The 144,179-nt window shown below is 41.3% G+C and overlaps 2 protein-coding genes and 1 pseudogene across 2 annotated transcripts; 1 reads left to right on the top strand and 2 right to left on the bottom strand.

Annotated features, from left to right (window-relative positions):
• Nucleotides 1-33,499: 33,499 nt before the first annotated feature.
• LOC147624632 (uncharacterized) lies at nt 33,500-38,040 on the bottom strand. Its single transcript, XM_086820002.1, has 9 exons — nt 37,813-38,040; nt 37,496-37,623; nt 36,873-37,017; nt 35,899-35,981; nt 35,728-35,802; nt 35,441-35,615; nt 34,566-34,700; nt 34,166-34,231; nt 33,500-33,805 (listed from the first exon to the last, which is right to left on the bottom strand). The coding sequence occupies exons 1-9, from the start codon at nt 37,870-37,872 to the stop codon at nt 33,701-33,703; spliced, it is 972 nt and encodes a 323-aa protein (XP_086676128.1). The 5' UTR covers nt 37,873-38,040; the 3' UTR covers nt 33,500-33,700.
• A 45,935-nt stretch (nt 38,041-83,975) lies between these two features.
• On the top strand, nt 83,976-136,249 carry LOC147624630 (selenoprotein family protein). The gene is made up of 4 exons (XM_086820001.1): nt 83,976-84,227; nt 84,691-84,749; nt 84,999-85,180; nt 136,049-136,249. Exons 1-4 carry the CDS (start codon nt 84,065-84,067, stop codon nt 136,113-136,115), a joined length of 471 nt encoding a protein of 156 aa, XP_086676127.1. The 5' UTR covers nt 83,976-84,064; the 3' UTR covers nt 136,116-136,249.
• On the bottom strand, nt 121,801-122,656 carry LOC147624631 (uncharacterized; annotated as a pseudogene).
• Nucleotides 136,250-144,179: the final 7,930 nt, after the last annotated feature.

Here is a 144,179-nt window from a genome sequence, read left to right as displayed (position 1 = left end):
GTGATGATTGGGCTTGTTGTGAAGCCTTGTGAGAGATAGAGGGATAGGGCCATATGGGAACTGTGGAAGCACTGGCAAGTGTATGGGCTTGGCTAAGTGGAGGTGGCTGCCGTTAAGGTGACAGTGTGGTTGATAGAGGAAGAAGAGAAGCGCAAGGAGTAAGAGGGCTGCTGTTGGTCGACAGTGGTGAGTGCGAGAATTGTTGCCGGTGGTTGGTGTGGGCGCCTTCTGGAGTGAGAGTGGCCGGGTTCATTCTGGTGTGTATTGGTACAGCAGACAGGCAAGTTATGCGGTGATTGGGGATGTGGTGTATCCTCGGCTGACAGGCTTGAGTGTTTTGTTTATGGTTGTGTGAGTAAGGCTTCTGTGTCGGGAGAAGCTTGTATAATGTTTTGATTGGAAATATATTGCTGGGTGTTTATCTTGGTCTATGGTGCCCCCGTTCGTGTTGTTATTCCAAGTTTGCGAGGTGGAAGGGCTATAGAGGCAGGGTTTTCTTTCTTTTTTTCACCTCACAATTAGGAGCTCAATTTTTCCTATAAATAGAAGCCTTCACTTGTTAAAAAAAATATAGTGTCTTATGCTTTGTTACTCTACTCCACCTAAGTCAAGAACTGTGAATTTTTTAATAATTCACTAGTTTTTGACACTTCTCTCTTTCTTCAATCCCCATTGGTGGCTCCATCAACATACTAAACCAATTGATTGGTTGGGGGCCTCTACCGTGAACAAAGAATCAAGAAAATTGTAAGGTAAGTATGGTGAATTTTGATCTTTTCTATAATTTCTCAATGTTTCTCTCTTCTCAACCCCTCTCAAGCTTGAGAAGCTTAATTGGTATGGTTTTTGAAATGCTATTGAAGTTAATTAATTAATGATAGTAAAGAATTACATAAATTTTCATTTATGTTTAATTCTAATGGTTTTTTCTCTCTCTCACTTAAGAAATGGTCATACTCATGACCCATTCTCAATCCAAATGAAGCTTTTTCATAAAGCTTTTTCTTAATCCAAGATTAATCTATGCTTGAGAATAAATTAATAGTTTTTTTTATCTATGCTTTTAGTTTATGATAATTTTGATTTAATCCATTAAGGGTTAATGATCCAATTAGGGATTATTCTAATCATTCCCTTAAAGATAACCTATCTTTTAAAATAATTGAGATTTATTAGTTATAGTAGCGGAGCTATGGCAAAATTTTATAAAAATTTACACATAAAATAATTTCATTTCAAAGCATAAAAAGAGGATTTCCTACCATATTCTAGGAATTATCATCCTAGATTAATTGAAAGAATTTCATAGTAATCATGAAAAAATTAAATTTTTATATTATGCATAAAAGATAAATATATTATTATAAAAGTGTTACTTTTAACATAATTGAATTTTATGCATAGAGGTATAAAAGATGAATATTTTATTATAAAAGATTTACTTTTAGCATAATTGATTTTCATGCATAGAGGTATGCATAGGAGATGAATATTTTATTATAAAAGAGTTACTTTTAGCATAATTGAAATTCATGCATAGAGGTATGCATAGGAGATGAATATTTTATTATAAAAGAGTTACTTTTAGCATAATTGAAATTCATGCATAGAGGTATGCATAAGAGATAAATATTTTATTATAAAAGAGTTACTTTTAGCATAATTGAAATTCATGCATAGAGGTATGCATAAGAGATGAATATTTTATTATAAAAGAGTTACTTTTAGCATAATTGAATTTCATGCATAGAGGTATGCATAAGAGATGAGTTAGGATGTGATAAGATGAGTTAAGAAGTGATAGGATGTGTATGGGATGAGGTAAGAAGTGTATGTGATGGGATATGATGTATATGGATCGTGATAGGGTGAGAATATGGATGTAAATGTGGATGTGTATGTATGGATGTATGCATGTAGATGTGAGTGTGAATGTGGATGTATGGATGTAAATGAGGATGTCGATGTAGATGCATGGATGGGATATGGATGTATGCATGTAGATGTGAATGTAAGCATATAGATGTGGATGTATGGATGTGAATGAGCATGTAGATGTGGATGTATGGATGAGGATGCATGAATGTGCATGTAGATGTGGATGTGAAAATAGATGCATGGATGTAGATGTGGATGTATGGATGTGGATGTGGATATATATATAGATGTGAATATATGATATGTGATGTGAAGGAATCTAAAGTGATGAGATGGAAAATGATGTGATGGGATGAGTACACATATAACTAGAATGTGGAATAAGCAATGTGGATTGATGAAGGGATAATGTGGAATAAGCAATGTGGATTGATGAGGGATAATGTGGAAAAATGAGAGTTAATATAGAAACTGTATTTTGTGACTGTTTGTAAATGTTGTTTGTAAATGATTGTTTTATGTCAAGAATGCTGGGAAAGCATTTTGACCCATCTTGTGATTAAGGTCGTGGAGACCTAACTGATAAAGTTGCAACTGCTGAGACGGAGAGTCAATGGAGGACGTCTCGCGTAGCAAGGTCGGCCGAGGTCTTGACCAGCCTCGGTGTGATTAAAATGGTGAGCTTCCGGTACGGTGGATGAGGGGCCAAGGAAGCAGCCTATGAGTGAAGCGCTAGGTCACCTGCGAAGGATCCTAGAGGGTGCTGACCATACGGTGCTCGGGCTCTCGGTCACCCAGGATACCCAGGCGTGCGTCGAGGAAGATATTGGAACAAGGAGTAAGAGTTGTTTTCTGAAACCGGGCATGGATCTGGTTGACTGACCTTGCTGGTCCTCAACGGATGAGTCCATGGCTCTTTATATGGATCTGTTGGTTGATCTTGCTGATCTTCAACGAGAGTCCATCTTGATAAGTGATTATATTGCCGAGTATTATGGGCTAGGAACTATTGAAACGGCCCCTGAGTGGACAGGTGGTGAGCGTTCTAGTTGCCAATGATACCATAGATACTCTGATGAAGGAATGATGGGAAATTGAATCAACCGGATAATTTGGAAGATGGTGATCAGTGATACTATGGTTTTATTAAAGGATTGTTTTAAAACTAGTTGAATCTGTGAAAAGGCAATTTCATATTGGGTGTGTAAGTGGTGTGACTAGTTTTATTTTGCATGAACTTCTGGCTAGGGGGCCTTGGAACTCTTTTCCTTGGTACCCGGGACAAAACCTAACCAAATTCTTAATTGGATCCCATCACTACAATGGTTGGGTGGTTGGCTAACCCATGGGACTGGATGGGGTTAGGCTGGACTAATGGATCCGTAAATCGAGACTCAAATTCTGTTACTACGATAGATAAAGCAAATCTCGGATAGTAATTGTTCTATGGATAGGAATCAACGGCTGTGCCTCTTGATGGGGAAAAAAGCATTGATTCCACAAGTGCAAGTTTCTTCCTTGATCTGACCAAGTATCTTTATAGATGCAGTCGGATCTGTTTGATCAGTAAGGGTTTGACTACGTTAGAGTAAAAGTTTTCATGGTGGAATCACCCATGCTTTCCGGTAAAGGAAGTTTTTCCGGGTTCAGTTTTGGAACAACCGACGGATTAGTCTCTTATCCGGATATCCGTGGGTGAGGCCCTGAATGTGGGACCCTTGTCCCGTGCGAGAAGTGCTACTTCCGCCTGCCAGTATCTTGAATCCGTTGCTCGGTGGGAACAGGGGGATCTTACACCAGCAGAGGAGAGGTTTACTGGGGCAGAAAACCTGATTTGTCTCATTTGAAACTCTTTGGATGCATTGCATATGTGCATGTGCCAAATGAGCTGAATTAAGTTGGATCCAAAAGCTGAAAAATGTGTGTTTATTGGGTATTCCCTTGAGCAAAAGGGATACATGTGCTATAACCCTGCTACACGTGAGTTGAAGGTAAGCAGGGATGTTGTTTTTTATGAGATGAGCAGCTGGTATGCTATTGGAAAAGAAGCTGTTGGGGCTTATGTGAGTGGAAATGTGGTTGCACAGAATGCAAGTCAGCAATCACAGTCTTTGAGTGGACTAGGGAGAGTCCTCATCTAGTGGTTCAGTTTTGATAGACCAAGGAGTGGCAGGCTGCGTCATAATACCAGTCGTCCTGCAAATGTGATTAGTACATCACATAAAGGCAAAGAGAAAGTGGTTGAGCCCCTTAGTATGCCTGACATTTCTGCAGGGCATTCTCATGTTGATGGAGAGTTTAGTGGCTCAGAGATAAGCCTTGATGAGGATCTTGGGATACCAGCTATGAGAACACCTGGTGTAAAGAAGGCTATGGAAGCCATGAATGCAAAGCTACGAAGATTTGGGAGAGTGAAGAATCCTGTGTAGAGGTTTACCTATGATGGTTATGTGGCACATCACTATGCATACATGGCAAAAGTTGTACAGGTTGTAGAGCCCACATGCATTATGAGGCTGTTGGAAATGCGTGTTGGGAGAAAGCTATGGATGAGGAGATGGATGCACTATATGGAAATGAGACTTGGGATTTAGTGCAATTGCTTGAAGGCAAGAAAGCCACTGGATGCAAGTGGGTTTACAAAGTAAAACATAACAGTGATGGAAGCATAAGTAGGTACAAGGCTAGCCAAAGGATATGCACAGACATATGGCATTGATTCAGCCCAGTTGCCAAGATGGCAACAGTGAAAGTTGTGATAGCAGTGGCTGCATCAAAGCAATGGTCTTTACATTAGATGGATGTAAAGAATGCATTCTTGCATGGGGATTTACAGGAAGAGGTGTATATGTTGCAGCCACCTGGTTATAAGGATGTGTCACCCCGAGCATGTTTGCAAGTTGAAGAAGGCCTTGTATGGCTTAAAACAAGCACCAAGAGCATGGTCTGACAAGATTTTTGAATATCTTATCACTATTGGCTTTCATGTAGCCAATGCAGATTTCTCGCTGTATGTGAGACACAGTGATAGAGGGGTTGTGCTTGTTGTCATCTATGTAGATGACCTAATCATTACGGGGGACCATGATGCAGAGATCTTTGATGTAAAGATCTTACTTAGACAGAAGTTTGAGATGAAGGATCTAGGGGAGCTCATATATTTCTTGGGCATTGAGGTGATTAGGTCACCACATGGTATTGGATTACTACAGAGACAGTATGGCTTGGACATGTTGTCTTGGACATGTTGTCCAAGTATGGTATGACAGGCTGTAAGCCTACCTCAGTGCCATTGGATCAAAATGGCAAGTTGAGTGCAGATTAAAGAGAGATTTTGGAGGATCCTACTATATGTATAGGCACATATAGTAGGAAGCTTGATCTACATGACGATCACCATGCCATATTTGAGCTATATTGTTGTTGGGTTGGTGAGTCAGTTTATGTAGGTTCCTCGAAAGCCGCATTTGGATGCATTGAGATACATACTGAGGTATGTGAAGTCTACTTTGCATTGAGATGCATACTGAGGTATGTGAAGTCTACTTTGCATTGTGGACTATTTTATGAAACTGGGATAGAGATATGTGTACATAGGTATACAGATGCTGATTGGGCTAGTAGTATCTCAGATAGAAGATCTACTAGTGGCTTCATGTTTTCTTTGGGGAGTGCTGCTATGACTTGGAGCAGCAAGAAGTAGCCTACGGTTGCTCTATCCAGTACTACAGAGGTCGAGTACAGAGGTGCTGCTATGGCAGCATGTGAGATAGCTTGGTTGAGAAAGCTACTTGCAGATTTGGGTCTATCAGTGGATACACAAGTTGTCATTTTCTATGACAACATTAGCAGTATATAGTTGGCCAAGAACCCAGTTTTTCATGCTCGCACGAAGCATATAGAGTTCCACTACCATTTTGTCAGAGAGAAGGTTTTGGCAAGAGACATTGACCTTGTTCATGTCAGCACACAGGATCAGGTCGCTGACATCTTCACCAAAGCGTTGGGTATAGAGAAGCTCCGCAGATTCAGGACTTCGCTTGGTGTACATGAGATGGAGTTGAGCTCGAGGGGGAGTGTTGAGATATTGAGCTCATCTAGTGAGGCGGTGGACACACTGATGACCCGCCGCCTGGGGGATAGGCCCCACACTTACACCACTGGCATGGTTGGTGAGATCATGGGTGATATGCCGCCGGTGGGATGATAGGCTGTGTGACAGCCATTCTAGAGACTGGCATAGTTATAGCGCCAGCTCATTTATTTGGGTTCACACTATAGAGAACTCTAGTATGTATTTGGTTGAGTATCTTTTCATATAGTGTGTACTCTTATCTTTGTATATGGTGTGTTGAGTGTTGTGTGAAGAAGAAGAAGATTTTCAGCCTCTCACCTTGTGTGTTCTCTTTTAGGGTTTTGTGAGTGTGTGTGTGCTTGCAAGAGCTCAAGCTCTCTTCCCCCTGCATCTTTTCACTCTACTCCCATACCTTTTTCCCGTTCCTTCCATGTTGTTCACCATGGGAGATCTGTTTTTCTTGTTATACCTTTAGTTACATGTACTATGATTATACATGTTACAAATGGTACACGTTGGTGGCACCATTCCTCCTTGAGGTGGCCTTCCTGTTTGCATTTATACCAGAAAACATTTTTGTAGAATTCTGAGCTTTTTCTCTTTTTCATCTTTTGCGTCAGCTGCTTCACCTGCAGAGCACAAGTTCTCTGGGGCTCATTTTGGCCTTTGCGGTTTTCTTTTTTTTGTCCTTCCTTTTCTTTACTACCACTTGAGTGTCCTATGAGGTGTCTCTTGAATCATCCTCCTCAGTTGTGACACTTTTCTTGGGCTTCCTCTTTTGTCTTCTTTTTGGCATTTTGGCCAGCTTGACCAGTTCCTCGAACTCCTCTTCAACTTCTACCAACTTTGTGATGACTGTGTTACAGGTATATATTTTATCATATTTTTTATGAATTAATAATCGTAGAAAATAATGCTTAATTTAATTTATGCAGAATCAGCTTAATGGAATGTGCAAATATGCACAAGATTGTTATATGTGCAAATGTGCACAAAGTATTTTATGTAACAAGGCCCATTTTAGCAATTATATTTGGGCAAAGGTTTTTATATGTACAAAACTTAGAAGACTGCATATGGTTAATAATATGTAAAGCAATACCTAAAAGTGGAAAAAAGCAAGCCCAATTTGTACGCACATATATTATTAGCTCCTTGGGTTATTTTTATGAATACAATTCTCTAAATACTCATGTCATGGAAGTGGAGCTACACAACATGAGGGGGAGACTGCAACCAATCTTATCTTGATGGTGGTGATGTTATTCTATTTTCCTTTCCTTATGTTATGCTATGTTATTCGATTTTAATTTAACTCAAGTCTTTGTTTTAATTTTTGATGTATTTTGTGAGTTTTAAATTATTTCTTCAAAAAGTACAAAAAGGGTCTAGTGAGAGTGGTATCAGTGGGAGCTTTGGTTTAATTCAATCTTCTTGAAGCCGGTCAAAGACTTGTGGACAAAGAGGTGAAAGGGACGAAGGAAGGAAGAGGTGATTTTGGTAATTTTTCAATTTAATTTGAAGAAGAATACGTTTATGTTTATGTATGGTTGAAAGAAGGCTTGTTTTTAACCATTCGACAACAAATTCCCATCAATCTTTTGCCACGCTAGCTTGTGGTGAAGTTTAAATTTAAGCTTTTAAAGGTTTTAAAATAAAGCTTTACTTCGTTTAATCCTTTATTCTCTCTTCTCCCTCCAATTTGGCAACGTGACAGAACCCTTCAAATCCTCCCGCTACGCGCGGCATATTTCTTTCTTTCTTTTTCCTCTCCTGCTTCTGTTGTGCGCCATGTGCCATTTTAAGGGTCGTCTACAGTGAAGTCTTTATAAAGATAATTAAGCTTCATTTCAAAGCTTACTATAAAAGATTAGTTTATATATATATATATATAAGAAAGCCTTTTTCTTTCTCTCTCCTACGCGCGGGGCAGCCCATATTTCTCTCTGTCTCTTTCTCCAGCATAGCCAGCGAAAGATTTTGAATAAGGACCCATTAATAGCTCCAAAACTAAAAGCTTATATAAGCTCTAAAAAGCTTACCTCGAGATCTCAAGGAAGAATAAGGCATTATATAAAGAGAAATTTTAAAAAAAGCTAATAAAAGCTTATAAGTTTTTAAAAGGGAATGGGGGGTGCTTTACCAAAGCTTTTATTTGTTTAAATATGCTAATGTTTTATTTCTTTCTCGTCTATTGCCATCTAGTTAAGCTTGATAAAGCAAAATAATAATGACAAAAAGAGTGATTATTAGTACGATCTTGATCCATCGTTGAACTCAATGGTTTTCAATGTTTTCTTAAATCTACAAGGACTCACATCTGGGATAAAATTTCATACTAGACTCCTAACTCAAGGCTGACGTTATTATAGGCCATATGATCATTTCACTCCTAGTTTAATGACTTGAGATTGTACATGTATGTGTGGTGTAAGCATGATGTCTACCATTTCCGTTTGGAGATTAAATTAAGGATTTCAAGGACTACAAGCAACATAAGACTTTCAAAAGTTTTGTGAAGGTTTTCTTTTTATAGATTTCATCAAGGGTTGTTAATTATCACAAGTCAACCATGAGGAGAACGACTTCTCTTCGACATACAAGCTTCCAACTTTTACGAATTATGAGTGAAAGCTAACTAATAACTACATCCTCTAAATTTTATAGATTAACAATTGAAGTTTAATATTATGCTATGAATTGAAACTAACGTGCAGATTAGTATATGCAAAATCTCTAATGATTTACTAGTTAAGTATTCACCTTGTGTAATTTGATTACTTGTATAAAATGAAATTGTTACTTGTCGGTTCATTTTCTTCTAAATAACTGATATTTTACAGTCCAATCCAAGTGTCTCCATTTTCACTATTACAAGACCATGGTACATGGAGATTAGAGTATTCCACAAATTAAATAATAAAAGAAATATACCATAACATCAAAGCATAAATCAAGAGCATGAAAATCAAAGAACATAAGATTGGGTGCAATCTCTCCCTCGACGTGTGTGGCTCCACTCCCACACGCGGTATAATCATATTCATAAATATAGCCCTTGGAGCCATAAATAGCATCGCTTTTCCAAAATTGAACCTTAGTCCAATGCTTTTAAGGCATCTCATCAAAAATAAACATTTTCCAACATATTTACAATGGGCCAAATCATATAAAATCAAATATTTAGAACACATGTGCTCAATTAGATAATCTCATCCAATGTCCAGCTTGGTTGTCCGGAACTCGTGATCTATACTCAACATAGTCCACAATGTTAGATCACAATTACTTTACAATCACTCACAAAAATAATTCTAACAAATGAAAATCATTCACTACCATGCTTCACACATGAACCATGCATCACACATAATTAATTGGATTCACTCCCATGATAAAATATTTTAAAAAATCTCACTCCCGTGATAGTCCTCTTGTTTGAGAAAACAATCATCCTTGGTTGTAACTATCAGCACACACAAGTAATCAAACATATTAATTGTTCCCACATTGGATTCACTCACAATGTCATTATGCATTTAAGTGAATTCACTCTCACATAACCTTTACATGTGTCACACATGTCTTGAGTTGATCAGAGTCACTCACAATCAAACTCATACATTGGATTCACTCACAGTGTTTTCATACGTGTCACACGTATTCACAAAGTACACCACACGTCTCATACGTGTCACAGCTGGTTGGATTCACTCACAACCAACTAGGGTCACCCTCATCAAGAATTAATTCAAAAGAGTTGATTGGATTCACTCACAATCAAACATACACATTTCTTACATGCGTCACACATGTCACAGTTGGTTGGATTCACTCACAATCAAATTAATCACCCTCATCAAGAATTAATTCAAAAGAGTTGATTGGATTCACTCACAATCAAATTAATCACACTTGGGTCACCCAAGATATTCTTTTCACTTATTGGATCACCTAATAATAAATTCATTATCGCAACATTCCCTCTTGTTTGGGTTGCCAACTGACCTCAGTTGCATATTTAATTAGCAAGTGAAGAGAGTCAGAATATAATATCCGTCATAGATAGAACTACTCTCAACACTAGATTATGATAAGTTATCTATCACAAATAAATATGAGTTGGATTATCCATCACGAACATCAAAAGAGTATCTTTCATATACACCAATACGAGTATCTTTCACAGACACTAACACAAGTATCTCTCACGGACATCTAGTTAACCTTATTTGAAATAGAAAGATAATAATTTAAAGAAAGTGTATCAAATGAGGTATTAAAGTTTAAAGGTTGAATCTGAAATAACAATAAGTTACATATTTTCTTTGATGATCAATCGAAAAACATATGTGCATCATTGTTAGTTCACTGAAGTCCTGATAGTGAGAATGGTCTAATATGTATTTTCTTTTGCATATAGAAAGTACATATCAATCATTGAACTATCTTGACCAATTGATATATTTGAATTTAACTATAGTTTTTTTTATAATAATAAAACTAAACAATGCGTAAGTATGAGTTTTAGGCTTACCTCTCTAGTGGTAGAAATCATGATTGGGAGTACCCTCTTATTTAGGTTGGTCGCCTTTGTCTTTGTCTTCAATCACGTTCGCGACCGCAACTTGATTCTTTTTCTTTTCTGGACACTCATATACATATTGCCTTTCTTTGTCGCACCGGTAACTTGTAATCACATGAGATTGTCCATATCCCCTCTGTTGGTTTTCTTTGTAGCTTCAGTTTTCTTCCCATTCACTTGTGTATCATTGTGCTTCTCTAATTTATCTTTGTGCTGAAACTTCTCAAAATTTGTAGATCAAGAAAACTGAGGAATATGAGAATCTCACTGGAGTGTCCCTCGAAAATCCATTTTTCTTCTCGTAGTTTGTTGCTAGAGAGATGGCATTACTAAGAGAACAAGGATGAAACATGTTCACTTCTCCTCTAAAATAACTAGTTTGAGACCTGCTATGAACTTTCTTCTTTGCTCTTTTTCATGAAATTTCTCTATAGCTTGAACGTTTGCCATAATCTATCAACATAGGTTGATATGTTCTCCTTTTCGAGCTGTCTAAAAATATCCCATTGCTGTTTGGCTTTACTCTTATGAAGGAGGTAAGAAATGCTTCTTGACTAGCTTCTGGAAGTCTTTCCATGACTTTGGTTTGCGTTTGCCCTATATAATAACATTCCACCAAAGACCTGCACTGCCTACCAAATGATTAGTAGAAAATTTAACCTTATCCTTCTCAGAAAATTTTTCTCCAGAAAAATAATCATCAAGCTGGCTCAACCATGCAAATATGATGTGTGCATCCTTTTTGCCATCATAATCCTGAAAAGTAAAAGCCTTTCTGGTAATCTTGTGTCCCTTTTAAGACTCTTGAGCTTTGAGAGTAGCTCGCACAGTCCTTTGGATAGGGTTCTCGCCAAAATCCAAAGAATTAGATTCACAATATGCACGTCTTTGCTTCTTACGAGTAAATTTTCGCTCAAAATCTTCTCTTTGCCTCTTCTCACTAGGCCAACTGAGCTTGAAGTACGTTTACTTGATCTTGGATAGTAGGTGGTTGTGGATAGATTGCCATTATAGAAAAAAAAAGTAAAATATTCTAGAAATGTAGAAATAATATAGAAAAGGTAGCAAACTTATCTAACTCCCGTGTATTTCAAAAGAAGAGTTGTTGAAGCACTCGAAGTGGCATCCAATAAAAATAATAATCCAATTATCACCTTGATATCAACAATTCAAAAAGAAGCCCGTTCAAAGCCGCCTTGAAAAATCTTCAAAAATATTGCTGAGAAAAATGCCGAAAACATTTGTTACAAGAGGCTTTCAAATAATATGAAGAAGTTCCAATATTTTTCTATGATTTTGTGGAAATTTTTAAGTCCCCCTTGAGTTGATTTTGTACTCCAAAATCCTTGTGTCCTCTTTGAAGTTAAGCATTTATAAGCTTATGAAGTAAATAGTAAGCCTTTTAGCTCGGTTGTAACTATTAGCACACACGAGTGATCAAACACATTAATTGTTCCCACATTGGATTCACTCACAATGTCATTATGCATTTAAGTGGATTCACTCTTACATAACCTTTACATGCATCACACGTGTCTTAAGTTGATCAGAGTCACTCACAATCAAACTCATATATTGGATTCACTCACAATGTTTTCATACATGTCACACGTATTCACAAAGTACACCACACGTCTCACATGTGTCACCAGCTGGTTGGATTCACTCACAACCAATTAGGGTCACCCTCATCAAGAATTAATTCAAAAGAGTTGATTGGATTCACTCACAATCAAACTCACACATTTCTTACATGCGTCACACATGTCATAGTTGGTAGGATTCACTCACAACCAAATTAATCACACTTGGGTCACCCAAGATATTCCTTTCACTTATTGGATCACCCAATAATAAATTAATAACCATAACATTCTCTGAGTTTACCTTGCAGGTTATGACATCAATACCTATACGAGCATAATCTTATTCTCTCGGCATTTTTCTTACACAACTGAGGAGGACAGTTGCTTCCTCAAAATGGGAGGACTGTTACAGGTATATATTTTATCATATTTTAATCGTAGAAAAATATGCTTAATTTAATTTATGCAAGAATCAGCTTAATGGAATGTGCGAATATGCACAAGATTATTATATGTGCAAATGTGCATAAAGTTATTTTATGTAACAAGGCCCATTAGCAATTATATTTGGGCAAAGGTTTTTATATGTACAAACCTTAGGAGACTTCATATGGTTAATAATACGTCAAGCAATACCCAAAAGTGGGAAAAAGCAAGCCCAATTTGTACGCACATCTATTATTAGCTCCTTGGGCTATTTTTAGGATTACAGTACTCTAAATACTCTAAATACTCATGTCGTGGAAGTGGAGATTGCACCCAATCTTTTCTTGATGGTGATGTTATTCTATTTCCCTTTCGTTATGTTATGCTATGTTATTTAATGTCAATTTAATTCAGGTCTTTGTTTCAATTTTTGATGTATTTTGTGATTTTTACATTATTTCTTCAAGAAGTACAAAAGGGTCCCGTGATAGGCCGTTGCATCGATGTCTGGCTTAAGCCCTTGGACAAACCAATCCACAAATGTTTGCATTGAGGGTTGGGTTTATTCAGCCACTCTCTGCCTCAAACTCAGCAGTTTTGTTGCATAGGCCTCTACATCCATGTCTTCTTGTTGGAGTTCTCTCATTTGATCACAGAGTTGAGTTATAGACTTTATCTTGTGGAATCTCCCCAAAAAAGCAGTCATGACCTCTTCATAGGTCTAGAAATGGTTGTCTTGGTATCTTGATACCCCCTCCATGGCTCTATCTTTGAAGGTGTTCATGAAAGCATCTCTGCAAATTTCACTCAGCTTTGGTTCTTCCACATCCCATGGTCTAAACACTTTCCAGTATTGTTCAAACCTCCTTATGTGCAGATCTGCATTTTCCCCTTTCTCTCTTGAGAACATCAGGAATTTTTTGGCTAATGATGCCATGGCTCCCTTCAACCTTTTCCAGGGGTTATGTTGCTGTGGTTGTTCTTCCTGGTTTTGTTGCTCCACCCTTCTTAAGCCTCCTGGACCTAGACTGTGCATAGCTTCTAGCTCTAGCACTCTTTTTCTTGGTCCATATTGTGCTTAAAATCTGACACTCTCTCTTGCTCGTGTGGGGTTGTAGAAATTTTTGCATTATCTTCCTCGTTGGAACAGTGCGAGACACTCCCAGCACGAGCTTCCTAGAGGGTTTCTTGGAAGGCATTCCTTCTCTCCATCCTCAGGTTCACAATCATGTGGAAGGCATGCTTAACTCCATTTTTGCTGGTTGGGTTGTGTGGTGGAAGTTTCTTCTCGTCTCGCGACTTGCCCAAAAAAACTCCTCCATGCTATGGTTTCTATGCAAACTTGTTTTAGGGATCTAATTCTAGCAAGATCAGCTTGAGCAGAACCAAAACTTTCTCTTTCAGATTTTTCTTTGCCTCAAGGTGCAGAACGCTACTCAGCACAGAGACTTTTCTGTTCCGCCTCAATTTCCTAAAAAGGAGAGATTTATGGCTTAGTTGCGGTAGAGGTTTCCCTCAGTAGGAAGTTTTCCAATGGAGTTGCGGCAAAGTTTCCCCTAGTAGGAAGTTTTCCAGTAGAGTTGCGGTAGAGTTATCCCCAGCAGGATCGCCAGGTGTTTCTCATCGATTTCCCTCTTGGTGGAATGGCAAGACAACGGGCTGAAGTAACAAACTAGTCAGGCAATGTCGTGGGAGACATGTAGCCACCCACCAGAGCTTCTAGATTCAAACACCAACCCTAGAGTGGTAATGGGGACACTCAGAACACCGCTTTGCTTTAGAACTTCACACACTCTCACTCCATTACATAACTCTCTCACTCCCTTTCAGGTGCATAGCATGCCTATTAAAACAGAGACACAACACTCTTATTTAACGCATTGCAGAGAGTAACACAAAGAGGAACATTGCTCTTTATTTACTATATTACTTCCAGAATCATTACAGGATCACTATAGAGCAACTACGCGACACAAAGGCTACTACTTCCTAAGGACTATAACCATGTTAGGATTCACATTACTGGCTGTCAACTACTAGCTATGAGCTGATTATAGCATGCAACCTCTACAACCTTCAAACTCGTGCATCCCTTATAACCTTGCAGTATAGTGACTAGCCATTCTTTTAAGCTTAATCTTCTTGATCTTGGCAATGGCTACTCTAGTGATTACAGCCCGCTACCTTCACACGTGCAGTACCAAGGTTGTGCTCATGACGTGGAAGGTGGTTCGACTGAGCACTTTGTTGCCACTAAGCCACTAGGCACTTGACACTAGGTCATTTTTCCAAAGGTTAAAAGCCTTGCATAGTAGATGTAAAAGAATTAAGTCTAGGTCATTTGTGAAAAGATGTAGGGGGGAAGAGAGCTTGAGCTCTTGCAAGCACACACACACTTACAAAACCCTAATAGAGAACACACAAGGTGAGAGGCTGAAAATCTTCTTCTTCTTTTCTCAACACTCAGCACACCATATACAAGATAAGAGTACACACAATATGAAAGGTACTCAACCAATACATACACGGGTTCTCTATAGTGTGAACCCAACTAAATGAGCTGGCATTATAACTATGCCAGCCTCTAGAATGGCTGTCACATAGCCTGTCATCCCACTGGCCGCATATCACCCATGATCTCACCAACCATGCCAGTGGTGTAAGTGTGGGGCCTATCCCCCAGGCATTAGGAAAAAACGGAGCTCATTTTGGGGCCCTGTAAGAAATTCACTATTTTTCGATTTATTTCTCTCCTAAAAGATCTCAAAAATAATAAAATATGGAAACGTGGCTCAGAACTGTCAGTAAGGACCACTGAACTGTCAGTTCAGAAAAGAATAAGATAATCTTTTGTCTAACTAACACGATTTTGCATTAAATATCTCCTTAATTTATTTTGTTTCTCGAAGATTTCGCATCTCTTTTGACGACGTGTGCAGGCCTCTCATAAAGAATCCATCACTGAACTTAATGATTGTATGGATACCGCCACACTTCCACAATTCATGTTACAAAAAGACTATGAGATTGACAAGCCAACTTTGCAACCTCAGAAGCACAAAAATGGCCGATACTAGTGAGTTACAATCTCAGAAGAAGCGATTATACCATCTTCACATCGACTTAGAAGAACAATATGCTCCAGCACAAAAAAGACGAAAGGATACGGTGCTAAATGCTCAACAAAACGGGAAAATATGAGAAGAGAAGGACTCCAACATATTGACTTATGGTGTGATGGAAGTATATATCCAAAATGTCCAGTAAAAAACTCTACACCTCCATTTGTCAATCCAACCACACTACTGAGGTTTGCGGGCGATGGACAAAATGGACTTCTTGGTTATATTTCAGCACAGTCTGCATTTGCAGAAACATATAAAACAATGTACCTACAAGAAAAGGGAGCCAGGAGTCAAGAGATAGCTATTCGTGCAAAATTGGAGCAGCAGTTTGCAGAATGAAATTGAGGAGCATTCAAAGAGTAAAAAAGAGTTAACAAGATCAAGAAGGAAGAGAACCATGCTTGGAGACAGACAACGAAGCAGGAAGATTAAAAACATTGCAAATTTGAAGGCTAGGACTGGTGGATGCAAGCGAAGAATTCAGGAAGCAAGGTTAGTTTGCAATTTTTTATTTTTTAAACTCAAAAATGCTCTCAAATGACTATATCTATTTTGTCCATTAATGCAAAACAGGATTGGAAGTGTTGAATAATATAGGCATATTGTGTTGTTACTATATTGTTACTATAGGAAATTATTGGAGCCTGCAAAAGAAAATATGGATCCCAACCTTCTTCTAGTTAAACAAATGAAAGGATTGCTTTCTTGTGGTGTAGCAAAAGGTTTGATTGAAGAAAAAAAACACAAAACAATCAAACGCAATGTTGTAGAGGACTTTATATCCAATAATCAAGTTGATGGTACTACAATCCAAGAGGCTCTTGATGTTAGTGGAGTTAGCAGGAAGGGATATAGTTCGATTTTCCATGCGATATCCTCAACTTTGAGAGATCAAAGGATTAAACGAGTTTTACTGCCAAATCTAGCAACAGTGTGGAAGATAAGAGGTCATTTGAATGAAAGTATAGATGAGTTTATTGGACCATATATCCATATTGAAGAAATATTTCATGGTGCTAAAGGAACCACTGTGTATGATCCTTGGAACAATATATTTGTAGATCTACAACAACTTCAAAGAAGAATGGTCGAGTTTTATGGAATAACATTTGAAGAGTGCAAAGGCATTTTGAAATTTGTTATCAAACTGGATGAGTGTGAGGTTGTAAAGGAAAAGAAAATGGAAAGGATTACTATCACATTGATGAATGGAGCACTTGATACATCATTGAATGAAGCGAGTTCGAAGTATTTTAGTGTGCAGTCAGAGAAACACATATGGTGGTTGGGCTCATTCCAGGTATAATCATTTTTTATTTCGTACTTGATTTTAGTCAATGTTTTCAAATCTTTTATAGTAAGACTTTTGTTTTGTATAATCACAGGTAAAGACAGAAGACCATGAAACACTAGATTGGGTGTTTCACCACACGAAAATACCAAGAATAATTAAAAGACAAGTGCAAGGAGAGAATCTCCAAAGGTGATTTTCAAGTAGAGTGGCATATGGCGGGGGATCTTAAAACACTTAAGTGCATGTATAACGTTAGTAAAGGAGGTAACTCAAAGTCTCCTTGTCTTTACTGCAAAGAATCAGCGCAAGTAATGGATTCCAAATGGTGGAAGAGAGCACCTAATAGAGATAAAGTTGACCCTGAGACTTCAAGGCCATTCTTGACATTCCACTATGTAATGTTCACATATGCACATTGCATGCTCTATGTCGAATTATTGAGAAATTGGTATTTTTGTATATTGGATTTGCTTGGAAACTCCATCCCGAAAGAAATAGAAAGGATGCTCTTCATGCATTGGAAAAAGTGTTATCCGATATAGGTCTGCATGGAGGTGATGTTCATATCACAAAGGATTTTAAAAAGTCTACCAATGGCAAGGAGGTACCAATCAAGCCCTCTATTGGTGGTGTTAAGGCAAGAAGATTCTTGTCTCGACCCAAACACAATAGTAAGCAAGTAAGGCAAGGTAGAACAGTTTCAAGGATTAGTTATGGATTGTGGAAGCAAGTCCATAATGCCGTGAAAGATCATGAGGCAGATGGGGAAGCACGAAATGTGAAGGCAGAGGTGTGGAGGTCTCTTGATCAACTCTTTATGTTCTGTGACAATGTAACATGGACAAAGAGTGATTACAAGAACTTTGAAGAGGCAATTAAACATTTTGGGAAGTCAATGAAAGACGCATGGACAGCGTGCAATATAACTCACTACATGGTAAAGTGATGTCTTCTTCTTTTACTTAAGTATGATGCTCTTTTCTTTTATAACTTACTATGCATTCTTATGTCTTTGTGAAAACAGCATATCATCTACCTTCCCTATTTTGTCAAAAAGTATGGATGCCCAGCAATTTGGTCTACCCAAGGCATGGAGAAGTCTCACTACATGGCACGTAATGCATTTTTCAGACACACACAACACTATGGAGGGAGTCAAAACGCAAATAGTCTGAAGGAAGTCTTCCAATGGTTTTACCGAGGCATTCTACAAAGGCTGCATGCTAAAAGAAAAGTTGCTAGTTCCAAAGTCAAGCTTGCTTTTATTCTAGCCCAAAAGCAAAGACAAAGACAAACTTTGGACAATTCAATGGCAACAGAGAGACATAGACAGTGGAGGGATTCGAAGATATTTAGAAACCATAAATGGACAAGTAAACATGAATAGCAATTTGTAACTTATTGGTGTTATGTCCACATGTTTTCAAACTCAATCAATAGATTTTTATTCTGTGGAACAAGTGACTCTTGGTGTTATGCCTATATGTTTTGAGACTCCATCAAAAGTATTTCTTTTGTGAAACATGTGATCTATATTAACAAGCATCAATACATCCATATATTAACACACAAACAATTCAATCAATACTACTTAATTATGCTAGACATACTGTTGATCCTTACCAATAAAGTACTGAGTGTCAAACACTTTTAGAAGCTTTTGAGTGTGGAAAGAGTACTGAAGTGTCGTACGGTGATGGGACAAAAGCAAAAGGGTACTGATCGTCCGTACGAATAAGGAACTGATGAGGATCAAAGACTTTGTACAAATCAGTTCAACTTTAACATAATGTTTGTGCTATATTTGATGACTAAATCCTATTACTCCCAAGGCTTGCAAGTCGAAACTCTCTTTTTGAACTTGATTGGACTCTTTTTCTTCCTTATTGGCTTGATGTCAACTTTCTGTTTATCAATGCTTGCCTCTGAGAGGGGTATCCTTGTCTTCAGCTATCTCCACGTGTTCTTCTTCTTGGATTGTGTGGCCTGATGCAATCATGGGTGGCTCTCGAAACCTTATGAGCTTGTGTTTTCCATAGCCCTCTAGACATTTGGGCTCCTTAACACCACATGCTAATGCATAAGAAGTGTAAGACAAAAAGTAAGAGGCCCTAGAGGCCTGCTTATTCACATAATCCCCAAATATATCTATGGCGGACAACCTCTCTATTAAAATGATCTTTTCCTTTTGCCATGGAAGATCATGTCCACCTAAAACCCTAGACAAACATTTAAAGAAGTAAACAATGGCTTCTCCATTGTTGCTCAACTGCCTATGGTAAATCAAGATCTTAGCACTGCCTAGATCATGAATATAATGAGCTAGGCTTGACATTTTGCCAAACCCAGCCGGCCTGCTTCCACTTGATCTCTGGAGGAATGTGTCATCCTCAATTTGTAGCTGCCATGTATCAAAAGATTGTAGTGAGACAATGATACATAACTACAAAACATTTAAACACAAGATAAAGTATTTGATTTGAAGTAATAATATCATACCCTCTCATTTTCATCAGCAAAAACAAGAAGTTCATCTTTCCAAAGATTTATTCCTCTCCCCTCCAGTACAGTCTCTTCTTTAAGTTTTTCCTTATGAAGTGCTGAGAGATTCATAGCTTCCTGGATGAGCTGGAAGGCAGCTTCATCTGGCTCTTGGAAACTTTCAGCCTCTTTGAAACAAATAGTAAGGGCCTCTGCAGGATCAAAAGTTGTTTCCAAAGCTAGCAGTGAATGGTCATCCTCTATGCCAACCTCCTTGTCAAGCCTTGAAGCTTGGGCAATAAGGGAAATGGCATAGTCCTCCCTCAAATTGAACATACACTCTATATCATGGAGGAAAACATAATCTTTACCACCAATCAAGACACCTGGAAGCATGGGCACTGCATAGTTGCTGCTCTGAACATCAAAATCTTCAACTGGTTGTGCTGCCCTAAGAGTTTCAGTCCTCAGTTGAACAAGGTCAAGAGTAGCCACTTGCAGCCCCTCATCCTCGAGGTTGATATCTTCTTCCTGCTCTGCCATATCTGTGTTGCCATAGGAATATCCTCTTTTACCTCCACTACAGATATATCTTCTTCTTCAGTCTCCTGCCCTTGCTCTTCTAGAGATTGCTGTTGAAAGACAATGTACATAAGGAATGCCATGTTTTCCTCAAGCACTCTACACTTTCTGGTGTGCAAGTTACAGCTGAATTTATATTCCTCAGGCAGGCTGTCAAACCTTCTATTCACATGGTACCTCAGCCTGTCAATGAAGACAATATGATTTAAATGCACAAAAACCTTTTCACCTTCCACAATCCTTCCTGCCTCTGTCAGTTGTTTAAAGGTATCCCAATGGTCTGAAAGGAAATCTCTGTGATGGTCCAAAAGAGAGCTCATAGTGAACTCCTACCATCTAGATTGAACTGGATAAGATCTGTCTCATGGTGAGTGAAAAGAGTCTTCCCACTGGCCAATTCACAACTTGCATAGGTTTCCTTGATTTCTGTTCTACCTTACCTTAATTATTGTTTTGTCCAATGTAGCATGATGAGAAGTTGGCTGAACCATGTTGTACAGCATACAGTTTATATTATTGATCCTGCAATTTCCTTCAAGTTAAGCAGATGTGGTGCCACAAGAACAAGGACCTAGTGCTGATGAGGAGAAGCCACTGCTGCTGCTGATGTTATTGAGGAAATGATGGAGCAGCAGCAAACAGATGCTCCAGGGGCAGTAGAGGAGACAATGGAGCAGCACCAAGAGACTGTACACAACAGGATGGAGCAGCAGAAAGTAGATTCTCCAAATAAAGATGATACGGTGAGATTGGACCATGTAGAGCAGCCTCTAGATCAGCCTATAGATAAATAGAAAATTGTTGTCAAGAATATATTCTACATATATAATTAAACACTTCTGTACAGAATTTTACATTTCTGAATATAATACCTTTGTTTATGGAGTCTGTGTTATCTCAATTTTTAAATTTTCAATGTCTTTGCATTTTATTGATCTCTCTCTTCTTTTGAGCACCTGCAAAAAAAGCAATATGAAACAATAGGGTAAAGTAAACTAATAGCAATGCTTAATGAGACTAGGATAAGTCACATGGTATACCTTCTTATTGTTGTAGATAAATAAAAAGTCCTTTGAAATAGAACCTTCTGTCTCAAATAGAATGTCATTGCGCAATTGAGCTAGGGAGCAACATTGTCTTAATGTGATATTGACTAGCACATCACCATTCTCAACAACATCAATATCAAGAAGTTTATTTTCTGCACCAAAAGAATCTTCATCTTGATCCATTGGGACTAGTTTTGTACCTAGCATTCGACTGCGCTTATAATAAAAAGAAAAAATGAAATTTTGTGATGCAACCATGTACTTCAGTTGCATAGAAGGTTGGACAACCTCACAAAACACTGAACTACATGTCTTCTTATCCCAACCTTTATCCAAAAATTGTGGCATGCATGCCAGACTTGTTGCTTTAACTGTGAACATTGTTTTTGAAACCTTCACTGGAAAGGTATTAAACAAGTCTACAAAAACTGTGAGGCATGCATAAAGAAATTTTTATTATCCTTGTGGCAATATTGGGCCTCAGAGCTTTCTGTACTTCTTTGAAAAGCTTGGCTCTATATGCCTCTCTAACACAAAAATGTGGGAGAGGCCAATCCACTGAATTCCATGCTGGAAGGTCTTGTTTTCTTAACACACCATGTGTGTTTGCATTGTCCAACAACACACCAACTGATAAAAATGATCAGTAAAAAATATACTGGATTGAGCTAGCTCTGTTGCACATTGACCTTCGTATTGTTGTTCTCCTATCGATCCATGCAAAACATCTATAAATCCCAGAATACAATAATCGATGTTTTGCCATGTCTCATACGATGAAGGGTATAAATCTGAAATAAAATAACACAAGAATATCAATAAGCAAAGAAAGAAAGCTTTGTCTTAAAAATCCATACACCTCATAAAGAACAAAACCACAATAGAAAAATATACAAGTAGGCCTGTGTTGCGGAAGATCATTTGGATAGTCTCGCAAGACAAGTTCTTTATGCATGTACACATGCTGAATCAAAACTTCTTTCACCGATATCTTTCCTCTGGTGATTTTAAAATCTCGTACTCTTCCCTTCCATGATGCTAAGAAAATGTTTTTTGTCTGGGGTCTCTTTCTTTTACTAGGTTGCATGAGCACCCATGCTCCTTTCGAAACAGTAAACCTTTCCCAAGTTCCTTCCGTTTTGACTGTACTTGAATTCTCTACCGAAGAAATAGAAGAAGCAGGTCGACGGGGTAAGGATGTGTGGTATAATTCTGCCTTCATAGCATTATCATCCACAGAGCGTCTTCCACAAGAACGACCATAGTTTTTATTCACCATGGATACCTTGTGAATCTGTAACCACAGCAAAGTAATGTAAACAAGATAACAAAGTGAAGTTTCAAGAAAGAGAAAGTGGGCAGACAGATAGTTGACAAGAAACATCTTACTCTAAGCCAAACAGGATCAAGGGAGCAGTTTTGGAAAAGAAGAGGTTGCTGCACAATGAGGCAATGGTGTAGAATGGTAGACCTTTCGAAGGAAAGGCAGCACAACAATTCAAAGTTCAAAGGGAGGTGGAAGCGGGAAGGCACTTGTCAGAGAAAATGTCAGACTAGATTCTATCTTCATGTCCAAAGATCTTGTGAGAATAAAAAACCAATCTCCACATTAATGTAGCACGCTTGTACCTACATAAAATATTGTTTCTTTTATCTATTTTCTTTTATTTTTGTGAATTTCCAACGTTACGTTGGCCCTCTGTTCATTGGTTGAGAGCTTATTTTTCCAAACCGTAAAAGGTCCCAAAATGAGCTCCCTTTTTCCCTAATGCGGGTCATCAGTGTGCACCACCTCACTAGACGAGCTCGATATCTCAACACTCCTTCTCGAGCTCAACTCCATCTCATGTACACCAAGCGAAGCCCTAAATCTGCGGAGCTTCTATGTACCCAACGCTTTGGTGAAGATGTCAGCGACCTGATTCTATGTGCTGACATAAACAAGGTCAATGTCTCCTGCCAAAACCTTCTCTCTGACAAAATGGTAGTGGAACTCTATATGCGTCGTGCGAGCATGAAAAACTGGGTTCCTGGTCAACTGTATACTGCTAATGTTGTCATAGAAAATGACAACTTGTCTATCCACTGATAGACCCAAATCTACAAGTAGCTTTCTCAACCAAGCTATCTCACATGCTGCCATAGCAGCACCTCTGTACTCGACCTCTGTAGTACTAGATAGAGCAACCGTAGGCTACTTCTTGCTGCTCCAAGTCACAGCAACACTCCCAAAGAAAACATGAAGCCACTCGACCTTTGTAGTACTAGATAGAGCAACCGTAGGCTACTTCTTGCTGCTCCAAGTCACAGCAACACTCCCAAAGAAAACATGAAGCCACTAGTAGATCTTCTATCTGAGATACTACCAGCCCAATCAGCATCTGTGTACCCATGTACACATATCTCTGTCCCAGTTTCATAAAATAGTCCACAATGCAAAGTAGACCTCACATACCTCAGTATGCGTCTCACTGCATCCAAATGTGGTTTTCGTGGAACCTGCATAAACTGACTCACCAACCCAACAGCATAGCTCAAGTCTGGTCTGGTGATCGTCATGTAGATCAAGCTTCCTACTATGCGCCTATACATAGTAGAATCCTCCAGATTCTCTCTTGAATCTACACTCAACTTGCCATTCTGATCCAATGGCATGAAAATAGGCTTACAGCCTGTCATACCATACTTGGATAACATGTCCAAGCCATACTGTCTCTGCAGTAATCCAATACCATGTGGTGACCTAATCACCTCAATGCCCCAGAAATATCTAAGCTCACCCAGATCCTTCATCTCAAACTTCTGTCTAAGTAAGATCTTTACATCAAAGATCTTTGCATCATGGTCCCCCGTAATGATCAAGTCATCTACATAGATGACAATAAGCACAACCCCGCTATCACCATGTCTCACATATAGCGAGAAATCTGCATTGGCTACATGAAAGCCAATAGTGATAAGATATTCAAAAATCTTGTCAGACCATGCTCTTGGTGCTTGTTTTAATCCATACAAGGCTTTCTTCAACCTGCAAACATGCTCAGGGTGACCCACATCCTCATAACCAGGTGGCTGCAACATATGCACCTCTTCTTGCAAATCCCCATGCAAGAATGCATTCTTTACATCCATTTGATGTAAAGACCATTGCTTTGACGTAGCCACTGCTATCACAACTCTCACTGTTGCCATCTTGGCAACTGGGCTGAAAGTTTCCTCATAATCAATGCTATATATCTACGCATACCCTTTGGCTACCAATCTAGCCTTGTACCTGTTTATGCTTCCATCACTGTTATGTTTTACTTTATACACCCACTTGCATCCAATGGCTTTCTTGCCTTTAGGCAATTGCACTAAATCCCAAGTTTCATTTCCATATAGTGCATTCATCTCCTCATCCATAGCTTTCTCCCAACACACATTTCCAATAGCCTCATCAATGCATGTGGGCTCAACAACCTGCACAACCTTTTCCATATATGTGTAGTGATGTGCCACATAACCATCATAGGTAAATCTCTGCACAGGATTCACTCTCCCAGATCTTCGCAGCTTTTCATTCATGGCTTCCATAGCCTTCTTTACACCAGGTGTTCTCATAGCTGGGATCCCAAGCTCCTCATCAAAAGGCTCATATCTGAGCCACTAGACTCTCCATCAACATGAGAATGCCCAGCAGAAATGTCAGGCATACCAAGGGGCTCAACCACTTTCTCTTTTCCTTTACGTGATGTACTAATCACATTTGCAGGACTGGTATTATGACGCAGCCTGCCACTCCATGGTCTATCAATAGACCCACTAGATGTAGTTCACTCAAAGACTGTGATTGCTGACCTGCATTCTGTGCAACCACACTTCCACTCACATCAGCCCCAACAGCTTCTTTTTCAGCAGCATACCAACTGCTCATCTCATCAAAGACAACATCCCTGATTATCCTCAACTCACGTGTAGCAGGGTTATAACACCTGTATCCCTTTTTCTCAAAGGAATATCCAATAAACACACATTTTTCAGATTTCGGATCCAGCTTAGTTCTCAGCTCATCTGGCACATGCACATATGCAATGCACCCAAAAACTTTCAGATGAGACAAATCACGTTTTCTGCCAGTAAACCTCTTCTCTGGAGTTACATCATGTATGGCTGCAGTTGGAGTCCTGTTCATGATGTATACTGCTGTAGAAACAGCCTCAGCCTAATAGCTATGCGGCATATTTTTCTCTTCCATCAATGCTCGCGCAATGTCAGCAATGTGCTTGTTTTTTCGCTCAGCAACTCCATTTTGTTGCGGAGTGTATCTGCATGTAAACTGTCTCCGAATACCATTCTTCTTCAAAAAATTCAGAGAACTCATTGGAGAAGTACTCTCCCCCTCCATCTGACCTTAGGCACTTTACATATCTCCATGTTTGCTTTTCAACCAAAACTCTGAAATTCTGGAAGTGAGTGAACAACTCACTCTTCTCCCTCATGAAATATACCCACACTTTCCTTGTGTGGTCATCAATGAATGTCACATAATACCTACAGCCTCCCATAGACATGGTCTTCATAGAACCCCATACATCTGAATGCACAACATCTAGTGCATTTCTGCTCACATATCTGTTACGTGGAAATACATGCTTTGCTTGCTTTCCAAATTGGCATGCTTCACATATTCTCTGCATACCTTCCACTTTAAACTTTGGCAGCCCTGTCACGATTCCTTTAGTTTGCATAGACTTCATTCTCTACACATTCACATGTCCAATTCTATTATGCCAAATGTCTGTGTCTGCAACAATTCCTGAACCATTTGCAAACATCGCAGCATTCATTTCAGGCATGTCTACATTCAACGTAAATATTCTGCCCACTCTGTTGCCTTTTGCAACCAACCTGCACTTGTCTTTAAAGTCTTCAATATAACAACCATCAAACCTGCAAACCTTGCTCAATCATCTGGCCAACTGAAACCAGATTTTTTGTTATGTTCGGAACGTGAAGTACATCTGCAAGGTACTTCACTTTGCCATCCTGCATAGACAATGGCACATCTCCAACATGGGCAATTGGATGAGCCGTGTCATCCCCTGTTTCCACAAAACCTGGTCTTTCTGGGTATTTCAGCTCCTTGAACCACTCCCCATGACTTGTCATGTGCACCTGAATCCACATACCATACATCATCTTTTTGTGCTGCATTAACATTTTCAGACATGGCATTCATGACATGCTGCATAACAAACAACCTCCACGGCCTCTTTGACTCCCCTGCCTCTGAATTTGCCTCTTCCACCTGCGTGTTGTTGTTGTTGTTGTGTATTCTGGGACTGTTGTTGCTGCTGCTGGCCATAATTCTGATTACCTGTTCGGCCACCTCCTTGACCACGTCCACGGCCTCCTCACCTCGTCCTCTACCTAAACTTGTGTAGAAGGCCTGTTGCTCTGAACTGTTTTTGCTTTGTGAAGACTGTTGGTCTTCTCCCAAGCTCTTCTCTTCTATAATCAGCATAGACACCAAATCTGTAAAGTTGGGAATGTTTTCCCGAGTCTGAATAGACGTCTTGAATGCCTTGTATTGTGGCCCGAGATCACGTAGACAGACTTGCACCTTATCATCATCATCTACTGACACACCAATAGATGCAAGGGATTCCACAATACCCTTTATCTTCAATGCATAGTCATTCACAGACATGCTCTTTTTCTCCACAGTATGAAGTTCGTTCTTCAACTGTATCTTGTGTGCCTTGGTATTTGTTTCATAGAGTTTAACCAAGGTGTCCCATGCCTCCTTGGGGAACTTGGCATCCTGAATATGCCCAATCATAGTGTCATGTATACTAATGGAGGGCCAATACATAACTTTCCTGGCTCCTTGGTTCCAGTCTTTAAACTCTTTCACCTCTGCATAGCAGCAGTCAGATTTATGTCCCGGTATCTCCGGTGCCTCTTCATGCTCACCTTCTATGTAGTCCCAATAGCCCTTTTCCACCATCAGGAAATTCGTCAACCTAAACCTCCAAGCATGGAAATTATTATTATCAAGCTTCTCAGCCACAATCTGGGTTATGCCATCATTTGACATCTTGCCAGATACACAAATTTACCAAAAACAGCACTCTGGTTTTTCCTGCACAAACTGCTATATTTTCTGTAGCGGTATTGTAGTACTCTCAAATGTCACAACCAGTGACTTCAATGTGCATACATACACCCAATGGCAATTGTTGACCTCTTTGCAGCACTCACAGTGTCTGCACAGTCAATCTGTCTTCCTGTAGTTCTTAAAACAGAGTTCTGCAGAGAATCGATGACTTACCCGCAGTGCTCGAAATCGCCTGCTTTCTGAAAAATGGAGGTCCAGATGCGCCCGAAACTCATTTTCGACCCAATAAATGATGTCCGATAGGATGATATGACAGTATAGTTGCCCTATAGCTTTACTCCCGTGAAGAAAGCTCCTCAATCAGAGATCATTTGCCGGTGCCTCCCGTAGAGCTCCCGTAGAGCTCCCGACAAGGGTGTAGTGAACACAAATAGGGAAGAGTAGTTGAAGCTCTTACCCTCGTACCGCTTCCTGTGGTTCTCTTGCTTGCAGCTCAGCCCTTAGCACAAACCAGGCTCTGATACCATGAAAAGATACAGGGGGGAAGAGAGCTTGAGCTCTTGCAACCACACACACACTTACAAAACCCTAATAGAGAACACACAAGGTGAGAGGCTGAAAATCTTCTTCTTTTCTCAACACTCAACACACCATATACAAGATAAGAGTACACATAATATGAAAGGTACTCAACCAATACATACACGGGTTCTCTATAGTGTGAACCCAACTAAATGAGCTGGCGCTATAACTATGCCAGTCTCTAGAATAGCTGTCACACAACCTGTCATCCCACTGGCCGCATATCACCCATGATCTCACCAACCATGCCAGTGGTGTAAGTGTGGGGCCTATCCCCCAGGCGGGTCATCAGTGTGCAGCACCTCACTAGACGAGCTCGATATCTCAACAATTTGTGCAAAGGTTAGAAGCCTTGCAGAGCAAATGTAAACTGTGCCAATAAAGGTGAAAGAATCCATGAGTTGTACTAAGAGCTAGGAGTATTAAAAACAACCTCTTTTGTTAACTTTGGAAGCTAGAATCTAGGGCATGTGGAGGCTACAATCAGCATTCTAGGGAGAGAACCATGGATTGAATTTAGGAGAGAATCACGAAACTTTATTAGCACTTAAGCTTGATTAACATTGACCTACTCATCTTATACTCAACCTATATAAGATACACGCATCTAATGGATATCATCTCTCTCATTCTACTCATTATGCCATGTTTATGTTAAACTCTTATCATCATTAAGCTAATCTCTCATCATTAGCATGTCATTAGCACCTAAACCATGAGCTTCCTTATGTTCTTTGAGTCTCCATGATTCCAACATTTGGTATCAAAGCTTAGATCAACATTCCCACTTTCTACATTGATTAAAATTAATCACAAGATTAATCCCTAATAGCCATTAATCCTTTTTTATCTTCTACTCCATACCCTTAAACCATGGAGGCTTGACTTCTTCTCCCACTCTATTTCCTAAACTTCAACTTGGAGACTCTTCGTAGCTCATAGGAAACCATCTCCATCATGTAGAATCGACTTAGAAGTTCACGATTTCACCAACAAAACGCATTCAAAGCGGTGTTATTTTTCTTGATAAAATGCTAGATCCCATCATCATTTGGCAAAATCAAACCAATTCATCATAGCCTTAGGGGTTTTCTAGGGTGCTTGATGCACGTACATCATCAATTTTTGAAAAAAATGAAGCCCTCTACCAGATTTTAACCTGTAAAGTCCACAAAAGCATATTTGGATAATATAGTGATTAATCCATGCTTCATTCAGTTAATGATATGTTTAATGGGTTCAAATCATAGCTAATACATTGGTACATATTTCCCTAAGAGCATTTGAGCTCCCTCTAAATCTAACACCTTCATTTGGATACTCTAACTATGCTCTATTTTTTGCATTGCTAACAATGAATTAACCTCACCAATCAAGGTTTAATTGAACCTAATCTCAAACACTTGCTGAAATTGGTGGTTCAATCTTGACATTAGGCACCCGCCTACAGCCCCATATCACTTCACATTACAAAAGCCCTTTGATTTAGTGCCTTAAATCAGTCTATTCACTATTTTATGCTTTTGGGAGTGTGTTTGACATTCATTGCTTAATCATTATGTTTAGCACTAATCAAATCTATTTGTAAAGTAATTAGACATTGGATATCAAGGTTTTTTGGGTCATATCAAATTTTTAGCTCTCGGTTTGTAGTAATGTGTCTAAGAATCTTACACCTAGATCCACCTTGGATATGAATTCAAGTGGTCTGGCACTCTTTAGGTTGTCTATCACATGGGCAATTGGTGCAGTTTGGCTTGCACAATTAGAGCAATTTAGGTTGCCAATCACTGTTGGGCTTGGCGTACAGTCTCTTGCTTCTTTTTCCCTAGGAGCTTGCATTAGGTCTTCTACTTCTTGCACTTCCTCTTTGGTCCTACAATATGGCAATAAGGTTTGGGCAAGGTTTTGGTTTATAGATATTGGGTTGTCGGTCAAGATTGGTCCCATGTGGACAAGAATTTCCACATGCATGGCGCTCATGTGTAAGGTGACACTGGGTGTGGCCTTGGATCTAACCTCAACTCCCTCGTCCCTAAATTAATATGCTACCTAGTTAGGTGTAGAGGTTGCAGCCAAAGCAAAAACCATGAAGTAATCAGTTCATGCGGCCTATCAAGCTAGTGGTGGGTCTAGTGTGTATTGTTTGAGTGGGGTTTTCTCACCATTGGTGCATTATCCCTTCCATTGATTCAAGATCAGAGGAAGTCTCACAACTTGTTGAGAGTTGCAAGCCTTGTACCACACTGAATCGCATTCCTGAAGAGGGTCTCAAGACAAAGATGGGTTAACAAGAGCCTAATTGGATCAACACAATTTTCTCTAAACCTATATATAAAACACACTTTGATAGCAATTGCATATCATTACAAGCTATTTTAGGACTAGAGATGTTTTAAGAGAGGATTAATCTTGATTAGCTTGCATTAATCTTGATTAGCATTAATCTTGATTAGCATTAATCTTGATTAGTTCACGAATTAACTCTAACCCGGTTAATGCAAAATTTACAACTTTCATCCAAATTTTGATACCCTCTTACTCTACTTGATTAGAACTTAATTAATAAATTTTCAAGTGGAGAAAGTGATTAATCCATAAAGAAGCACAAAATGCAAAAAAACAAAAATGAAAACAATTCTTTTCCTAGAATTGAACTTGGATTAAGCAAAATGTAGAAAACGTTTAAAAAAAGCAAGAAATGAGAAATTGAACTTCGATTACCCAAATGCACAAATTACAAAGATTGTAGAAATTACTAAGATTGCAGAAATCGCAGGAAATGCAAAAATTACATGAAACATATCAAGTCATTCTTTTTTTTTACATATTACAAAAAACTTCCACATATCAACCATTTCTAAACATCTATTCTCTTTCAACATAAGGTAAGAACATGATTTCAGAAAACAAGCTTTCATAAGGGCTTAGCAAGAGAGTGACGTCCTGATAATGGGACCAAAAATGGAGGGCTTCACAACCACAAAACACTAGGACTCCACTCTCAAGATTTGGAGAGCCATAGCTCCACCCAAAATCTATCTACCAAGATAAACACTATGCAAAAGATGAAGTATCTCTCACTTACCTCTCTTGGTCTTCGCAATTGAGGATTCCTCAATTGAGGATAAACACTATGCAAAAGATGAAGTATCTCTCACTTACCTCTCTTGGTCTTCGCAATTGAGGATTCCTCACAGAGCTGCCTTGTCGATGGAGCTTGCAAGAGCTCCATACTGTCCTCTCACTACATTGCCACACACCAATAGAAGCTCGACCCTCCTCTCACACAAACTCACATACTCACTCTCTCAGACACATGCAAACAAGCTACAAACAAGCAACATGCAAGCAAGAAAGCAATAGCACAAGAGAGGAGAGAAGAAGAGAACTCTATTCAATTATACATAAGAGAATGAGAGGTTTTGGTTACAAGCGGCCTTATCTAATTTGTTTTTAGGTTTATAACCTTGGGTGGAAAAATCTTAAAAATCAGGTCCTCAGGTATCCTAATCATACTAGGCTAGTGTAAACAGTCACTCAAAGGTAGTAACCTAAACTCCTTGATCCCATGGTGCACCTTTAATAGACAAGTGGTGAGCACACATGAAAAATATATGATACATGGCTTTTAAAAGAATTTTGGCCATTTCAATGCCTATGGCCCAAAGGAAGTGAAAATGATACGATGGCTAGCATCAATGCCATAAAGGTCTCTAGAAAGGGTTAACATATACCACTTTTTGCATTTGGTGGATCAAAGGTGATTATCCATGTATGACAACTAATCCCCCTCCAAGTAATAGGTTGCTATTACTTGGAGGTGGAGTTTGTTGGGAAATGCCAAGCAATACCCACACAATATGGGGGAGCCACAAAGCTAAAGGTGTTTTGCCTATAACCTTGGAGTGAATCAAGCCATGTAAAAGGTCATGTAAAGTGGAAAAGATTTACCAGGGAATCAAGCCATGTAAAAGGTCATGTAAAGTGAAAAAGATTTACCAGGGAATCTCTACATTTATAAATGAGGATGCATGCATGTGGATCAATCAATGTAGCCAACAATGTTGACCTCTAGCCAACAAGGAAGATGGAGAGAATCATGGAAAAGGGGATAGATCTACATCCACAAATCAAGGAGATCATTATTAGCACCTAATCCTTGTCTAAACATGCTTATGCACTAAGCTAATCCTTGTATCTCAAGCTTATATAATGAGGCTCTCATATCAATGAAGTACACAATCTAATTTTCATCAATCTTGTGTCATTATGCTCAATTTTCATTAGTGAGTTTATTAGCTCAATCTCATCATTATGTGATTAATTTAATCCATTTTCTTAATCTCTTTTATTTCAGCATTATCTCTTGACCATGGCTCTAATCACCTTTCATCTACTATAGCTCAAACACTCACATTGATATCCCATAATGATCCACACATCTAGTAGGTAAACTTGTCTAAACATTTCAAGACCTAAACAAGGTAACAATGATGGGAGGTGGGGTCATTGTGGTGGGGCCTAAACAAGGTAACAACGATGGGAGGTGGGGTTGCTGTGGTGCTGCATAAAAATTTATAGCAGATCTTTATGGGTCGAGAATAAATTTCCAAACGACTATGACCATGGATCTATAGTCATGTATGCTACATATATATGCCTATAGAGACAAAGTTCTGTAGTCATCATTATGATTTTAATCGTTAACCTTTGTGAGAATACAACCTTTCCAAATCAACTAGAAAACCTACCTTCACACATGCACATGATGGGTGTGGGGGCTCTGCATCTATCATATCACATTAGTAATATAATATTATTCTTTAAATGTCTCTATTATTAATTAAGTATAAAGTTTTGTACTCTAGAAAAGATCCTACTTCTTGCTAGTGTTTCCTACATACACCTCCACATGATGTATCATCTCCGATATTAGAATTAATAACATTTTATCAAGCATTAATCTTGAATTTATACTTCCTTAAATAAGACAATGAATAAATGGGGTGTGTGTGTGTGTGTGTGTGTGTGTGTGTGTGTGTGTGTGTGTGTGTGTGTGTGTGTGTGTGTGTGTGTGTGTGTGTGTGAGAGAGAGAGAGAGAGAGAGAGAGAGAGAGAGAGAGAGATCATTGGCTCCATGGGTGAAGAGAGAAATCGTTTAGTTTCTAGTAGGCAGAAGTGTCAAACATCTCAATATTTTTTTAAAAACTTTTATTGTGAGGTTCAATTTTGATGGTAAGAGTAAGCTAGAGACAATGATGGAAAGTGAAGATTTTTTACTTTCCTTCTAGCTTTGCATTAGTTATGGACCGCTGAATTTCCCTAGTTGTGGTAAGATAGATAATATGATTAGTGTAGAAACAAGACAAAAGGAGTTTAACCGTCTCACCATAAAAACTTAGTCCCAAAAATGATGACCCAACATTACTACAATCTCTCTCTCTCTCTCTCTCTCTCTCTCTCTCTCTCTCTCTCTCTCTCTCTCTCCCTAGTTGTGGTAAGATAGATAATATGATTAGTGTAGAAACAAGACAAAAGGAGTTTAACCGTCTCACCATAAAAACTTAGTCCCAAAAATGATGACCCAACATTACTACAATCTCTCTCTCTCTCTCTCTCTCTCTCTCTCTCTCTCTCTCTCTCTCTCTCTCTCTCTCTCTCTCTCTCTCTCTCTCTACAATACACAAGCACAAAAATTATGATCTTGACACTTGTTCTCTATGGGAAAAAGTTATTAGACACCTAAAAATAAACTATGCGAGATCTAACGTTTTACTAATGTTTCATGTTCATGGTAAGAAAGCCTAACAAATGGATTCGAAGAATTCAAAATTGGGTGATAACTACTCATTTTTTTGTGGGGGACCACCAAGGAATCAATCAAGGGAAAACTATGCTTACTAATTATGTATACTTATGCTTTTAAAAAAATTATAATCGTTCTAAATACTTTGATGCCAAGGCTTTATCTGCACCAAAGGAAACTAGGGTGCCCTCTAAAGGCCGAACAAATGAATAATATTTCTCAGCCATCATCTACAACAAAAGTGGAAAATGTTTTAGGTAAATGATAATCACCTTCAAAAGTTATTTTATGGACACACACATGTTCATGAGCATAATCATATGTGAACACACACACACACACACACACACACACATATGTACTCATCTACTCCTGTATACACATATTTCTACATGTTTGAATCTATTCATATAAGTTTATTCAAAATTTTAGTGATTTGTTTTCTTATCTAAGGTGTGAGGGTTGGAAATTTATTTTTGTCTATATTCTTGATGTTCTCATTCACCAATAAAATGAGGTTAGATAGATATGATTAATTTTAAATTATAAAAATTATTTCATTAAAAAATATCATAAGGTGGAGAGTGTACCAATCCATTTGCTGAAGGGGTGCCTGAAGTTCCTTGTGTGAAGAAAGTCTTGGTTCCCCCTTGCTTCTATATGATGGGGGTGAAGCAATGATGCATTCAAGATAAAAGATTATTATAATACTATAAGGATTTTGAGTGCATGGTTAATCTTTCAAATGTACACATACGTACAAATTTTATGTATATGTAGAGTGTGTTTTCACATAGATAATTGTGTATATGTAGAGCATATTTTCACATAGATAATTCTAACTTCTCTTAATACCTAAGTGGTATAAAATTAAAAAGAGACGCTAGCTTAATGACATATTATTGTCAAACTCACATAAAGATTGCATGACATTTCAAGCAAGTTAGTATATTATTTTGTGCAAGAAAAAGATTTCTCATGGTGACTTACATGCTGATTAGTAGCTTTGACATTTTTATGATAATTTTCCCTTGACCAAGCTTGTTGTTTTTGCATCATATAGTTAGTGTACCCATAAGTTGTTTCCTTTGTTGGGGGTGGAGGTTCTCTAACATTCACTAATGCCTACACCAATCCATCCACATTAAGTAGAAAAGGGTAATAGGTTCAAAGAATAAGATGATAATGTCACATTTACAATGATACTTGTGTTAAATATCGGCCAAAATTGAAGTAAAGGAAGATAAATATTTTTGTTTATGTCACAGTTTCTTTTTAATGTCGATAAAGTTAAATTAAAGGATTACTTGTGTGAAATTAGGGACAACGCTGAAGTAAACGAAGATAAATATCATGGTTTATGTCAAAGTTTCTTTCTCATAGGATTCTCAATAAAATTAACACTTTTTTATAGGATCATGTGTGCATGTCTTTTATCCTACATTTATGTGTGCACCTCCCTTAGAGTTAAAATTATAAAGCTACATTCAACCATATGCATATACCAAGGTAACAGGTGTCCTTGTAAAAAAGGTTTAGAGTGCCCCCTATGATAGGACAAACATATCCTCTTAAAATTCAAATATTTCACTTTTTCACCATGTGCTTTGCATGTGCTAGTACACTTGCATAAGTGTGGTGTGCTAATGTAAGTGTAGCGATGCTTACCAAAATGGAGTTACTACCTTATATGGCATTGCAAATTTCATTCTAAAGATTTGAAAGGTCTTCCTTATAATTAGTATCTTCGAGTGCATAAGTTGTTGTGTGCACAACTCAACAGGCATGTGATTTAATTACAAATTTATAGAATTATTAATTAAAAATATATGGTTAGTAGGAGAATATAGATACAAGATGAAAACCTGAGCTTTGTGACCTTTGTAGTGTGGCCAAAGTTCTCTTGAATATTGGTCAAGATCATAGAGAAGCATTTTTTCTTTCTCAGGACTCCTTCGATCAAAAGTTGTAACTGAAGGAGGGTTGTTTATTGGTTGGTGGCCCATATATCCAGGAAGGTGATAGAGCCCCTTTTCTGCCCTGGCATAAAAGTGCATGATTGAATCAATACATCAATATTCAAATCCTTCTTCTAATAATCTAATTATGAATGGTTCTTGAGATACGTGTCTTGTCTTTCTCAATAAGTTACCTTAGTGTTTTGTCTCTTTGAATAAAGATATCTTCCTTGAGTTGCCCAGTGTGGTTCCATGGACCAAATATAGGCCTATTAATCATGATTAACTCCATTAGTATCTCCGACTAATTTTAATGAGGAAGAAAAATCATTTGAAATTCATTATGGCTTGTCTATTGCTCTTACCTTGATTCATCTTTTGTAAATGCTTTCACTTCTTTTCTAATAGGTACATCATATTTTCTAAGTTTCTTTCCTTTAAGCTCTTCCTATTGTACACATCAACACAAGTAGTTTCTCAATACAAGTAGTTGTGCACATCAACATAATAGTTTCTCAATGTCATCAATGTAATAAAAATAGTAATATCTAATGTTAGTTAGCACGTTATGTCACATGTGTGGCTCTTAGACTAATGATATAATCTTTTATTCAAGGGGAAAGGTAGCTATACATAAAAAATATTTATGCTAAACATAGTTAGCATTCACACTATTCCAACTTGCAAAGTATTCCTTACACAATTCTTCTAATTGAGGCATAAAAGTGACCTCGACCTCAAGGCTGAATTATAAGTTTTCAAGTAGGTAGGCAAATAAAATTATAAGTTTTCAAGTAGGTAGGCAAATAAAATTATTTATTAATGCATAGGGAAATAAAATTAGTTGAGTGCATCTATACATGGAATGAGTTTTTTTTAACAAAATCATATACCTAGCAAATTTATGATTTTCCAAGATACTAAAAGTGAAGTGACTTTAAAATTCTAATAGTCTTGGTTTAATTAAAACCATATCATGTGTTCAACGAATTTGCATTTTCAAAAAAGATACTAAAAGTGGCTTCAAAATTTTCATAGCTTCTCATTTTTATATCATTTACATAAAGAAATATACTTATATGTATGAAAACTTTGATGATAAATATTTAATACCCTAAGTAAAAATATTCAAATACATTGATAGCCGCTATAAAGATTAAGAAGATATAAGGAAGGAATGAAGAAACTATAATTTTTTTGTAGTGACGTATTCATGTTTGATTGTTGATACATAGAAGAGAAAAGTGAATCTATGTGAGTAAAAATTGCTATATGTAGAAGAGAACCATTTCAATTTTATTCATTCATATGTTTAACTAGCCAGGGAAAAAGTACATACTTGGTGCCGAAGGAGCAAGCTTTGATCACTATATGACGTATTATAGCTAGCAAGAGGGGCACACTCAATTGTATGCTCATTGCATGGTTGTTTGTTGTCCCCATAATCCTCCAATGTAGGGGGGTTTGTGTGGCTATAATCAACCCTTTTTATAATAAAAAAAGTGAATACAAGATATCAGCTCATTATTATATGGTCTAATCCCTTACATTAAAATTCAATTGAATAGACATTGATGTGATAAGAACACATAAGTTGAGTATGCATTGAAATATGGTGTTTTAAAACCCACTTTGTATACATCCAAGCTTCACAACATTACATTCAGCGATGTAAAGCTACTTTTTGGTTTTATATATATATATATATATATATATATATATAGGTCAAAAAAAATTGTATGTGCAACAATCATCCATTTTAGTCCATGCGTGCATGTTAAGTGAGCTCCTACTAGTGCATATTATTAAAGATAGTTGTTAAAACACATTAAATTGGAATAGCAAAACTAGTAATTTAGAAAACTTGATCGATAGATATTTACGAAGACGTGATAAACAAATAATTAACGATAATAGTTCGTTTAGTGCTTAGTTAATCGCTCAGATGGCATTAGGTCTTACTCGTAAGCCGAAACTCCAGTGGGGAACTTAAACCTTCTGTTAACGTCGGCTTTACCCATGGCTTCTGTGTTTCTTACTCCGTGCCTAGTTGCGAATGTGTAATCTTCGAGCCTTGGCTCGGCGCCCATCTGATCATAAATTATAAGCATAATCGTCCGCTAATTAATCACTGAACCTTATTAATCTTTTCAGCGATCCAAATCCACCATTATTATTTGCTCATCACAGCAAACTGGACTTAGATTGGTTGCATGTAATCAGAAGACTTTCATACACCGTGATGGCTTGATAATTAATTGTAATTTAATATCCGTTACCTCGCGCATATAGGTCGACTGAAACCTCCCCAGGGGTTTCTCTTCAATCCGTTTTTCCATTGCAAGATGGGGGTAATTATGGACAAGATTACGAGGAGGGGACCGGCTAAAGCATGATTATCAGCAGTTGCAGGGCGACTACGGAAACCCTAATGGGTTTGTAGCACTGCTAATTAGGGTTGAAACGCCATGGATGAAATCACAGAAGGAGTTAAAGATGCTAGTCACTTGTCAGGAGATCAGAACAAATGAGAATCACAGCCCACAAATGAGAAGATCAAGCGCTGCTAACGAAACGATCCATTGCGAGGGTGGCAACCCATAAAATCTTTGATTTGCCCGCGCGCCCGCCGCCCACCAAACATTACTAAATCTCACATGTTTCTACAATGCAAGCTCGATTGATAGGTGGTTCAAAATTGGATTTATTTGTCTTTCTAACGTTTTCCTCCTCATAGATAAGGCTAGACAAGGGTGTCTGCCCACATAAGCTTATCTAATGTGTTCAGTAGAGGGAGGGGGAATGTATACCTAAAGGCTCTAGAACTTTTAAGTATATTGATTGATTAATATACATTACCATCAATCAATAATCTATTATAGGTATCGACTGTCGTACTATAATGATCAATTGAGATTAGTGCTATTAGTGATTGTTCAGTATTGAGATCCGATGTTATACTATAATGATCAATTATCACTATTGGATCACAAAGCAGAATGCAGAAAGGAAGAAGATTATATATAAGTTACAATGAAAAAATATGGAGTGAGGATCTTGCCTACACCATGTGGATGGGTGAGAACAATCTCACTTCTATTTAAAAAAAATGTTAGTGAGGACTATCTCACCGACAAATAAAGGTATATTTGCCTCCCTTTATGAGGTGAATAGAAACCCATGTCCTCAGCCCCACTCATATGTCACCCTCTATTGATGCATCCAATTTTTCTTGCCCCTTACCACATCCCTAAATTGCTGCCATGCAGCAGATTGTTCAACTGAGGCTGGATAGGTCTACATGTCTTTGCACTTCTCACATATATTTATCACCAATATTGGATATATTATTGGTGTTACAACATATTAACAAGTATGTAGCAACTTTAAGCTATTTAACATAGAAAAACAATATCTATTATAGAAAAAACTATCGAAGAGAGAGAGAGAGAGAGAGAGAGAGAGAGAGAGAGAGAGAGAGAGAGAGAGAGAGAGAGAGAGAGAGAGTTTGAACCCATAAATATCTTAAAATCTATTGAGAATTCAAAGCTAGAAATTAATTTATTGGATCTCCATGTAATGGCCATTGACTTTACATGGGCACACATGCTAGAAATACCAGTTGTGGGTAGACTCTTGGAATCGTTCAGTAGATAGTGAATTATAAGAAGTAATTCACAAAATAATATGACCCTATATAGTTCTTTCTATGAGAAAACATGAATTCTAAGGAGTAATTCACAAAATAATATCAAACTATATAGTTCTCTCTATGAGAACACATGATGGACACTAGGATCCTCACATGCATCTTTGATTGGACTCTTGTACTATAAGGAGGTGATCTTACTAGAGATAATATAAAGTCTCACTTGAAGATCTATTGTAAGTTAGATTTGGGTGACTCATGGGCTAGTGCACAAGTTTCCATGGTATACAAAGAATTTTGTTTGAATTGAGGTTAGGAAAGGTTGTGTACTACTCTTGAAATAACTGAGAGAGAGACATAAAAAAGTGTGTGTGTGTGTGTGTGTGTGTGTACATACATACATATACTCTCTCTCTCTCTCTCTCTCTCTCTCTCTCTCTCTCTCTCTCTCTCTCTATGATGAGAGGGAGAGAGAGATCTCTCTCTCTCCCTCTCATCATAGAGAGAGAGAGAGAGAGAGAGAGAGATCTAGTCTCGCACTCTATGAAAAAGAATTGGTAAAATCGCTTCGCTTCCGGGCCGCCCCAATGTGTTGAAGCTGGCACCGCTCCCACATTTATCCAGGGAACCAATGCTAGAGAGCGAGACTAGAGATCTCTCTCTCTCTCTCTCTCTCTCTCTCTCTAGTCTCGCTCTCTATGATGAGAGGGAGAGAGAGATCTCTCTCTCCCTCTCTCTCTCTCTCTCTCTCTCTCTCTCTCTCTCTCTAGTCTCACTCTCATCATAGAGAGCGAGACTAGAGAGAGAGAGAGAGAGAGAGAGAGAGAGAGGGAGAGAGAGATCTCTCTCTCCCTCTCATCATAGAGAGCGAGACTAGAGAGAGAGAGAGAGAGAGAGAGAGAGAGAGAGAGAGAGTCTAAGGAGAGAGAGAGAGAGTCTAAGAAGAGAGAGAGAGACTCTAAGAAGAGAGAGAGAGAGAGAGAGAGAGAGAGAGATTAAGAAAGTGAGAAACGTGCTAAGCCTAGTGCTAATCACATATTGAACATATGCGTAAGGAGGTTCACTCTAATCAAGAAACTCCATAATGCTAATTGCACACTAATGAGAGGAACACAAGATAGGCACACTAAACACCTTGTATTTGCAATATGTTTTGAACCATACAATGAAAGGCTTCTAATATAGATAGCCTTTAGCCCAATCTTCTTTACACATCATCATGCCATGTGGCAATCCCTTTTCCACATTCTTTTATGTGGCTCTCATCATTCACACAATAATTTACGTGGCATTTTTATCTTTCCACAACTATCAAGATAATATCTTAGACCTCTAGGGTGCATTCGCACACTCAACCAAATAACCCAAGCTTTATTTTACATTGCACATTTCAACACCCCTCAATGTAAAATTAGATGTGTGAACTAACTTTCTCTCCAACCAATTTGACTAACTCATTTCTCACCCTCAACAATTTGGTATCAGAGCTCCGGTTCATGTGAGAGCTAAGTAGGCAAGCAAGAGGCAAGAACAAGCAAGCAAGGAAGCGATATATGGGTAAGAGCATCATCATCTATTCTCCTTCTTGTTTAGGTACAACACCCCCTAAGTATCTCTGGGAGCTACACATCTACATGTGGTACATAGTACTCTATACTGCAATTTTGCAGGTAGAATCACATTTTGGGGTCTGTTCTATCACTACAATGTATCACTACAATATCATTTTGGGCTCTGTTCTATCACTACAATGTATTTTCGACAATTTCGGGAAGTGGAATAGTCTTTGGTCAAAATCTAGTTATTGCAATGCAAGAGTGTATTTTTGGAGTGCCAATAGTATTTACACCTATATTATTGATATTGGGTGTATGGACATGTATTGTGGTCAGATCTAGTGACATATAGGTTGTGCTGAAGTACCGCCTGCAACAATCATAGAATATATTGTTGTGTCAGATTGCATATAGAAATTGTATGTTTGCAGGTTTTTTATTGCTGTTGCAAGCTAATATTTCTGACGGACTCAATCATATTGTTAGTTTACAAGAAGTTGGACAAGAACAACTTGCATGCCTAGAAGTTCAGAATGACCAATTTCCTAATGGGTAAAGGATTTTGGGACTATGTCAAAGGAGACAATGAGAAGCCTCTAGTGTTGTCTGAAGAGAATGCCACTCCATCAAATATATAAAGGCATTTAAGGATTGGAATCAGGGTGCAAGGAAAGTCATGTATCGGCTTTTGATGAGTGTCACAGACATAATGATAAGACACATACAAGATGCCAACACTCTTACATGAAAGAATCTGGTGCAGATGTTCCAAACTAATACAAAGGCAAGGAAACTGCAGCTAAAATAAGAGTTGCATACAATGGACAAGAAAAGCATGTCTATCATTGAGTATGCCTTAAAGATCAAGGGCATTGTTGAATCCCTTGGGTCTATAAGTGTATCGGTGGAAGATGATGATTTGGTGAGTGTCTGTTTGAATGGGCTTGGCAAAGAGTACAAGCCATTCTCAAGACCTCCATTGCAAGTCAGAGAGAATGTTCCCAACTTTCAAGACTTGGTGTCTATGTTGATCATAGAAGAAAAGCCTCTAGGTGAGGACTCTTCTTCACAAAGCAAGAACATATTAGAACAGACCTTCTAGTCTAATTCAGGTAGAGGAAGAGGTAGAGGTAGAGGTAGAGGTAGAGGTCATGGTCGAGGCCAAGGTGGTATTCGGGATAACAACAGTCCAATGATTCACAATAGCATCAATCATACATAGGTGGAAGAGGCCATTCTACAGGCAAGGAGAGCCAAAGAGGCCGAGGTGGTTAGCAAAGAAATCAGAGTGAAAATAGCATAGAGTGCTATTACTATGGCAAACCAAGGCACATAGCAAAGGATTGTTATAAAAAGAAAAATGACATTAAAAGTGGAAAGTTGCAACAAGGCAACTATGCATCATCTAGTAAATAGGGTGGTGTGATGACAGAAGTGAGTAGTTGTTTGTGATGCAGCACATGCTCAATTCCACAACAAGAGATGTATCAGGATCTTAAGATATATGGTATGTGGATTCTTGCGCCTCTAACCATATGACCAGCACAGGGACTGGTTTAGAGACATACAAAAAATGAAAAAACCAGGTTATATAGAAATAGGTGATGATAATGTGCATCCCATTGTGCATGTTGGTAAAGTGCCATGGTCTATGCAGGATGGAAAAATGAAGTACTTGGCAGATGTACTTCATATTCCAAATATTACAAAGAACTTGATTTCTATTGGATAGATGGTTGAGCAGGATTTGCAAGTCAAGTTTAATCTTCAAGGATGTTTTGTGGAAGACTTCAAAAATCAATGTCGTTTGGTTGCAAAGGGTAACAGAAATGGCAGGATGTTTACTTTAGATGTGAACATGCTCAAGGTAAAGGTAGTCATGTTTGCGCATGGAACATGTGTTATTACAGATATTGACATATGGCACAAGCGCATTGGTCATATGAATATACATCGACTGAATTCTATGCAGGCCCAAAATATTATTGTGGAATTGCCAAAGTTTAAGGTTGATCGTATACATAAAGTATGTGAAGCATGCCAGCTTGGTAAGTAGGCCAAACATGCTTTTCCACATGAAAAGCATGTCAGTGCAAGGCCATTAAATGTTATACATTCAGATGTATGGGGACTGACCAAGACTGTAACAATTACGGTTGCACGTATTATGTTACATTCATTCATGATGACGACCACACTAGGAAAGTGTGGGTTTACTTCATGAAGGAGAAAATTGAGGTGTTTGCTCACTTTCAGAGATTTAAAGCCTTGCTCAAGAAGAAAAAAGACATGCAAATAAAATGCCTGAGATCAAATGGTGGGGAAGAGTATTTCTCCAATGACTTCAGCAATTTCTGAGTGATTTCTTAAGAAAGCAGAGAATCAAAAGATAGTTTACATGCAAGTACACTCTGTAATAGAATGGTGTTGTAGAAAGGAAAAATAGGCACATTACAGAGGTGGCACATGCCTTGATCGGCTGAAAAGAATATGCCACATTATTTTTGGGTAGAAGCAATAGTAGCAACTACGTACATTATGAATAGGACACCCACTATAGTTGTTCATGGTATGACACCAAAATAGAAGTTATAGACATCAGACCATATGTGTCTCACTTGAAAGTGTTTGGGTGTATTGCATATGTGCATGTTCTTGATGAAGTAAGAACAAAGTATCTAAAGGCAGAGAAATGCATCTTTATTGGTTATGCTATGGAGCAGAAAGGTTATAAATGTTATAACCCTACCACTCGATATACGAGTAAGCAGAGATGTTATCTTAGACCAAGATGTGAGTAGCTAGTATGCACCAATGATGAAGGAAATAGAAGATGCAGATGTAAGAAGTGATGATGATGCATCACATGTAGAGCACTAATAGATGTGAGTAGCTAGTATGCACCAATGATGAAGGAAATAGAAGATGCAGATGTAAGAAGTGATGATGATGCATCACATGTAGAGCACTAATAGGTGCTTAGTGGACCTGGAGAGTTCTCTAGCAATGGATCCAATGTCAATCCATGGTCAGGCAGGTTGAGGAGGTACACATGTATCATGCAAAGGGAAGGAAAAGGTAGATCAACCTTTTGTGTCTGATCTATCAACAGGTCACTCATATGTGAATAGTGACTTTAGCGGCTCTAAGCAAAGCCTTGAATCTAAGAAGCTTGGAATTCTGTGTGTGGTTAGTCCTAGTGTAAGGAGAACCATGGCTGTTTTAAGGACATCTCGCAGTGATCCAGGTGTATGCAAGTCTATGAGGATTAGGTACCTTGTTGATAGGTTGATATATGATGGATATACAACCCATCATTATGCTTACATGGTTAAAGCAATACAAGAGTTGGAGTTGTTTTGAGTACTTGGAAATAAGAAATGGGAAGCTGCACCATAAATGAGGAGATGGTAGCATTGGATGCAAATGCAACATGGGAGTTAGTGCCTTTGCCTAAGGAAAAGAATGTAATTGGATGTAAGTGGGTGTATAAAGTCAAGCATAACATTGATGGTTCAATGAGTAGGTAAAAGGCAAGATTGGTTGCCAAGGGCTATGCGAATACTTATGGCATTAACTATATGAGGAGACATTCAGCCCGATTGCAAGAATGGTAACCATGAGAGCTTTCATTGTGTCAACCCATTCTTAGGGTTAACAAGAGCTACTACCATTATCTTATATCAAGGAGTCAAGGTAGATACACCAAAAGGTCATACATACAAGATATGAAGCAATGGTGTCCAAATCTACAACTTGAACAAGCACCCGTAATGGTCCGATGGAATATCTATGATGATTCCCACTTCAAGAGCGTGTGGTAGTAAGTTAGGATGAAGTCCCAAGTGATGTACTTCTCTTATGAGCCTAAAGTGCTCGGCCAGCCACAGTTTAAGTGAGTATGAACACTTATGGCTCCTATTGTGCAATAGAGTCTTGCTCTTACTAATCTCTCTCTCTAATGCAAGCTAGTGAGTGTGTGAGAGTGATGTGAGGTGAGAGGAGGGACGTGTACACGTAGTGCAACGCGGAGGTGTGACAATGCTCGCGAGAGACGCGGTGGAATTTCTTCTTAAGGAGTTGTATAGAGCTTGGAGACCTCGAGGGTTATGAGCTCGGTCATTGGAAAGATCCTCATGATAGTTGCGGTTCACCATGTAATCTCTTGTTGGATGTGTTTCAAGGGGGGTTAGAGTGAGCCATATTATGTAACATTTTTTGCGCCGCTATCGGGGAATCATCCCTTGGCTTTTTTCATCGCTTTTCTCTAATCTACACATCACCCATTGCCCATTGTCTTGATTAATGGTTTCCCATGAAAAAGATATGGTTTTGATGGAGATTTGTATGTGCTTTTGTGAGAAATAGCCCTCTTTTTGTTTTGTAAAAAATATTTTTTGCTTAGGTTTTAGCTTGAATTGTTGTTTTTGTTGTTGTTAATGTGGCTTTTAATGTTCCTAGGCTTAACATAGAGTGTATTAGGCTTAGTTTGCATCCATTGCATCAAACAGTGCAATAGAATGTAATTTTTAATTATTGTTATTTTTTTTATTTAATGTGGTTTTTAATAATATAAGGGCTTGCACATAGAGTGTATTAGGCTTAGTTTGCATCAATTGCATCAAACAATACAATAGAATGCAATTTTTAGTGATTTTTAGCTCTCTTTAGAGTTAAACATAGAGCTAGAATCATTAGTTTTTGTTTGATTTGTGTGTGTTTTGTTTAATTTGTATACATTAAAGTGTTAGCAAGTATTAGGAGTAACTTAATCCTTTAAAAAAATTCTGAAAACCATCAAAAAATCCTTGAAATCGATTAATCTTTCTTAATTGACTGGTTTTTATCATTAAGGGGTGATTAATCCAGTTCAAGAGGTAAAAAATTTAGAAAATGTGTTTTTTGGGGTCAAAATTGATCATATAAGAGGTCAAAATTAGTATTGTTGGGTGTTTTAAGACCTCCTCTTCCACATTTTAAGACATGTTTCATGATGGGCTTAACGAACACAACTTGATCATTGTATCCAATCCAGAAACATTTGATCAATGTTGTAAAGAAGCAATATGTTTAGATAACAACATGATGGAAGATTATCACGATACGAGCGGTCCCTCATCTAAACCAAGTGAAGCAATGGCTAAAGAAAAATCGATCTCGAAATTGTCATTCCCCGAATTCTATGCAGCCTTGCTTAAAAGCTTACAACTGACATCTCTAAGAGAGGATGAGATCTTTCAAAACTAACCATCCTTAATGCCTCTCCAAGTGATGGGCAAAATGCATTGTGTTCAGTGCAATCACTACATCCATCCCAATCTCCATTGTGCGTACAAGGTGCCTATTTATCTGTACTACATATATTGCAAAACCTTTAGTTAATGACACACTCCAATGTCCTAATTCATCTACAATTAACTCAAAACCTCCATCTCTCGTGCCCCAAACAAAAACAGTTCAAGGGGTAGAAACTGCTCTCAAGAAGCAGTTAAGCAAACACTTCAGTGTTTCTATTATTATGGACCACAAAAGGTGGCAGACTACATAGTTTGGAATACTTCCATGCCCATAATCACTGACGCCTTGCAACCCATATGTGAACGATGTGGCATCGATCAGATATTCCAAGATTGCCCAAGGCGAGTTGCTTCACTGCAACCTGTCTCACAAAATACAACTCTTAACGTATAAAACAGGCAATTCACTGCAACCTGTCTCACAAAATACAACTCTTAACGTACAAAACGGGCAATTGTCCATGGTACCTTTGAATGTGCTTACACGCTTACAAGCCAAGGCATGAGATAAAGTCCAAAAGAGTGCAAAAGAAAACACTTCGAAATGGGTAGAAGAGCATGCTTTAAAGCAGAAGCCAAAAGAGAAAGCAAACCCTTCTAAACCCAAGAAAATCAAGGGGTAATAAACTATCAAAACCAAGGTTGAAATAAAGGACAAGGGAAAAGAGCTTGTCAAGGACCTAACCTCAATAGAGCCAAAAGCTACACATGATGCACAAGCATCCACCTTAAGGCTAGAACTCAAACCACAAAACCCACGGGTAAGACAGAGAACCAAAAAAAAAAGTTCGTTCTCGTCACATGGGCAAACCTAATGAAAACTTAACGATCCAAGGAAAGTTAGAAAATGATACAAGTTTTAGTACATCACGTAGTGAGGATGAAACAAGTTACAATTCATCACTAAGTGCACCTCATAGACCAATCAAGAAACTAGAACCCGCCCAATCACCGTGACTTGAAAATCATGATCACATGACATATGTGGAATGCAAAAGGCAAGCTCAAGAGAGCAGGCTTAGCATTGTTGAGTGTCATTATACAGGATCACCGGTTGTGATTGAACCTCATAATGTTAACCCTACAAAAGCAACCAAAATACAAAAACCAGAGGAGTATCACTTCCCCTTTCAAGAAGAAGACGTACGCTCTAAAGAAGAGTCATTAGAGGCAGATTGCACGAATTATGCGGTTGAAAAGGCACCTGAGGAATTCGGTGAATCCCTTACAAAATTAAAGTAGTTTCTTAAATCCTCATTTGGAGGAGTTCTCTTCTCTCGTGGGTGAAGCCAACATAGCATCAGCACTTACAACTTTAAAGGCTAAACATGAGTTATGCCAAGACATAAAGAGCTCCATAGAACAAGACTATGAGGATTCACAAGTTTCCAAATAGACCTCACTTAGAATTGTCAGAGGACTGAGTGTACCATTGTACACATTGGGTACTATTGAAAAAGTTGAGAGCCAAAAAGAGGATAAAAGTGAATGGAAATATGAAACCAAAATGGGATCTAAAGCTAAAACAAAAACTGAAACATCCATGGTTCCACTTTAAGATTCTATCATGGTGTGGTTATATTTCCCTACGGGCAATGATGTTAAACGCAAATGCGAATTGATTAACCCTCGAGCTAGTCATAACATCATGACAATAGACACTTGGGTGTCATTGGGACAACCTAAAATCACCCCTAAAGACAATGATCTTGCGAGAGGTGCGAATGGACAAAACATTCAAGTGCCAAGTTACTTTAGCTATCCTACTCAAACAATCGGTGGAAATGTGGAATTTAGATTCCATTTTACCCCAGATCCTCTTGAGTATGATGTCATCCTGGGTGAGACTTGGGTAAGTGATTCATTGTATTCAATTGATGAATCCATGCAAACAGACACCTTGAGCACTCCTACAGGCATTGTGAAATTACTATTATTATGGGAGGAAGAGACCTTGGAGGAGCTGGAACTTCTAACATATCTTGCTGAGAATATCCCAAGAATTATGCTTGGATTAGAACTTTCCACTAAACTCACCACAATTAAAGCACAACTTTATCCAACACGAGAGCACAATCTCATGACCCTCGAGTTATGGGATTTGTTAGGTCAACCAACACTCACGGCTCATCCCCTGAAAGAATTCCATTTACACAAGACTTAAACATGCCATGTTTGGGGTACTTTGAACATACAATGTATATTGATGAACCTAACCCCCTTACTTGCAAGTTTTTATGGTTGAGTATGTGTAGGAAGCAGATTTGATATTAGGGGATAAATGGACTATTTTTGCCCAAGCACCACTGTGCTTTGCTAGCGATGGGGTTATCATGATGATGGTCAATGACACAAAGTTGACAATACCATACTGCACGGAAGAGGATGCAACTCTAATGAATTTCTATGATGATGAATGCAAAAAGTTACAAGTCTTCCACAGAAGCCCCTCTATACAATGACCTACCATCTACATCAATGAACTCCATCTTCACCAACAACAAGAGAAAGAGCTTCTATTTCCAATGCCAAAACCATGCAAAAAACAGCTATTCCTAAAAAAGTTTCCCAAGCGTAACCATCTACCTCTAAAAAGGAATTCACAAGAAAAGCTCCAGAGTCAATGCCTCTTCATCGACCAACCTCACCAAAGGATACGGATGCATGCTCAAAAGCCTCATCATAAATAGCCACTCTACAAAAGACTCTAGCCTCATCATAAATAGCCACTCTACAAAAGACTCTAGCCTCATCATCAACAACGCCCGTGAGTGTCAAAACTGTAACCTCAACACCAACCAATGTCAAGGAGGGTCCAAAACCTTCCACTTCATCCACAAAGAAAACTGCACCAAGATAACCAAGATCAAGATATCTTAATGGTATCAAAATGTGGGTGGAAAATCAGTTACTTGTAGCTCAAGGGGCTACTACGAAGGCACCAATCCACTTTGGGTGCCTCCATAATAAAAGCCTCTTCCTTAACGCAAAACTCAGAGGCTAAGGAAAAATAAAAATACTCCACAACACTGTGTCCACAAAAGCCTATGCGAGTTCCTCAAAAAAGAACTCCAACATCTCAAAAAGTGTGGGTAGTACCAAAAAGCTTACTGCAAGCACAAGGGTACTACCAAGGAAATACAAAAGCTTGGATTCCCAAGCGTATCAAAAAGTCCCCTAAGCCTGCACCATCAGCCACCACCAATTTATAATGTTCATCAAAGATGGGTGCTTGTGTACGTGCTTCAACAACAAAGGTGTTCTGATGGTAATATCTTCATATGGTTGCCAAAATCAAACAAAGTGACGACAACCTCACCACTGACTTTAACCCCAATAGCTTCATCTAATATTTGATAAGAATGGAGGCCCAAGCAACACCAAGCAAACCACTCAACCCCTCTCATGCATTCAGCACCTACACAAGAGCTTGTGTATTCAATCAACCCCAATGGTAACCAAAAGTTGTACCTACTGCCTCGACAACAAGTGTAACCAACCAAAAGCTATACCTACCACCTCGACAACAGGTGAACCACAAATTCAAGAATCAATTCCCATGTTTGCAAACTAGCACATCAAAGATAAAATCACAATGCTCTTTTCACCTGTCTTGATAACGCGGTAGACATAAGAACCTATTCTCCCAAAAATGAGAGTAGACACAAGAACATGCTGCTCGCAAAGGTGGTAACCAACCAAAAAAAAAACAAACACAAGGGAGTCACACATATCGAATACCTAAAAATGGTAGAATATCACAAGCAACTCCCAACACTCTTCACTAGCCAATACATTTTTGTTAAGCTTATAGCTTACTATTCTTTGGCTAAGTTAATGTAGTCTTTGCTCCATGAGTCATATCCATACTCATGCACTGGAGGACATTTGCACCAAGGCCTTATCTCATTGACAACCTTCTAGGTACATCTCTGGATGGGCGGGGCATGGTGGGCGAAAGCCTGGTCAATGGTACAACCCATCGCCTGGAACTTTCCTTCAAATTATAAACCTCTCCAAACACAAATCTTCACAACACATGGACCTCTAATCCATAGTGAGGATATCTATCTAGGCCTCACAAGTCGACATAATTCTTTCAAGCCTCGCCAACAAGTGACTATTTCAACAAGAGCAGCTCAATAAGAGTCTATATGACTCAATTCTTGTACTTCATGTATATCTACTTTATAAGAGCACTTAAATATACATAAAAGCATAAAAAGGGTATGGAAAGAAGTATGCAGGAACAAGTCCTACTCAACAACAATTGCCAAGAATCCTACCACAAAAAAGCACTTCATCAAAGGCCAATTAATTCAAATAATAAGTGTCGCTTCAATATGAATCAAATGAGGAACTGAGAATCATAATCTAGTTTTAATGATTTTGTTTACGTTCCTCCGGATCCTTCCTTCTCTTATCCCCCATTATTAACATCTCTTAGTTTCCCAACTAATACAAAATCCCATGTAACTCTACTTATGATTGCCAAACAATAAAGTGAGCAAAAAATATTAACAAAAAATTCTTAAAAAAAGAGGCTCACAAAAATATAAAAATGCAATCATTTTGCAAATACCCCAATCCCCCCACCCCACTAGGAATTTTCGCTGACATCTAACCTTTTCATTTCCTAAGTAGCCTTTCTTATTCCTTTCGAAGGAACAAGGACCATTGAACATCACTCAACATTAAAAGCCATCAACTTGCCAATTCTCCCCACACAAAGGTCTTCAACGCGATCAGGACGACGAGGACGCGATCGGCATCAAGAAGGGGGGAATGTTAACCCATTCTTAGGGTTAACAAGAGCTAATACCATTATCTTATATCAAAGAGTCCATGTAGATACACCAAAAGGTCATACATACAAGATCCAAAGCAGTGGTGTCCAAATCTACAACTTGGACAGACGCCCATAATGGTCTGACACGAAATATCTATGGCGATTCCAACTTCAAGAGCATGTGGTAGTAAGTTAGGATGAAGTCCCAAGTGATATACTTCATAGATATATTATGAGAGTGGTCATTGTAATATCATTAGGCCTCTTATAAGCCTAAAGTGCCCAACCGGCCATAGTTTAAGTAAGTGTGAACACTTATGGCCATGTATATAAGTGAATATCTCTCATAATATAAAGAACTCTCCCATTGTGCAATAGAGTCTTGATCTTGCTAATCTCTCTCTATAATGCATGCTAGTGAGTATGTGTGATTGACGTGAGGTGAGAGGAGGAACGAGGACACATATTACAACGAGGCAGTGTGACAACGCTCGCAAGAGATGCGCTAGAGTTGCTTCTCAAGGAGTTATAGAGCTTGGAGACCTTAAGGGTTACAAGCTCGGCCATTGGAAAGATCCTCAAAATAGTTGCAGTTCAGCAGACAGGTAATCTCTTGTTGGATGTGTTTCAAGGGGGGTTAGAGTGAGCCATAACAGTCATTGCTATGGCTGCATCAAAGGGTTGGTCTTTATATCAGATGGATGTAAAGAATGTCTTCTTGCATGGTGATTTTATTAAGAAAGTGAGAATCGAGCTAAGGCTAGTGCTATAATCACATATTGAATATATGCTTAAGGAGGCTCATTGTAATCAAGAAACTCTATAATGCTGATTGCGCACTAATGAGAGATAGACAAGATAGGCAAACTCAATACCTTGTATTTTCAATATATTATAAACCATAAAATGAAAGTCTTCTTATATAGATAGCCTTCAGGCCAATCTTCTTTACATATCATCACGCCATGTGGCAATCCCTTTTCCACATTTTTTTATGTGGCTTTCATCATTCACACAATAATTTATGGTGGCATTCTTATCTTTCCACAACTCTCAAGATAATATCTTACACCTCTAGGGTGCATTCACACACTCAATCGAATAACCCAAGCTTTATTTTATATTTACACATTTCAACACCCCTCTTTAATGCAAGATTAGATGCGTGAACTAACTTTCTCTCCAACCAATTTGACTAACTCATTTCTCACCCCCAACAATTCGGCATTGGCAATCTCAACACCCTCCCTCAATGCAAACTGTAGTGTCAACAAGTGTGTGTGCATGTTTCTAGCCAACCTAGACACCTCAAGTTTGTTTCGAGTACCAAGTTGCTCAGGCGGAACCACCCATGTGCTCGAGAGAAGAAACTAACCCACAAGTGTGACGCACATGTGTGCACAACACAACACACACCACATTACATCCATTTTGAGCACCCACGAGCCTGGGCAAGGGACCCTCATAATTTGGGTGAGAAAATACAATCCTTTTCATGCATCAAGGCAAGGACAGGTGTAATGCTCCTTGCATTATAAGCTTGAGGACTTGTAAGACTAGTACTTTGATTCTCCACCCAACCATATTCCAAATGGACCCTAAACTCATGGTTATATAGGCCTAAGTGGTGCATGGCCTTCCAACTTCAGCCCCTTATCTTTCATCATTGGATAACATTACCTTTTCATTAGCCAAATGTCTCATCAACTACCCCTAGAAGGGGGCACCCTCTTCTATGTCCCTTGGGCTTCCGTTGTGCACCATTTACTTCCCCTTTTACTTTAACTTTAATGTCTATTAACCATTACTTAGGTGTTTCCTATTTGAAATCCCTTGAACCTTATTTATATGCAAACCTTAGGTGTTTCCTATTTGAAATCCCTTGAACCTTATTTATATGCAAACCTTTTACATATAAATAATCTTTCCTAGCCTTACATTTTAGTGTTTCCTGTCAGTCTCATAACAGCAGGGCACCTGACCAAATCCATACCTTTTGTGAAGCCGATATCTGCCCAATTTTTCAGGGCTAAGAAGTGTTTTGGCTCACCCTAACCCTCCTTGAAACACATCCAATAAGAGATTACCTTAGTGATGCAACTGTCGTGAGTGATGAGGATATTTTCAATGGCCGAGCTCGTAACCCTTAAGGTCTCCAAGCCCTACAACTCCTTGAGAAGCAATTCCACTGCACCTCCCCTGAGCGTTGTCACACCGCCGCGTTGAACTATAGGTACTCGTCCCTCCTCTCACCTCACTTCACTCACACACACTCACTAGCATGCATTAGGGAGAGAGGTTAGCAAGAGGATTAGCAAGAGCAAGACTCAATTGCACAATGGGAGAGTATATTGTATTATGAGAGATATTCACTTATATACATGGCCTTAAGTGTTCACACTCATGTTTTTTTTTGGCTTTTTGCTCACTTTGTTTTTGGCAATCATAAGCAATGTTACATGTGATTTGTGTTAGTGGGGATGCTAAGAGATGTTAATAATGGGAGAGAAGAGAGGGAAGGATCTGGAGGAATGTAGACTTAATCATCAGAACGAGATGATGATTCTTAGTTCCTCATTTGATTCATTGAAGCGACATTCATTATTTGAAGAAATTGGCCTTTGATGAAGTCCCTTTGTGTAGCAGGATTCTTGTCAAATGCTTTCTTCTGTCCATATGCTTTTTATGTTTTTATGTACATTTAAGTGCTCTTATGAAGCAGATGTACATGAAATTAAAAAAAATAAAGTTATATAGACTCTTATTGAATTGCTCTGTATAATTGAGTTGGCGAGGATTGAAAGAATTACGTTGACTTGCGAGGCTAATATAGATGTCTTCACTAAGGATTGAAGATCGTTGATTTGTGAAGATGGTTTTGTTGTTTGGAGAGGTTTGAAATTTGAAGGAAAATTCCAGGCGATGGGTTGTACCATTGACCAGGCGATGGGTTGTACCATTGACCAGGCTTTTGCCCACCATGGGCCCCCCATCCCCAGAGACGTACCTGGAAGTTGTCGATGGTGAGGCTTTGGTGCAAATGTTCTCCTATGCATGAGTATGGATATGTACTCATGGAGCAGCTGCTTCATTAACATAGCCAAAGAATAGTAAGTTATAAGTCTAATAAATATATAATGGCTATTGAAGATTGTTTGGAAGGTGTTAATGCGTGAGATGGCTTAATCCGTAATATAATCGAGAAAGTGCAGGTTCTTAAGCCGTGAGACTATATTCCGTGAAATGGCCTAAACCCATGAAAGTTAATCTCGTGAAATGGTGTTTTCGTAAAAGTGCAGGCCGTGAAATGGAATTCCGTGAAGTGTAATTCCGTGAGATGGAATTCCATGAGGTGTAATTCCATGAGATAGAATTCCGTGAACTGTAATTCCATGAGATGGAATTATGTGAATTGGATTTTCGTGAGTTGGAAATCTGTGAGGTTGCAAGTTTTGACCTCAATGGTTTTTTTTAATTGATTTTATGGGTCAGCATTGTGAGTTTATCTTTGATGCACTCATAAGTCTCCGTTTTGCAGATGTGGGAATTGACTCTTGAATTTTTGGCTTACATGTTGTCGAGGCAACAGATAAGACTGCTCATTGGTTACCATTGGGGTTGCTTGAACACACAAGCTCTTGTGTAGGTACTAAATGCGCGAGAGTGGTTGAGTGACTTGCTTGGTGTGCTGCTTGGGCCTCCACGCATGTCGAACTTTAGGTGAAGCTACTATTGGGGTTGAATTCGGCGGTGAGGCTTTCTTCATATTGTTTGATTTTGGCATCCATATGGTGGGATTACCATCATAATACCCTTGTTGTTGAAGCACATGCACACACACCCATCTATGATGAACATTATAAACTGGTGGCTAATGTTCTTGGTGCTGAGGCTTCCTTCTTTGTGCAAGCTTAGGGGACTTTGTGATGCGCTTGGGAATCCAAGCTTTGGTATTACTTTGGTAGTACCCTTGTGCTTGCAGTAATGTTTTTGGTACCCACACTTGTTGACTTGGATGAGTTCTTTGAGGAACTCGCATCAACTTTTGTGGACAGTGTTGTGGAGTACTTGTCTTTTTCTTTGGCCTCTAAGTGTTGTGTTGAGAAAGAGGCTTTGACTGTCGACGCACCCAAATTTGATTGACACCTTCATAGTAGCCTCAAGCTACAAGTAGTTGCTTTTCCATCCACACCTTGATACTATTAAGATACCTTAATTGTGGTTGTCTTGGTGGAGTTTTCTTTTGGGTTGAAATGGAAGGTTTGGGGCCCTCCTTGACTTTGGTTGGCACTGAGGCTGTAGGTTTGAGACTCATAAGCATTGTTGATGATGATGAGGCTAGAGTCTCTTGTTGAATGGTTGTCGATGTGATGAGGCTTTCGAGCATGCGGTTGTCTCCTTTGGTGGGGTTTGTCCATAAAGAGGCATAGGCTCCGGGGCTTTTCCTTTGAGTTCCTTGTTAGAGATAGATGGTTGCGTTGTGGGAACTTCTTCAGGAATAGCTATTGATTTTCAAGGTTTTTGCATCGAACTTCATAGGTGAGGATGGGGTTGAAGGAGTAGATGCTCTAACAGAGTCGATTGTTGACGCAGATGGTAGGTCATTGTGGTAGGTCATTGTGGGCTTCTGTGGAAGAAGCTTGTAACCTTTTGCAGACGGTAGGTCATTGTGGGCTTCTGTGGAAGAGGCTTGTAACCTTTTGCATTCAGCATCATAGAAATCCATTAAAGTTGGATCCTCTTCCTTGCAGTATGGTATTGTCAACTTTTTATTGTTAACCATCATGATGACTCTATCGTTAGTAAAGCACAGTGGTGCTTGGGCAACAATAGTCCATTTATGCCCCAATATCAAATCTGCTTCCAACACATCAACCACAAAAAACTTACAAGTAAGGGGAATAGTTTCAATATACATTGTATGTTCAAAGTACCCCAAACATGGCATGTTCAATTCTTGTGTAAAAGAAATTCTTTCACGATGTGCCGTGAGTGTTGGGTTGACCTACCAAATCCCATAGCTCGAGGGTCATGAGATTATATTCTCGTGTTAGATAAAGCTGTGCTTGGGCTATGGTGATTTTATTTGAAATTTTCAATCCAACAACAATCCTAGGGATCTTTTCAGCAAGACATGTCAAAAGTTCCAGCTCCTCTATGGTATCGCTCTCATGTAAAATCAATTGTACAATGTCTACAGGAGTGTTCAAAGTGACTGTTTTCATGGATTCATCTATTGAATACAACGATTCTCCTATCCAAGTTCCACCAAGGACGACATCATATTGTATGAGAGAGTTGTAGTATTTTTGGAGTTCTACAACTTTGTTTCCCTGAGTCGTTTGTGATTTTATCGTTTAGACTCTCAAAAGGTAGCCCCAAATATGGTTCATTGTTTTCTCGCTGTTTTTTGCTATTTTTCGTGGTTTTTTGGCTATTTTTTGCCTTGGATTTTGAGTCAAATTTTGAGGCTGCTAGTCGGAGGCCAAAATGATCATTTTTTACTTTGAACGACAACATCCAAAGTTGAAGAACTCAATGTCAACTTTTCGATGAGCCTTAGAGCGCCTTTATCCGATATACGGTTTAGGAGATACGGGCCTCCAAACACGGGTGTTTTCCAGAGTCTTTTTTTTCACAAAAAGTTAAATTTGTTTTTCTTTTTTTACCGTGTGAATGAAGGGTTTTGCACCGTGAACCAGACTTTATAGTAAAGTTAAATTCGTTTTTTTTTGGGCCAACGGAGCCCCTTTGACGTCATGAACTAGCAGGGTGCAGTTCACCGTGTGAAGCGGATTTCACGAAAAAGTTAAATTTGATTAATACTTTTTTGTCGCGTGAACGAAGGGTCTCCGCCACCATAAACCGGACTTCACAGGAAAGTTAAATTTAAATTTTTTTTTGCGATGGACCCCCTTTGACGTTATGAACTAGCAGGGTGCAGTTCACGATGTGAAGCAAATTTCACGAAAAAGTTAAATTCAATTATTATTTTTTTGCCACGTGAATGAAGGGTCTCACACCGTGAACCCTTAGGGTTTCACGTCATGAACCGAACTTCACGAGAAAGTTAAATTCTTTTTTTTCTTTTTTGCCGCCGATGAACCCCCTTTGACGTCGTGAACTAGCAGGGTGCAATTCACAGTGTGAAACGGGTTTCATGAAAAAGTTAAACTCGATTATTATTTTTTTACCACGTGAACGAAGGGTCTCACACCGTGAACCCTTAGGGTTTCATGTCATCAAATGGACTTCACACGAGAAAGTTAAATTCAAATTTTATTTTATTTTTTTACCGATGGACCCTCTTTGACGTCGTGGACTAGCAGGGTACAGTTCACAGTGTGAAGTGGATTTCACGAAAAAGTTAAATTCGATTTTTTTTATCGCGTGAACCCTTCAAAGGATCTCATGCCGTGAACCCTTAGGGTTTCACGTCATGAACCGAACTTCAAGGAAAATTTTAAAATTCAATTTATTTATTTTTTTTACCGACGGATCCCCTTTGACGTCCGAAACTAGCAGCGTGCAATTCACGGCGGCATGAAGTGAATTTCACCAAAAAGTTAAATTTGATTTTTTTCTGTTTGCTATGTGAACGAAGGGTCTAACGCTGTGAACCCTTAGGGTTTCACCCCATGAACCGGATTTCACAGGAAAGTTAAATTCAATATTTTTTTTTGGACCGACGGATCCCCTTTAGAGTCATGAACTAGCAGGGTGTAGTTCACAGCATGAAGCTGATTTCACGAAAAAGTTAAATTTGTTTTTTTTTTTTTTGCCACGTGAACGAAGGGTCTCATGCCGTCAACCCTTAGGGTTTCACACCGTGAACCGGACTTCATGGGAAAGTTAAATTCAATTTTTATTTTTTTGGCCAACGGACCCCCTTTGACGTCGTGAACTAGTAGGGTGCACTTCAGGGCGTGAAGCAGATTTCACGAAAAAAGTTAAATTTGATTATTATTTTTTATCACGTGAACGAAGGGCCTCACGCTGTGAACCCTTAGGGTTTCATGCCGTGAACCGGACTTCATGAAAAAAAGTTAAATTTAATTTTTTTTATTTATTTTTTTACCGACAGACCCCCTTTGAAGTTGTGAACTAGCAGGGTGCAGTTCACGCCGTGAAGTGGATTTCACAAAAAAAGTTAAATTCGATTTTATTTTTATTTTTTTTGCCATGTGAATGAAGGGTCTCACACCGTGAACCGGATGGACTTCATGAAAAAGTTAAATTTAAAATTTTTTTTTTGCCGATGGACCCCCTTTGATGTCGTGAACTAGCAAGGTGTAGTTCACGCCATGAAGCAGATTTCATGAAAAAGTTAAATTTGATTTTTTTTTGTCACGTGAATGAAGGGTCTCATGCCATAAACCCTTAGAGTTTTACGCCGTGAACAGGACTTCACGGGAAAGTTAAATTTGAATTTATTTTTTTGCCACTGGACCCCCTTTGACATCATGAACTAGCAAGGTGCAGTTCACGGCATGAAGTGGATTTCACGAAAAAGTTAAATTCGATTATTATTTTTTTGCCACGTCATGAACGAAGGGTCTCACGCCGTGAACCGGACTTCACAGGAAAGTTAAATTCAATTTTAATTTTTTTTTGGTCGACGGACCCTCTTTGACGTCGTGAACTAAGAGGGTCCAGTTCACGGCATGAAGCGGATTTCACGAAAAAGTTAAATTTGATTTTTTTTACCGTGCGTGAACGAAGAGTCTCACGTCATGAACCCTTAGGGTCTCACGTCTCATGAACCCTTAGGCTTTCACGCTATGAGTCGGACTTCACCGAAAAGTTAATTCGATTTATTTTTTTACCGACGGACCCCCTTTGACGTCATGAACTAGCAGGGTGCAGTTCACGGAGTAAAGCGGATTTCACGAAAAAGTTAAATTTGATTTTTTTTTTGCCACGTGGACGAAGGGTCTCACACGTGAACTAGAGGACTTCATAGGAAAGTTAAATTCAAATTTTTTTTCTTCGACGAACCCCCTTTAACGTCATGAACTAGCATGGTGTAGTTCACGGCGTGAAGAAGCAGATTTCACAAAAAAGTTAAATTCGATTTATTTATTTTTTTACCGCGTGAACGAAGGGTCTCACACCGTGAACCGGACTTCACGAGAAAGTTAAATTTGATTTTTTTTTTGCCGCGTGAACGAAGGGTCTCACGTCGTGAATCGGACTTCACAGAAAAGTTAAATTTGAAAAAAAAATCCCAATGCGGGCTCGTAGGGCGTGAACCCTTAGGTCGTGAAGTTGCAGCAATGGTTCATGACATGAACCATTTTTCAAAAAAAAATTGGAGCCTAGTGGGAAATACGAATTTATTTTTTTGGGGGGGGGTATTTTTTTAATTTAAAATGAAGGAGATATGGACATTTTCCCAAAAAGGTTAAGTGGGAATCAACAAAGTCAACCTTTTTATGACACCCCTTACACCCTAAATGACCCCCAAAATGGACAAATTGACAACTCATGAGCATCTACTCATTGAATGCTCATTAGCCTTAATGATTAATGTAAAAAAGTGATTAAAAATTAATCCAAGATTAATCTTTTCACTAATATTTTTCTCTTTTACACTAATCAAGGACTCTAATTAACCACTAATCTCTAATTAATTCATACAATTGAGCACATCATTGGATAGAGCAAAGGGAATGCTAATCTTTGTGTATCAACAAATGTGTAAATTAATCTAAAATAGGAGATTAATCAGACTCTTAATTTTAGTCTTCTCTTTTAAGGCAATATTAAGCAAAGAGAGTCAAATTTCTCCAATTAATGAAGAAATTGATGTAATTAGGTATTTTGATGCATCTAGATGCTCTCAAAATACTTAAAAACACCAATTTAGACTACTCGTATGATCAATTTAGACTACTCATATGATCAATTTAGACTCCAATTAACATATTTCTTTTTTTTACCTCTTGAACGAGATTAATTACCCTTAATAACAAAAACCAGTCTATTAAGAGAAATTAGTCAAATTCAAAGATTTTTTTGTTGGTTTTAAGAAATTTTTTGAAATATTAAGCTACTCTTAATGCTTGATAACACTCTAATAAAAACAAATTAATGATCTTAGTTCTATGTTTAACACTAAAGAGAACTAACATTTACTAAAAATTGCATTGTTTAATGTAATGAATGCAAACTAAGCCTTATACAAACTATGTGCAAGCCCTAAGAACATTAAAAACCACAATAACAACAACAAAAACAACAAATTAAGCTAAAAATTAAGCAAAGAGCATTCTTTTACAAAAACAAAAAGGAGAGCTATTCTACACCAAATAACACACAAATCCACATCTTTTTCATGGGAAACCATTAATCAAGATAATAGGCAATGGATAATGCGTAGATTAGAGGGAAAGTTATGGAAAAAGCCATGGGATGGCTCCCCGTCGGGCAACGGCGCCAAAATTGTTATGTCTCACCCAAACCCTCCTTGAAACATATCCAATAAGAGATTACCTGGTGAACCGCAATTGTCCTGGGGATCTTTCCAATGGCCAAGCAGCTCGTAACCCTTGAGGTCTCCAAGCTCTACAACTCCTTGAGAAGCAATTCCACTGCGCCTCCCCACAAGCGTTATCATACCGCCGCGTTGCATTACGGGTACTTGTCCCTCCTTTCACCTCACTTCACTCACACACACTCACTAGCATGCACTAGGGAGAGAGGTTAGCAAGAGGATTATCAAAGCAAGACTCAATTGCACAATGGGAGAGTATATTGTATTATGAGAGATATTCACTTATATACATGGCCATAAGTGTTCACACTCACTTAAACTATGGCCGACCGGGCACTTTAGGCTCATAAGAGGCCTAATGCTATTACAATGACTACTCTCATAATATATCCATGAAGTATATCACTTAGGACTTCATCCTAACTTGCTACCACACACTCTTGAAGCGAGAATTGCCATAAATACTATGTCACACCATTATGAGCGCCCATCCAAGTTGTAGCTTTGGACACTATTGCTTCATATCTTGAATGTATGACCCTTTGGTGTATCTTTCATGATTCCTTGATGTAAGATAATGGTGGTAGATCTTGTTAACTCTAGAATTAGGTTAACAAGAAGAGAGAAAAATATTCACCTTTACATGTTAATGATCCCAAATGTATAATCATTGTGGTTTTTTATGACCACCAAAACACCATGTATGCCTCCGTTTGGGCACCCTCGTGCCAATTCAACCACTACAAGCATTTTCATAAGCTACATGTGAACACCCTCTTATATGGAATATTTTATACCAAGTTTTTTTATTATACACTATGATCTAAACCCTTATCTCTTTGAATTTTGTTGTTTTAACTTACACCACACATGACAAGATTACGTTGAGTTCATCGCCTTCAGGCTACCACCAACATACTTTTTTCTACTCTCCTATTACATCTAATGCACGGTGATTATATCGCTTATTGTAACCATGGCTTGCGCCTTAACACACAATTATGTTACCAGCTATACATAGAGCTTCCACATGCCATCTCCCCCAGTCACTATTGAATCGCTCCTTGAAGAAGATGTGGCCCATGGTGAAAGTGACTCAAGATGATGATAAGAGGAGGAGCTTCTACTGAAAAGCGATGATGAGCTATTTCCAAATGTCTCTGCACTACTGGGTCAAAAATGTTCTTGTCCGTCGATTTTTCTTTCTTTATTACTACTATTCACACGTCCTCCCATCAAGCTACTCAGATGATGGTCAAACTTCTCCTTCATGAGTTTTCCCTTCAATTATCCATGAGATGTGTTCTCATCTTTCTCCACACTTTTCTTTTACAGACACATAATGTTACAGCATTACTATTGGTCATCACTAGCTACTCTCTTTTGCTTTGGTGATATGCTTGATGATCTGCTACTTGGCATTCATCCTCTCTCTGGCATGACCAAGTATTTAGTCTGCCATTATTGTGAGATGGAATTCCCACACTCACTTTTGTTGGTTGCATCTTCAAGGTCCTTCATTTAGGACTTAGCTCCATGAGCTCCCAAGGCTTGTCAAAGCCTTTCATTTTGCTGCTGCAAACTTCTTGATCTTCTCCTTAGTTGAGAGTTAAGCTCCAATAGCCTTTGTGCTCTTAAGGCCACTACTTCACCACCATAAGTGATTAGAAAGAGTCCACTCTCTTTTCACAAGCTTGCTATCCAAGCTTCTAACATGCACTCATTTTGTGCACCAAAATGTGTTCTCTTCCACATGAAAGCACCCAACTTCATGCTCAACCACCTTGAGCATATTCCATCAAATTTCTTGTAGAAATAGTGCCTCCCACTCTCCATGTGCCCAACCAAGATGACACCAAAAAAAACTTTTGCAACAATGAAATTGAAATCAAACTTGCAACCATACTGAGACAATATATTTGTAACAATTCCTATAGATTGTTGATGCTAGTAGCTCCCCCTTCTTCTTAACATTCCAAATGATGTAACCTCCATATATGATAATGATTGTGCCAATTTTTTCTCTCTCTCAAATCATTAAAAAAACAAAGAAAAATACTAACCAAATAACCTAGGCTTAGCTAAACCTTGCTCTGATACCATATTAAGAAAGTGAGAATTGTGCTACGCCTAGTGCTAATCTCACATATAGAACATATGTTTAAGGAGGCTCATTGTAGTCAAGAAACTCCATAATGCTAATTGCACACTAATGAGAGGTAGACAAGATAGGCACAGCACACTCAACACCTTGTATTTACAATATGTCATGAACCATACAATGAAAGGCTTCTAATATAGATAGCCTTTAGCCCAATCTTCTTTACACAACTTTTGATTCTTTCGTCTCCATATAAAGATTAAGGGATCTGTTAGCGGTAATCGGTCCTCCCCAAATCGCCCAAAACCCACGAGTGAATGGGTGCCATGTGGCAATCCCTTTTTCACATTATTTTATGTGGCTCTCATCATTCACACAATAATTTTTGTGGCATTCTTATGTTTCCACAGCTCTCAAGATAATATCTTACACCTCTAGGGTGCTTCACACACTCAACCAAATAACCCAAGCTTTATTTTACATTGCACATTTCAACACTCCTTCTCAATGTAAAATTAGATGTGTGAACTAACTTTCTCTCCAACCAATTTGACTAACTCATTTCTCACCCCCAACAATTTGGCATTACCAATCTCAACGAGAGAGATAAAGAGAGAGAGAGAGAGAGAGAAAGATATATTAAGTGTCTACTAAAGACCCAATGGGCCTATGAGACAAAAGTGATACAATACTAAAATAACATAGCTATCTCACTGGGGTGATACAAAACTGTCTAAGAAGAGAGAGAGTCTAAGAAGAGAGAGAGAGAGATCTCTCTCTCTCTCTTCTTAGACTCTCTCTCTCTCCTCTCTCTCTCTCTTCTTAGAGAGATAGAGACTCAAACTATCATGCTCATTTTAAACCTAGAAGCTCAACACAGAGCAATAACCCTGTGAGATGATACTTTTAGATTATATAATTTTTATGCTTCTATGCAACAATGTACTTAATTTTATGCTTGTAGTAAACCCTTAAACATGAAAATTGGATGTCCTTGACAAATTCCTATTAGTAATACTATTACTAGACATAAGAATACATTGCCAAAGTCAAGATCACAAGAAAAGTCCATGTTATCCAGTTTAGGCATGGATTACAACAATATGCATGAATGCATATTGTATGGAGGCAAGTATAAGAAAAGCACAGATTGTTTACATTGTAACAAACCATGTTTTAAAGATGATTCTGCAAAGCGATAAAGTATCGAGAAAGATCATATGACATTTCCCTCTTAAACCTTATCTCAAGTTCATGTCCATGACTTGCCCAATACATGGATTGGCATGCAAAGAACCAAAGCACCAATGAAATTTTGAAGACCATGTTTTAAAGATGAGTATACAAGTGGTAAATTATCTAGAAAGATTCTACAATATTTCCCTCTTAAACCTTATCTCAAGTTCATGTTTGGATGTCCATGACTTGCACACCAATACATGGATTGGCATGAAAAGAACCAAAGCACCAATGAAATTTTACAAATTCTTAGTGATTATGAAGCAATCCAACACATTGAAAGAGAGTGGCCAATTTTCAAAGATGAACCCCACAATCTAAGAATTAGCTTAGCACATGGGATCAACTTGTTATCTATATAATCGACCAAATGGTCAACAAGGATGATTGTGTTAGTCAACCATAATCGTCCATGTTGATTTCACATTTTTTTTCCATAAAAAATGAAGCTTTGATTCTTATTCTATTGATTCTTTGTATGAAGACGAGGAACATCTTTTGTTCTATTTACATAATGTATAACGGTGCAAGATTAGCTAACCAATTATTTTAAACATCTTGATGTGTTAGGAAGCACAAGGTAAGGAACATCAATGTGTAAGTTTAGCACTATGAGGAGCTCCAAGAGCTTTGGTGAGGTTTTTGATATGTACTATAGATCTAAACCTAACTCTACACGACATACGCATGTGGAAAATTCGTGACTATCATGGCCTTTCACTATGTTTATGTATGGTAGCATGCAACTTGTACATGAGTTATTATTCATGGCATTGTCTCTTTCATCAATATTATTACTTAGAAATATTAAAATGTTAAGTCTTGCTACAAAGGGCCAGAGAGGATGTTCAACCAAAGAAACTAATGGAGTAAGAGCTTGAACAAGTGTGTGCACCCATTTTATATGAGGTTTATACCTATGAACCACCCATTTAGGTTGACTGAGGAACATAAGTTTGATGATGGCACCATTAAGAATGCACTAGGCTTAGATTCAACATGGAGCACATTTGAGGAATGTAGGCAAAAGAATCCAAGAGAGAAACCACTAGGAATGAAGTTCAAAAAGTATCTCTTTTATAAACTAGAGTAATGGAAAAAGTTAAAGATTGTGCATTTGTTGGATCCTATTGTTGGATCCTATTCACATTTTCAAAAATGTTGAAGACTCCTTGTACATGCACTTAATGGGGGAGAAGGACACACATGCAAGCAAGGCTGATCTTTAAGAAGAAGTGGACTGAAAACCTTGTCTATGGCCGATCTTTAAGAAGAAGTGGAGTACAAACCTCATCTATGGCTTAATACAATAAGGTTCAAATTTGTGTCACTTATTGATGAGTATCTCCATGGGTTAAGAAGAAGTGGAGTTCAAACCTCATCTATGGTTGATCTTTAAGAAGAAGTGGAGTATAAACCTCGTGTCTCTCCCTCATCTATGGCCGATCTTCAAGAAGAAGTGTAATACAATCCTCGTATATGGCCGATCTTCAAGAAAGTGGAGTACTACAAAGAAGAAGTGGAGTGTAAACCTTGTCTATATGGTGGCTGATATTCAAGAATAAGTGGAGTGTAAACCTTGTCTATATGGTGGCTGATATTCAAGAATAAGTGGAGTACAATTCTCATCTACAACTTAATACAACAAGGATCAAATTTGTGTCACTTACCAGGTAGCTCCATGGGTCATTTCAAAACATGAGCACACTTTATTCTTGTAATAAATCATTTTAAAGCAAGAGAACACTTTAGTCAAGCAGTGTGAACACCAAAACTAGATATGGGGCTTCATTTCAAAATATTTTCACAAAAGACAATGAGAAGCTATTGATTCAAGTCCCATGATGGACTGATATACAATGAAGCCTATACTATACTTACTTTTCTTGTTTTCTCATGATTTCTTATTTGATTTCCTCTCGCTTGCGAACTACACTTCACAACATGTTCTATCGTTGGTTATTTTATCAACTATTGTTTGGCAAAAAAACTCTTACACACATTATATCACTAGATATATTTGTATGTGTTGACTGATTTTATGCCTTGACCATGCAATTGTGTTGTTGCCAAAGAGACTGACCTGGATGATCTGATGTGTGCCTTATGCAAAAAGAGTTACTAAGAGGTTTCTTTAAACTGCATGTACCTCATAGATGAAATATCACTTGTAAGTGTAGACGATGGGTATTCTACTTTGAGCACTTTGAAAGGGTTTGTACATCAACAAGCATGATTAAGGCTCCATGTTCACTAATCACCATATTATATAACAGAGCATATGGACAACATGGCTCCATGGCAAATGGTTAGTTAACTTATCACCATCTTATATAATAGAGTATATGGCAAACATGGATCCAAATGGACCAAGGTTATGATAAAAGAACACGATGAGAATATGACTAGGGAGGTGCTATCAAGTAAAGTTAAAGGGGTTAAGCTCTTATATGAGCTTTTTCAACTAGTTAACACCAATATGTAATGTATTAAAAAAAGGATCAGCTTATACAAGGAAGAAAAGAGAACCTTTGCAAGAAAATATACCCACATCACCACTCATTACAAGCAACCTTTTATCTCTAAGGTGCATACCCCTCCTCATTTCCAAGCACCCTTCATTTATTTGCTAATATGGATCATCACCCAATATTTCTTGGTGTTGACTATGAGGTCACACTCCAAAAAAATATATAGTTTTTGAGATTCGGTTATGTCATATTTATGTTTTATTTGAATTTGAAGCTTGTTTGCATTAGTTCATTCTAGTTACATATATTAAAAGTGGGAAAGCCTGATTTGCATGATTTTGAAGCCCACAAGGCTTTGATTTCATTGCATTGAATCAAGAAATAGCTCATCAACAATTTTCATTAACTATGTAATCCACTCTAAAAACATGAGCTTTGAGCTTCATTTGGTGTGGATTAGAGTGAGACAGTAAGTTTTTCATGTATTTCATATATTTTCAAGCATTGTTGGAATTGGTAGCTTAGAAGCATCTAAAATCAACCAAAATTGGTTTAAAACAATCAATCACTAGCATAACACTATTAACTAGGATTAGGAACCTTAATCACTAGCATAAACACTAGGAATAGAAACCTTAAACACTATTAAGTAGGATCAAAAACCAAGCAATCACTAGGATTAGGAACCTTAATCGTTATTATAAGCACTATTAAGTAGGATTATGAACCTTAATCACCAATACAACATTGTTAAGTAGAATTAAGAATGCTAATCACTAGAATAACACTATCAACTAGAATTAGGAACCTTAATCACCCCCATCAGGTCTAAAAGTCTCAAAAGACTCCAAAAACCAGACCAAGCCATCTATGCAGCCCCTAAGAAAAGGCTAGATGACTTATCGCTCATGACTCATTAATCGATGCGTGACTATTGTGTGTCAAGAGAAAGAGATGTCACGATAAAGCTAGAGTGTGGGACTATAAACCTATTCCAAATTCTTGCTCCTTGCACTATGTTTGTGGGTTCTTATTCCAAAGTCTTACTCCTTACAGTGTGGAGTATCAACACGGCATTGAGGATAAGAACATTGTCATGCTATTATAGTGTTTGTATGCATGGTCTTTATAGAAGTTATTGTAAGGTAACACATGTTACACAAATTGGAAATATCTCATTCTTGTCCCTACTATAGAGGATGTGAGTGGCAATGATGAAGATGTGATTGAGGATCCTACACATGTAGGACATAATGACACACACAGTGATGTGATTGAGAATCCTACAAAGCCAAGACATAATTGGAATTAAACTATATTAATGTTCATCATCTATATTACAATGAATTTGTTGTATGAATTTCTAGTGTATAATGAGCACTTGGCACTTGTATATATAGTGATTACAAAGAACGTCTAAAGTGGCATTTATGCCTTATTATATCTCTATGGTGATTCTACCTAAGGTATTACAATATTTTGCCTAAGGTATGTTAGCGCCGCTAACACTCGGCACACTCAATGGGTCGGTCGCACACGGACGAATGGAACAACCCACTTTTCATCGATAATTAACCACTTCTCTAGAGAAGATGAAGAATGAACATAAGAATCTTCTAGATTGTCAGCATCTACTTCCAAGTTGCTGAGACCTGTGCGATTCTGTGGATTTCTATATTTAACATCCAACATTTTTGCATCCGGATGAACTTTGTAATATTTATACATTTATATAGAATAAGGAGTATAATTATTCCACCAATGAGGTAGAGGATCTGGGCATGCTAGCGCTCAAAGCCAAAATTCATCATTCAACTTAACAGTGGCTTCAGCATGCCCCTAAGGAGTCATTTGGACCTCTCCTATGGATCTTTGTGATCCGCTTTGTCACTCTATGGACGGTCTCTCTGTACTCCTCTCCTTTCCTCTTAGATCAGCACGTCGAGCATATTTCACCAAAAACTGATTTATTTCTCCCTAATTATAAGGTAATTTAGGAGTAGAGGCTTATAAATAATTTGCCTTGTGAAAAGAATCTTCTTGATAAATAGATGAGCTATCCCCCTTTTGTTGTTGAATCTACCGGTAGGTGACTGGATCGTTCTTTTTCGAGCTGATCTGCCAATTAGTAGAGTAAATAGCTAAACTTTTATTCGCCTTCCTTAGTTGTTACACCAAACCAACAGGGCTGATAGGAGTGCCTAAAGACAAAGTTGCACTTGTGGAATGCACACCTTGCATGTGCATAAGGGTAAGCTCTTGGCTCCTTTCCTGAGGTTGAGCTGTCAGGTCTTTAAAACTTTTTAGAACCAATCTAAGTGGGCCTTGTGAGCCTCTTATACTTTGATTGCATCTGCTTTGATTGCATCTGCTTTTAGAATAGTCTTCTCCTTTTTCAGCTCCTTGATCTGCTTTCGAAGCTCAGCAATGATTTTCCCACAAGTTGGTCCACCTCCAACTAAACTCTTTAATGTATCGGTCCTCTACACCAGCTCTGTTGATTCTCCTTAGCAAGCTCCTCCATCTCATCTTCACATTCCTTTAATTGTAGAGCCAGAGAGAGTTGCATTCATATTTCAGTAATTGAACTTCTTTTTGTACAACTAAAGCATGCTCCCTGAGAGTGTGGATATCCAAATTTGTTGAGGGATCATCAACAATGAGAAGAAGCTTCTTTTTGCCACTAGAATCTGTTGTCTCCTCCATAGGAAGTTTTGATGCAGTGGTGGCAAGTTTCAACTTTTTTTCTAGTAGTTCCACCTATTTTTCTAGCTCCTCCACACCTGGCCTTTCAACTCTACTTCAAAAGTAGAAGGTTTCCACGTCTTTGTTTTGGCAAGTTTTGCAATCCAAAAACCTTCGCCTGCACCCATCACCTAGGTGGCCTCCGGTTTCCTCTTCATCATCACACCGGGGTCGAGCTGGTGTGGATGATGATACAGAGCCACGCTTTACAAGTAGGCGATGAATTCTCTAATGATGTTAAGATCCATTTCTCCATATCCCCATAGAGCTTCGCTACATCCGCCAGCCTTTAAGCTCCTAGTTATCCCATTCCTCCAATGTTACCATAATAACTTCAGTGTCTTCTTCCTCGATGTCGATGGCAACTTGGCCATCATGAGATGAGACATATACATGAGTTTTTGAACTTTATCTGCACCGTAGATGAATGGATTTCTCACATATTCTCCATGTGGGCTGCCACCATAGCTTTTACCCATTCTTCATCTTGAGTTTTGGCATCAGTCGAGCTTTGTAACTCCTGCTTTTGTAAATCTAGAATCTAAATAGTTTATCCTTGCATCAAAGCAGTCTGGCCACATTTGACAAATATTTTACCGACTGCAACAGATTCCAATCCATGCAAATCTCACAAGTAAAAACTAGAGCACCGGGAATCCTAGGGTTACTCCCTTCCATTGACTTCTCTTTAGACTTGGTTTTTGTAATGTTAATTTCCCTACTTCAACTACTTGCATCTCTTGTTGAGAAAATTTTGTAATCTTAATTTCCCCTACTTCAATTACTTCCGTTGACTTCTCTTCCAAACTTGGTTTCTGTAACATTAATTTCCCCTACTTCCGTCGACTTCTCTTCCAAACTTGGTTTCTTATAGAATGTTAATTTCCCCTACTTCAACTACTTGCATCTCTTGTTGAGAAAATTTTCCCTCTTCTTTGGCAAGTTGGACTATTTTAGTGGTTGGTCTTCTTTAATCGGATGCTCTTCCTCAAGCAAATCAATGTTTATGGTGGGCTGCTCTTCCTCCACGTTCTTCTGTATGGTGTCTTCGTTTCTAATATTTTAGCACCGGAGGTATCCCCACTGCTTGACCACATAATCGTTTTGCATATTTTGGTGAAACACAAGGAGATTTGATTTGCTTCTTTCATTGCCCTACAACAAGAATTAGGTCAAAGGAAGCTTCCTTGGTGGTGATGGTGGTGTCAACAATCACATTGCCTTTAGGCAACACTATGGAGTGTGCCTATAGAAACTCCATAGAGAGCAACTAGATATGGTTCAATCTTTGTGTGGGCCTTCCCCAAAATCTTCTTGATCTCTAGTAGCAATTGATAATGGAGTAAGCTTGCCCAAGGGATGCTATCCCCCCTTTGCACTGCCAAGATCCATCCTCCCACCCATCTAGAGGCATAGGAAAGCTTGTGTGTAAGGGAAATCGTTTCTACTAAGAATTTAATCAGCTTTGTATCAAAAATTCCTTCTGTGAGGTTGGAACCATGTCACTATTTCCTCCTTTGTCGAATGGGCTGGAGAAGCGCAATCCATGGGAAGGGAAAATACCTTTGCGATCATGTCCATGGTGAAAGGTGTATATCAACCATTTGATTGGATGACCACCAATTGTGTTTGCAGAGCTTAGAGATGATTATAAGCATGGGTATTTTCCTCCCAAGTGTTTCATGGTAGTGCCACAAAGTCCTCCAGGCATTCCTACCTAAGCCATTGCTACTGTGCACCTACGTGTATGTTGGTGAGAGGAGTCACTGTGCCTTTAAATTCCACCATGATGGGAGACGGGGTGAATGATAGGGAAGCCGAGGGTGAAGGTGAGTAATCAAAGTTAGAGCTACAAGAAAGGTCATTTGAGCAACAAGACAAGAAACAATAAACAAAGTAACAAATTTTGAATGAAGAATATCTTGCCTCGGCCGCCGTAAGTCACCCAAATCTCTAGAATCCTCCACTGGCTGCTGCTGTGCTGCCATACCTTTCGCGGCCTTGGGGACCATGATGCCTTCTTCTTTGATGATTGCTTACACCCCTCCATATTTAGTGGACCAAGGGGGAAATCCCACAAAAATCCATGCCTCATGAAGATCCTTCTGTACAATCTTATGAGGTTTGCATGGGCAGCTACTCCTTGTAATTTGAGTGCATGCATGTATAGAGGAGCCTTAAATAACTACCAATGCATGTATAGAGGAGCCTTAAATAACTACCAATGCATGGTAAAACATGTGGCTTCGAGATAACCATGTTTCCCCATGAGTTATCAATTTCACTAGAGGGACAAGGCACATGATCATTTTGTCCATAAGCATTTTGTAGTATTATTAGCCCACCAAGTTTGCCCATACGGTTTCCTTAAGAATGAAATCCACCCCGGTGAACTCCACCGTCTGTAACATCCGCCAAAAAGACCAAAACGACTAACTAAGCATCCGCATTGGTTCATCCAGACTTTGGGTATCCTTTTTCTTCCCATCCACATTCTAATTTACCCATTTCTAATCATCTGGTAACTTTCCATAGTAAGGTTTCAACCGAAACCCATTCACTAGTTTAGGGAAAAAAACACCATCTATTATGACCCTAGAGAAAAAGTACTAGGACCAATCTTAGTCGAAATGCAATAGGTTCCTACCCATCTAAGCTTTGATTTTCTAGGGTGTGGACCCATTCAAGATTGGAAGAGCAATACGGGGTCTCACCAACTTCAAAAAAAATTGAGTTTTGTATTCTGATCCACCCAGACTTTGTGCATGCATTGTATTACTTCCATTGTCTATTTTTATCCAATGCATGCATTGTACTACTTCCATTGTCTATTTTTATCCAATGCCATTAGTTGATTCAATCTATGCCATAAGGGATCTTCAATAGGAAGACGAGAAGAAATAGCTACTCAGAGACTTGCCACGATAGACTCCATGGGCACTACCGCTTCCAAACCATCATACACTAGGAAGAAAGGAGTGAGCCCAGTGGCTACTTTGTAAGTCGTTTAAAAATCCCATAATGTAGAGTAGAGCTTCTGATCACAATCTATAATGTTTTCATTAACCACCTTCTTGAGGACTTTTTGGAGGATTTTGCTTGGCCATTTTCCTAAGGGTAATACACTTTTGACTTTTTTATGGATAATCATATGGCGTTTTGTTAAACTACGGATCATGACATTAAGAAAATTCCCTCCTTGATCACTTACCAATTCAATTGGGCACCCATAATAGGTCATCATCATTTCATACAAGAACTTGGCCACTAATTCCGCCCTATTATCCCTCAAGGAACGAGCTTCCACCCATTTGGTGCAGTAGTCAGTGGGGCAAACCAGAATATATTTGTTACCAGTATTTCGTGTAGAGGGTTTAAAAGGACCCACAAAATCCAGCCCCCATTTTTGAAAAGGTTCCAAGGGCAACACTAGATTATGAGACACTCAGTCCGCTATGCTGCTCTATAGGTTGGCCAAGCATTGGCATACATCGCACTCCTTGGCCATCCGCCATGCATCCTTAAGGACCATCGAGACCACCACCAAAGTCCGGCTTGGACCACTTTTTTCCCCATAATGTCTCTAGAGAAATGTCCACCTAAAATGCCCTAATGTACCTCCGTCAAGACAGCTTATTGCTCATGTGTTGGTACACATCTTCGAAGCACCTGGTCGATACCCATCTAATATAATTGGTCGGAAATCATTAAGAAATTCTTGCTTTGTAAGGCGTTGATCCTGTGACAAGGCAAAAAATTCCCTTGTGTTAGAAACATGAACATATCATCATACCAATCTAGAGGAGTTGGAAGTACTTCAACAGAAAAGATATCCGCATTGATCCCACCAATGGCAGCTTCACATGAAGAAGCAACATCCACCAGACCATCTTACCTATCAAGTTAGGCTTAGACAAAAGGGCCTGATGATCCACATAAAAAGTGAATTAATTTTTCAATAAATCATGTCTGAATTTGTTGATAGAGTAAATCATGCCAAGGGCTTCTCTCTCAGTGGTGGAATCATACTTCTCTACCCAAGAGAGTAGTTGACTAGCATATAAATGGGCAAAAACCATCCATCTTTAGACTCCTGCAGCATCAATGTGTAGCCAATAGCGAGATTTGAAGCATCTACAATACATGAAAAGGCTTAGACCAATCTGGCACTTGCAATATTGGGGCTACCAATATCAGCATCAATTTTAGCCACTAGAAGGCTTTATTGCATTCCTCTGTTCACTCATAGACTATATATAGCTTTATTAGAGCATGGAGGGGATGTTTCACATCAGCCAGGTATCAAAGAAACTATCTATCCTAGTGGATCTATCCAAGAAATCTACTAAGTTGCTTTGCATTACTAGGATTACTTATTAGAGACCTGATGACTTCCTTTTGTGGATCCACGACAAGCTGTCTTTGGATACAATGTGCCCAAGAAGGATTCCAATATTAATTACATTCCTTTGTCCACTCATAGACTATATCTTGCTTTATTAGAGCATGGAGGGGATGATGTGTCACATCAGCCAGGTATCAAAGAAACTGTCTATCCTAGTGGATCTACCCAAGAAATCTACTAAGTTGCTTTGCATTACTAGGATTACTTATTAGAGACATGATGACTTTCTTTTGTGGATCCACGACCAAGCTGTCTTTGGATACAATGTGCCCAAGAAGGATTCCAGTATTAACTGCAAAAGCACACCTAGCCGGATTGAGGCTCAATCGAGCCTTCTAGCACTTCTCCAAACATAATCTCAAATGTAACAGGTGAGCCCCTTCCTTCCTAAAAATATTGAAATCGTCCAGAAAGCCCACATGAAATATATTCATCAAATATATATTGTACCATCCTTTGGAATACTGTGGAGCATTCTTTAGTCCAAATGTCATTACATTTGAAGAAAACACTCCTTCATTGCATTCCTCTGTCCACTCATAGACTATATCTTGGTTTATTAGAGCATGGAGGGGATGTGTCACATCAGCCAGGTATCAAAGAAACCGTCTATCCTAGTGGATCTATCCAAGAAATCTACTAAGTTGCTTTGCATTACTAGGGTTACTTATTAGAGACCTGATGACTTCCTTTTGTGGATCCATGACCAAGCTCTCTTTGGATACAATAATGTGCCCAAGAAGGATTCTAGTATTAACTACAAAAGCACACTTGGCCGGATTGAGGCTCACAATCGAGCCTTCTAGCACTTCTCCAAACATAATCTCAAATGTAATAGGTGAGCCCTTTCCTTCCCAAAAACATTGAAATCGTCCAGAAATCCCACATGAAATATATTCATCAAATATATATCGTACCATCCTTTGGAAGGCTGTGGAGCATTGTCATTACATTTGAAGAAAACACTCCCATTCAATCACAAAAGATGTCTTTTCCCGATCCTCTGAGGCCATTAGAACTTGATTATATCTACTGAATCCATGAAGAAAAGAGTATATCTCATGACCCGCTTTGCCACATCCTCAGCAAGGAATCCATAAATGATAATGGAAAGGGATCTACCACTATAGCTACATACAGCTTCCTATAATCTATACAGACTCGTAATTTACATTTTTATTGGGGACAATTACGATTAGTGGCAAACCAACTGGCTTTATCCATAGGGTAAATAAACCCAATTTATAATAATTTGTCAATCTCTTCCTTAACTTGCTTGGCATAATTTGGATTCATTTAATACCTTTGCTAACGGATAGGAACTGCATCCTCCTTCAGATTGATGCAATGTTGATAGAGATAAGCATCAATGCATTTCATATTAGTAGCTCCAAGAAAAACAATCCACATAAGACTTAATTAGTTCATACAACTCCCCTTTAAGAGTGCTTTTAAACCATGGAAAGTGCTTACCTATACTTTTTGTGGACTGATTTGCATCCCCCAAGTTCATGTCCTCTAATTCATCTTCCTTTACTCTATGGATTCTTTGCATGTTCACCTCATGAATAACTTTTATAGCCACAAAATCTTTGAGACCTTCTAGATCATCTTCCGGAGTTATCACCCCTGCTCATGCTTCCGCACTACTACCTTCTACTGTGAGACTGGAACCAGGCCCTCACTAATGTTTGGTTGCATCATGAGGGAAGGACCATATTGGGAAATAATTTGGTCCACATTTAACTCAAAGAGTAAGACTAAATGTGGATTTTCATTTAATATATTTTCTTCTTCATCCTCCTCCACTCCTACTACGCAATTCAAACCTTCGGCAAAAAGTGGCTCGATGGATTTAGTGACTTTTTGGTTGGAGCCCGCCAACTATAACCCTAGCAGTAGCATTAGATAGACTCCAGTGATTTCCTCCATCTACATTACCACAAACACTATGGAATAATCACATCATGTGATCTGGATCAGTACTCTATGGATCAGCCTTAAGGGCTTAACATGCCTTTGATCCACCATCCTAAACTGGATTCTAACTCCATGAGCCCCAACTCCTTGCACAGTGTCAGAGATAATATTTACTCTAATCCCTCGATCCAATAGAGAACGTAGGGAATGCGTCATGACTTGACTTTGATTGTTACTTTAGGAACCATTGTGTCCCAATCTGGTTCAGCCGCCGTTATTGTGGTGGCTTTTGGTTTTTTATTCACCGTATCTGTCTATACCACTAGATCCACCAGTCTACTCATGAGCTCCTTCCAATAATTCGGTACCAAACTCAACAATCAACTGGTCTCCAACATCATGTTAATTTTCATTTGTTTTAAATCTTCCCATAAATCACACTTTGATGTTTTACTGCCCTTCGTTTGGCTTTGACATTGATTTAATAGTACCATTAACTCTGCCTTCACGAAGTCCTAGTCCGACGTGCTTTGTTCCCTAGAGGTTCCCTAGCAGATATGGGAGTTTCTTGTACTTTCAGTGTTGCTTCTAGAATTTCCTCCATATAGCAATCATAATCGTCGGAGAACCGACCAGATGGGGTGGGACTAGTTCCCTTTTTTGGGTCCCCTACCATCCGCATTACTTACTCTCGTATATCTTGTTGGTCCTAGCCTACAAAACAGGTAATTTTTCTTTTGGTTGGGGAATTTCCCGCATTCATATTTACTTTTGGTTCAAGCATTGATAATAGCTATAAGCATATTAGCATTCATATCTACTTTTGGCTAATTGAGACTTGGAAGCCCATTCTTGAGATAAGCATGTTAGCTTACGCTAGATTAGCATTTATAATAGCTATAAGCAGATTAGGATGAACATATCTCCACTAGCTAATTGAGATTGGAAGCCCATTCTTGAGATAAGCACGTTAGCTTAAGCTAGTTGACAAGACCAGCCTTTTTAAAAACAATAGTTTTAGCTCATCAACCCATAATTGAACACATCATCATGTTTTGGTCATAGATGTGATTTTTTCTAGCCATTCAAAGGATTAAACATAAATAGAAATGCTTTTCATGATAAATCTAACATGTGGGGAGAGGAATGCTACTCTTATATAGTATGCTATTATACATTTTTAATACGCAACTTCTCTTCTCTTCAATCTCTAACCCTACACATTTATGCTCTCATTTGTGCTCTATGGTGATCCTTTTTAGGTTTACTAATATACATTTATGCTTTGTGACGAGCCCCTTCTACAATCTCTATTCTTATGTATCTACACTCAAGTTACTCTCAAGTACATTATGATATTATTGTACATTCATTAGTACTAGCTAGTTAGGAGGAGTTCTAACTAGAACCATAGTTATTAGCAATTAGCACTAATGTTAATTAGAACTAGCTATGTAGTTAGAACTAGCTAGCTAGCTAGCAGCAACACTACTGCTAACTATCATTGCAACATTGATAACTAACAATATCACAGGCTTATCAAGCTTGTTAGCCTTTCCACTTCTATTAACTAGTGCTAGCCAACTAGTTAGCAATAGCAATATCAGAGGCTTATCAAGCTTGTTAGCCTTTCCACTTCTATTAACTAGTGCTAGCCAACTAGTTAGCAATAGCAATACTACTTACTAGCATTAGCCTTACTATTAACAAGAACTACTACTGCTGCTGCTGCTGCTACTGCTACTATTATGTCATTGTCTAGTCAAACTCGACACTTTAATGGTTCAAGACCACCTAGTCAACATCTTGTAGTCGTGCTTTCCAATTGTGCCCAATGTAATGAGGTGGTGTCTAGCACCTCACTAGTCTGCAGGAGCTATCATAGTCCAAAGACAACATCTGGATTGCTAACCAGATGAGACATAGTAGGAAAACTAGCATGTTATAGCTCTCATAAAAACAATGTAGAAAGAAGAGAGTTTATACGTATGTATATCCCAAACAATAGCCAAGTGGGCTTAGTACACTGAACAACATAGTAACTTATTCACTTATTTTAGCACATGAGCAAACTAAACAACCTCCATCACATTCATTTAATAGAGAAATGCCACACTGTGACATCCAGACTCAAGACTCTCTCATACACACACACTCTCTTCTCTTTCTTGGACTAGATGAAGTTGTCTTTGGAGATTGACTTTTGTTTTTTCATGTCATTTCCTCCAAATTGGGACATTTTTCAAGCTCTTTTGTTTACACTTGGAAATGAATATTGTGTATCTAGAGCTTGAAACATAGTGTAGCATTGAAAATACTTGAAGACATTCACCTAGAGATAGATGACACACGACATGCTTTTTTAATTGTTTGCAAGAAGCAATTGCACGATTGCTTGACTATGGAAAAGGTTGTTGCAATTCTCGAGACTTCCCACGCTTCTAAAATGCTCATACTTCACATCGCCTACATAGTTTCTAATGTGACCAATCTGTCTTTGTCAATTCATATTGTTTAAAAATACTAAGAAGAGGGGAGTGATGTTTCATGACACAAGTAGAGTGACACACTATGTTGGCTTGAGTAGAGAGGAAACACAAACAATTCTATTGCTAGATACAAGTTTAGGCTTCTTTTTGTATCTACAACGTAAGCATTCACATTAGCAAGCTGAAGAATCATTGATAAATAAGAATCATAATGTAAGTGCACGAACAATCGCATTAGTCAAGGGCTTGTACACATAACAACAAGCTATTGATCATAATGATTATGTGACACATTGCACCATTAGAAGAAAAGCACAAGCACTAGATTTTCGAAAACCTAGAAGGAAAGCATCACTTCCTAGTTGCACAAGATAAAAAACACAAAACTTTTAGCAATTCAAAATGATTTGAAGGCATTGGGGTTGGCATTAAAAATAGACATGTTGGTCGAAATATGCAGGGCAGCATAGATATCTTGGATGGATTAGTGAGAACAGTGCTAATAGTGTGTTGCAAAATGTCATCGTTTGGGTCATGTTTGTGTGTTCCAATGTCAAATATGCCACACAAATACGACCCATTGTTTGGGTGCACTTTCACTCCATAGGAAACTTTGATATTAGAATCGACATCTTTACAATATCATTTGTATTGCAAGAAGCTTGGACACCTGTATACTAGATTTAGGTATGGCAAGCTTGGCATTTAGTCCCACAAAAATCAAAGCCCACAATTTAGTTTACACAACACTCTCCCGAGTCAAGACTCGAGAGAACTTATTCTTGATTTTGACAAGATAGACACTTTAGAGTTTGACAAAACTATCCTACAAGAAATATCTCACCTCCAATCAACGTCGAAATGGATAGTCAAGACTCAAGAGAATGAGAACTTATTCTTGCTTGATAAGATAGACACATTAGAGTTTACAAAGCCATCCTACAGGAAATATCTTGCCTCCAATCAACATCGAAATGAACATGCATAAACCAAAACATAAAAGAATATAAGGATTCATATATATTGTCCAATCATTTCACTATTTCAATGAGTACACATTTACTTGGCATCTTAACTCACTAAAACCTTGTCACAAGTGATATCCTATGCCTGTAAGAAACAAGAGCCATTGCTAAACAAAAAACCCATCATTCCACAATTCAAAAACACTTCCTACAATGGATATAGGCTATCAATTTACTATAACGAAACCCAAACATTATAGGAAAGCATAAGAAAGGTCACTAAAGGATATTGGATGAGGGAGAAGATGCTTTGCACACTCACACACGCACACACAGTACGGAGAAGCTCAGAGAGCGATAGAGACATGCACACACTCACACACGCACACACGCACACACTCACACAAACACACACGCACACACAGTACGGAGAAGCTCAGAGAGCGATAGAGACAAAGCTCGATGCTGGAAAGTACTTGATGATATTGATTTGAAATGAGTGGAGTACAGGAGTACTATAGCCCTAACCCTAGGGCTGATGTGGCTAGCACACGAGAGTGTCTTCACACGGGAAAAAAACCCTTGCCAATGCAAGGTAAAAAGTGCCCGTGTGTAGGGTTATTCACACTAGGGACTTCTAAGCTAACAAACCTCCCTTAAATGAATGGTGTGAATGTGTACAAGTTGTAGCAGGCAACTCTAAAAAGAGATTTGGTAAGCTCATCTACTACATTAGCATGTGTAGGCACATAGGTCAAGGCAATCTCTCCTGCATGAAGCCTTTCCTGACATAATGTTAATGCACTTGAATGTGTACAAGTTGTAGCAGGCAACTCTAAAAAGAGATTTGGTAAGCTCATCTACTACATTAGCATGTGTAGGCACATAGCTCAAGGCAATCTCTCCTGCATGAAGCCTTTCCTGACATAATGTTAATGCACTTGAATGTGCTGTGTTTGTGCTACTGCATATGGCCTCTGATTGTCAGTGAAAAAATGGTGGTAAAAGATAGTTGTCCAATAACAAGATTTGTTGATAGCCATACACATTCCACAATAGAGTAAACGCTGAGCTTTTTTAGCTTCACAACCTAAAGTGGCTACTTTCCGAAACAGTTGCCACTATTGGACACCTTAGTGTTAGAACATCATGCCCAATAACTGTCAGTGTAGGCGACAAGCATAAAGAAAATGCATTTCTACTTCACTGCTTGCCAATGCTGAAAAGTTGGGTAATGTTGAAATCTGCTCAATTGTGACACTACAAACTGAACACAAGATGGGTAGTGCATAATTAATAAGGCACCTGACAGTTGGTTGATAAGGGGCAGCACCAAAAGCTGGATTGGAGGTAGTAGGATGCCCCCCTCGATTACTGGATACTTAAATTATGCAAACGCTCAATGTCTAAACACCAAATGCTGTAACGTCACGAGCAAATTATCAAGGCCAATTTTTGCTAAATCTACTAAATGTCAATAGGAGTAGAAGGCTAAATGCATGACTGTAACCCACTGATCAACCTCCAATGCATCAAGAAGAGAAGGTGGCTTCTCATGTAATGCAGATGCAACAAGGGCAAAATCAATAAAATAAGATGCATGGGGGATGCATGACCAGAGGCAACGTATGTCAGCTGTAGGAGATCACAATGGCTGCATTCTTTTCAATTAACGCATCACCCATGGCATTAGAGCAATATGGGAAAGTTGGGCTACTGAATTTGACTGAATGGTAGCCAACAAGATGATTGATTCAGAGCCAAAACAAGCTCAGCTGAGTCAGCAAGAAACACATAATGTGAGTATTGTAAACAATAGCAAGAGATAAACTGTCAAGGTCCACTAAATGACAATACATTTGAAAAATGACCTTTGTCAATGGACAATCTGACAAGGTGGAATCATAAATGGAAGTGGGCTGATAGAACAAATTTGACCAGTGGGGGTAGTAAGGCATACTCGAACCAGACCATGAGAGTATAAGTCAACCTCTCAGCATGGCAATGTAAAAAGGATACGTAATCCCACACAGATTAATGTAAAGAAACCCTGAATTATGCATAGTGATAAGGCACCAAGCTGAATAATGTAATATTCTGACTCCATTAGCATCCATGTCAATGAGCTGCAAAGGTGAGGCAACTCAAAGAAAGAATTTGGTTCAGCATAAGCAATAAATCCAGTAAGTAAAACATCACTACATACAAGTATGTCTCCAAGACATAACACAACTCAGGGGTCAAATGCATAAGTGACCCACAAACATCACCAACAACAATACACATCATGTGTCCCCCCTCAAATGCAACTAATTCTACTAACAATTGTTAGCATAATCAGTTGAGGATAGATCATAATCAGGATTAATGTCAGGCTGACAATCCTAATTTAGAGTACGGATCATCTACAGGATCAATGACAAGCATAGTGGCATCATGTAATTCTGCATTAGATGAACCAACACTAAATGACAATCCTGCATGTGACAAGTATTCCCCCCTTCGATCGGTTTGCAATGTCAGGACTTTATGTGGGAGGGGTGGCAACTCTTGAACCAAAAACTGACGCAAACCGACAATCTGCAGTAGCAGGCAAAATTAGTAGGTCAAAAACAGCTAACTAGAAGCTAACGGGGAATCAGCAAGATGGAAGCAAATGCGGAATCAGCATGTTTGATCCTGACGTGGAGTCAGCGGGCCCAATACTGATGTAAAGACAAATTCGAAGCTGATGAGGAATCAACAAGACGAAAGCTGACATAGAATCAGCGGTCTAATGCTAACGTGGAGTCAACGTGTCCGAAGGTGATGTGGCATCAATAGATCCGAAGCTGACGTAAAGTCAACATGTCTAAAGCTGATGTGGCGTTTGTAGATCTGAAGATGACATGGCGTCAGCAGATCTGAAGCTGACGTGGTGTCAGCTTATCTAATGTTGACGTGGAGTCAGCGGGTTAGCATGTCGGAAGCTGACGTGGCACCAGTATAGTAGCAGGTCGGAAGCTGTCGTGGCATCAGCAGGTTAATAGGTCGGTAGTAGCTGACACAAACAAACACTGAATCATTTATCAGATAGAATCTGAATTGACTAATGAATGGGATCTCAATTGGTTGACTGAATCAACTAACTAAAGCTGAAAGAAGCCAAATGCCGAGTGTTGAAGGCAAAAGACCGAAATCCGGATGCCAAAAGTAGAGTGCCGAAGCTGAAAGCGAATGCTGAATGGGTGTACCCGGCCAATGGAGTAAATTCGACCAAGGAACTAAACCCAGCCAACTATTGTGTATTGATAGCTGACTATTGAACCGCCAAGCTACTGACTCGAAGGCCACAATCAAATGCCGAACACTAATGGGGCTGCAAATTGATTGTAGAAGCCAAGCGTTGAAAGCTAACTATGAAGAGCCTAGCTAAACGCTGAAAGCAAAGCCGAGCGCCGAATGCTGAAGGTTGAAGCCAAATGGTTGAATAAGAAAGCCGAAGAGCCAAACACTGAATGTCGTAAGGCAAGCGCCAAATGCTCAAAGCTGAAGCCGAATGGTTGAAATGGTTGAAAGCTTGAAGCCGAATGACTGAATAGCTGAATGCCTGAAGCCGAAATGGCTCAATGGTGGCTGAAAGCCTAAAGCCGAATGACTGATTTGCTGAAGTCGAATGCTTTAATGTGGAATGCCTGAAGTAGAAAGGAAGTCTAATGCCAAAGGCTGAAAGTTGAATGTTCAATTTTGAATTGGGAAAAACCGATAAAAGTAGCTAAATGGCTAATTAATGTGATCAAGTACAACTGAAGCTGAATGCTGAATGTTTAAGTGTTGACTAAGAAAAGCCAAAGGCTGATGTACTAACTAGGCCAAGCTAACGGACGTAGCTTAATGGCTGACTTAGCAGAATTGATGGACACATAAGTTCAATGCCGAAAGGAGTGCCGAATGGCTACCCAAGCAGAATTGATAGACTTAGAAGTCCAATGCCAAAAAATGAATGCTAGTATTCAGACAACAACAACAACAATAGAAACAACAAAACTCGGTGGATACAGAAATCCAATGCCGCCGAAAGCTTCTGAAAGCTTGAGCGGAGTGTAATGCTAATGTGTGGGGTTGGCCAAAATGTATGACATCATAAAGAAAAGTTGACTAATGTACAGAGGAGGCAAAAAAACCCTAGATCTATGGAAAGTGAGAAGTGCAAGAGCTTACCTAAGCTTATGGCGGCGAAGATAAATGGATGTACGACGGCGTAGATGTAAAACACCATCAATGTACACCAAGCTTCACCGCTTCAGAGACTAATCAAGGAGCTAATGGCTCTGTAAGCCAAGCTTTGAAACTAGCTCTGAAAAGCCAAAGGTGGCCACGCCAACGAGGAGAGCAACAAGGTCAATGAGACAGGAATTCGAGGCGGGAGGAGGTGCGAATGTTGATGGTGTCAACAGTCAAATGCGCGCAGGCTCCAAAACCAAGACACTGAAACCGAGGCCGTAAACCTTAGCTCTGATACTAATGTTGGATGAGGGAGAAGATGTTCAGCACACTCACACAAACAAACACACACACACACACAGACATAGAAGCTCAGAGAACGAGAGAGATGAAGCTCGATGCTAGAAAGTACTCGATGATAATGATTTGAAATGAGTGGAGTACAAAAGTAATATAGCCCTAGCTCTAGGGCTAATGCGGCTAACACATAAGAGTGTGTTCAAATGAGGAAAAAACCCTTGCCAGCACAGGGTAAAAAGTGCCCGTGTGTAGGGTTGTTCACATCAGGGATTTCCAAGCTAACAAAGGAATCGAACTGATACATGCTATATTTAACAACGTATCATACAAAACATTGCACATCATTGGAATATACAAATCCCCAACAACAAACACAAATACTTTCCTACAGCTCCTACAAGAAATCTTACACAAAGTAAATTTGCATGAGCCTATCATTACTTCAACATAAACATAATAGCTAAAAACCGACCTTGAGCACATCTTTCTAACAGTCTCTTGCAAATAAATCATTCATGAAGCCACAACAATACATGGATCAACCTTGGCCTGCATCTGGACAAATTTTGACATAAATACAATGTTAGCTGGAACAAACCATTGCTATTGGTCTGATCATTCCCCCACATACATCCATATTCCTAGGCAATGATACCTTGCCAATGAGGAATCGAAACTCTATTGAACCCACACATTAATTCGAACTTGGATATGTTTTAAACATAAGGTTTGGCCATAAATGAAAAATTAGTATAAATTTTCCCTTGTACATGTGATCTAGTGAAAATTTTCAGCTTGTTTTAAATATCGGAGCTAATTTCTAATTTCATTAGGCTACTTGTTTTGAAAACCCTATAAGCCTCACGGTCCACCCAAAGGTCGAGAAAAGAAAAATATAATTCATCAATGGCTATTGCAAAGCAATGGCTCCTTTGCTTTCTGTCACTTTACTTGGGCTTTCATGTTGCTCGTGGTGAGGAGAGCGCTAAAAGATGTGAAGATCTCGGCTTTACGGGCCTTGCCCTCTGCTCCGACTGCGATTCTCTAGCAGAATTCGTCAAAGATGACGGTGTGGTTAAGATCTCATGGATTTTCCATTCTAGTACTCACGTGGGCTATTTTGTGTGTGTGTGTGTGTGTGTGTGTGTGTTTGTGTCTTTGTATATGTGTGCGTGTATGTATGTATGTACTTCATTATGATATTTTGCTATGCGTGCATGATGTATTCCACAATGTGGCATGCCTGTACAACATCACAATATAAGCATTCATACATACTCACTTACAAATGTAAACTATAATGCATAGTTTCATGACATTAACATGTACACATTGTCATCGGAACATGTATGTATGTGTATTCCAATACAGACTTCAGCCTTATTTACAGAAGTCTTAACATGCACATACTGTGCTGTAGGATTTTCAATGCTCTCTGACTGGAGCTATCAGTATGGGCACCACCATAGTTTTTTACTAGTAGTACTGTATTTTTTGATGTGATGACGTAGTTCTCTGATGGTGTGGCACAGAATTAATTTCAGATTGTAGAGGATGTTGTGCTCAAGAAGGAGAAGACTCTATAAGCAGGGTGCAGTTCCTATCGCTTTTGCGCTTTTTTCCTTCCTTTCCTTTCGTATCTTTGCTGAGCACGTGCATGTGTTTATGAGCACATGCAACATGTTTTTTTATAAAAAATGGGTGCCTAACTAAGCATTGAGCTAGTGTCATTAATATTATGAAGTTTAACCTAATCTTGTCATTGTTATGCAATTTGCGATTTTATTTAACTGAGTTTTGTGTCACTCTTATGCCTACTTTTCTAGCCTTTTCTTTGCAGGTTACGTATGCAGGTGCAATTTTGGAGGTCTGCATGAGGAAGCTTGTTTTTTACCCTAATGTTCAGTCATTTCTTGAAGATGACTTGCAGCAATATTCCAGTTTTAAGGTTCAGTACCGTTATGGCTCACCTCCCAAGCTTATAATGCTGGATGAAGATGGGAACAACAAAGAAAGTATCAGGTGTGCATTATGAATTTGTTGCCACCAAACTTTTTCTAAATTCAGGCATTTAATAGTTAATCCTTTTTTTTAGGGATCACATGTATAGAGATCAAACTTACGTTGGTTAAGTCACGAAGGACTAAGTTTCCTTGGTGCTTCCTTGTTGAATGGAGACTTGAAAGTAGGTTTTCCAAAGGCTTGAAGTTGCATAGCATTGTGTCCCCATGAGTGTCCAAATCCAAATCTGCACACACACACACACACACACACACACACGTGTGCGCAGTGAAAGATGGAAAGAGATTTTCTTACGTCTACGAAAGATGCAAACCAAGAGTAATACATGTGATATGTGGGTAACTTTGAGAGAGAAGAAAAAGAAGAAGATTGTATTATTGTCCATTGGGGGCCAAATATGACCCATGGGACCAACAAACTAGTACAAGACAAAAAAAAAAGTCTCCTTCTATTACTATGAAGGGTAAAACTAGCAAGCTAGTGTTTGGCATAATGTGACTCGAGCACCTCTCTATGTTTGAAGAGTTGAGTGATGAATGCCCCCAAAGCAGTGGGTGTGGATGTAAGCTTTGAGAGAGAGAGAGAGAGAGAGAGAGTTTATGTTTAGTTGCACTGACCCTGCCACCTTGACAGGTTGCCTAACCTAAGGTCAATTTTTGAAAAATAACGTGCACCATGGAGTTGGTCAAACAACTCGTCAATGCGGGCCATTGGATACTTGTTCTTAATTGCCATATTTGTCTCACCATTTGGTCAACTAGCTCTCTCTGGTGCTTGGTGGAGGGGGTTGCAAAGAAGCTCGTGATGGGTAATTGGGATGTGTATGTGGGCTGCCTGTGGTGAAGTGGTCTATGTGTCGTTTGATCTCTAGTAGGTAAAGCCCCAAGCATCTTAGGATAGTCTAGAAATCTCGTGAGAGGCCCAAACCCCTCCCGAAAGAGACAGTGGAATCTCCCTTTGATCTCATAATACATTGGCATCTGCATATGTAGTGCTCCTCCGTCTCCACATCTAGTGTGCATAGCAAGCAGATTGTCAAATCCCCAAAGGATCTCCTGGTGGAACGCTCGTGGTACATGACTCAAAACTTGCAATAAACAAACAAACAAGAAGAGGGTGCAGGTGTCAAATCCCCTCGGATCTCCTCGTGTTCGATCTTGGTTCGAAACTCGAATCCTGCAAACAAACGAACAAACAAACAAGCAACATCTTGAAATAAAGCAGCCCCGATAGCATAGTCACTGGCATCAGTTTCAAGAACATAAGGCCGACTAGGATCAGGCAATGCTAAGATAGGTGCTTCCTTGACTTTATCTTTCAAAAGTCTGAAGGCCATAGCCAAATCGTTATTCCAAGTGATAGGCTGATTTGACTTACGTTCACAACCTTTCAATAAGTCGGTCATCGGTAGTGTGAGTTGAGAGTACTCCCGCACAGATTTCCGAAGAAAAACAACAAAACCGAGAAAAGAACGAAGTTGTTTCACTGTTCGCGGCATAGGCCAATCCAAAACCTTCTGAACTCGGTCATAGTCAATGCTCAATCCATTATACTTGGTGTCCCTATGCTGAAAAGAAAAAATATGACTAGACCAATCTATCTGGACTTCAAGAGGCTTAAACCACTCAATCCCTAATAACAAGTCTACATTTTCCAGATGCATGACATAGCATTCCAGAGTGTCTTTGTAGTCCTGAATCTGGATTGGAAGCATTTCCACCTTGCGATCCCAAACTTGCCTTCCCGTAGGTAGGCGTACCTCATATGTATGGTCGCTGAGTGTCGTATCAAGACTCAATTTCTGCACAAGTTTGTAGTTAATAAAGTTATGTGAACTGCTAGGGTCTAAAAGAATGTGAATCTTATGGCCATTCACTTCTCCATAAACTCGGAGAAGATCATGCATGTCACATGCACTCTGCACTCAGTGCATGGTGACAAGATGGCTCATCATCAGAAGTGCAGCAGTTGTACAGTCTTAGAAACCAATAGGATGATAATTGTCGTATGCCGTGACCCCATTGTACATCCTCAGCCCAGGATAAGTCAGGCACGAGCTACGTAGGTCATTCCTCAGCCTTAGTGGGTCAGTTAGTCAGTCAAGTCCCTTAACCCACTCGGAGAGAATCATTCATGCATGTAGAGTCAGTAGAAGCCTTAGGGTTTGCATCAGAAAGCACTCTGCATCCTGCATAATATGCATTCATATGCCTGTGCCTTATTTAGAACATCCCAGAAGCCTTAGGGAATTTACTAGGATTTATCTGGTATTTTTTCCATATTTAATAGTATCTATTTAGCATTATTTGCATTATTGGGCATTTATAAATATAAACTTTATTAAATGACCAACCTCCAGTTAGTATAAATAGGCTTGCATAGGGCTTAGTTATTCATTCAGTCTTCATTGTGCTAAGAGCTCTTCTCCTCAGCCCCAGGAGTATCCTTGCCTTCAGCCATAGACTAATCTAGCCCTTGGAGCTCATAAGCTTGCTTCTCCAGCCCTTTGAGAACCGTTGCTTCAGTTAGGCCTAGGCGCCTGCCATCAGCATCAAATCAGCCTGCATTCAGCATCAGTTCAACGCCAGAATTCAGCATACAGTCAAGCCTCAGTTCAACGCCAGAATTTAGCACAGCATACCTGCGTTTCTGTCCAGCCGTACAGCAGCATACCTGCGTTTCTGTCCAGCAGCCTCAGAACACCTGCGTTTCTGTCCAGCAGCCTCAGAACACCTGCGTTTTCAGTCCAGCAGCTTCCCTACAGGTTTGCGTTTCTGTCTACAGCAATTCTCAGCCCTGAATCAGCAGTTTGCATCAGTATCCAGCCTTCTGTGCATCTTCCATACATGCAGCAGTCATCTGGTGAAGGTAACACAGCATTCATAAGTGTTTACAGCGTTCTAACATAGCGAACAATCCACCATCTTCTTTTCTCAGCCTCAGGTGTGCAGCCCTTCCTCATGCCCTTGGGAAGAGTGCATAGGCTCAAGATCAGGTCATCAAGGTGTTTCTACAGCCGTGTACAGATTAGCCAATCTCCGATCCTCCGAGATCTTGCGTTTGGCTTATCTACAATCCACAGTCATTCTCTCTAAAGAAATAAAGCAAATACTATCTCGTTATCGGGATAGGGGGCCCTTCAGTGGGTAATTCGGGATCCAATCTGGTGTATAGTTCTCATATCTCTCTCTCTCATCTCTTTAAAGTTTGAAGTATTGAAATGGATTGCTAAACTCACGAAACTCAGGATACAGAAGACGGTGTGAGCATTTGTGTGACAGGATCTTCCAATACAAAGACTTGTGCTGCATATCACATTGGTATCAGATTCAGATTGTCCACACACACCGTATCCTAGCGTGGGGGCATCCTTGGATGGTTAGATTGCGATCCGGCACGACCACTGACTTCAGCATCATGTCTACAGGAGAGAGTACTCATCAGTCGGAAGACGTCTCCCCCGAAGGAGACCTTGTTCTTCCGCCTACAGCAGACACCATAGCTCTTCTTCGAGCTCAGAACCAGCTGCTCATGGAGCTGTTAGAAGTCATCTCCTGTCCAGTTTTATACACCAGGGCCTTTGTTGTGGGTGTGCCCGCCCTTATGAGGTGTTTTCCCATTTTTCCCCACACTCCGTATTTTTCCCCTATTTTTTCCCATTTTTTCTGAGGCTTGGGAGGGCTGCCAGGTGATGCCAGGAGCACCCTTTTGCTGGCCGACTGGATCTACTTCAGTCGTGGGCTTCAGGGCTGCTGGCCGACTGATTTTGATCAGGTTTTGGCACCAGATAGCTGGCCGACTGCCTGTATGCAGTCGTGGGACATATTTATCAGTCGTGGGCTTCTCTTCAGCTGGCCGACTGCCCTCTAGGGGGGTATTTATAGGACCTCAGCCCCCATACCTCATTTGTATCATATTCGGGATCTTCTTGTGTATATCAGAGCAGAGTTACACGCCTACATCTCTCTCTTTTTGTGCTGTTTTTTCTGCCTGCGTTTTTGCTCGTGTTCCCAGATTTGGTCATCATCTCCGCTGCATATTCTGACATGGTATCAGAGCCTAGGCTCTAGATAGGTCTTGGGATTTGTGTGAGCAAGAGGGGGCTGTTTTGTGGCTGATTGGTGGACTGTTTTGGACTGTTCGGGAAGAGGAGAAGCAAGAGGAAGGCGGGCTGATTTGCTGGACAGCCACTTGCAGGTATCAGTTCTTCTTTGTTCCCACCCACCCACCCTTTTCAGAGTACATCCCCGCTATGGCAGATCTGTTTGAGATGGCCGAGAGACATGTGAAGATCCCGACACTCCCCACGTTTCCGGTGGACCGTCAGTTGGACGGGAGCAACTACGGCATATGGAAGGTGATGATGGAATCCGTTCTGGAGTCCTACGATCTCGCCGATTTCGTCGTTGTTGGTGTTCCACGGCCGGAAGTAGAGGAAGGGGAGTTACCGTCAACCCGAAAGGACCGGGAGGCCCAGACGCAGATGTGGGATCGCGTCAACGCCAGGGTCCGTTCGTTTATTTTCCTCAACTGCACACCACAGGTAATCAATCATGTAAAGCACATGACGCTGGCCAGAGGTATATGGCAGCATTTGGCTTCTCTGTACAACAGGGTATCACCCATGAAGAGGATTTCTTTGGAAGTACAGATGCGGGTTATGAGCCCTGCAAAGTCGTCGACGATGCGGGAGCATATTAACAAGCTGCAGGCTCTTCAGCAGGAAGTTCTCCAGGCTGGGAAGGAGATATCGTCAGAGGACATGGCCATAACGTTGCTGTCACATTTGCCCTCTTCGTACTCAGCATTTTACTCGTCGTTGATTACCAGTGGCAGGCTCAGCACCATCACGTGGGAGGAGCTTGTGCCCATGGTCTTGGACCAGGAGGAACGATTTACGAACCCTCCTCAGGGTGGAGGTTCGGAGGCCTTTACTGGCCAACGGTCGAAAGGCCGTAACTCGGGCAAGGGGAAGGCTTCATCGGAGAAGTCTTCTGAGAAGATGTCCGACGCTGACCGCGAGAAACTAAAGGCAGAGAGGACCTGTAATGATTGTGGCGAGAAAGGCCACTACTGGAGGCAGTGTCCCAAGCGGAAGACCGAGAAGGGTGAAGACTCCTCAGCAATCACGAAGACTCCGGCTTTTGTGCACCTGGAGGTGATGGACACCGATGTTTCATTTTCTTCAGGCAGGGAGGAGATTGGAGGACTCTCCGCAATGGATACCAGGGATTGGATTCTCGATAGTGGTGCTTCCAGGCACATGACTCCTTCCCGTTCCAGTTTACAGGATCTCTGCAGGTGTTCTGGTCATATTCTTACTGGGGATACGTCCACTATCCCAGTTCACAGTGAGGGCAGGATGGAGATAGTTCCCGATGGCAGAGGGGGGAAGCATTCCTCCCAGGTGTTGTATGTTTCGGCACTTGGTTTTCATCTGTTGTCAGTGCATCAGGTTTGCAAGACTGGCGTACGGGTGGAGTTTGATGAGCATTTTGTTGCTCTCCGGGACAAAGCAACAGGCCAAGTGGTTTGGGAAGGTGGAGTGGAGAATGGAGTCTGCAGGCTTTCAGCACTCTCTCTCCCAGGTCCTCAAGATTGTGATGAGTGGCAGTATGGTAATAGCTACTCAGGTGTGGATACGCTGCAGGTGCGAGCTTTCCAGGACCAGATGGTGGATAGCTTGCCAGTAGATGGCAGCAGTTGGCAGGAACTTTCCAGTACTGAGGTTGGTAGTTCTTGTGTTCGTGAGTCAGAGGAAGCTGAACAGGTCACTTATGCTCTGATGTCTCGTAGTGTTCGGGACATAGAACTTCCAGTAGTTGAGGATGTTCTTTCCACGGGGACCTTTCGGAAAGCCAGGCAGGTGACAGGTGCTTACTTGCAGAAGGAGGTGGTTTCTGCAGGCTTTGTGGTTCCGGATTCAGAGGGGGTTGTTGACAGGTTTCATCAGGTTTCCGGGACTTGCTTGTGCACCGTAACAGGTGTTGATCCTTGTGAGCAGTGTGATGTCTCAGTGATTCAGAAGCTGTATGGTTCATGGATCTGGTTGATGGACACCGGATTGGACGGGAGCTTCCTGATGAGGCAGTTGAGCTCTTGGTTGCAGATGTCTCTTTGGGAGGCAGGATTGCGTTTCCTGTGGTTTCTGCGGCATGCGAAGGATCATGGACTCTTGTACACAGGAGGGGGATTGTTGGATGGAGTCCGACTCCACGGTTGGAGTGACTCGGTTTGGGGAGGAGATCCGGACATGAGGAGATCTACTTATGGCCCAGGAGCAGTTTTACGGAGCAGGAGGAGGTTTCATTGCAGGTTTGGGCTTCCACTGGAGGAACCCATGGTCATCCAGAGGCACTTTGTTCGTGAACAGATTGTTGCTGATGACATCTTGCTGGAGTTCTGTTCGACGGAGGACAGTACGGTGGACCTCTTCACGAAGTCGCTCTCAGGATTTGCTCAGGCGGCACCCCAGCTCCCAGTGGTTGGTCACACAGCCAGGAGCTGAGAGGGGGTGTTAGAAGTCATCTCCTGTCCAGTTTTATACACCAGGGCCTTTGTTGTGGGTGTGCCCGCCCTTATGAGGTGTTTTCCCATTTTTCCCCACACTCCGTATTTTTCCCCTATTTTTTCCCATTTTTTCTGAGGCTTGGGAGGGCTGCCAGGTGATGCCAGGAGCACCCTTTTGCTGGCCGACTGGATCTACTTCAGTCGTGGGCTTCAGGGCTGCTGGCCGACTGATTTTGATCAGGTTTTGGCACCAGATAGCTGGCCGACTGCCTGTATGCAGTCGTGGGACATATTTATCAGTCGTGGGCTTCTCTTCAGCTGGCCGACTGCCCTCTAGGGGGGTATTTATAGGACCTCAGCCCCCATACCTCATTTGTATCATATTCGGGATCTTCTTGTGTATATCAGAGCAGAGTTACACGCCTACATCTCTCTCTTTTTGTGCTGTTTTTTCTGCCTGCGTTTTTGCTCTTGTGTTCCCAGATTTGGTCATCATCTCCGCTGCATATTCTGACAGGAGCGTCTCCAACTCTTGGAGGCAGCAGCAGCACGTCCTTCTACACCTCCAGCAGCACCCGACTACATTTCCCTCTTCTTTCAGATGGAACAACAAAGGAGAGAGGACGAGGCCCGAAGGAAAAGAGAAAAAGAAGAAAGACGGGACTATGAGGAAGCCCAACGCAGGATCGACGAAGACTGGTGTCAGGTTGAACTTGCCGCTCGGGAACACCAACGTGAGCTTGATCGAGAACGTATGTTACTCGAACACCAACGGGAAAAGGAGGCCATACACTTGAGGTATCAGCAGCTCTCCTCAGTCTCCCCAGTCATAGGTGTCACTAGCCAGCAGCCCGCAGCAGCATCAACCACCATCATTCGCAGTCAACCAAACTTCAGTAAGTATGATGGTAAGTGTGATCATTCATCAGTTAATCAATTTATTCATCAGTTTAATGCTCATTTTCCATTAGCTAAGATCATAGACCCACAAGACAAAGTCCACTTAGCGGCTCCCCATCTCACTGGTGAGGCAGTCACTTGGTGGCAACATTGGTCTAGTATTCATACAGACCAGGCCACAGGTGTCATAGCCTTTGACTAGGACATCTTTGTCCATGACCTGAAGACCAGATTTCTCCCGCCCAGTACATGACCGGTCTGAAAGACGAGTTCTATGGACTCAGATAGAACGGATCCCCAGTGCTTCAGTTTTTCGGTAAGGTTATCACTTTAGCACAGCAGTTAGGGTTATCTGAGCAGGCCAAGATGGAGCAATTCATTCGTGGATTCGGTTCACAGTTCGTAACTTTGAACCAATTACATATGACCGGGCTCTGGCTCTTGCTCAGAATGAAGAAATGAAGCTCAACGGGGGCAAGCCCAAGCAGGCATCTCCGTCCAATACCAAACCCCAGCAGCAGCAATCAGCTGCACAGACAGGGAAAGGTAACGCTTCAAAGATGCTAAGAAGGACAACAGTAATAGCTCCAGTTCAGGGGGTAAGAAGGATAAAGAACCTAAGAAAACCCCTGATGAAAAGGTTAAAGCAGGCATTACTGGAGGTTATCTTCCTCCAGAGGAGCAAAGGAAGTACCAGTCAGAAAATAGATGTTTTTTCTGTCATATTATAGGGCATGGTAAGAAGGATTGCCAGAAATGGCAAGCTGCACAAGCCGCCAAAGCTCCTTCTGTCACAGTTGCCACAGCCTCCCTAGCTCCTCCAGCCCTGCCTACTACCTCAAATGCAGTTCAACTTTTACCTTCCATGCATCCTATACCATCCGTGGTATTTGATGCTAAGCAGGAGGGTGAGAGCGATATTGCTCAGAAGAGCCTCATCCGAGCTTATGGCTCTACCCAGGGCCGACAGTTTGTAGTCCTTTTCGATATGGGTAGTTCTGAAGACGCCATCTTTCCCCAGTTGGCTAATAAATTGAACTGCACATTAGTCCAATATCATTTGGATGTGGACGGGTTTACTCCTGGTCTTCGCACCCACATTTCCCAGAAGGCATAGCAATTTGCCTTTGAAGTTCAGAAGGCCTCATTTCAATGAGATTTCATCGTCTCACCTCTGTTAGGGTGTGACATGATCTTAGGAATTCAGTGGTTCCGTCAGTATGAGTCTATTCCCAATTGGGGACAGGACACTTTTACTATTTGTAAAGGTTTTCCTGAGCCTGTCATGATTCGGGGGGATAGAAGCATTCTTGGCATCCCATTGATTTCACATCTCCAGGCCAGACGAGCTATCCGCAAGGGAGTAGAAGGAGCATTCCTTTATATTCGTGCTCAAACAGTCCCTCCCTCATTAGTAGCATCCATTACATCTTCAGTCCCTCGGTTAGCAGACCTCCTATCCAGACATCAGGACGTTATGCTTAGGGACGATCTCCCGCCCAGTCTCCCACCCTCTCGCCTTGAGGACCATCACATTGATTTGGTCCCTGGATCAGATCCTCCTAGCAGGTTTCCCTATCGTCTTTCCAAGACTTTAGAGGGTGAGTTAGAAAAGCAGTTATCTGAGCTTCTCCGAGCCGGATTCATTCGGCCTTCTTCCTCCCCATTTGCTGCACCTATCCTATTTGTCCAAAAGAAGGACAAGTCTGCATGCCTTTGTGTAGACTACAGGGCATTAAACAAACTCACTATCAAGAATAAGTTTCCTATGCCGAGGATAGAGTACATTTTGGAGCGTTTAGACGGTGCTAAGTTTTTCACTAAGATCGACCTCAAGAGTGGTTACCATTAGGTCCGCATTTTTGAAGCTGACATTCCAAAAACAGCTTTTCGGACAGAGCGTGGTCACTACGAGTTCGTAGTCCTGCCAAGTCTAGACGAGATGTCCACTTCAAAGAAGGGGATTGGGTCGATCTGAGTATCATTGTCCGAAGCTTTCATTCCGTAGTTTTGGCCCTTTTCCAATAGTTAAGAAGATAAGTGATGTCTCAATGAAGTTAAAGTTGCCTACCAGTTGGACAATGCATGATGTTTTCCATGTTTCTTGGCTAAAACCATATGTTGGTCCAGAAGTGTTTGATGTTTCAGATGAACAGCAGCCAGACGTGGTAGACGAGGCAGAAGTGATTGAGCCTGAGTAGATCCTTCTTCATCGATGGAAGCATGGTTCCGGTCGACGGATTCGTCAGTTCTATACCCCCAGTTATTGGCGGACTACTTGGAAGCCATGAACCTGCGGCCAAGCTAATCAAGAGGGAATGTCACATGCACTCTGCACTCAGTGCATGGTGACAAGATGGCTCATCATCAGAAGTGCAACAGTTGTACAGTTTTAGAACCCAATAGTATGCCGTGATCCCATTGTACATCCTCAGTCCAGGATAAGTCAGGCACGAGCTACGTAGGTCATTCCTCAGCCTTAGTGGGTCAGTCAGTCAGTCAAGTCCCTTAACCCACTCGGAGAGAATCATTCATGCATGTAGAGTCAGTAGAAGCCTTAGGGTTTGCATCAGAAAGCACTCTGCATCCTGCATAATATGCATTCATATGCCTGCATAATATGCATTCACATGCCTGCATAATATGCATTCACATGCCTGTGCCTTATTTAGAACATCCCAGAAGCCTTAGGGAATTTACTAGGATTTATCTGGTATTTTTTCCATATTTAATAGTATTTATTTAGCATTATTTGCATTATTGGGCATTTATAAATATAAACTTTATTAAATGACCAACCTCCAGTTAGTATAAATAGGCTTGCATTGGGCTTAGTTATTCATTCAGTCTTCATTGTGCTAAGGGCTCTCCTCCTCAGCCCCAGGAGTATCCTTGCCTTCAGCCCTAGACTAATCCAGCCCTTGGAGCTCATAAGCTTGCTTCTCCAGCCCTTTGAGAACCCTTGCTTCAGTTAGGCCTAGGCGCCTGCCATCAGCATCAAATCAGCCTGCATTCAGCATCAGTTCAACGCCAGAATTCAGCATACAGCCAAGCCTCAGTTCAATGCCAGAATTCAGCACAGCATACCTGCGTTTCTGTCCAGCCGTACAGCAGCATACCTGCGTTTCTGTCCAGCAGCCTCAGAACACCTGCGTTTTCAGTCCAGCAGCTTCCCTACAGGTCTGCGTTTCTGTCTACAGCAATTCTCAGCCCTGAATCAGCAGTTTGCATCAGTATCCAGCCTTCTGTGCATCATCCATACATGCAGCAGTCATCTGGTGAAGGTAACACAGCATTCATAAGTGTTTACAGCATTCTAACATAGCGTAGAACAGTCCCACATCTTCTTTTCTTAGCCTCAGGTGTGCAGCCCTTCCTCATGCCCTTGGGAAGAGTGCATAGGCTCGAGATCAGGTCATCAAGGTGTTTCTACAGCCGTGTACAGATCAGCCAATCTCCGATCCTCCGAGATCTTGCGTTTGGCTTATCTACAGTCCACAGTCATTCTCTCTAAAGAAATAAAGCAAATACTATCTCGTTATTGGGATAGGGGGCCCTTTAGTGGGTAATTCGGGACCCAATCTGGTGTACAGTTCTCATATCTGTCTCTCTCATCTCTTTAAAGTTTGAAGTATTGAAATGGAGGCGCCTGCTTGGCCTGGCCTGGGCGCCCGCTTGGCCTGGCCTGGGCTGGCTGCGCAAGCCTGGCCGCTTGGCTTGGCAGGCCTGGCCACGCAAGCCTAGGTGCCTGCCAGCCGACTGGCCCTGGCCGCCCATACACTTGCGCCCTCAACCCCCCGTAGCATCATACAGCACCCGGCCAACGCACGTGACCAGCAGCGCAGCGTTCGCCTCGCATGCTCTCTCTCTCTCACTCTCTCTCTCTCGTTCGAACCAGAAAAGCAAACGTGCTTTTTTTCTTTTTCCTCTCTCTAGAGTACATGTGACTGCACAAACGATTCAGGCCAGCAAACGACTCTTACTAAACTACCATCCCCATCAACATGGGTCTCTTTGATGAAGAAAAAACACATGCTATTCTGAAAACAGCAGTATACACAGAAAAAACAGCAAGCTTTTTAACACATACCTTTCTTCGACCTCATCTTCTCTACCTACCGACTTGTTCGTTCACGAGGGACGCTCTGATACCACTGTCAAATCCCCTCGGATCTCCTCGTGTTCGATCTTGGTTCGAAACTCGAATCCTGCAAACAAACGAACAAACAAACAAGCAAGGGGGTGCAGGCCTGACTCACCTCCCAACCACGACAGCCATGGGCGAGCCCACAGTCTTGGCTGTCTCCACCGAGCCACGAGCTGAGCTAACTAGGTTGACGTACCGACCAATCTCCTCCTCGCGACGTCCCATACCGCCACGAAGCTGCCCTTGCGGGCCTCGAGACTGCGGGCGGTCGGCCTCGGCTGCGTAAAGCAGGTGCACGTCTGCACTAGATCCAGGCTCCAAGACCATAGAGTTCTCACAAACTCGCGAGACTCTCTATATCCCAATAACTAACCTTGGCCACCCTTCTATAGGCTCTTGGCCGGTCATCGGGCGTCCACACTTGGGCGCTCGCCCGTCCATAGTTGGGTGCCCGCCCGTTAGTGTTTCCCTAACTCAGCTCATCAATCAGCCTGCCTAGTTCCAAACTTACCCAAGCCTCGAAACTAGTCTTGCGTGCGTGTAGCACACGGTAGATACACACCGTGCACATGACAGCAGGCATGACTCACCTCCCAACCACGACAGCCGTGGGCAAGCCCACAAGACTTGGCTGTCCCCACCGAGCCACGAGCTGAGCTAACTAGATGGACGTACCGACCAATCCCTTCCTCGTGACGTCCCATACCGCCACGAAGCTACCCTCTCGGGCCTCGAGACTGCTGTCGGCCTCGGCTGCATGAAGCAGGTGCACGTCTGCACTAGATCCAGGCTCTTGACCATAGAGCTCTCACGAGACTCTATATGACTAATGACTAACCTTGGCCACCCTTTTATAGGCTCTTAGTCGGTCATCGAGCGTCCACACTTGGGCGCCCGCCCGTCTATACTTGGGTGCTTGCCCGTTAGTCTATCCCTAACTCAGCTCGCGAATCAGCTTGCCTAGCTCCAAGCTTCCCCAAACCTCGAAGCTAGTCTTGTGTGCGTGTAGCACACGGTAGATACACACTGTGCACATGACATACTCGCCTTCCTCTAAGAGCTCACTCCTGAGCTCACTAAGAAGGCAGAGTAATGTCTCTGAAGAGTAGTCAATGTCTCCCATGTAGCGTCCTCCTGAACACGATCCTTCCACTTGATCTTGTATTCCGTGAGATAAGCGTATTACGCAATCTTCTTTCATGAAATCCAAGAATCTTTTCAGGTTCGTGTGGAATAAATGTCATGTCCTCGACATCTATGATTTCTTGAGGAGTAACTAACTGGTCTGTTCCACCCAGTACTTCCTTAAGTCTACTGACATGAAATACAGGATGAACTTTCACATGAGAAGGCAAATCCAATTCATATACAAGTGAACCAATCCGTCGTGTAATACGAAATGGTCCACAGTATCTAGGGGATAATTTCGGAGATCGACCTGTCCGTAAAGTCTCGAAATCTTTCGGAACTCGCAAATACACCATCGTTCCTTCAGAGAACTCTCTAGGTGAACAATGTCTATTAGAATAAAATCTGTCTCGGTCTTGAGCACTTCTAATAGATTCCTTCGTAACTTGTAACATTTCTTGCATATCTTGCAAAAAATTACGTGCTGCATCATGCGAAAGTCCTGAGAATCCCACTATAACAGGTGATCTAGGTTGAAAACCATACATAAGCATGAAAGGACTAAAACCTGTACTCGTATGCTTAGTACTGTTATATGCGAATTCTAACATAGGAAGAGAATCCTCCCATGAACTTTGCCTTTTGGATACATATGCCCGAAGCATATCCTCCAAAATCTGATTCACTCTTTCAGTTTGGCCATCAGATTGAGGATGATCTGAGGAATGATCCAATCGGACATTCCTTCCAGGAGATTATCCAAGTGGTTGGTAGAATTGTAGGAATTTCAGTTTACCTATATGATGGAGGATAGCATAAGAGCTACATTGGCTGACATTCTGACATATAGGCAAAACCCTGTGGTGTTGAAAGAGGAAACAGTGAGAGAAGAGAGTGACTAGATGGAAGGACCCAGAAAAAGGGAAACTAGATGCTTATAATATGTTATTTGATGGATATTTCAAGAGGAGCTCAGGTATTATAAGTGGAGGTATAGTCATATTGGATCTAGAGGGAAAGAAGTATTTACAAAAGAGATTAAGTTGTAGGTGCAGACCAGAAATAAAGATGAATATGCTACTTTCGAGTATTCACTCCAGCCTTGGAGTCGGACTCGGTTCTTTGTTTCCCCTCCAGTGTCGTAGAAGAGTCCAAGATCCTTCGTACCCTGTAGATACCGCAAGATCCGCAATCTTGCATTCCAATGAGACTTCAAAGGCGTCTGCATGAACGAGCTCAACAGTCCCACAAGAAAGCTCAAGTCCAATCTGGTATTCAACAACCAAATCAATGAACCAAGCAGCTTCCGATACAGAGAGCACGGCTACCGAATCTGCTTGCTTCTTGGATGTCTTTGCCATTGCCTCCTTGGAAACTGCAGGCGTTGGAACGGGCCCCTCTAACTTAGGATGCTCTGCTGGCACGGTAGACTCCATGGAAACTGTGGGGTTGACCTCATCCTCTTCCGAATAGGATTTGGAGAGATCTACCTCCTCTGGAACTACTGAAACACTTAACTCATCCTCCTCCTCAATGGATTTGGAGAGAATTGCTGGAACTTCCTTCTCTTTCTCAATGCATTCGGAGAGAACTGTTGAAATCTCATCCTTCTCCTCAATGGATTTGGAGAGACATGCTTGAGACTGGGAAACTGTGATGACTTCTGGTACTGGATCTTCGGAAATTGATTTTGACTTAGAGAGAAATGTTGGAACTTTGGAGATTGTGATGGCCTCGAAGATTGGCTCGGGGACTGTTGGTGGCTCTGTATAACTAGACAATTGTGGTTCTTGGTTGACCTCGACCTGTGGATCCAACATTGTGTCTTGTGTCTCTATGGTATCCCTTTGTCTTTGGTCCTTGTTCTTCACCACACCTGCTTCCTCTATTTGATCTTCCTCCATGGGTGGACTCACCGCGGGACTTGTTGCCGTTCTTGCTTGAATCTCCTGTTGGCATTCTATCAACTGTTTCTCCAAATAATGATCTTTGAATTCAATTCCGTACTTCTTTCCCACTTCATGCAAATAAGAAATTTCATTCTTGCAATACTCCATCTCAGACTGAAGATACTCCATGCTCACTTTGCTAAGGTCGTCGTATTGATAGGAATCCATGAAGAGCTGCTTGCTGTTTTTATGCAGAAATCAGTCCAAAAACCCTAATTCTAGGCTTCTACATGCATGCTAGACTCCCTAGAATCATACTAGGCTGAAATCTAGACTTTCTAGCACTATGCTATGCTGAAATTGGGCTAAAAGCTGATGCAAAAACGCTGATTTACTGCAAAAAATACCAATGTAATATGACTACTATGCGGAAGCGTGCTTAAATGATGATTAATGCAAAGCAATAAAGATTAAAGCTAATCACATGCTCATGACATAGAGTAGAGAGAAGGAGAAGAGAGAGACTCTTTACCTAACCTACTCCTACTATATATTTTTGAATGAATGAGTAATTACAATGATTGTCATAGATCCAATGTAGATCTAGACTATGAATGCTATGAATGAACTTATGCTCACTGTTCTCCATTGTGCGTTAATGGAAAACACTGATTTGGAGATGTACTTGGCTGATCCAAACTGTTAGACTGCATGTCCTTGGTCTTGGCTCTGCAATCTGTCTCTGAATGATTATGAATGATCCATGACTTGCCTTTATATAGAAAAGTGATAGCAAGTCGTAATTAGGTCGGTTTTCACTTTTCAGGCCATAAAAAGTCATCAAAAATGTCATAAAATGTGTTCATATTGTGTCCATAATATGTCCCAACCATTGGTACATGTCTTGGGCACCTCCAGGCACCTATAGGGCTACCAAATTGTCTCCAAATTGCCCATATACGATCTCTAACTTTGCCCTTAAGGCGGTTGTAAGGAATAGTCATGTCTACGTGGCACCGGATTAAGGTGTGCACGTGACAACCAATCCGCATGTCGATTCCACAACGTTTGATACTCAATCCAGTTTGGCCCTCAATTCTGAGCTCGGCTAGTATTCAGTTTACAGACATGCAAATAAGTCTAGACGAGATGTTCACTTCAAGGAAGGGGATTGAGTCTATTTGCGCATCATGAAACAGAGATTGAAACAAGTGGACAAACGCTGTCCCAAGCTTTCTTTTCGTAGTTTTGGATCCTTTTCTATAGTTAAAAAGATGTTTCCATGAAGTTGAAGTTGCCCAACAGTTGGATGATGCATGATGTTTTCCATGTTTCTTGGCTAAAACCATATGCTGGACCAGAAGTGTTTAATGTTTCAGATGAACAGCAGCCAGACGTGGTAGACGAATCAGAAGTCATTGAGCCTGAGCAAGACATGGTTCCGGTCAAAGACTCCGTTAGTTCTATACGAAGTTTCGAGATCGAGGTACCCACGAAGGAGTTTGGCTAGACAAAGAGTTCTTTCAAGAGTACTCCCAATTGTAGGCGGACCAGTTGGAAGCCATGAACTTGCCCCCAAGCTAAGTAGGAGGGAATGTCATATGCACTGTGCACTGTAGTGCATGGTGACAAGATGGCTCATTATCAATCATAGTTGCAAGCATTCTTTGCATTCGTGCATTCGCATTCGAGAATGCCGAGTTTGCAAAAGACTGCATCGAGGGTGGATGCATTCGCATTCGTGGCGGGTAAAAAAATTATTTTTTTGGGCATAAATAGAATGTTCAAAGTCAATGCTTGAAAACACAATGAAAAACTTGAAAGCTTGAAACTTAAAAGATGTTAGAATTTAGAACTTAAGACTCAAGACTCAAGAATGCTGGAAATGTACTCAATACTCATATTATCGCATAAAGAGTGAAGTACATAAGTCAGAGTACTAGACTGTAGTCCCAAGGCAAAGAGCCCAACACACTAAAAGTGAAGTGTGCTCACACGGGCAAAAAACCCTTGTCGAGCCAAGGTAAAAAGTGCAGAGGTCATGTACATGGTGAATCGTGATCATTTATCATCTTCCTCTTCAGAGGAAGAAGATGAAGTAGCATCCTCATCTGTCTCAACAATATCAGCTTCAGCCTGCTTAGTACCAACTGCATGCATGTCCTATTCTTCCTCATCCTTCATAGACTCACGAGCCTCTTGTAAAGAAACAAGTCTCTCATCATCTTTCTCCTTGTTGATCATTTCCAAAGTTACCTCCACTTTCTCATACCCTCTTGCCTTGATTTTGGAAACAAGTCGAAGGTTGGTATGTATGTATACCAATTTCTCAGTGTTTGAAGGTTTCAACTTGTTCCTCTTTTTGGTATGAATGAGTGAGAAAGTGCTCCAATTTCTCTCACATGGCGAAGATGTAGTTCCTTGAGAAAGCACTCGAATGGCAAGTTGTTGCAATTTAGGGGTGCTTGCACCAAAAGACTCCCACCACTTTACCCCTTCATGCATTCTGCTTTCATCTAGAGCAAGTGGGCGAGAAAAAGTACCCTTCAATGACCTGTAATTATCCAATTCATCCATCAATGCACCTTGCTCGACAACATCTCCATGCGTATAACGTTCTATAAATGTCATCCATCCATTTTGCACCTCTTCATCTGCTTCTTGTCCCTTGCCTCTCCAAATTGGATGCAATACATAGCCTGTGGCATGAAGAGGAGAGTGCATCATGTCCCAACGGTCAACACATAAAGCCTTTACTTGGTTCAATTTGCATTCATCAACACCTGTCATTTTAAAACCGATCCCGTCAAGTGGGAAAGACTCCGTTGGACACCCACACGCGTAATAGCACAACTTTAAAACCACAAATGAAATGGACAACTTAATACAACTTGAAATTGAAATGAAATGAAATGGAAAGATGGACACCAGCACTGGGGCCGGAACGGGCCGACCCCCCCCTCAATATATGATATATTTATTGGGAGTATTTAACAAATACAATGCTCCATGGGTTCCAAGAACCAGATGATGTCCATGTACATATGAATACACTACCAAACAAATAGGCTCGAAGTCGACGCTCGAAGTAGATGCTCGAAGCAGAATGACCACTAGCGTGGTCCAATCTCTACGGTCCTGTGCTTTCACTGGACTCCGCGGAGAGCGCCTCAATGGTGTTCCGAGACCACGCACAAACAGGCGCTCCCGTACTAACGCCTGGCTCTCCCGATCTCAGCGCCTTTGGACCGCAATAGAGCTTGGACTACCCAGCACCGAATGGGTGTTACCGTGGGGAATGAATCCCTTATCAGATTTAAGACAAAGTACTTTATTTAAATATGAAAATTCACTTACTTGTGGATGGCAGAAGGAAATCCAATACCCATGTGTGCAGTTACTTGAGAGAATCACCAGTTGTAGCCACTTGAAGACGGAAGACGCCGCCTATGGAAAGGAAGTGCAACCTCTTGCCAAAAAGGGAGATGGAGCAGTCGCCTTAGGAGAAGTAAAGTCTTGTTGTAGGAACACAGCTACCAACAGAAGGAACAGCACCCACACATGTAGGGTAGAGTCGCCTGAGGGAGAAGAAGTAGGGGCTGCTTGTACACAAGGTACAACCGTCACCTGCAGAGAAGGAAAAGGTACATACTGTGGATAGCCGCGTGCTGGAGTACAACCTGCTGGTGGTGGACAACGATCTGGATGCAAAGCACCACTTGTTGGTGATGTACACGCAGCCTGCTGGTGTTGGACACACAGGCGGCTGCTTTGGTAGGCCGTGTAGGAGGATGGAGAAGACACTGGCGCCTGCAGGAGATGGACAGCAGCGACCGCCTGGCTGCTTCAGGTGGGGGCAGCCGCCTGTAGATAGTGGGCAGCTGCCAGCAGCGAGTATAGAAGTGCAACTGGTACAGCAGCCGCTTGTAGATGTACAGCCGCCTGAGTGAACATGCGCAGCCTGCAGGGGATTCAACGTGGCTTGCTGGTCTCAGAGAAGAGTAGCCGACTGCAGCACAGCCTGTATGGACAGGAAGCGTCTGGCTGCAGCTTGTACAGCGTGTAGCGCAGGGAGAGCAGCCGCCTGAGAGAGAACTAACGCAGCAGCCTTGAGCCCGTACAGTCGCCTGTAGAACCGGTGGAGCTGGCGCCGTTAGAAATCCCAGGAGATGATCGCCCGCGTGTCCTTCATGGAAGTCGTGGCTTCTTTTTTTATAAAAAAAATGAAGTGGAGTTGTACTATTGATGCTGGCTGGCTCCCCACGCTTGCATGTGGGCGGCCAGCTCTTTGGGGGTGTGGGTAGGTGACCATGCACCCACCCCCACACACTCACTTAAGTGGGGCTCCCCACCTTGGCCCCTAAGTGGGTGCCCACTTTTAAGTGAGTGTGAACAAATGACCTTATAAAATGAAGGGTTAAAATATGAAATATTAAAACAACATGTGCAATATACTTACCACCTGTTCACATGCACCAAAACTCGTCAGAAGACAGAGCAGACTTCACGACTCACTGGCAGGCGTCCCCGCTCAGTAAGTAACACGTCAAACAGGCAAACACAAAAATACAAGTCATGCGAAAATAGCTTCAAACATGCAGAACATGAGTGCATGTGCAAATAGTATCATGAACATATCTCCCGTTCATGGAACAAGTATAAAATATTTGTCGGCACAAAAATGGCACGACGTAAAATATAAAACCTGGTCTTCCTATGGAGTGACAGTCCCATAGGTAAGACACAGTTCTAGGCACGAGTCTCCCTATTGAGTGACAGTCCCATAGGCAAAACACGGCACGAATACTGGCTCTTCCATGGCGTGACAATCCCATGGGTCGAACACAGTCCAGGTCATACACGGGTGGCACCAGTCTGGCTCCCGTCCATACGACACCATCCTGCTAACACACGGGTGGCACCAGTCTTGTCAGCAAAATACTGGCCTCTTCACATGAGACACCGGCTGGAGATGGACCAAATGGTCGGCCAATTGGTGACATCCCCCCCGGGCTTCTAAAGAGTTGTCCTCAACCGAAAAGCCTCAAGATATGCCTGCAACAACTGTGGATAATCTACAAAATAGTCCTCATTTACCCACTTGGCATCAATAGGCAAATAGTTCTTAAACTTCACAAGGTATCTCCTGGAAAGCTTTCCTGCAGGTAGCTTTCGCTCCTTGTGAAAAACAATCTGTTCTGGCTGGAGGATCTCCTCAAGCTCCTCAATCTCTGGTGGATCTTCTGTGACAGGCTCATCAGGATCTGGCCCCCACATATTTCCGAAATAGCCTCACATGAAAGGAATTGTGAATCTTCCAACCAATGACTAGGTAAGGCAAGCCTGTATGACGCTTCATTGATCTTTTGAATCACCTTGAAGGGTCCATAATAGCAAGGAGAAAGCTTAGGATATGATCCTTCTCGTCCTGGCCTCTTCCGAAGCCTAGCCTTCTCAAATTTCAGCAATACCCCATCACCTTCTTTGACTTTCATGCCCCTTCTATGCTTGTCAGCAGCCATTTTATGCTTATCCTGAGATCTTGCAATGGCTGTCCGCACCTGACCAAAGGATACATCCAAGTCACGAACATATTCATCAGCTGCAAAAATCTCATCCTTTGTACGAAGGATGGGTGGGCAATACCACTTTGCCATAGATAATCTCAAATGGAGCCTTTCCCGTGGAAGCATGGATCGTATTGTTGTAGGCAAACTCAACAAGTGGAAGATACTTATCCCATGCAGTCTTTTGATCTGCCACATAACATTTCAATAAATCCAACACGGTTGAATTGCAGCTTCACTTTGGCCATCCGTTTGGGGATGATAAGCTGATGAAAACTCAAGTTTAGTACCCATATTATCAAATAAAGCCCTCCAAAAGAGGCTCGTAGTCCTGGGATCTCTATCCCCAACAATGGATTTAGGCATACCATGATGCCTGAAAATATTAGCAAGAAAAAGCTTTACCATATGATCAGCTTTAATGGTTTTCTTGACGGGCAAGAAATGAGCTTGCTTGCTAAACGTGTCCGCAATGGTCTAAATAGCATCATTCCCATGTTGGGATCTAGGCAAGTCCATAATAAAATCCATAGTAATACTTTCCCAAGGTTGCGAGGGAATTGGCAATGGTTGAAGCAAACCCTGAGGTTTTTGCCTGTCAAATTTTACCTTTTGGCAAGTAATACATGCACGCACATAAGCCTCAATGTCTTTACGCATGCTCGGCCAAAAGAAATATCTCTAAATCGTGCGTGTAGTAGGCATGATACCTCTATGACCAGCATAAGGTGGAGCGTGACATTTGTCCATTACCTTTGGACGCAAATCCTTTACCACACATAGGCAATTATCCTTCATAAGATAACCCTCGTTGATAACGTAAGAGGCATGTGAATGACCAGCCATCAAATCAGTCCATATATGGCAAAAATCAGCATCCAAATGATACAAATCTCGCATAGCAGATAAGTATCTATGAGAGGCCACTGAGACTGCAGCTACATAAGGCCTCCTGGATAGTGCATCGGCCACCACATTTTTCTTTCCTGGAGTATGCACAATCTGAAAATGAAACATGGAAAGAAAATTTGCCATTCTCATCTGCTTCTCTGAAAGCTTTGTTTGAGATAGAAAATATCTCAAGCTTTGATGATCTGTCTTGACTACAAATTCAGCCCCAAGAAGATAATGTTTCCATATCTTTAAAGCATGAATTACAGCCAAGAGCTCTTTTCCATAGATATCCATATGAAGCTCAGCATCATGCAAACGACGGCTCTCGTATGCAACTGCATGCCCTTCTTGATTTAGGACAGCTCCTATGCAATCACCACAAGCATCACATTCAACTACGAATGACTTGTGCAAGTCAGGAACAATCAAAACTTGACCACATATGATAGCATGCTTGAGCTGCAAGAAAGCATCTTGTTCCTTTGAAGTCCATTTGAAAGGAGTTTTCTTCTTTGTGAGATCATGTAGGGGAGTGGCAATCATAGCAAAATGCCTTATGAAATGCCTATAATACGAACATAATCCCAGAAAACTACGTACTTGATGTACGTTTTGCAATTCGGGCCAATTCCGAATAGTCTCTATCTTTGCAGGATCCATTGTAACTCCATTCTTGGATACAATGTGTCCCAAATAATGAATCTCTGAAAGGAAGAACTCACTTTTCTTGGCATTAATGAAAAGTTTATGCTTCCGCAACTCTTCGAACACTGTGACCAAATGAGTTCTGTGTTCCTGTTCATTCTTGGAGAAAACCAAGATATCATCAAAGAAGACTCCAGTGAACTTGCGATGGGGTCGGAATATCCTATCCATCATACGATTAAACGTAGCAGGAGCATTGGTGAGACCAAAAGGCATTACCAAAAATTCATATAATCCAAAGGCTGTCCTGAATGCAGTCTTATGGACATCTTGTGGTACCACTTGTATTTGGTGATAACCACTCTTCAAATCAAGTCTGTTGAAGCAAGCCGAGCCATCCAGCTTATCCAAAATATCATCAATACGTGGAATTGGGAATCTGTTCTTGATGGTAAGCTTGTTTAAAGCTCTATAGTCCACACACATACGGAATGATCCGTCCTTCTTTTGAACAAGAAGTACAGGAGAGCAGTAAGGTGAGGAACTGGGTTGAACCAAACCTTTCTCTAAAAGCTCATTTACCTGCTTCATGATTTCTTCTTGTTGTGCAGCACTCACTCGGTATGCGGGTTTGTTAGGAGGAGAACTACCTGGCACAAGATCTATGCGATGATCTTCGGGCCTTTGGGGAGGTAATTCACCTGGCAATGAATCAGCAAAACAGTCGTTGAATGCATGAAGAACATTCAGCCTATCATTAGACATAGCATCCACATTTTGATGATTTGGTACAAGGCTATCACGAACAAAAACCAAGTACGCAGAAAGACTCTTTTTCATTGCTTTATTAATTTGGATGTGTGATACAAGTGGGATGGAATCCCCTTCTTTGCCAGCATCAATAAAATGCATGCGGCCTTTATGCATAAAAGAAATCATATTGGACTTGTAGTCTTTGCGGGGCTCAAGCCTATGGTGCCACGGCTTGCCCAACAATACATCACATCCATTGAGTGGAGCAACTAGGAAATGTTCATTATCAAGGTAGCCCTGGATATGGATGCGCAACTTCCCTATCAATGGGGTAACCTGCACCTCTTTACCAATAAATGCAGCTTCGGCTTCAATCTGAGGTCCCATATTCTCAACCTCAATACCCAATGCAGCTGCCATTTGCATACAGATGAAGTTGTTAGTTGCACAATCATCAAACATGAATAAGGCGGGCTGATCCTTGATTTGCCCCCAAGCCTTGCAAACCATTCACTCTTTTGCATCATGACTTGTATTTCCTTGCACATCAGGAACTGCATGTACATTAGCCTTGGTCTGCTTGTCTTGGTGCTTTGGTTTGCGATCTGGGCATTGTCGAAACATGTGGTCTTTGCTACCACAAGAAAAACATTTTCCATCCTTGGCATATTGCTCTCTTTGCTCCGGGGTTAAGCCGAATTTGTTCTTCCTTGGGCCCTGATCTTTAGATGTGTTATTTTCAGCTTTACCACCCTTGTAGGCCTCCCGAAAGTTCTTTTTAGGTGGCTGTCCACCCTTTTGCAGATTTGGGACAGCCTTGTCTTTCCCCTTTGAACCTCCTTGATCCTGTTTAATCTTGAGTACCAATTGCTCCGTAGCAAGAGCAGAAGCTGTGAGCTGTTGCAAAGTATGTTTTGGGTGCAATTCAATGCCCGATCGATATGCTAGTTGCAGTCTAGAACGAAACTTCCTCTTTCTTTCATCCTCAGTGATTTGCATAAAGGGAGTTACTTCCAGCAACACTTTCCAGAACTTGTTAATATACTGTTGCACGCTTTCATTATCTCTTTGCTCCTACCTGTCCCACTTTTGAGTGAGAGTTTGCTCCGCATTTGGTGGCAAAAACTGAGCATAGAATCTGTCTTTAAATTCCTTCCAGGTACTAATAGGGTCCTTGGTGATCTTTTCAGTGATCCACCAATGAGCAGCAGTCCCTTTTAAAAACATGCTAGCATGGCCTACTTTTGACTTTTCTGTGAAGTCCTCATCGCTAAAAGCAATGTCGAACTGTGCCACAAATGCTAACACTTTAGAAGCATCATGCTCTCCATGAAAAACATCAAACTTAACCGATTTGTCACGTGCTTTGAATTCCTTGAGCTTTCTGGCATGAGGCTCATGGTCTTCTCTTTTTCTTTTTCCCTTATCCAACGGGGCAGCCCTATTTGCATGGGCTCCATGGGGCTGTCATAGAAGTTTCATGAGGCACGGTGGCATGTGCTCCACGAACTTGAAACTCAGATGCATGTGACTTACCTGCATAAGGCAGTGTCTCTCCATGAGACAACTCAGAAGGCAAAATTTTTTTGGCAGCAGACCCGTCACCCTTACCAAGAGATACTTGTCTTGAATGCATGTGACTTTCATGCCCTCCATGAGCACTGGCATACATATACCTGTCAGGCTTTGTGCCTTGTGGAGAAGATGCATGACGAGAGGTTACTGTTACCTCTTCCTTTTGCATAAAAGATTTCAGCCTTTGAGATGCGGGATCCCCATGCTTCAAACGAGGTGGATTTCTGAATTTCAGCTCTCCGTCGTCCCCCTCTTTGATATCACCTTTGCGGAGGAGGTAGGCAAGTGCCAACTCCCTTGGTTTCTTGCCCACTTCCCGTGCCATGGACTCGAAAGTTACATCTACCATTGCATCAGCCTTTCTAGCTTCAATAGCACTTTGCACGTGGGGGTCTTCATGCAGAAATTTTAACTCTTGCTCTTGTGCCTGCAAAAGTTTTCTCATATGTTCCATTTCAACCCTCATTGCATCAGGCTCTTGTTCAAGCATGGCTGTCTTTACTGGAGACAGTTGACCCTTTGATTCACTATCATTAACCCTTTCAAGGGGCTTGTGCCTTCCTCGCAGAGCATCGGAGCCACGAGAGGCACTAGATGGACCCCTCGAATTAGGCACTTCCAAAGGGTTGCCTTGGCTGTCCATTGAGTTTAAGCGTGCTAAAAGCGGGATGTTCAGTACACAGGTTCGTTTCCCCACTAAGAAGAGGGAAACAACCGTGCTCTGATACCAATGAAACTGATCCCGTCAAGTGGGAAAGACTCCGTTGGACACCCACACGCGTAATAGCACAACTTTAAAACCACAAATGAAATGGACAACTTAATACAACTTGAAATTGAAATGAAATGAAATGGAAAGATGGACACCAGCACTGGGGCCGGAACGGGCCGACCCCCCCCTCAATATATGATATATTTATTGGGAGTATTTAACAAATACAATGCTCCATGGGTTCCAAGAACCGGATGATGTCCATGTACATAAGAATACAGTACCAAACAAATAGGCTCGAAGAAGATGCTCGAAGCAGAATGACCACTAGCGTGGTGCAATCTCTACGGTCCTGTGCTTTCACTGGACTCCGCGGAGAGCGCCTCACTGGTGTTCCGAGACCACGCACAAACAGGCGCTCTCGTACTAACGCCTGGCTCTCCCGATCTCAGCACCTTTGGACCGCAATAGAGCTTGGACTACCCGGCACCGAACGGGTGTTACTGTGGGGAATGAATCCCTTATCAGATTTAACACAAAGTACTTTATTTAAATATAACAATTCACTTACTTGTGGATGGCAGAAGGAAATCCAATACCCATGTGTGCAGTTACTTGAGAGAATCACCAGTTGTAGCCACTTGAAGACGGAAGACGCCGCCTATGGAAAGGAAGTGCAACTTCTTGCCAAAAAGGGAGATGGAGCAGCCGCCTTAGCAGAAGTAAAGTCTTGTTGTAGGAACACAGCTACCAACAGAAGGAACAACACCCACACATGTAGGGTAGAGTCGCCTGAGGGAGAAGTAGGGGCTGCTTGTATACAGGGTACAACCGTCACCTGCTGCAGAGAAGGAAAAGGTACATACTGTGGATAGCCGCCTGCTGGAGTACAACCTGCTGGTGGTGGACAACGATTTGGATGCAAAGGACCACTTGTTGGTGATGTACACGCAGCCTGCTGGTGTTGGACACACAGGCGGCTGCTTTGGTAGGCCGTGTAGGAGGATGGAGAAGACACTGGCACCTGCAGGAGATGGACAGCAGCGACCGCCTTGCTGCTTCAGGTAGGGGCAGCCACCTGTAGATAGTGGGCAGCCGCCAGCAGCGAGTATAGAAGTGCAACTGGTACAGCAGCCGCCTGTAGATGTACAGCTGCCTGAGTGAACACGCGCAGCCTGCAGGGGATTCAACGTGGCTTGCTGGTCAGAGAAGAGTAGCTGACTGCAGCACAGCTTGTATGGACAGGAAGCGTCTGGCTGCAGCTTGTACAGCGTGTAGCGCAGGGAGAGCAGCCGCCTGAGAGAGAACTAACGCAGCAGCCTTGAGCCCGTACAGTCGCCTGTAGAACTGGTGGAGCTGGCGCCGTTAGAAATCCCAGGAGATGATCGCCCGCTTGTCCTTCATGGAAGCCGTGGCTTCTTTTTTTATAAAAAAAATGAAGTGGAGTTGTAGTATTGATGCTGGCTGGCTCCCCACGCTTGCATGTGGGCGGCCAACTCTTTGGGGGTGTGGGTAGGTGACCATGCACCCACCCCCACACACTCACTTAAGTGGGGCTCCCCACCTTGGCCCCTAAGTGGGTGCCCACTTTTAAGTGAGTGTGAACAAATGACCTTATAAAATGAAGGGTTAAAATATGAAATATTAAAACAACATGTGCAATATACTTACCACCTATTCACATGTACCAAAACTCGTCAGAAGACAGAGCAGACTTCACGACTCACTGGCAGGCGTCCCCGCTCAGTAAGTAACACGTCAAACAGGCAAACACAAAAATACAAGTCATGCGAAAACAGTTTCAAACATGCAGAACATGAGTGCATGTGCAAATAGTATCATGGACATATCTCCCGTCGATGGAACAAGTACAAAATATTTGTCGGCACAAAAATGGCACGACGTAAAATATAAAACCTGGTCTTCCTATGGAGTGACAATCCCATAGGTAAGACACAATTCCAGGCACGAGTCTCCCTATTGAGTGACAGTCCCATAGGCAAAACATGGCACGAATACTGGCTCTTCCATGGCGTGACAATTCTCGAACACAGTCCAGGTCATACACGGGTGGCACCAGTTTGGCTCCCGTCCATACGACACCATCCTGCTAACACACGGGTGGCACCAGTCTTGTCAGCAAAATACTGGCCTCTTCACATGAGACACTGGCCTGGCCTCAAGTGAACGAGACGCAAAAACTGGAGATGGACCAAATGGTTGGCCAATTGGTGACACATTTTTTGTATGCTTTCCACCATGCTATCTGTGAGCTCGTATACTAATCCCATGGTGGCTCCCTCCCTATCAGCCATGCGAAGAATCTTCAAAATAGGTGCCATTATTTTCACAATCTGTCTTACATCCTGCCAAAATCTTGTCTCTGACACTTTGCTTGTAATCTCCAAGCCAATAACTTTGTTCTTCACCTGTTTTGCATTTGTCCATTCATCGCTTACAACCATCTTCCTCAAGCCAGTGTAGACTCTCTCATCTAGCAAGTTTGACAATACAATAAATGTGTAAGCAAAACGTGTCTCTGCTGGCTTTAAAAGCTCCTTCTTGCTGTACCTTCGAAACATGTCCAAAAGAGTTGGCTTCCTTGTTATAAACTTCACAATCTTCTTTGCCCACTCAAGAACGGGGAAAACCCATGTCAAGCTGCCAATGTCTTCAAATAGCAAATCCAAACAATGGCATGTGCAACGCGTAAAAAAGATATGAGGCCGTTGAGCCTCGACAAGCTCTCCCGCAACCACACAATTTGATGCATTGTCCATGCATACCTGCACAACATTGGAAGGACCAACATGAAGAATATGATCTTTAAGGATACCAAAGATGAACTCTCCCGATTTCAATTGACCGCTTGTGTCAACGGCTTTTAAGAACACACTGCCATAAATACATGATGCCAGCACATTAATGATTGGCCTTTTCTTGGTGTCGGACCAGCCATCACATACAATTGTACATCCATATTTCTTCCATTAAGCAAATCTCTATCTATGCATTTGACTTCATCTCTCAACTCCTTAACAGGCAATGCCTCATATGAAGGTGGCTTGTATGAGGCTCCGGCTTTGCCAATGGCTTTGACCATATCCAAAAAATACGGACTTTTCACTTTGCAATGAGCAATGTCCTCTGCATAGAAGAAACGCCGCACTGCAATTGTTGCATTTTTTCTTGCTTGCAATTGCCATGCTACTCCCAATTTTCCTTGAGAATGGCTACCCTTAGAGACTCTTTGTCTTTTGTTTGCAGAAATTGCCTCGTTACATGTACTAGAAGAACCACATACATTTGACATTGAAGCCGCCACATTTGATACATCCTGAGCAGCATCCCCTAAATCCCCCACCGCATCATCAATTGCCTTTTTACCATACATAGGGTCAGCTTTGACATGCAATCGCCTGCATATATCTTTCACATCCTCTGGGGCATGCTCACATTTGTCCACACCGTGCCCTGAAATGGCTAGGATGTGAGCACGAATTCGCAAAGGCCCACCTATCCACTCATGAGGACAAAATTTACACCTGCACTGATACATCCCTCTTCCTTTCTTTTCCAAGCGGGTTACATACTCCCACTCCGGTCCCGAGGATTTTCCCATTCCCAAATCTCGAAGGCTTGAAGGCAGGAAGTCCTTCACTCGGTAGTAGAGAGAAGCTCGGGAGTCGGAAGCTCGCGGGTCGGAAGCCCCTTGGGCGGTTGGGCCTCGCCGTGGGTGAGTAGAGACGCGCAAGGGAGCCGAGAGCGTAGGCGCGTAGTGCTGCGCGCAGGGAGCGGAAGTGTACGCCAGAAGAGTCGTTATGTTAAAACTGCCCAAAATTGGCCGAATTTGTAGGTGTTAAAAAAATTGCAGGCAAAGTTTGCAAAGGGATGCAAACTGCAAACGTAAGCAAACGTTTGCAACGCCTTGCATTCGAGAATGTTTGCAACTATGTTATCAATGCAACATTGTACAACAGTAGAACCCTTTAGGATTTGATATTTGTTGTACGCCATGACCATGTTGTAATCCTCTGTCCAGGATATGTCAGGCACGAGCTATGTAGGTCATTCCTCAGCCTTAGAGAGTCAGTCAGTCAGTCAAAGTCCCTTAACCCACTTGGAGAGAATCATTTATGCATATAGAAGTCATAGAAGCCTTAGGGTTTGCATCAGGACATGTTTGCATTTTGCATAGCATTCATTCCATATGCATGTAGACCACCTAGACCATTGCAGAAGCCTCAGGATATGATCCAATATTTTATCCTAATTATTTGGTATTTTTTTCATATTTTTCCAGCATTTAATACCATTATTTCATATATTATTCAGTCGTGTAGCTATAGGGAACCAGTCGGCCAACTCTACAGCCAACGGACCAGCCCTTAGATTCCATATAAATAGCATCATTCCCCATCATTCATTTTTCATTCAATCTTTAGCCTTCAAGCGTTTCATCCTCAACACAAGGAGCATCAACGATTGAAGCATCAGCCCTCATCAGCAAAACGCAACACCATTCAGTATTCAGCCACCTCAGGGTTGAGCGTTTTCAGCATCTACACAATTTTCAGCATTCATATAGTCATCGTTTTGCTATAGCCCTTCCGGTGAAAAGGTAAAACGCATGCATTCAATCATTTTCAGCATTCATTCACAGCTTAGAAACAGTCCCAATCAGCCCATATCTCAGCCTTAGATTTGTAGCCTTCCTACATTCTATTGGAAGAATGCATAGGCTTGAGATTTGTCATCATTGGTGCTTCTACAGCCGTGTACAGCTCAGCCTAACTCTTAGTCTTTTAGAGATCTTGCATTTGGCTTATCTATAGTCCAAAGTCTACAGTGTACGGTTCTATCTCTCTCTCTCTCTAATCTCTTAAAGTTTTAAGTGCTAAAAGTGGATTGCTAAAGACTTGCGAAACTCAGGATAAAGGCGGCGGTGTGAGACTTGTGTGACAGGATCCTTCATTATGCATAATTCTGTTGCATGTTACACTGGGTGAGGGATTTCAACCCTCCACGATGAGGTAAGGGCTTAGTGCGTCAGTGATGGAAAGAAGAGTGCGGTGGAATCACACATATAGCACACACAAGAGTCCTAAACTACTGCTTTGTAAAGAAGTAATACAATTGAAATTCAAGTACAAGATGTGGCTGAGAATGACGACGTCAAATCACAGCCCTGTGACCTACTGTACACTCTTGGCTAGCACTTCCTCTATATAAAAAGCACCGTGAAGTGCAATGCTAAGGAAAGCCGATGAACATGATGATTTGGCTACCCACGTATATATATGCACCTATGCTCCTAATTGGCCAGTAGTTTTGTTGCTGGCCAGCTGTACCCGACTACCATGTCTTCAATGCCATGTCATACGTGCCACATCATCATTGCCAAGTGGCAGTGCCACGTTGCACCTGCACTACTCGACCTTGCCCATTGGTTGCTCTGCATACTTGTAGGTGTGTTACATAGACGGACGATGTGGTTGATCTCTTGCTGTGAGAGATCAAGTAAGGGGGAGTCCACATTGTACTCAAAGAGGGGGAGGCGGTCTATCCCAAAGTCACTTGACTCGCGTGCATTCCAACAACTGTTATGACCCTCCTGAGCTAGCTGTCTAGAGGACTCCAGGGCCAATCGTGGGAGCCAATCTCTATGTAGTGTTGTGATGTGCTGTATGTATCTGACAGCCCGGAACAAGGCATCTATGACGAGAGGAGCTAATTTGAACTCGGTCAATACTATGGCAAGTGGCACTGATGGCTTACTCATGATCATGTGTGAGAGCATCATAACTGTAACATGCAGAAGCTTTGGGTAGTCTTCTTTCAGCCTTAAGCACTGCGTAGGAACACTTGGTGCAAGAACAATCAACATAGACAGAGAATAGAGAGATAGATGGCTGTATATTCAGTATATTCATAGAGTACAAAAAGGTACATATTTTGTGGCCTTTGGTCTTCCCAAAAGGACAACAAAAGCCTAAACTATGATCTACCCCACTTTGGGGGGGAGATACTAAGAATTGACTTATGGCCTAGCCTTTTGTAGGCCCAAAGTGTGCCCAAGAAGCTGACCAGCAGTCGGCGAGATGACAATTCCCATATTTTTATATATGCTGCCAACCTCTTCATAAACTTGGCCGATTGGATCTATAAGCCCTCCTGGCTGTCTTCTGGGCACACGTGGACCCATGCTAGAGCCCTAATCTAGATGTTTATCTGCTGCCTATTAAGATTAGCCTTTGGATTAGGCATGTCCATGTGCATGCACGTGACATCTTCTCCTATGAAACTTGATGACGAGCTTCTAACTTCTGACCTTGGATTATTGTCATCATCTCCTGTCTCCACATATGGTCTCCCATACCTGTCATCCTTCCCTTCCTGGCAACCTTTTCACTGAAAACCTGCCTTAGGTCTCTGAATCCACTCCAAGTCTGATGTAGAGATGTGTGCATCTGTTCCACTTTGTCCCCTTGCTTTCTTGCCCTCTCCTTGAACACAAACATGAATCCTTCTTCTTGAAAACTAATCCTGGCACCTTTGGCTCCACCCCTTGGATGAAATTCATCCCTAGGAGTGCTCCATAAAAGCTTATGAGGCAGCCCCAATTGGCTACAAACTCTCATTGAAATCCTCCCCTTGGGTTTGCATGACACCAACTAGCTTTTGGGGGTCTTGACACATGCTGCGTTTTCTCTCCTTGGACTTGTGCACTTCCTCTCGGACACCAACAGCACTTAGCATAGCTGAGCTTGATGCTTCGATATCACTGTAACATGCGGAAGCTCTAGGTAGTCTTCTTTCAGCCCTAAGCACCGCATATGAACAATTGATGCAAGAACAATCAACATAGACAGAGAATAGAGAGAGAGAAATGGTTGTATATTCAGTATATTCATAGAGTACAATTTGTGGCCTTTGGCCTTCCCAAATGGATAACAAAAGCCTAAACTATGACCTACCTCACCTTGCGGGGAGATACTGAGAATGACTAATGTCCTAGCCTTTTATAGGCCCAAAGTATGCCCAAGAAGCTGGCGACCAGCAGTCGGCCAAAGGACAATTCCCATATTTTTATATATGTTGCCAACTTGCTCCATAATGTTGGCAAGATGCCTATAGTGCAAACACACATCTAGTGGGGAGAAGAGAGAGAGATGATGGCCAACAAAATAATCAGCCAACAACAAAGGGATTGAGGGAGTACAAGAGTAGTGGAAAGCATAAATTCATTAGACATAGGTCCTTTTTATAGGAGAGACCCCTTTACATATTCTAAAGCATATGCTGCCCATAGTGACAAGAAACGTTTCGAGGTTTTTGAGGTTTCAATTCGAAACGTTTCGGTCTAAAATTTAAAAACCGATGCATTTTGAAAATTAGATATTACGTAATTTTTATATGTTTAAGAAAACATCAAAATTCAAGAGACTAGTTAGTACTATGTAGTATCCAAACACAAGGCACCTAGGATTTGGCACCTAGGGTTTTCAAAGACAAAAGACATTTACCATTGTTCGGATTTCTTGGAGGCATTCTATGAGAGCTTGAGAAATTAGGGGAAATTAGTGAAGAAAATAAAAAAACATCCAAAAAGAAGGGCGATTGGGGGAATTGGGAAATTTTTGGGAAATTCAGCATGAAATTGGAAAAATTAGGGGAAAAACTAGAGAATTAAGAACAAATTGCAAGAAATTTGGAAAATTTGGGGGAATTTGGGTGAGATTGGAGGAATTGAGGCAAGGGAGAGTGAGAAATTGGAACGAGGAGGAGGAGGAGGAGCAGGAGGAGGAGAGGAACAAGAAGAAGAAAAAGTAAAGAAAGGAGGAGTGAAGAAGGTAGACGTGGGAGGAGATCGCGAGGAGAAGAAGAAGAGGGAAAAAAAAACCACGTGCTGCAAACACGTGCGCGCAGAGAAAGAAAGAAATGTTAAAAAAAAAGTGGAATCCTAAGGTTTGCACACGTTTTTTTTCAAGTTTTTAAAATTGGGCGAAACACCATTTTTGAGAAAGGTTTCGCAAGGTTTTTAAAAACGTTTCGGAGGGTTTGTGTTTCAGGGTTTTGTGATGACGAAACGCGTTTTTTTGTCACTATGATGTTGCCACCACATAGCCTACACATACTAACGATTGTTCACACATTGGAATCACTATGATGTTGCCACCACATAGCCTATACATACTAGCGATTGTTCACACATTGGAACCACTTTATTTAAAGCCTACATGCAGTGCTAGTTTACACAACCGCCTAGCACTTGTTTATTCCCACATTAATCACTATTAATATCTAACATTCCTCCCATAGTGGTAATGTAGCTAGAAAGCCCAGTCATCTTGGACTAGGTTTACTTTTTCTTCTGGCTGCTGTGTCTTGTCGTTGGAGGTAGAAGAAGCGGAGTTTGTAGAGTTGTCATCAGCTTTCAGCTTTGCAAGCCTCTTTTGACACTCTTCGATGTAGTGCCTTCGCTTGTGGTAGTAATGACACTTTTCTTTCTTCTTCTTGGTGTCACCCTGTGAGGAGTCCACTTTGCCTTTGTCCCTAGAGAAGTAGGCTTGGTCTCCTCTACTTGCATCACCCCTGATGTGTTCTTCCCTGTCTGCTCCTTATGGAGAAATAATCCAACCAACTCCTCAAAGGATATAGGATTGCCTCCTCCTCTCATAGAGAGTCTCAAAGAAGTATGGAAACTCTGACAGGACTCAGGTTAGGAGTTCAGAATGGTGGTGACCAAGTTCCAACTTTCTGTTATCAACTACCTTATCTATATTCAACAGCTGTTCTTTTAGGTTTGTTACCTTGGTAAGATGATCAAGTACATGATTCGTGCTTCATTACGGGACTGGAACATGGTCTTGAGGACATAGTTATGACAACGTGAACGAAACGACAGGTTATGAAAACAGTACGCAACGGAAAATTTTGAAAACGTGAACGGATAAAAACGCCACGTGTACTCGGGGCAGTTTTCCATAGGATAGATGATACATATCATTGCTAACAAAACATATGAAAATCAACGAGAATACAACATAGCAGCAAGCCAATGGTGTACAAATTACTAGAGAATAGAACCTTTTATAGGTTGCGAAGAGACACAAGATGAGATGGAGACATATCCATTGAGCTCTAGTGATTTTGAGACTACTGAATAAGCATTGTTGCTAGATTTTTCAGCTTGAACCCTCTAGATGTCATCGTCTGCAACCTCAAATGAACATTCACTTCGACAAGAGCAACTGCTTTTTGTACTCCCAAGTGATTCCTTTTGACTCGTGTTATGTTACCATAGGAGCTCGAAAGGCGCTCAACCGATGATCCATGGTTGAGGAGTTGTATTGCAAAGTCCTGCAACTCGCGGACTCTAGACCCATAGTCCTCCTACCATGCCACTGATGAACGCAAAAACCTATTGGACTGAGCATCCTCGTTGCCAATAGACCCTCGGGCCTCCTTCCTCTTGTAGGCTGAAATCTGTTCCTTCACAAGTCTGTGCTTCTGCGGATCTAAAATGAGCTGTTGGATTACTTCTTCCTATCCATTTGCTACCTCTTTGTCCTTGTATTGTTGCGTGTGCTGAAATTCGGATCTACCATAAACGCAGCTGCTTGTAAAGGACTGTAATAACTGTGCCATCGAGAGGTAGCCAGCTTGTGTAAAGTCTCCTTTCTCTCCTCAACCTTTTCTAGCTCCATAACTTTCTCCACCATTTTGTCCATCCCTTCATAGATTTTTCCAAGGCAAGGATCGTCTCCATTGGCTATCCTCATTATGAAAACTATTGGGTTTGTTATAGCCACATTGATACAAATGGATGCGCCATCAAGGCATTTAATGTACACTAGTATACTTGTAGCTGTGCCACTCAAGCTACATGTTCTCTACTCTTTGGAAACCACCAACTGCATGAGTGCATGCTTCACCTCATGTAAGCGTTGCATCATTAAGAAATTGTAAGCAAACTTGGTTTTGAATACTCAACAGGTCCTTTTGAGAGAACCTACGAAAGACAACTTGAATATAGTTGTGACTAGTGATGAGGGTCACAATGTCCTTCGTACTCTCAATCAATGGAGCAACCCAGTGAAGCTTTCCAATGTCTTTCAACAGATTATTAAGACAGTGAGCCATGCATGGTGTGAAGAAGATTTGACAACCTGCGGCTTGCAGCTCTATTAGCACTTTCACCATTCCCAATTATTTGAAGAACTTGACTTTTTGAACTGCTTCATCCCAGAGCTTGAAAAGTCTTTGTGTTGATTTCCCTATCTCGGAATGGTCCAGTGAGGTCACAAAGTAGCATTTCCCTCTACTATACGCAAGAACACCTTGCATGGAACGTTTGTGAACATCTGTCCACCCATCAACAATCAAGGAAATTCCAAAGTTCTCCCAAGACTCCTTGATGGGCAACTAGGATGCCTACAATGATGCTTTTTGAGTCAACAAAATCTTCCCACGGATAGCATTGTAAGTGGCAAAAAAAAGTTGCCCTAATTCTCAATGCTAGCTCATGCTGTTCCGCACTACCTCCATGATCACGTAGAGGCTCTGCCCCATTTGGATGTGGATCACACTATTCTTGCGGTTCAGCCTCCCCTCTTAATCGCACAAAGTTATGCAAGACACAACTTGCTCCTACGAGAGTTGGAGCGAACACGAGATTAACATTCACCTCCTGAAGAACTCGCCACCTATTCTTCAAGAGACCGAATGCATTCTCGACCTTGATTCTTTCTTTTGACAATTGCTTGTCAAAAGCTTGCTTGTCACGTAAATGTCGACCCACCTTCACTCAGAAGGGCTTCACAATGAATGTGGTCCCTTTATAAGTTGAGTCGGCGATTAGGAAAGGTCACCTCGAAGATTTATTGTGGGTGTGGAAAGAACCTCTCCTCGCTTCAATTCCTTATAGAGATCTCCTTTAAGTGAGAGTAGTCATGAACACTACCTGGTGCCTTACAAACTACACTACAAAAAAGCGTTCGTGAATCTACAATACCTTGTAGCAATATGCTTGGAAACCCATGTCGATGTGCTGGGAAATACTGTTTGGCTGGCTTTCTTTGCAGTTTTATGTGTGTACCATCAACAGTCCCTGCAACTTGTGGTAAGCTTGTGAGAGTGCTATACTCGGCCATAATCCACGCCAACCTTTTGCTAGTGAGAACACTAATTTGGTAGAATTGAAACATTGTTGGATGGCATAAAATGCGACAAATAATACTTGTATATTTACGAATTGTGGATTCACCCACACCATATGGTATCGCTATAGTCTTCGACAAGTGACCTTTGCGAGTCGCCATAGTACACACACTAGAGCTAACTCTGACAATATAGGTGCTCTGACAAAGACATCACCTCCAAAGGACGGCAAGAGTGGCTCAACCACTGCCAACAACACATGAAATGACTCATACGACATCTTATACACCATGTGATACCTATGTTGGTTCTCAAGGCATGCTTCTGACCATAGACCGCGATGTATTGAACACCAAAAAATCGTTTGCCTTGGAAAGCACCACCGTAAGTGTGGAGTGGATCTCCATGCAATGGGTTCCAAGGCTTGAAGGACTGCTTTGCACAGGAAAAGAAAAGCGCATAGGACCATGTAGAAGCTTCGCTTATCATTCAATGCCCCGTAAGTGTTATGCGGTCTTGACGTACATGCCTTCGTACATTCAATTGCACCATCTTCAAAAAGTACATAGCATGCAACACGTCCAAACTACATGCACGTATATGTATTTTCACTTAACGCATCACGACGACAATTAAAAGACTTTAATGACATGCATGAGAAAAAGAATGGCATATTACAAAAAGATTTAACACTTACATAAAAGTTTGCTTCTAGCCTCTCGAGCGAAGTGATGAAACCGCGAAGTCTGTTATACAAAAACACACCAATTACTTCTTGTTATACTTGTGTGTTACAAAACACAAGACATGTACTGCATGCACGAGCGCACCACATGGAAAAAAAGGACTTTAAACACACAAAACAAATCACCAATCCTGGCACTTTGCAAGTAGCTTTGTTATCTCGAATTGCATCGCAAGAAACATCTGTTGTCACTTCGTCTCCTCCTCCTTGATTTTTGCAAGCTCTTTCTCTAAAGCATTCTTGCTTTGCTCCAATTCCCTCATAGTAGAGATTTTTATCTCCTCAAGCTCGCTCATAGCACCAGACATCTCCCTCAATCCATCTCTCAATCCATCTCCCTCAATCCATCTCTCAAGGGAAGAGCGCTTTGAAGACTTTACTTTTTTGCCCACCACTCCGTCAAGGTCAATGGGATCTGTTGTGGCATTACTTTGAGCACCTGTGGCACATGTGGCACCTATTTTTGGCACTTGTTCACCACCACCCGTGGTTTGAAATGACTTGAACCTCTCAAATTCAGATGGCCTTTTACCATCACTATCTAGTGTCCCCATAAGCCCCATGCACTTTGGGGTTTTGCCCCACATCCCATCCAAAACAGAAAAAAAAGGCCAAGTGCTTGGAGTTGCTCCTGTCAAGCTTACTTTCTTCAACTCTTTCTTATACACCTTTTTCAAGGTGTCAATCCAATTTCTTGCTTGTTTCGGATTGTGAGAGCCATTGATCTCGCTATTAAGAGCGAAGGTGAGGTCTTCCCAATCCTTTGTGCGAAGGTTGCCCTTCTTGATGTGTGCCCATTGCTCTTCATAGACCCTAATTAGTGTGTGCGTCACAACATCGTCCCACATAATGGTGCCTGGTCTCGGGCGCTGGTGCCCTTTCCACTATTGTCAGCTTCTTTAGTCCTTAAAGATGGTGACTGAGATGTTGCAGGAGTACCGTCAACCTCAGCAGTACTACCTTTCATGATTAGCCGTGTTTTGGTCTTCCCTCCCCTCACTGTGCTAGCCAAAACATACTCCTCGTCTCCCGTGTCTCCTAAAGGAGCCATCATGAAGCTTGTGAAGGAAAAAGTTTCTGGGTGAATCTCTTGAGACAATGGAACATACTATTTATACATTCATTCTTATACATACTTACATTCATGTGTAGATAGATACTTATAGATACATTCATTCTTGCATGTGTAGATATACATACAACATATATATATATGTATACACACAACCACACAGGTGGTCTGTAGTGCCAAGTGGGGTCACCACCTCTATTAGTGAGAAAAGGGCCACAGGCGAACAGAGCCTCAAGAAAGCTTCCTGTCGCTTCCTGCTTCCTCATGCGGTAAGAGCCTCCCTAGAACTTTCCCCAGTGGCTGTGGAGGGTATGTATGATATCGAGCCAAATGCTTCTGATAGACTCAACTGTGGCGGAGTGTGGGTACCCTCAATGGCTTTGTTGCATCTAGCTCGCCATATGTGCCAGGCTGCGATGCTAGTGCAAAACTCCCATCGTTGGCATGAGCCTGGTCACCAGTGATCTGTAGGTGGGGCTGTGACTGGTACTGTCGAAATGCGGTGGTGAGAGACGTGAAGGCTAGCCCTCCCCCATCCTCCTCGTAAACCCTGACCACCTCAGCCTCTGTGGCCCAAGCGACAGTGCCCCATGTAATGATCCGGGTCGATGCCTTGTCCATAGGGAAGATGCGGAGAATCTGCCGCCAAACCTACTGAGCCTTCGGGCATATCCCAAAGACAGTGTCGCTGAGACTCCTGGGGGTGGCCTCCAACTGCCAACCAAGTGCCGACTGCCAAGCTCCTGTGTGCCATCAGCCAAAGAAAGAGGGTAATCTTTCTAGGCCGAAAACCGTCCCAAAGCCTCTTCCAATCACTATTAATATTTAACACCATAAGTCTTCATAAACCCGGCCAACTGGATCTTAGCCCTCTTGGCTGTCTGTATGCACACTTGGACCGTGTATGCATGCACATGACAATAACCTGCAGTCTCTCCACTTTCCACCAGTCCTCTCTGAGTCTGGCCCCCAAAAAGACGCCCCATACATCATTGCCAGGCGGAGCAAAGTATCAAATGACCAGCATTTGATACGAGGTTCCCGGAAGTGGGCTAAAAACTCTCCAAATGAGCGAGGGTAGTATTTGGCTGCGAATGGATAGGAGGTCTTAAAAAGTATAATCTTGGTCTTCCCAAGATTTACTGTGAGGTCCCTCTCATCACAAAACGCCTACGATGCATCCAAGTGTTGCTGCAATCCCTCAGGTGAGTCCGAAATGAGGACATGTTATCTGCATATAGGAGAATGGGTATCCATATAGGAGAATGGGTATCATTGTATAGCCCAAAGACTGGAGGAGGGAGTAGGCAGCCCAGTTTAAACTCAATAGTGCTATGGATCTCTCCGGATAGGCCCTCAGGTGCACAAACCCTGCCTATCACGAACTCATATGATGCCGTCGCTCCCTAGATCATCTCAGGTGGAAAGTGGAGCTCTTGTCATTGCCCAAGAAGTCGTTACCTAGGGACCAAGTCAAAAGCCTTGCGGAAATTGTCGGTGTGCCCTAGCCTCCTCAGTGATGGCCCTAAGGGTAAAGATATGATCCAATGTTGAATAGTTCCTCCTAAATCCTGCCTGGTGTTCTCTGTGTTTGCCTCTGTGCTACAGTACCAATCTCTGCCTCCAATACAGCCCCATAGATCTTGGCCAAGGTGTGGCCAATCATGATAGTCCAGTAGTTATTGGGGTCCGTAGGGTCTCCTGCCTTATGGATAGGGACAATGGTGTTTGTGGTCCAGGAGGGGGGAAGGCCTTCACACAAAGCCCTATTGAAGGTATTGAGAAGGATAGGCTCATGATGGTGGATCCATGTGATGGGAGAAGAATTAGGGTTTCATGTGAGAGACAAACACACAGAGAGAAGAAGAAGGGAGAGAGAGAGAGAGTTGTGGGGATAAGTCAACTCATCAAGTGTATGAGTGTGTGACTCCCCTATCACACATGTATATTTGCTCTAGTACACATAGTGCACTTAGTACATTAAAAGTACTAAGTGTACTATGTACTATAACTTATGGGCTTGTACACACTACAAGGGTGGGCATAATGCCTTTACCCCAACAACCTCCCACTTAAAGGCAAAGTGCCCTTAAATGAAGGAAAAGAAAAATCAGCATGTACATGATAATATACAAGGCCATATCAAGGCTGAAACTGGCCTCATCCAATGCCCATCAAGTGTCTGCAATGAGCAAACCGCTCTAGAGGCAAACTCTTTGTCAACAGATCAGCCGGGTTGTCATCCGTATGAATCTTAACAAGCTGAATTTGCTTGTTCTCTATCACCTCTCTGATGAAGTGATACTTCACATCCACATGCTTCGTCTTTGCATGAAAGACAGGGTTCTTTGCCAACTGGATGGCACTTTGACTGTCACAATGCAACAATGGAATATCCCCTCTATAACCCAAATCAACCACTTTGACTGTCACAATGCAACAATGGAATATCCCCTCTATAACCCAAATCAACCACTAACCGAGATAGCCATAATGCCTCCTTGCAAGCCTCTGTGGCTGCAATATACTCGGCCTCTGTAGTAGATAAGGCAGTGCACTTCTGCATCTTGGATATCCATGACACAGCACCTCGTGTGAATGTAAAAACATAACCGGTAGTAGACTTCCGGTTATCTGGATGACCGGCATAATCTGAATCCGTGTAACCATGCACTAATGCATCCTGTTTGCCAAAACAAATGCACATATCCTGTGTGCCCTTCAGGTATCTCATGACACCTTTCACTGCTTCCCAATGCTTCTTGCCAGGTTTGGCCATGTATCTAGAAACCACTCCCACTGCAAATGCAATGTCAGGCCTGGTAGCAACCATGGCATACATGAGACTGCCACAAGCTGAAGCATACGGAATCTTGGCCATATCAGCCCTGTCACTATCCGACTGGGGGCTGTCCATAGCATTGAGTTTCACATATGGAGGCAAAGGAGTACTAGTCTTCTTCCCCCCATCCATATTGAACCTCTGCAAGACTTTGCCAATGTATTCCTTCTGAGACAAATACAACACATGCTGATTTCTGTCCCGAAGTATCCGCATACCCAAAATGTGATTTGCATCACCCAAATCCTTCATATCAAAGGTCTGATGCAGCCTCTTCTTCAAGGCATCCATCTCTTTACGAGATTTCCCGGCAATCAACATATCATCAACATACAAGATGAGGATCAATAGACTGCCATCCAAAGCTTTCTTGGTGTATAAGCAATGATCTATGTCACTTCTTCTGAAATCCTGGGATTTCATGAATGTATCAAATTTATGATACCATTCCCTTGGTGCCTGTTTGAGCCCATAAAGACTCTTTTTTAGCTTGCATACAAGCTTCTCCTTTCCATTAACTGCATAACCCTCTGGCTGTTGCATATATATCTCCTCATGGAGATCACCGTGAAGAAAAGCAGTCTTCACATCCATCTGAATCAAATCCAGATCATCATGAGCAACCAAAGCTAATACAGCTCTAAGTGTGGTCATTTTGACCACTGGAGAGAAGATCTCATCAAAGTCCACACCATGTTCCTGCTTGAAGCCCTTAGCCACTAACTTGGCTTTGTATCTTGGCTTTGCATCAGGTGCAACTTTGAGCTTGTAAACCCACTTGCATGGCAAAACCTTCTTGCCTGAAGGCAAATGCACCAATTTCCATGTTCCATTTTTGTGCAGAGAATCCATCTCTGACTTCATAGCACGCTCCCAAAGAGCCTTGTCTGCCCTCTGTAAAGCCTCCTTATAACATGAGGGCTCCCCACAGTCAGTGAGCATCAAGTAGTCAACCCCTGGAACAAACCTGTCAGGGGCTCTAGAGGGTCTTGTGGACCTCCGTACCCAATGACCATCATTTGCAGGTTGCTGTCCAGCCTGCATATCACCTATTGGTGGCTCCTGTTCCATGCCATAAGGTTGAAAGATCATGCCCGGTATCTCCTCTAACTGTGGGATATCCATAGGGATATCTTCTGCCATCTCTGGCTGTCCATTTGGACCATTTTCAGCACCATTTAAGGGCTGGTTTTGATGCTGTAATGGCTGATTTACAGCCCTTGGTTGTTGTCCATGATGTCCATCATCATCAAAGATGACTCTGCCAGGCTCCTGTTGCCTTGCAGGCTCCTTATACATGCATGTTTCATAAAAAATGACATCATTGCTGCGTATAATCTTTCTATTCACTGGATCCCAAAGTCTATACCCCATTTCACCTCTGTCACCATATCCTAGGAATATGCATTTGTGAGACTTAGGATCAAGTTTGGTGCGCATTTCCCTGCGTATGTGCACGTACGCAACGCAACCAAACACTCTCAAGTGCTTGTAGGACGGAGGCTTCCCTGTCCATACTTCCTCTGGCACTTTCCTACCAAGCCTCGTGTTAGGTGACCTGTTTATAAGATGAACGGCTGTCATAACAGCTTCAGCCCAAAAACCATGAGGTAATGCAGCATATGACACATAGAACGGACCTTCTCCTGAATGGTCCTGTTCATCCTCTCTGTTGTCCCGTTTTGTGGAGGATCATAAGGAGTAGAGAGCTCCCTCTTGATGCCTTTAGCATCACAAAAGTCCTGAAACTGTTTGGACATATACTCTCCACCATTGTCGGAACGCAAAGCCTTTAGTGTTTTGCCAGTTTGATTCTCAACAAGAGCAACAAACTTCTCAAACACTGAGAATGTATCACTCGTCAAACGAAGAGGATAAGCCCACACCTTGCGTGTGGCATCATCAATAAAAGACACGCACAAGCTCTAACTGAGCATCTTTCTGTCCAAGAGCTTTCTTGTGGGGGCACTGGAGTTGCCTGCCATATATACAATGCTCACAAAACTGAAAACTTGAAAACTTTAGAGAAGGCAAGTAACCAAAACGAGACAATTGCTCCATTCCTTTGACACTCATGTGTCCCAACCGGCTATGCCACATAGAGATTTCCGGCAGCTCGGTTGCATTTACATTAGCATGGTGACAAACACTTGCATGCATGAAGTAAAGAGTGTCCACCTTAGAGCCTCTGGCAACAACCAGTGAGCCCTTACTAATCTTCCACTTTCCACGACCAAATGTGGTAACATAATCAGCATCATCAAGCTGTCCAGTAGAAAGCAGGTTCTTCTTGATTTGAGGCACATGCCTGACATCATGGAGCATAAGCTGTGAGCCATCTGAAAACACAAGCCTCACATCACCTCTGCCAAGAATCTTGCATGCATGGTTGTCACCCAAATAAACTACTCCTTCATTGCCAGCAGTATACCTAACAAACAAGTCTCTGCAACCTGTGACATGAAAGGAGGCACCTGAATCAATGATCCATGAGTGCATACCATGACCATCTCCTGCAAGAAGTGAATGGGCATCAAGTGAAGACGTGAATAGGACTTCATCCTCACTATCACCTGCATGTGACACATTGACTTCTTCAATCTTGACTCCACTTTTGCCCTTTGGTTTTGCATCTTTGGCTTCATCTTTGTCTTTGTCCTTTCCTTTGCCCTTTTCCTTTTGATCATTCTTCCATTTGTAGCATTGCTTTTTGATATGTCCCTTCTTGCCACAATAATGGCATTCCAAGTCCTTTTTGGAGCGGGACTTGCTCCTTCCCCGTTCTTGGCTTTTTTCCCTTTGCTGGGATCTCCCACGTGCATTCATTGCATTGGACTTTCCAACGGAATTGTTCTTCCTGTTCATCTCTTCTTGAAGAAGAGCACCCTCAACATCTGCATATGACAGCATAGCATTCGAATTGCTAGTGGCTGTCCTGAATGTGGCCCAACTCTCTGGCAAAGTGCATAAGAGAAAGGTGGCTTTGAACTCATCGTCCATTGCCAACTTTTGATTGATGACCTGGCTGACCACACCATTAAACTCATTTAGATGGGCTGTCATAGACGCCCCTTCCTTCATTTGAAGACCTATGAGTTTCTTCAACCAATACACTTTGCTTGAGACACTTTGCTGGGCATACAAGTCCTGCAATCTTTGCCACATTCCCCAAGCTGTCTTCTCTTCACGAATGCTGAAAAGTAAAGAGTCTGACACAGACAACATGATAGTAGATCTTGCCAGCTCATCCATATCTTCCCATTCTTCAGCAGTAAGAGAAGCGGGCATTACACCCCTTTCTTTGATGGGCTTGTGCTACTTCTTCTGGAGCAACACATTATAGCACTGGGTTTGCCAAATGTCATAATTATGTGAGCCTTCAAGCTTCTTGATGTGAAGCAATGAAGAGCTCTCACCTGTGGTTGCCATAGCAATATGCAACCTTTGTCAATGCCTGACTCCCTGCAAGATGTGCAAACACTGCACCAAAGCACACAAAGTGCTCACAGTTGTTCTCCCCAAGTTTATCTCCCACTGTGGAAGCACAAATGCAACTCTACTCCCACTGTATGTGATAAAATCACCAAAATCTGGTTGCTGCAGATTTAGGACAGCACCTTAAATGTGCTCAATTGCCCTTCCAAAGTACTGTACAGCAGTACTAAGTGCTCACCAATGATGTACCAAATCTGTACCGGCAAGTACAGCAGCTGAAAATGAACCTTTTCCTCACTCATCAATGTACAGCCATGCCAAAACTTGCACAAAGTTGTACCAAATCTGTACCAGCAAGTACAGCAGCAATAAATGCTCTCCTGGCTGTCCAAATGAGTGAAAATCAGACTTTTACAATCCTCACCACTGCATACAACAGTCCCGAACAGAAATTGGGCAAAAGCCCCTTGACTGCAAGTGGATTTCTGAGGATTCAAGGCATAAAAGTCTTGCCTGCTGCTTTGCCAAGCTCAACAAGCATAAAATCTTGAAAAGCCCCTTGATTTAAGATCAATTTCTGATCATACATGGTACATTAACGCACATGAAGGCATCGAGAGTCTTCACAATGCTTGCCCCTGGCCACATATACATCCAATACATAAAAACCCCTTGATTTACAGGCACATTGAGTGCTTGACAGGCATCAACACATTGCCCAAAGCATCAAATGCCAGTGCCTGCATGCAAATCAACCAAATCGGCACAAAAGCCCTTTGATCTGCACTACAATTTCCTGCAATTTAGGCTTGAATGTGAGATTGCTCACATCATACAGCATGTATGAAATTACATCAAAAGCCCCAAATTTTGACATCCAATTTCCTGCAAATTGATCTTGAATGTGACCAATGTCACCCAATTTTGCCAATTTTGCTCAAAATTTGAGCAATTTGGCACCTGTACCTACTCAATTGATAATTGTACCTGCTCAATTGCAAATCCCAAAAAAAATTGAAGCATGTACCTCTGAAATTTCTGATTAATGTTGCAGAAAGGGAGGAGTCGTATTTGATGACTCATACGAGATGCTGCTAGAAGCGAGATGCTTGCATTGCCTTATCAGATTCTTGGAGGTGATCCTTGGAGCTTTGATGGCTGCTCCAATCAAGCTACTACGTCAAGCTGCAAGGAATCAGCGTGGGCGGCACCCGGCTAAGGATCTCTCCGTCCTATTTCACACTGTAGTCGAGCGGGAACGGGGGTGTGATATTAGATTCGGGCACGTCCATTACTCGCCTGGTTGCGCCGACGTATGCGGCGTTGCGGGATGCGTTTGCGGCGGGCGCCTCCAATCTCCCGCTGGCAGGTAGCTTCTCGCTCTTTGACACGTGCTATGCGCTGGGCGGGATGCAGTGGGTGGACGTTCCCACGGTGGACTTACACATGGCCGGTGGCACGTTCTGCCTGGGCTTCGCTGGTACGAATTCGGACTTCGCGATCATCGGCAATATGCAGCAGCAGGGCTACTGTGTCTCTTTTAACTCCGCAGCTGCTCGTGTGGGCTTTGCCGCCAATCAGTGCTGAGGCACCTAATCAGTCTATCTACACTGGAAAGCACGCAGGCCACTCGTTGAATTCGCTGCTGCTGTATTGATGCTGCTGAAAAATTGTGCAGATGGAGGGCTCTTCAGGCGTGCTGCAGAAGTCTGACTCGACTCAGGTCAGCAACAAAGGGTTGCAGGAAGATGCGCATGCCTACAGGCGAGAGCTTAACTCTCAAGCACAGGTTGAGGCAGAGATGGAGGCGTTGTGTGAGTTTTCGCCGATGACGTATGGAAGCGTGAGCAGAAGCCGTGACAGAGATGGCGGAATAATAGCCTGCACTGCAGCGCTTGCAGAGCGACGACAAACGCAGCGTAGCTTGTAACAGTGTTCCCCTCGTAACTACCCTGCTTTACTTCACTTTGCGTGTACCTTGTAGCCCGCGTAAGGCGAGTTACTCTATCTAGTCGGTGTAAGGCGAGTTACGCTATCGAGTCGGCGACGATGGAAACGAAGCCTTTCCCGCACGTCGCCCACGTTTGCTTGCGATTGATTCAACGCAGAAATGGCTGCCCGCCTCCTCCTCTTTCCGCCCACCTGCCTGCGACGACTGCCGCCCTGTGGTGTGCGTTGCTACGCCTTGTGGCCAGGAGTCTGACGTCTGACGCCCAACGCCTTGTGCTTTGCTCACGCTGCTTAAAGTCCAGCGCTGTCTCCAATGCTCACACGCACAGGAAACTTGCAGCGCACGTGCTCCTTGCTGAGCACCAGAAAGCTCCTCTGCTCGTGCCAAGCTCAAGGCTCCATAGCCGAGCTTCTTCTTCGCAATGAAGATGACTCCGCACACCACACAACCGTGGCTCTGATACCAGTTGATGGGAGAAGAATTAGGGTTTCATGTGAGAGACAGAGAGAGAGAGAGTTGTGGGGATAAGTCAACTCAGCAAGTGTATGAGTGTGTGACTCCCCTATCACACATGTATATTTGCTCTAGTACACATAGTGCACTTAGTACATTAAAAGTACTAAGTGTACTATGTACTATAACTTATGGGCTTGTACACACTACAAGCGTGGGCATAATGCCTTTACCCCAACACCATGTGCGAAGTGCCTGGTGCAGAGGTCCTTGCGATCTTTGGCTCTACCATTGTGCTACAATTGTGCAGCTTCAATAGTGCTTTGGTAACATTGGTAGTGGTGAAAAGGTTGGCGGAGGTAGGGCCGGGGATGCAGGATAAATCAAAGGGGGGCTGATTCAGGATGTCATAGTAGGTCTCAATATGACAGGGTCAGTGATGGGTTTGGGTGTCTTCCGTTCCCTCAAAAAGGGCCCTGCGTCTGTGGTATTTGCACTCAGAAAGAGTTGGTATAATTTCAATTTGCGCACGCTTCATCTGAGATGGGTGAGGCAAAAATCTCGCTGCATTTCATGTGTGGTCGGCTGTGAAGTGGTATAAGTGATCACAATAGACTGAGTCAAGGTCGTGGTGAAAGTGAAGGCGGGTGAAGGTCGATGTGGGGGATTTGGGGTTTGTGGGCAAGGGGGAGCAAGATATGGTGAATTCTAGGTATGTGTGATCCGCCATAATGGGTGTGATGGGATGGTGAAGTCCAGATATGTCACATAAGAGCATGAGACCCCATCAAGTAATCCACAGTGCTAGAGCCACCCTTGTGGGAACTCCACAATATCTGCAAATAAAGGGGCATATGGCGACTGTCCATCCTGCAACAAAAATCCTGCATAGGCAGACTTCTATGGTGGAACTTTGCGTAGGTGGGACCTTAACACTCCCCCCCCCCCCCCCCCCCAAAAAAAAAAAATCAAAATAAAAAATCCCAGTGGTGCATGTCTGCCCTCGATATATTAACTCTCATACATATCTTGATGCCATGAGTAGCCCTTTTTTGGGGCTTTGATGAGTTTTTGCATTAAAAATGCTTTCCATGTGTGTTGCAAGTCTTGGCGAACCACCTGGATCGGACCATAAAGTGTTAGAATTTGTGCATCTTTGTGTTATGAGGTTACCCTATTTATTGCGTATTTTATGTATTTTTCCCTTGTGTAGCAAGTCGTGAGTAGTCGGCCTGTTTCTAGATGCAGTCGGCCAGGTTCACTTCTCTCCTATATAAGGCAGCTCCTCATTGCTCACTTCACCATCCATTCCCTTGCACATTGTTCAACACCTCTGCTGGCTATTGCCATTGTAAAGTTTGTTGCTATTATTAAAGGTGATCTTTTCCAACTCTCTCCATCTCCTTTGCTCTCTCTTTGTTGTTTTGTTTATGCTTCCGCCTGTGCATTATCCAACATGGTATCACTTGCTTAGGTTCAGGCTGCTCCATCATTCTGCAATTTGCTCGCCGTCTTCCTCTACTGTGCTGTGTGTTTGCTTCCATTACTTCTCCTGGCTGCAGATCATCATCAAACAGTGGCTCCGTTTTATCACCTTGCTGCGTTTTCTGGTCCAGCCAGCTATCTGTTTGGTGTTGGCCAGCCTTCTTGGTTGCGTTTTCTTCTACAGAGGCAAGCTGTGAAGTTTTTTTGGCTGCGTTTTCTGCTCCAGCATCAGTTGATTAGTGAGTTTCTTGCATATGGTGTTGCCAGACAAGTGGCACTACTTTTTTCCCTTCCTCCATGAGACCCTGCCCTTTTGGTAGGAGGTTCTCGGTGGTTCTTGGATTATTTTGTTGCTGTCCAGCCTCTCTCTCTCAAGTTTGAGAGGGGGCTGATTGTTCTGGTGCCTCGCCTCGTTGGACAGCACTTGAGAGGAGTTTTCTTGGAGAGCTGAGATTTGTGTTCTTTGTTGCTGTGGATATGGCTCCCCCCTTAGTACGAACAAGGATGACAAGTTTGAAAGGACCTAACTATGCCCATTGGAAGCTGCGAATGTGGATCTGGTTCATCCACAAGGGTTTGTGGTATATTGTTCAGGGCAGTGAGAAGAAGCCTAAGCGTCCTCAGAACTCTAGGCATTGGACTCAGGATCAAGACGATGCATTCCTTGCAGAATTACAAGATTGGGAGAATCTGGATTCGAAGGCGCATTCAATGCTTGTGCGGACCATCACAGAGGTGGTCTCATCGGCCATGCAAACTCTCACTGGTGCTCATCAAGTATGGTCTAAATTGGAGGATCTCTTTGCTCGAGATTTGTCGACGAGGGCAGTTACCTTGCAAGGGCAACTCTACGGTTTGTTATTTCCTAGAGGCAGTTCCATGCAATCATTCCTCGTGAAGGCCAAGGTTATCCCTGACCAGTTAGGCAATGGGTGCTGCTTTGTCCTCTGCTAAACTGGCTGCACTTATCCTCACCAAGCTTCCCTCGGACTATGAAAGATTTCTCGATCTTTGAGGTGCCAGGTCACATCCACTCAGTTGGATTTTGATGATCTTAGCTCCCTGCTCTTGGAGGAATAGTCCGTCCTCGTTTCTCAGGGTAAGATAAAGGTGTCTCTTAACAGTTTTGATTAGGTACTTACTTCAGTTCAAAAGAAAAATCGGAGTCGTTGCTTCTCTTGTGGGAAGAGAGAACATCTGTCCAAGGATTGTTTGTTCAAGAAGGACAAGACCAAGGGTAAGTCTTCATCTTAGAAAAAGGGCAAAGACACGACACATGACAATGATATAGATTCTAGTACCACTTCTAGGGCTCCTAGGACGCTTTCGGCTCAGGAGGACCCAGATGGTGTACTTCTCTAGTATACATGCAGCTCCCCCCATGTGCTTCCAGCCAGAGGAGGCTTGTGGACAGGAGAGAGGGTTGAGTGCACCTCCACTTATTGGTGCATGGGAACTGTGATTTGGAGTTCCAAGCATTAGACATCTGGTAGGACATGGTTATCTTTTGTGTAGTAGAGATTATGAATTGGACCTGTTCCGAGTTCATTGTTTGAGGCTTTTGGGACATGATGTGTTTTCCGTCCACTGTTGGGGATTATGGGCGCGGTGTGTCCAGCAGCTCATCATCTATTCTTGGAGTTCACTGCACACTTGTGTAGGAATTCGTAGCCAAGCAAAGTTCCTTGTTGTTTGTGGTGGCATTTTGTTTCGAGGAAACATTTTGGCGGGTGATCTCTCCGAGGTGAATCCAGTATTCGCGGTGTTGGAGGGTCCATGGTTGCATCTTCATCAACTTATCTTCTTTAGACTCTTGCACGCTATAGAGCTGCAGAGGGGGTGTTAGAATTTGTGCATCTCTGTGTTATGAGGCTACCCTATTTATTGGGTATTTTATGTATTTTTCCCTTGTGTAGTAAGGCGTGGGCTGTCGGCTTGTTTTTAGATACAGTCGGCCAGGTTCACTTCTCTACTATATAAGGCAGCTCCTCATTGCTCACTTCACCATCCATTCCTTTGCACATTGTTCAATACTTCTGTTGGCTATTGCCATTGTAAAGCTTGTTGCTATTATAAAAGGTGATCTTGTCCAACTCTCTCCATCTCCTTTGCTCTCTCCTTGTTGTTCTGTTAATGCTTCCGCCTATGCATTCTCCAACATAAAGTCCCATTGCAATTCCATGCGGCTAGGTGAAAAATATCCTTGGCCTCATAGAATCCATCTTGTTATGCGAGGTGTGTCTCTATTATGATGATCCAACCATCACGATAGGACAGCCCATTTCCTTGCTTTGCGTGTCTCGTGAACCTTATCATGCCAACCTTCCTTTTCTCCACTTGCTAAGGGGTGAGCTTATCCCCTATGTAGATCTTGGTGCCTTTCAATGCAATTCGTTTGGCCCTCTCCATGGTTGTCTTTCCTTGCTTGACACACATCAATGAATGGCATGCCATCCACGCCCATCTGTCTACATAGTTGTTCTCCAGTCTACTTTGGGGGAAGCTTCTGTGGGAAGCCCAAATCACTCGTATATTCAATTCACGAGATTGTCGGCGTTTCTCCTCTTCCAATGTTGTTTGCATGATGGTATTTTGGTCTACATTTGGGCATTGTTTACATACCACTTTCACCCATTTGGAGCTTGCTATTGTTATGTCCTTATCACCTTTTACCCATTGAGTGGTTGCTATCTTGAGGCTTGCATTTTCTGTCGTGGCTTGTTCTAGGTCTTTTTGAAGTTTGACACTGGCATCTTTGAGCTCCTTTATCTCTAAGGCCAGGGTTGCATGTGTTGATATTTCCCCTTGCGTACTCTGTAATGGAGGCCTTAGATTCAGTAAACTCCTTCTAGAGGTTCCCTAGAGAGGGAGAGAGTGAGTTGACTTAAAGCTTTGAAGTTTGTATTTGAAAAATGTAGTCTAGGTGAAACAAGCATTGTTTTGTTGTCTTTTTATATGTTCTAAAATGGCAATGGCTAGGCTCATTTTGGGCGTTTTTGCAGGATTGATAATTGGAAGAAAGAGCACATCGAACAATTTTTAAAGGAGAAAGTCAAGATGGCTAGGTAATTTTTAGATTGTAAGTTTAGGGAAGGTTTCTTGTGTGCTGTCATGGGTAGGCCTTAAATGGAGAGAAAAGGATTAACGACCCAAAAAACTAAGAAAATCTTTAATTGGTTAAATAAAAGCAGTAGGATTAACACTCTCTATCTTTCTCTTTATGCCTACATATCTTACGTATCTTGACACTTTCGTTCTCCTTTTTTCTTAAAAAGTATTCAAACCCCCCCCCCCCCCCCCCCCCCCCCCCCCCAAAAAAAAAAAACCATGGTGGATCATAGTCTTTCCCTACACTTGCTTATTTTTACTTTCTAGTGTAGAGCACTAAAGAGTGCAAGTTTGGTATTGTTTTTGCACTTGATGTTTTTAATTGATCTCTTGAACAAATAGAGTTGGCCAAGTTAATGTTTGGTCGATTGAGTACATAGCTTATGAGTACTTCTTTTGAACTTTTAAAAAGCTATAGAATTTACTAAAATAGCTTATTGATTTAAAGACTCTTTTCACTAAGGTGGATTTTTTTTGAAACTTTATCGCACTACTCTTGTACATTGATGATGTGAGGAAATCTCTTGGCATATAGCACATGTTTTTGCAAGATGGTGTAGGATTTTTTTTAAAATGTTTTAGGATTTCTTTTATTTTGTCATTGTGATTATTGTTGGCCAACCATGTGAAAGAAGGAAGTTAAGGGATATATTGAGAGGAGGAGAATGGAATCGCATCTATTGGTGGTTATTAGGAGATAATCATATGAGATAAGGAGATAAGGAAGTTAAGGGATATAATGAGATGAGATGAGATAAGGAGAATGGAATTGCATGTATTGGTGGGTATCAGCTATTTATGTAGGAGTTGAATGCGACTTGGCTAAAACTCGTCACAAAAGATATTTGAAGTTAATACACTTGTGCATAGTAATTTGACACTCATTTGATATCAGTGTAGACAATTAATCCCCATTTCCTATGCGTCATAATATTATAAAATGCATAGGTGAAGTTTACAAGTTAAAAGCGCATTGCTTATCCTTTCATGTCATGTCAGTACTATTTATCATTGTTTGTTGCATCATAGTATGTCTAAGTAGAGGTTGAAAAGAACTTAGTTCGGCCAAACATAAAAATGGTCCGATCTCTACTAGCAACCTTAAGCAACTATGTGTACGGACTTCGTAGACTCTCCCTATTTGACATAAAGCACATGCTAAGGTTGCTTTATATGTTGGAGTGCCATACATAAGTTAAGTGTGTGTTCGCGTGGGCAAAATATCAAAGTGCCTTATGGTAGGTTGGGTGGGCAAAACTAGTTAACCATTGGAGTGGACAACATACCACCATTTATGGTGATTGCTTCCTCGTGTCACCTAAGTTGATGGGAAAGCTGTTGTCCGGAAGTGGATGTTCTGGAAGGTCCACAATACACCATGGATTTGGTGGCTGAGGTTAGGTGGTATAGTTTGGGACTGGTGTGTAACAAGATGCAAGGGAGTGATGGAAAGCTTTAGGTAGCCTTGATTGTAGGTAGTTTGCCAAGGCGGCATGGAAAGTGATAGGCGATGTAGAGGTTCTTCATGTCAGGCCTCCGTTGGGTGTGGAAGTGGTGTGGATCCTTACACATGAGGTGGTTAGAAGAAGTGGATTGTACCCTGTGATGGGTGGAATGAGCACCAGGATCACCATGTAATGATTGGCAAGGGTAGATGGCGCTTCGAGATGTCTTGATGCGATAGGATATTATGTCAACATGATGCTAGAGATGGGGCTTCTTCGTGGTGAATACATTGGCCAGGGCCAGATGTTGGTGTTGAATTAGAGAGACGAGGCAGAGGTTATGCGCTTTGGAGGTACCTGTAAGGTTGAGGGTTCGTTAGGTGATGGGTCATACCATGTGCTAGGCTTACGTCCGCCATGGTCCCTCCATCAAGGGATATACTCCGAGGTTGGGTGTTGAGGAGGTTAGTTGCGTGTGCAAGTGTTTGTGCATGGCGTGAGATGAAAAAATTGTAATGGCCGTAGTGAAATATGCAAGTGACATGCATGGGTAATGGGCAGAAGGTTTGCTCGTGTGTGTACACTTCTCTAGCATGAAGACTTTTCCAACTCAACTGCTTCCTTGGACTCTCCCTATTGCTTTCCTTGATATTTACTTGACATCTCATTTTGTGGAGAGTCACGATCATTACATTGTTTGAGGCATGGTAGCAATAGACTTGCACATGGCTTTGTCCACAATTGCAATGGAGCTAGGTGGCCTCAGGGATTTAGCATTCTCGAGCACTTGGGATAAAGGCAATGTGGATCACTAGGTGGTGTGGTTGAAGATGAGGCCACATAAGGTTCCTATTGATTTGAGGAAGGTCCAAGTGATGGGCCAGGCTTGCGTGTCGCCATGGTTTGCCCATCTAAAAATGTACTTGGACGGTTGTCGATGATGCAGCTCAACGTAGGTTCATGAAAGAACAATGCCGATGTGCCTATTACATGTAGAGGCCTTGGATCTTGTGCATGGGCATTGTGCAAAAGGTGGGTCCATGTAGAAGCCTCCTTCGATGAACTCCAACAACATTGTTTTCTTCAACACTTGTTTGTCATCATAAGTCCTTCTCCTACGCTTAACAAGTAACAATTTAAGGCCTGCCGAAGTGGTAGCAGATCCTTTTGCCACGGGGGTGATTGTCACTCTGTTGGGATAATCCTTGTAAGCCTAGTTAGATCCACACTTAAAGCATGTGTCTCCATAAGGAGTTTGGCATTAGGTTTACAGTGCTTGGAGAACTTAGGGGATTTGGAGCAGGATCTTTGTGGGGACACTTAACAATATGGTGTGGGTCTTTAAATCGAAAGTATTGCATTGGTGGCCTATGTAACATATCTTTTTCTTTTTGTTTCACCATGGTTTTGAACAGAGAGCTATAGTCTATGGGTGAAGCCTATGCAGGATACCAATAGAGGTTATACTTTTGCTGCTCACATAGGTCTTGCTAGTCATAAGACTCACAACTCTCTTTGTAGTTTTTTGTCTCTACAGGTACACCGAGTACTATTGGATTGGTGAGGTTCTTGGAGGCACCATTGAGGTGGTAGTACCAAAGAGGTGGATATGGAAATTGGGGTGGTCTATATATGACCCTTCGTAAAAGTTTTGATAGGTAGACACTAGAGCTTATTCCTGCTGCAGGGCTAGCAAGGTGAATGATTGCCTTGGCACGAGGAGCATTTGTCGTGGTACCGGAATCCACCTTGCTAGGTTTCCTTGGTACTACCAAAAATGAGCTATGCCATGGTTCTCGTGGCACTGGCAATGAGCATAAAATTGTTATCGTCTAGGCCTCGACATTAAACATTGTGTACTTGCATGATTTTGATAGAAAATTGTGCTCCAAACAATCTCTTCGTGGTAATTGATATGGGTCCTACTTGAGGTGTGCCATGGCGCTAGCCTTGAGGTTGCCTTTGGGGTTGGCCTTGCCATTATTGGCCTAAACAGGTTATTCTTTGCCAACTCATGCATGCTCATGTCCTTGACTTGGTTTGCTGGTTGGGCACCCTTGGCCTAAACACCCTTGGCCAAGGGTACTGAATGGGATATTTGATTCCACCAAATTTAGTCATCATCCTTGAGATGTGGATTGGCTTTGTTTTGCCCAACTTTGAGCCTCTAGATGCTTTGTTGGTTTCAACCCCCCTTCCTTTTTCAAACGCCATCCTTAGCATGTCTTTTGCGTATTCTTGTGGTGGTGGAACATAAGGAGGTGGTCATGTGAAACCATCTATTTTAGGGTACTGATTCTCGCAATGCTCAACGACTAAGGACATGTTATGAAAATGCTCTTAGGGATCCCTTTGTGGTAAGGTAGTCCCTTACAGTGGTTCTTTACCCTTCCTCGTGTTGACTGTTTCTCACCCAAAAATGGAGAAGAACTAGAACTTGATTCCTTGGTAAAGGCACTTCTATAATAGGCTCCTATGGTGAGCAGGATTCCTTGTGTTGTGTGTGCTTGTGCTGTTGGGTGTAGTGAGGAACACTTGTCCCTAGTGGTACAATAAAGAGACATGTCTCGATTTCCATATAGGTGTGGCTGTTGGGTTGCTTAATGGTCATGGTCTGCTTGGGATAAACCAATCTAGGATCAACACCAAATGTTTGAAACATTGTGGTGTTTGACATAGTTTGACCGCTTCCTAAGGGAGTAAATGTCTCTAGTGGTACAATAAAGAGTCCCTAGGAACACTTGTCCCTAGTGGTACAATAAAGAGTCCCTAGTGGTACAATAAAGAGACATGTCTCGATTTCCATATAGGTGTGGCTGTTGGGTTGCTTAATGGTCATGGTCTGCTTGGGATAAACCAATCTAGGATCAACACCAAATGTTTGAAACATTGTGGTGTTTGACATAGTTTGACCGCTTCCTAAGGGAGTAAATGTCTCTTCAGGCTCACATGTCTAGGTTCATGTCTCTAGGTTTATGTCTCTCGGCTCATGTATGCAGTTTTCTATATCTAGGTTCATATAGGTTTATGCCTCTAGATTCATGTCTATAGGTTCAAGCCTCTAGACTCACATCTCTAGACTCATTTCTGTAGGTTCACATGTCCTCTAGGAACTGGGCCTATGATAGGGTTGGTGTACACTTATTGGGTAATAACTTTAATTACCAAATAATTATGAAGGACAAGAAATTTTCTTAGAACTTGTAGTTGCTGGTACAAATTATATGTCAGAAAAATCTTCTAAGAACATGACTAGGTATGTTCGTATAAGTCTTTAAGACAAAATACCTACCTCTAGACTAATCTCCCAAGATCACATGTGCAACCTCATGTATCCAAGCTCACATCTCACGTGTCATAGCTCATGGCTTATGGCTTACAACTCATGTTTCCAGGCTCATGACTTATGTGCCCAGGCTCACGTGTCTAGACTCATGTCCTTTTGCATGGGACTATGGATTCATGTTCCTAACTTGAGAGTTGGGTTGGTTTGGTTTTTTATGGTTTTTGAGATTTTTTGGACTTGATGGGGAGTGAATAATGATCCTAATCCTAGTGAATGGCTGTTATGCAAGAAATTAAGCGTTTTTTGATAGATTTGCATGCTTCTAAGCTACCAATTCAGTAATGTAGGAAACAAATATGAAAAATTATGAAATACATGAACAAATTGACAATCCACTCTAAACCACCCTAATGGAGCTCAATGCTTATGTTTTCAGAGTGGGTTCCACTCCTAATCACAATTGCTAAGCTATTCCTTGGCCCAAAGCAATGAAATCTAAGCCTCGCTCCAATTTCATGTAAATTATCAATGAACCACGGTTTTGCCCTTCTAATGGATGAAGCTAAAATGACCTAATGCAAATAAACTCCAAATCAAAATCAAACACAACAAACAAACACATCCAAGACTCCAAAATCGTATATTTTTTGGAGTGTGGCCTCCTAATCAACATCGGGTAATATTGGCTGATATCCCAGTAGCTTAGAATGGGATGGATAAATGGAGCTAAGCCCTAGGCTAGTTCTCGACATTAGTACCAAATATATTGAAGTCAAGAGCTTACCTTAGCCTTACCAAAGCATGTGTCATTGGGTCTTGACTTAAAACCGTAAAGACTGTAACTTCCCTATGGGAGTGTGCTAAACATGTGTCGAAGCATGTTTTATTGGGCCTTGCCTAAGAGGTGCAAAACTGTAACTTCTCTATATGGGTCTGCTAGCTTGTCCGTTGTGTCCTCGCTCCATTAATACCAGAATGCTCCTTTGCCAAAGGTGTGAAGGGAGAGATCTCTATGCCTAGATGGAGGCAAAAAGAGTTAGTCCTTCACAATGGTTCTCTCTCACAAAAGTATGGGAACGAGGAGAAAAAGATAACCCATAGCCAAACCTATCTAGCATGCATCTATCATCAAGCAAGAAATATTCTCTCTCACAAAAGTATGGGAACGAGGAGAAAAAGATAACCCATAGCCAAACCTATCTAGCATGCATCTACCATCAAGCAAGAAATATTCAATGGCCTATGAGTAATCAACAATAAGGAAGAGGAGATCTCATAAGTGAGCTATTGCAAAGGGAATGATTGTGTATCGGTTATTATAAAAAATGACTTATATATAAATGACTAGTTTTTACACTAGGCCGATCAAACTTAAAAACACTATCACCTCTATTACTAATCTTAAGCAACAATGTACACGGAGTCCGTAGACTTTACCTATTTGACATTAAAAACATGGTAAGGTCGCTTTATATATTCCAGCATTGTCCTACAAAAGATAAGTGCCTATTCAAGAGGGTAAGATAGCAAAGCGCCTTACGATATGTCGACGACCAGGTGAAACCATGTTAACCTATGAAGTTAACAACCTCCATTTCCATTAACCATATTACGTCCTTGGATTGTTTTGCTATTTACTAAGATCAAAGTTTGGCTGAGGATATCTTATATGTGTTTGAAGATAAGCACGTGCACGCAGGAATAAGAGCTATGAAAAACAAGGGTGTAGGAAGATGAAGACCCTTATTTCAAAATGGACAACCCACTCTTTGAGCCCAAAGTAATGCTCAAAGTCCTTCATTAATTTATACCAATTGTCTACATAGATCCTTTGCCTCAATCAACATATATGAAGAAACTAGATCTTATAAGGCGAGGATTGCACCCAACAAGTAGACCTATGCCAGATTGGGAGGAATTTGTCCACCCAAAACGCCAAAAAATCTATAAAAGCATGTCACTGAATCAAACCCTTGCAAAACATTTGCAGTCACACCCATGGTGTGATAGAGTTTCCACGCACATGGAAGAAAGAGCATCCAAAGGAAACCAGAGGTATGATAGAGTTTCCACGTACATGGAAGAAAGAGAGATAGCTACCATAATTTTTTTAAAAAAATCTTGCTGATGAGCTAGTACCCATTGAGCATCCACACTAGAGGACAAAGTACCTCAGGCACGGATCCTATATACTTTACAATCAAAAGAAGGTGAAATTGGAAGGAATTCAGTGCTTTTAGAAAGTAAGATCCACATGTCATCTTTAACGTTTCTTTTTTTGAGCTAGTAATTTGAAACCACCTCACAATTTATGAAGCACCAAATGGTTGAGCAATGGAACTATCAAATGGAGATATCATTGCTACATGCAGATTCTTCAAACTTATGGTGCTTCTCATAAAATTAGCTAAGAAAGCTATGAGATCTCGCCAACATGGTCAACCTCATCTTCAACGTCAACACATGGCAAAGTGAAGCAGGCATACTTCACTACTTCTAGAGGGTTTGATACATGTCAACTCATTATCTTGTTACGTTTGAGAACATGTTCAACACCCACTTTTGGACTCACTACTACTAATTTTTCCCCTACACTAGAAATATCTAAAAGTGTTTAGAGATTTATGGGAGGACAACAAACTCAACGCTATTTAATTTTTGAGGATAGAATCTGCAGCAAAAGCGGGGTATGTTAACAAATTTTGGAGCCAATTTTATAATTCCCATCCTAGTGTTCTATGATAGCTTAAGTAAAGGCTTTCACTAAGGGTCCATCATGATAAGAGTCAATAAGGATAAGTCTATGGTGTTCATTTGTAATGACTAAGATAACTTTTGGTACTTTTTAAGAAGTGTTCGACGTAGTGTTGTCAACTCATAGCTAGGTATATAAGTGACTTTTAAGTCATTGTATGGGACTTTTTTCACATAATGCAAAGGGAGCACTTGGCAAACTTGTGTGTAAGAGTTAGAGAGATTTTTTGCTTGAGAGAGCTCTTACATGTGTGTTTTATGCCTCTTTCATACCTACATTTTCTTATGGTATAAATGCAAGATAAGGTGGTACAAAAAGCAATGTCTCATACATTACTTTTAGCACATCTCCATGCATCACAAGAGAAAAAAAGAAGTTCTTTACATTAGTTCAAGACTTGAAATGTATGAAAAGCTCTATTAAAGAGACTTAAATACAGTATAAAGCAGTACTTAAAAAGTTACAAAGCAGTTCACCTTACTATGCATTTTATCGTATGAGTGTGGGAGAATGAGAGAACCAACCTGCTTGTGTGTACG

Source organism: Cibotium barometz, chromosome 25, assembly GCF_041138505.1.
Source record: "Cibotium barometz isolate CiBa-2024 chromosome 25, ASM4113850v1, whole genome shotgun sequence".
In the NCBI taxonomy this organism is placed as follows: Eukaryota; Viridiplantae; Streptophyta; class Polypodiopsida; order Cyatheales; family Cibotiaceae; genus Cibotium; species Cibotium barometz.
The sequence above is the reverse complement of the archived record's forward strand: the minus strand, read 5'-3'. Positions and strand labels throughout refer to the sequence as shown.

Bases quoted from the DNA above. Each gene is read 5' to 3' on its own strand.
- LOC147624630 (XM_086820001.1), top strand. From the start codon at position 84,065: ATGGCTATTGCAAAGCAATGGCTCCTTTGCTTTCTGTCACTTTACTTG. The intron at 84,228-84,690 runs GTGTGGTTAAGA...GGTGTGGCACAG, and splicing joins AGAATTCGTCAAAGATGACG to AATTAATTTCAGATTGTAGA. The intron at 84,750-84,998 runs GTGCAGTTCCTA...TTTTCTTTGCAG, and splicing joins GAGAAGACTCTATAAGCAGG to GTTACGTATGCAGGTGCAAT.
- LOC147624632 (XM_086820002.1), bottom strand. From the start codon at position 37,872: ATGGAAAAACGGATTGAAGAGAAACCCCTGGGGAGGTTTCAGTCGACC. The intron at 37,624-37,812 runs GTAACGGATATT...ATTTATGATCAG, and splicing joins AGTCGACCTATATGCGCGAG to ATGGGCGCCGAGCCAAGGCT. The intron at 34,232-34,565 runs GTAAGTCACCAT...CCCATCATATAG, and splicing joins TCAAAGCTACTAATCAGCAT to AAGCAAGGGGGAACCAAGAC.